Here is a 144,179-nt window from a genome sequence, read left to right as displayed (position 1 = left end):
AGTGACCAGACAACGTGCTGAGCAGCGAGCAGAAGGGCCCCACGCAGATCGTGGAGATGCTGGGAGACTGCACTTCGGTGCTGGAGCGGCTCAGGGTCGGGGCTTCTCGGACCCCAGAGCACTCACCAGAGAGTTACCTCGATGGTCGTGCTGGTTTTTAAGAGCGTGCAGGTTCTGATGATGGCCGGTCCCTCGAGGTCTCGTCGCACCCACAGATCACAGCTGAGCTGATGACGTGGGTAGAGGTCAGAGGTGCCAGGGAAGCCGGTTCTCGTCGAGCTGGGCCGTCGGATTCCTTGAGGAAGGACTTACAGCAAACCGCAGAGTTCTTAGATGGTGCCCGCTGATGCAGGGTGACTACTCCTTAGCCACAAGGGAGAAATCTTAAGAAGAGTCTTGAAGTCCTTTCGTAGAAAGTATTCTTGATTCAAAGATGATCTAATTTGGAAGGGTCCCCGCTCCGGCCTTTATCCTAAAGAAAGGGGTGGGTACATGACTAGGTCCTGCCCTAAGGGTGGGACCAGGAAGGGGGGTAGTTACACCCCTCTCCCCTGCCGGACTTTCCCCAGGCCAGGGCTGTCGCCCCTGGAACTGGTTCTAACCGGCAGATGCGTAGTGAGCACCGGGGTGCCACTCCGCAGTCACCTTCTCGCAAAAGCCCTACCTACCCAGAATACACAAACCCTGTCTGGGACGGTGCGAACACCGCCCTCGACAGGAAACCCTTTGTCCAAGTGCTCCTCGCTGGAAGGACTCCCAGCAGCAGGAGGTCAGACTTGTGTCTGTGGTGGCAGCATCCATTTTGTGGAACTGAGGCCTTCGTTAACTTTAACCGGGGTTCACAGTTACGTACATGTCGTGTCCCTCTAGAAGGGCGGAATGCTAACCTCGTCGCCAGAGTTGGTGAGAGGGCAGCACCCCGATTCGTATGACACCTTACTCGACATGTCTTGATAACGCGACACCGAAGTTACCGATATGGTACGCGTTATCATGGAACAGCCATTGGGTCTTGATCCCGCAAGCTGCAACCGGGCTCGGCTCGGGCCAGAGCCTAGTTCACACGAGCCCATGCACTCTGCCTTCAGGATTGTCAAGGCCTGCCATAGGAGTGACTGATAGGGACTCGGGTGTCCATTGGAGGGCTAGATATAGGGCTACTATATCTAAAGCAAAGGGTGATTACACGACTTTGCCCCAGCTGTCATGCAGCCAGTTGTGCCAAATTTAGGAGGCCAGCCAGGGGTGGCATAATACATGCTGCAGCCCCTGGCGGCCCTGGATACACCTACGCCCTGGGTTACAGGGTCTGATAAGGTGGCCCAGTACCAATTGGTATATGCACCTAGGGTACATCTCGTAATTTAGAAAGAGAACAGCCAGGCTGTGGGTCTGATTGGCAGGCCCACAGCCAGAGAAAGTCGTAAACCAGTGAAACAAAAGCAAAAAATCTGGGTGATCATAGGATTGCAGACCCTACTCTCCTACATCTTACAGCTATTTTGTACTCTTTCCTGAGTCTGAAAACTTCCTTGGCACACCTAGGTTTCTTATGTAATTCCTTCTTTAGAAGTGCATTAGCTCTGGTACAACTAGAGTCAAACCAACCGCCTTTTTTGTTTATTATTTTTAATCTGTCTCTTAAGGGAGGTCCTAATTTCATTAGAGATAGTCAGGAAAGATGCAAGGATCATTTCAGGAATAGAGTCTTCCCCTAAGCAAGTCGCTAGCTCAGGTCTACATTTACAAACCACTATTTTGAGTGTTTCCGGCTGGTCCACCATAGCCCATTTCAATGAGTAACCATTTGTACTACCAATAGACAGGTTTACGTCCACACTATCCCTTTCTTTACTGTTTTTTAAGGTGGACGTTTTTGGAAACAAAATGGCCACACAGAGTGGGAAATGGTCGCTTAAAGCAACATCAGAAACCTTAAAGGAATAAATTCTGTTATCATACTTATTTGATACAATAGCGTAATCGATAGTAGAAATACAACCCCTTCCATTAAAAGTTGGGTGTGGGGAAGATGGTATAGTACAGACTTCATTAGCGAATCCCAAATCAAATTTGGCAAGTAAGTTGTTAAATTGATCCCCCTGAAAGGAGTGATTAAAGTGTGAGTGGCACAAGCCATCTTCCCAAAACATTCCGCACCTATTATCCTCTGACATACTACACAAGGTGCAATTAAATTCCCCAAATAAAAGTATCATCAAATCATGTCTGAAGATTTTATCCTGCAAAGACAAAGCTTTGGCCAATTTACTTAGAACACTAATACTTCGCCACTGGGAATGTTATTATAGAAATTTATGAGAGCAATCGGAGTATCAGAAGCCAAAGCCAATATTAAAAGTTGAAAATAAATATCTATAACAGGCTCTATTACTCTTGTTAATTTCAATTTGTTTGACAAATATATGCTCAATCCACCCTTAGCTCTTCCATGCAGGGCATCAACAGCTGGAGTATGGTAGGTCCTGAAACCGTTAAAGTGGACCAGATCCCGACTTCATGTTTCTTGAAGGCAGAGCACATCTTGGGTCTGATTAAAACCCCCCTAAACTGGATTAACAATTTTAGATCTAATGCCGGCAATATTCCACGAGGAAATTTTGCATAGCATAGAGACCAGCGGGGAAGTAACAGAAACAGCAGCGGTAGAATTAACTGGTGAAGGAATAATCCTATGCTCCCTTCCAACCTCTAATCCTTCATCTATGACCTCTGAACTCCCTGTATGGTCCACACTCCCTACCATATTGATGGCTTTATTAGAGGCTTTCCCCCAGTCTTACACTTTCCTCATTGCTTAGACTGTAAGTAGAGTCAGTTTTAGCACCTAAAAGGTTTAGTGTAGTGATGTCTAACTGCAGTCAATCGTTATTTTCTAATCCGCTCAGAATGTCAAAAGGATTAGAAGTTGGAATGCCATATCGCCCAACCCACAGTCCATCCTGGTTTAATGATGGATAAGGGGGAATTGGGCACCTAATTGGTCGAGGTGGACAGTAAAAGAAACAGAGGGGGAGAATGTTAACAAGGTTAGGGTCAATTGACCCAGTACAGACCCTCTCGATTAATTTACGAACCAGTGGCGGAGACCGAAATGTAAGAATTACACAGTCCCCACTCAGTGATTTATTTGATGTGCCCAACCAGCTCACTCTTCTGGCCATCTTAATTTCCGACAAAAGGGAATTGTTAAACCCCAGTTTAGTTGAAAGAAAATGGAGAGATTTGTTCCTTAAAGTCGACCAATGTTCAAAAACGTTAGGAAGTAGAGGAGGAACATTGACTAGCACCACCGTATAAGGGGTCGCTTCAGGAGGCAATTTTAAAATAGGGAGGCTTGAGGATGTATTGGCCTCTCTTGTGTCCTCAATTCTTCTATTTAAATTTGGAGTTCCATTGACAACTACTTGGGTTGGAGTAGAAAAGCTGGGTACATTAATTCCGGATTCCCCCCTATATTTATTGAGCTCCATTCGTCCATTAACCTCAGAGTTTTTAGATTGGATTTGATTTACTAGGACCGGTAAGATGTTATTAGAATTTCCGTTTGGGTCAGTAAGATTAGGATGGGGTACTATGGGAATTATTTTATCCTGCAAAGGCTGCTGGTTCCTAGTGATCTTTCCCTCCAGATTGGTCATCCTCGTTTCAATGTTCGTAACCTTTAAACTAATGGGTTCTAAAAGCGTTGTTAGAGTCTCCATTCGTTCCCAGAACACGCCTCAACTGCTGGGGCTCTTTCACTAGTTGAGGGAAATACAAACTCTGGCTGATTATTAACTTTATTCCCTTTTGTTCCATTAGATTTAGCAACAGCCTTTTTTTGTTTGTTGCCACCAGCATTCCCTTTAACATTTTTTTCAGTTAGACCTTCCTTATTACTATGTTTTGATTTGCGTCTAGCCTTCTGTCCTCTAGTCGTTACACGCGGACTATCACTATTTACACTTAACAGTGAGGCAGAAACAGAGATTGGACTTAGTAGCGTGTGACTACCCCCCTTTTCTAGAAGATCCTCAGTCAAAAGAAATTACATCAATTGGGAAAATTGTGGGGGTCATCGATAACCTCGTTATAGAGGGCATGGGTTCAGAAGAAACCTTAACCATCATAGGAACAATATCGTAAGTTAATGGAATAGGATGAGCCCCTGGCAGTGCAGCAAAGGATGGAGCCAGTATCGAGTCCTGAGAATTAATTGTAAACATCGATGTATTTGTGGCCAGCAGGGGAGGAAGGGTACCAGCAGGGAGGGAGAGACGCTTTTCTGTGCTTTCAATGGCAGAGGCCACTACCCCTATAGTTTTCTGCAGCATGCGATCAATTGCTGTCAGACTAGGTAGCGTAGGATTCAAAGCTACTCTTTGTTTCATAACAGGGACAGGTTGTACAGGAATATTCTTCCCCATTATTTAGCACTATAGGGTACAAAAAGTTTCTGATTGATATTGGGAGCAATACACTAATGTCGCCATACACCTGGAAAAACAACACTAAATATACGAATGAAATCAGCTCTTATGAGAGAAGCGCCTATTAGAACATGAATTAAATCCTTAAAACAATGATTGCTGCAATTCTAAAATACAAAGATACCAATTTGGAATCTGAGGAGCATTAAAAGCTAGGACATACAAGTGGGCAGACCAAGAGGGGTGGCCCGGCCCGGCCTCTCTCGGCCACTAACGGGCACAAACGGTCCCGCCCTTGTCCCGGGCTTCTCCCGCGCCGCGGGGGGGGGGGGGTGGCGCTAATTTATGCGCCTCCTTGCGCGGATTCTACGTTGGCGGCTTTCGGCCACAAAGGCATCCGGTAGTTGTAGTCCTTTGCACCCACGGCGGTCCCCCCCCCCCCCCCCCACCCTCCCCCCCCCACGACGGCCGCGCTCTGTTGGGAAAAAGCTGCGGCGGCAGGGGGAGACTGGGTGGGGCGATATGGGACAGCGGGCTCAGCAGGGAAAAGAAGCGGGCTCGGAGCAATGCCCCCAACAGGATCGAATGTATGGCAGGGAAGGCAGCAAAGTTGAGGTAAGATCCCCGCTCCACGGGGGGTGTGGGGCTAATTTATGCGCTCCTGGCGCGGATTCTACGTTGGCGGCTTTCGGCCGCAAAGGCACCCAGTAGTTGTAGTCCCTTGCACCCACGGTCCCCCCCCCACGGCGGCCACGCTCTGTTGGGAAAAAGCTGCGGCGGCAGGGGGAGACCGAGTGTGGTGATGTGGGACAGTGGGCTCGGCAGGGAAAAGAAGCGGGCTCGGAACAATGCCCCCAACAGGATCGAATGTATGGCAGGGAAGGCAGCAAAGTTAAGGTAATATCCCCGCTCCAACGGGGGTGTGGCGCTAATTTAGGCGCCTCCTGGCGCAGATTCTATGTTGGCGGCTTCCGGCCGCAAAGGCACCCAGTAGTTGTAGTCCCTTGTACCCACGGTCCCCCCCCCCACGGCGGCCGCGCTCTGTTGGGAAAAAGCTGCGGCGGCAGGGGGAGACCGGGTGCGGCGATGTGGGACAGCGGGCTCAGCAGGGAAAAGAAACGGGCTACTAACAATGCCCCCAACAGGATCAAATGTATGGCAGGGAAGGCAGCAAAGTTAAGGTAAGATCTAAGGCCCTCATTACCAGTGGGGCGAAATGCAGCGAGGTCTTTACCACTCCCTGTAAATTACATTTCCCCACGGTGAGGTATTTACAAATTGTTGTAAATGCTTTGTCTTCCAAGTTTTCAACATGAATATTAGGTATAACATGCAGAATCGTTTTTTAAAACACCAGAAATCTGCATCATTTGCCGTGTTCCGGGTCTTTTTTCCAATAAATGTTTACAGGTTTGACCTGCTGGAATCTATCAAGGAAAAACTGCAAGCATGTGATAATTATCATACAACTTGTAATTCCGATCCCTGACAGTTTTGTTATGCCTGCCCGCAAAAGACATTCGTGGCCGAGACTGCAATTGCATCGGAGACCCATGGTACGTACTCACAGTACTGGAGCTACTCACAGTAATGTTTTTCATCTACTACAGACCACGCTCACCTTATGCAGGTCTGCTACCGGCATTTCTGTTTCAGGTTATGGATTTTTACCGCTCTCCTGTAGTGGTTTGATGTCCATGTTTTCTTCTTCAAAGCATTCCTTACAGAAAGTGATGAAGAGTAATTTTTTGCAAACATATCCAATAGGACTTCTCTCCTTTCTTTTCTTTCAGTCCATCCAAATCCAAAATGGTGCCACAGAGGAATTTTGGGATAGCTTCTATTTTGGAGAGTAGTTAAGCAGCTGTGGATCGGAGGAGGATCCATCGTAACACTTTTGTAGGTCTTTCATCGCATTTACCGCTTCTGCTTGTCCAGCCTTTCCTGCTTTCAACTATTCTGGGTTCCAGGGCAGTTTCGAATGTAAAACCAAAGGGGATGATGGACGGAGTGTTAAACATTGCAAGCACTCACCCCCAGTCAACTGATCTGGGATTAATCCATCATCATTCTTTAGTTCACTCTGCAACCGCAGCTCAAACACTGCCATATGCAAATCAATCTGACCCTGTGCCTCATTGGAACAGTCCAGCCCAAACTGCCAAGCCATGTCTTCCCTGGACAGCAAACCAGCATCCTAGGACCGGTTTCTGGCTAATCAGCCAGGCTAGCTTAAATCCAGTGGCAAAGTGAGCAAGGGACCCACGTCTGGGCATACCCTGCCAACTCAAGTGCTCTGTCCATCATCTCCTTGTGCTTGCAGTTTCTAATGTACTCCTGAATTGCTCTTCTCCTGCCTCCTGGTTTTCCATCTCCTCATGGTCAATCTTCAGCTACATTTTCTTCGGAAGGTTTGTTCTGCATTTGTGGCTTTTTCCTTCTTGGAGCTCGTTTTCAAAGGTATCAGTTGTCCACTGAAGTTTTATCCTTTAAGGCACTGTGGCTACTGGAAGGAGATGCTCTTATCTCACTCAACCCAGTTCAAAGAAGGACTCAAGTATCCTGCATCCAGCCCTTGACACGTTTGCACAGGGATTACAATTTACCTCTGATCTTGTAAGGAGAACCCTAGAAAATATCAATACAATAGGGTAGCAAGGTGTAGAAAATATCCATTACCCTAAATTCTAAGGGATAACATGTGGCTTACCATGCAGATTTATTGCACAAATGGAAGAGGTACTCTATGGTAATAATCTTTCTGGTGGCTAATCCATCTACCTGCAGATTCCTCACCAGTTAAAAAAAATCCCTGGCATCAAACTGAATCTGGAAACTCCAAGATGCTGGCCGAGGTTGCTGGCTTCATATTGATGCCAGAAGTGACATTGGATGATGTCACCAAAGCCACACAGTGCCCACCTCTCTGTAACACTACCAATTTTCATCAATTTAGATCTCCCTTTGAGGCAATTGTATGGACCAGCATCCACAATGAGCAGTGTCAAACTAATAATTGGAATGTTATGATTTTATCCACTAAAATACATTCATCGCATGAGTAGGAAGGCAGGACTAGTGAGGAATCTGCAGCTCGACAGAGTATTTACCAGTAATATTAGCCACAGGTGATTCTCCACTCCGCCCCTAAGCAATGGTGGCAGGTCCCTGACGGCGTCCCTGTATTCCCACTAAGGACTGTTTTTAGGTCGAGGTAATATCCGGTCTGCCGAAGGCAGAACCGGAAGTACCGAGATTTAATGTTTCTTAGTGTGGACTATTTGTCTCGCCTCTGTTTTTGCCTCTCTCCCATTGGCTGGCTTCCTAAACGGAGGCCAGCCATTGGAGGAGAGAGCTGTACCCCCGAATAGGCTCCGTCCTTTTCGGATTTGGAGGTGTGTTCGGTGTTCTTCTTTCCACTTTTAGGCCACACCCATTCTGAGAACACCGAACCCGCCCCCAATCCGAAAAATTTGGAACATTGTGTCCGCCATTATTTTTTTTGTCTTCCCATGAGGATCGTCTCGCTTTCTCCGTGATGCAAGGACCGGCAGGTAAGCCATTTTGTAATTTTTGCTTACATTCTCTCTTTTTGTGTTTGCTTTCTATGTTTCCCTGTGTCCTGTGAGCTGTTTGTCCCGTCCTATTTGTCAGCGTCACCATCCCGTAGTGTATGAACCCCTTTTCCCGGTGTGTCCGTGTCCGTGTCCTGTGCGCTCCGTTTGCAGTAGTGCCTTTCCCGCTTTCTCCGTGATGCAAGGACCGGCAGGTAAGCCATTTTGTAATTTTTGCTTATATTCTCTCTTTTTGTGTTTGCTTTCTATGTTTCCCTGTGAGCTGTTTATCCCGTCCTGTATGGACCCCTTTTCCCGGTGTGCCCGTGTCCTGTGAGCTCTGTTTGCAGTTGTGGCTTTCTCCATGGTGCAAGGACCAGCAGGTAAGCCATTTTGTATTTTTTTGCTTAGATTCTCTCTTTTTGTGTTTGCTTTCTGTGTTGCTTTCTCTCTTCCCCCACACCACTCTCTTCCCCCACACCACTCTTCCCCCACACCACTCTCTTCCCCCACACCTCTCACTACGTCACTCTCTCTCCCTAACTCTCTCACTAACACTCTCACTTCTCTATCTCTCACTACCTCACTATCTCTCACTACCTCACTATCACTCACTATACTACACTCTCTCACTAACTCTCTAACTCACTACTCAACTCTCTCGTTCTCACAGCAACACAATATCACTACAAAAGTAACTATCTCTCACTCTAACACACTACTCAAAATTCACTCTCTATCTCACTACCACTACATCACTATCTATTTCTAGCTCACTCTCAATACCTCACTATATCACCACACACTCTCAAAAAATAACTACATCACTCTCTCACTACCTCACAACTTCACTCTCGCTTTCTAAATTACAAATTCACTCGATCACACTACCTCACTCTCAAATACACTAAGTCACTTACACTCTCTCTTTCACTACCTCACTATCTCACTACATCACTCTGTTTCTATCTTAATACCTCACAACATCACTAACACTCACTACTTCACTCTCTCTTTCAATACATCAATCTTTATCTATCTCACTACCACACATCACTCTCCCTCACTACCTCACTCTCTATCTACCTCACTCTCTCACTACATCACTCACTCTCTATTTCAATACCTCTCTATCTCGCTACCTCACTCTCTCTCTGCTAATGCAATATGTCTAATGCAATATGTAACACATATGCAAACACTTAAGCTATTGACAATAGAAATTACAATAACATTTACTTAGGGATAAAAAAAATTAAAAAAAATAATAAGCAATGCCAATAGCTCTACCTATAATATTGCAGAGACCATTGCATTGTAAATGCTTGTTGTTATGCTGCACTCAGGACGTCTTTTAAACGGATAGGGATGTTGAAGTCCCTGCTTTAAATCTAGAGTTTCTCCTGAGTGCTTTTCTCCGGAGCTGCATGCAGTAATCAAATGAGGCGGACTCCTGACGGAGTCTTGGCATCTTCGCTGGGGAGTGTTTCTGTCTACGGACGGGCAAGTGAAGGTGAAACCTTGCTCTAGTTTCCGAGTTTCTTCCGAGCTGTATGCAGTGATTGAGTGAGGCTCCATGCGTGGTGTGCAGCTCTGGTGGAGACGTGCAGCTACCGAAATTACTAAATCTGCCAAATTGTTATACTGCTAAATTGGGCAAAAGTGGAAGCGGCAAATAAGAATAGTAGGTGGTAAACCCGGAACATTTAAAGACATTAAAAAAGACATTCCCTGAAAAAAAAGTGATTTGGTCCGTACTTTCTAGCTAACCAAGAAGCATTCTGGGATATGTAGTGCTGAGTTGTGCTAAACCAGGGATCTCCGAACCGGTCCTGGAGGGCCGGTTCCATGCCAGATTTTTGGGATATCCCCATTGAGATACATGTAGTTATTTTAAAAATCTGGCATGGATCCGGCCCTCCAGGACCGGTTTGGAGACCCCTGTGCTAAACTATTGACAGAGGGTATTGTCAGCAAAAGGCGACTTTTGGAGGAGCAGTGGTCTTAATCTGTGACTGGAGTTGAGAACTTTAACCGGAGGCATTGACTTGGTCTCTGGCTTTTCCTAGTGAAGTGGCGTGGCGGGGCTCAGGAGTGCCGCGGGAAGTGGAGTTGGCCCTGTTTTTGAAGGGAAGCCTGAGGAAAGAGCTAGGAGAATAAAGTTGCCGGTGAGTGAAGCCTATTAATTGAAGCACACTGTGTACTGAACTGGTATGTTCGCTGCTTGGCTGCTGGGCTCGGACTGAGTAGAGACTGAGTTTTGATGAGCAAACCCCTGTTCTGATCTGGGCTGATTGCAGGTGGTTAGAGGCCAAGGCTAGGAGGTGCTGGCAAGAGCTTTGAGTTTACCGCAAGTATTTGGGGTTCGGAAACAGAGACCGAGACAGACAGAGGTTAAAGGTGGTTGCACGTGGCAAGTTGAGGAGTGGACGGCAACAACTGAGTCAATATTATTTCTTTTTCTGGGCAGTGCTAGTCTATGCCACATATGCCACATATGCCTGAGCTTCCAGACATGGGGAACTTTTGAACACTCGCCTCGCCAAGGTCAAGGCCCGCCGGCTCCTAGCCAGGGAAGCAAGAGAGGCAAAGAAGGTAGCTCGCCTAGCTCACTCTTTGGACTCTACAGTTGAAAGTTCTGAGGGGGAGATAGAGGATGAGAGTCCAGTCGTAGATACTCAGCAACCAGCTTTAGTAGAGCAGAGCTCAAGCATAAATTTAAATACTACAAATATTGTACGCCCTCCAATAAATATACAAGAAGAGGGGGAACCAGATACGCAGAAGAAAGCGAGTCTAAAAAAGGGTACTAAGCAATTCCCACTCTTCCGTAAAAAGCCTAGTTCACAGATCCCTTCTCCTAGCCCTCAAACGAGTGCCCAGAATATTAAAGAACCGGGTAGCCCTCAATCATCTCATGGACCTTTGAGTATTGCGGATTCATCTGACCTCATACTACCACCTGATTTATGCAATTTTGTGCCCTCTTGTACTTTGGATAGAGAGATCACCCCCACCCCTAATATTCAGAGCAAGGTGCGGAATGGCAATCTCCTAGAATCAAGGAAAGAACAGATATGAGATCAACAGGTGGACTCTCTAAAGAATCCTGGGCTTGGACCGTCAACTGTGGTCCAGTTACTCCCCCACCAGCACTCCCCCACTGTGGTCAAGTTACTCCCCCACCAGCAGGAGGAGGAGGTTGAAGCCAAGGAGGGGGAATCCTCTTCTCCCTCCGCTATAGCTTCACCTTCCACCCATATTAATGCTTGCCCTGACTCCAAAGAACTGGTGGACCTGACTGGAGATTTTCAAATGAGTGTCAAGGACATGTTAAATCTGATCCTAGAAGAGGTCCGGGATTTGAAAAAGGCTCAGAAGGCGCAACTGGCCTCTCTTAATCTACGCTTGGAGAAGATAGAAAATACAATGGGTAGTCTTCCAATTAAGCTTCAGGAGGCCGAGGAGAGAATCTCTGCATTAGACGATCAGTTGACCTCAGTCATAAAGGAGGTTAAAGTAGCTGCTAAAAGTAAACAGGCGCTTGAATCTAAACTGGAAGAATTGGAGAACCATTCTCGAAAGATCAAATCTTCGCCTGGTGGGTGCTCCTGAAGGGATGGAAAGGTCTCAAACCTTGAGCTGGGTTAATACCTTCATTAAACAAAAGGTAAACGGCAAATTTTAAACATTCAGGCGATTTACCGTCTCAATCGCCGAGGGGAACGCAGATCCCGATTCCCCATGCAGCGCTGCACCTAACGCTTGCCATCCCGCGGGATAAAAACCGTTCTCCGTCGAGAAATCCTGGAGCCTTTCCACCGCGCGTGAGCTGATGCGGTCATCCTAAAATGGTGCCGTATGCCGATCGTGAATCGGCCTGGCGCTGTGCAAGGATGAGATGCGCCGATCCTGAACGGACCCCCTGAGGCTGCTCTGATCGGAGATACAAGAAGCGAATCGCCCTCAAGCGAGACCGGGAGGTTAGTGCCTTGCCTGCTGATTTGCAAGTTGCTGCTCTGCCCAGATAGTTACAATACCTGCCTGACTCTAAAATGGCAGCGGTCGGGACATAATACCAGCGCGATCCCGGAGAACAGAACTCTGATGAAAATACAATCTCTCCTGATAAGTTGCTGAAACATTAACAGAATAAATACTGAGCCCCATTTACAGAGAGCGCCACTGCAATACAGTTTCTTAACCCAGCGAGGGGGAAGCTGAGGCTGTAATGATGTGGACGTAACTGCTACGTATGCTTCGGGACGACATGTATGCTTCTTCTTAAAATGGCTCAAGGCAGAAGGTTGAAGACTGCGCAGAATTAAAAGGATAGGTGACCATAATAACCTCTCGATCTCTGGTACCCGACCATCGTCGTCTCTTGCGATGGCCCCCGCGTGACCACTGCTGTGGCTGCCTGCAGCTGCCAGCCTCGGGCAGCAGCTCGGGGTGTCAATGTACAGCTGGGAAGTCTTCCCTATGCCCGCCGTCAATCAACCTCCAACGCGCCGACCCTGGACCCGGGTCAGGGGACAAACCTCTAGAGGGCACATCGGGCAAGCAGGCAAATGAATCCAACGAGTAACCGGAGAACTGGCAGATGATCACCGGCAAACACAAGGAGCATACTGGAGCTCACGAACTGCAAGGGATGGCCGCCGGGACTATCTAACTCTAGGAGATGGCTGGGCCGCCCACCTCCCTTGCTCACCTGCCCTGTCCCCTCCCCTCTATGCTCCATTTATTTTGCCCCTCATGTTATTTAAATGTGTCCCATTGAGACCTAGCTATCTGGCCAAAGCCCGGTGGAGCTACCTGATAGCTATAGAGGAGATGGGTTTTGGGACTTCCCCCTCGACCGTCACCTACCCAGCCAGTCTTTGGGCAGACTTTCCTTCGTCTTTCTGCCGTATCTCCCTCCCATCCTGTTTTTCTGCGAACCTCTTCCCCAGACACCTGAGACAGAACTTCTTTGTCTGATGCCCGATGGAGCTACCAGGTTTAGCTGTAGGGGAGATGGACCGTGGATTCCCTCCTTGGTTGTCACCTACCCAGTCGGTCTTTAGACAGACTTCCTCTCGTCTCTACGGTTGTCTCTTCCCTTACCCTCACGTTCTCACCTCACCTACCCCCCACTTCTTTTCTCTCTCCTTGCTCTCCTCTCCTACTGTATTGCTGATTGTTTGATGTATTGTGTAATTGTTGATCTTTTTCTGTTATACTGTTAAACCACATTGTTTCACTTCCTTTCGTTCCTCCTGTTGTCTCCTCCTGCATCCTCCCTTTATTTATGTCTCTCCTTCTCCCCTCTCTCAATGTACTGAGACTGAACTTTTTTTGTCTGATGCCCGATGGAGCTACCTGGTTTAGCTAAAGGTGAGATGGGCCGTGGATTCCCTCCTTGGTCTTCACCTACCCAGTCGGTCTTTAGACAGACTTCTATCCGTCTCTCTGTATGGTCTCTTCCCTTTTCCTCCCTTTCGCACCTCCCCTTCCCCTTCCACTACTTTTCTCTCTCCTTTCTCTCCTCTCCTAATTGTACTGCCTATTTTTTGGGATTTATTGTGTAATTATTGAACTTTTTATGTTACATTGTTGTTTCTCATGTAAAGCGCTCTGATACCTCCGGGTCTAGCCAGCGCTATATAACACTCTTTAAATAAATAAATAAATAAAATCCCGGACTTTCAAGGGGATTTTACAATCACGAGAGCCCATCGTGTTCCAGCTCATCCCTTCCCCAACTCAACACTTCCACGTACGATCCTGATCAATTTTGCAGATTTTCGTATAAAAGAGGCAGTCCTAACAAAAGCCATTCAACAGAGGCAATTTTCCGTGAACGAGACTAGTAAATGTAGAATCTTTTCAGACATGTCAGCTTCAGCAGCTCGCCGCAGGAAAGAATTTGGCAAAATGTTGCACTTATTTAAGGCAAAGGGAGCACAAGCGTCAATCGCCCAGCAATCCAAATTTAGAGTCCTGGTGAAGGGAAAGATTTTTATGTTCACAGATGTAGATGAAGCACAGAGGTTTCTGGAGGAGATTTCTCTAGCTTCAAAGGGCTAGAACGGTTAAATGTGGATAGTGGCATTGTACTTGGCCCTCTATTATTAGGATTCATTGGAATGTAAAAGTGACATAGATTTTTACCTCAGAGAAACCTGAAGAGGGACATATAAGCTCTTTCTTCTTTTTCTCGGTCCTTTTTTACATATTAGATCAGGAAGTTTTTAAATGGATCCAATACAGGGTTTAACAGTTAAAATTATATGCTGGAGGTTAAAAGGAAAGGTGCCCCACATTGCTACGGGGCGGATAGGGGGTGAATTCACCAGGGTGTAATAACATGACACCCGAATTGAGAGGGGGGAGGGGAAAGTGGAGGGTGTGGTGGAGGGGGGGGTGGGGGAGTCCACTTCTCTGGGGTTTGGGGGGTGGTTGGCAAAAGGGGAAAATGAAGCGGGTTGTTTTTTCATTGATCTGTTGTTTTTTCACATTTGTTTCTGTTAGAAAAGTCACTTTTGTTCTTAGATGGCTAATATGTTAACACTGAATAACCGTAGAAAGATGCGCGCTATTGAAGCATGGCTAAAAACAGGAAAACCCAGGAGCAATTCTCCTACAAGAAACCCATATCACAACTCTAAAAATTCCGGAATTCTCCATGTTTAAAACATGGGCAGCCTATAGAGGCTTTTCTTCGTCTTATGCTTCCCATAGAGGGACTGCTATATTTATAAATAAAGGCTTACAAGCAGATTATATCAACTCTGGTAAAGACCAACTGGGGAGGTGGTGCTGGGTTTCTTACTCTTAGATCAAAACCACGCCCCTTGACATTTGTAAGCTTCTATGCACCAGTGGAGGATAATGCAAAGGCATATGAGGATTTGTGTAATCTTTAAATCAGGTTGCAGGAGATCTGATTGTGGGAGGAGATTTTAATATTTTGATGAATCCACGTTTGGATTCCCCAGTGCAAGGGAAGAGGCAGACAAAGGCAAGGTCTGTTAAGGTACTGAGAAATTATGGAGCCATGTTAAATCTACATGATCCCTGGCATACCGCGTTCCCGACCCAAAAGAAATTCACGTGTGGATCAGGTCGGTTTGGTTCCTCCTCTCGCATTGATTTTTTTTTTATTTCTCAGGGTTTAGATTTTTTTCAACAAAAATTTTTTGTGAATGGATTTTCGGATCATGCAATGTTATCTTTGGAAATCCATTTAGGGGCAGGCCCAAAACTACCAAAACGCTGGGTTTTAATAAACAGCATTTAAATGATGCGGAGTGGGTGAAATTTATTGATCTGGAGATTAGACAATTCCTAATCCAGAACACTCATTCCGCTGCCCCAAATATAGTGTGGGATACACTTAAAGCGTTTGTCCGGGGACTAATAACAAGTAAAGACGCAGCCATGGCAAAAAAGGCCAGGCTCGATAAGCAAAAACTCGAAGATAAGATTCATATCCTTAAGGAGACATTCTTAAAGAATCCCTCTGTGGCCAGCAAAACACAGCTCGAACACGCCAAGCGCGAGCTTTGCTCGGTATATAATACTCAAAGCGAGATCTTTTTTCAACGCTTTCAACAGAAAGTATATGAAGAAAGTAATTTTACCGGCAGACTACTGGCGTGGCAGGCCAAGGAGCAGACGGCCGCAAATCAAATTAAGGCTTTAAATTGTCCCTGCACAGCAGGCCTCACGGAGGACCCAGGAAAAATCGGCAGCATTATGCTTGCCCATTATGAGGCCATTTATGGCCAAATCCAGACAGTTGACGACCTTTCATTGGAGAAATTTCTTCATGAAAATCCACCCTCAACTCTATCGGCAATAGATAAAAACCTTATGGCGAGCCCCTTCTCACTGATAGAGTTAGAGGAAGTGATAAAAAGCCTAGCAAACGGTAAGGCCTGCGGTCCAGATGGACTACCCGCCGAACTTTATAAGGTTTTTGTTAAGGCTCTGGGGGATTTTTTTTTTATCTTTGATGAACTCTTTATTAGAAGGAGGGGTAATCCCAGAATCTTTTAAACAGGGAAATATTGTCAGCTTTCCAAAGAAGAGTAAGAATAAGATGGACCCCAATTCTTATCGTCGGATCACGTTGTTGAACTCTGATTATAAAATTGTTACAAAACTTCTATCTCTGAGGTTCAATAGATATGCGGCGAAGTCGATTCATGTCGACCAAAATGGATTTCTGGCTGGTAGACAATTGGCTACTAATACTCATTCCTCTCAGAAGCACTGGATTATTTTGAGAATCAGAAGATTCCCGCTCTAGTTTTATTATTAGACGCGGAAAAAGCTTTTGACCTCGTTGTATGGAAGACGTTGTTTTCAATTTAACATTCTTTTAACATTCAGTTGTCATTGATACTCTTAATCCTGAAACTTTATGAGAAGGTAGTGGCTAATGTAATTATTAATTCGGCTCCGTGGTAAGGTCTATAAACATCAAACGAGGTACAAGACAGGGCTGCCCTTCATCCCCAGTGCTATTTGCTTTTTTTAATCGAGCCCTTGGCAATAGCTATCCGGAATTCTGCAGATATTTACCCTCCAATTCCTACACTGCCCAAATTAAAATTATATGCAGACGATATTTAGGCCAACAGTAGAGTGCAAACCAAGGTCTTCAAATTGTTTGAGGACTTTGAAGCATTAGGGGGGTATCGGATAAATAAAGGTAAGACAGAAGTTATACAATGCGGGAGGGCTGCTGTTAATCTGCACCCGGATATCCAAAGCTCGGTTAACGTCAATCCAAAAAGATATCTGGGAGTATTTTATTCCGAGTAAATTGATGATCTATATAAATTGAACTATATTCCACTACTAAAGAAAGTTCAAGGGCTGCTGTCTCGATGGAATACGCTCCCTTTATCCATCATGGGACGAGTCGCTCTAATAAAAAATGTCTGTCTTACCACTATTCAACTTTCTGTTTTCATCAATACCATGCACTTTAACAGATTCGTTTTTTCTCAGGTAGAGTCCATGTTTACAGCCTTTATTTGGGCAAAGAAAAATCCAGGCCTAGCACTTAGCACTTTATATGAAGATATAGATCAGGTAGGGTTAGCCCTCCCCAACCTAAAAGGTTATTACGACGCGTATTTTGCACAATATTTATCCAGGTTTAAGCCTTTGCCGCAAACACATTTTTATTGCAATTTCTTTATGAATTTAATGTGTAAAGACACTCAAATCTATTCTCCTCTGCTAACGTTGAGATACCCGAAGCTGGTACGCTACAAGTGTCTCCATTGGATTTTTAAAAGACGGCAGGCCTTTTCTTTTTAAATATTCTATTCCAGCAATTAACTCAGCTACTTTAATAGAAGAAATCCTCCCCTTAATAGGGGTAAAACAACCAACATATTTGACATCAAAATGGGCGGTAGCAGGATATGTCAAAGTATCAGATTTTTTTAAGGAATGGTAACTGGATGACAGTAGATGAAATGCTTCAATTTATTACTAATGATTTTATCCTACGCAATTCTTATGCTATTTTATATAAATACCTTGTCGGAATAAATGTGCTTTCCTTTAAGGATCAGAATCAGTTGGTGGAGGATTTATTAGTGAGAGCATTGAATAGGAAACCAGGTGCCTGGAAGAAATTTTTGTCCATTTTTAAGGGGCCGGATCTTGATTCAAAAACAATTACGAAATGGTCAGACTATGAGAATTGCGAAATTTCTCCCCATATCTGGACCACAATTAATAGGCTAAATTTTAGCACTTTGAGAGGGGCAAACTGGCGTAGGATGATATTCTTTAGCAAATGGTTACTGTACCGAACTCCCGCCGCTCTGGCTAAGATGTTTGCCAACCAATCCTCCCAATGTTTCCTCTGTATGAATTATCCATCTGCCAACTGGTCACATATTATGCTGAGCTGTTCAAATATTAATGTTTATTGGGTTGATATATTTGTGATTCTCGAACAGGAATGTAATACACAGCTGGAAGTTAATGATAGGTTAATTTTGTTTGGTTTTGATCCAGACCTTCCCCTTTCAGAATCCATGACTAGATTTTTGTACATAGCAATGGCGATCGCCAGATCACTGTTATTACAAAAATGGCATTTGGACTTGATCCCCTCAGCCCTGGAGTGGAGTCAGAAGATGAGGAGGGTCAAGAAAAGCGAATATAGTTATGCGGTACGAATTGGGGGTCTGAAGAAATTTAAGAATACGTGGGGTACCAATTTTGATCATTAGCTAGAGGAAAGGTTAGTAATTGATGCTATGGTGCGATGGGATGGTGGGCGTCCTGGGATCCTATTAGGTGTCTTTTGTGCAATTGTGTCAATAATAGACCAGTTTCTCTTTATCTTGGTGCTAGAGTGTTAAATAGGCTGAGGATTTGTGATATTTTTTGTGATTCAAATGTGATTGATATTTATATTTATATTCTGTATTCTATATTATGTTTTAAGAATTTGAAGAATTTAAGAAATTAAAGATTTATAGAGCGCATGGCTGCCCGTGAGCGTCCCAGCGCTAATTGATAGAAGCAAGCGAAATTGGAAGGAGAAGGCTTGAGGGAACAGCCAGGTCTTTAAGTTTTTGCGGAATGAGGCAAGATTTGGTTGTGCCCGTAGGTCCAATACGGGCACAAACAAAGAACAAACGGCCTCCGGATCTCACCCTCTTGATCTTCGGTATCAAGGTCAGGTGTGCGTTCGTGGACCGAAGTGTTCTCTTAGTTGTGTATGGGACAATGAGGTCTTTAAGGATGGGAGGAGCTTTACAGTGCAGAATTTTGTGAGTCATGCAGAGAGCTTTGAACTGCACTCTTTCCAATATTGGCAGCCAATGGAGTGCTCGAAGGGCCGGTTTGGCCGAGCAGCGGTTGTTGGTGCCAGTGAGGATCCGAGCAGCTGCGTTCTGCACCACCTGCAGTCTGTCTGTCACTTTCTTGGGTACCCCCAAGTAAAGGGTATTTCCATAGTCCAATCTGGCCAATATCAAACCCTGAATCAGGAGCTTCCTGGACTGCATGGGGAGCAGGGGCAGGATTTTATGGGAGGTGCGGAGGAGTCCATAGCAGGCTCCGGCCGTTTTCCTTGCTTGGGTGTAAAGTGTGAGCCCTTGATCCAACCAGATCCCCAGGCTTTTGATGTCTACCTTTGGAGTCGGAGGGGGGCCCATACAAGGGTGCCACAATGTCTCTGGACGGAAAAGGGACTGATTACACAGGACCAGTATCTCCGTTTTGTCACCGTTGAGTTTTAAGTGGGATTTATTCATCCAACTAGTTATCTCTCCCAGACAAGAATACAGATCGGTGACAATGTTATCCTGTTGGCTAAGAGACACGACGAGCTGGGTATCATCAGCGTATGTTAGCAGTTTAATTCCGTAGTGGGTTACAATTTTTTCAAGGGGGAACATGTATACGTTAAAGAGCGTAGGGCTCAATGACGAGCCCTGCGGGACTCCACAGTGTATTGGGGTCACCTCCGAGGTGTACTTGCCCTCCGCCACCTGGAACGAGCGGCTGTGTAGAAAGGATCTCAGCCATGACTGTGCAAGTACCGAGATGCCCACATCCCTGAGCCGTTGGACCAACGTACTATGATTCACGGTGTCAAAGGCCGCGCTCAGATCCAGGAGGATCACTGCCGCTGATCCTCCCGCATCGATGATTTTCCTGGCCTCTTCGACAACTGCAACCATAGCCGTTTCCGTGCCCTGCCCCGGCCGGAAGCCTGTCTGAGATGGTTTCAGTAGTTTGCTCGATTCCAGATAGTTGGACAGCTGACCATTGATGAATTTTTCTGCCACCTTGCTGGCACTTGGCAGGAGGGAGATCGGCCTAAAAGTATTGAAGTCCAGGGGGTCAAGATTAGGTTTCTTCAATAAGGCCTTAACCACAGCCTTCTTCCAGTTTGGAGGAACAGTACCCTGCGCCAGGGAAGAATTGATAACATTCACCATGGGTACAAGAATGGTGGGAGAGACCAATTTTAGGGCCTTCATTGGGGCCAGATCCAGCGGAGAGACGCTCTTTATTGACTGAAAGATGGGTAACAGGGTGTCCTCCGTGAGAGGAGTAAACACCTCCAGCCCTGTAACGCGAACCTGCGATGGCAGCGGGGGCATGTCACATGGGTCGGTGAGGTTGAGAGGGGGGAGTTGTTTCACAATGTTTTGGATCTTCTGGTTGAAAAAATTTGCTAGCTCATTACAGCGGTTGTCCGAAGGGTCCACAAGATGGGGGGGGGGGCTCAGGGATTTTCAAAAGTGATTTCACTATTTGGTAAGTTTCTCTAGATTAGTTGGCCGCGGTACTTATCTTTTCCTCAAAGAAGGCTGCTCGTGCCGCTTTAAGGGTCTTTTTATAATTTAGAATAGTAAGTTTGTACACCCTCTTTCTGTTAGGGTCATAGTCCTTCCTCCAGGTTCTTTCTGCCTTTTTACAGAGTATTTTTTGGGATCGGACCTCTTTGGTGAACCAGGGTAAGGTGTTTTTTTCCCGGGATTTAAGGGAGGTTTTTTTTGGAAGGACTCTATTCAGAGGTTTCTATCCAAGAGGAGAACAAAGTGTCAGTGGCTGTGGGATCCGCTTCAAGGGTGGGCAGCGAGCCCTCCAGAGCCTGCTTCCATTTCTCCGGATCAAGTTTAGACCAAGGGCGTGTTGGCCTGCCATAGACAAATCTGGGAGGGGGAGTGGTCGGAATCCACCAGTTAAACGGGATAAGCCAGTGATCGGACCACGGTATAGGGATGGGTAGCGCCTCCTTAAGATCCGTGATGTTAGAGATATGGGATCGAGCAAATGCCCCAATGTGTGGGTAGGGAGATGGCTCCCCAAGTGCAGCTGATGAGCTGCTAGATCCAATAAAAGTTCTGAAGCTACAGTGTCTCCGCTGTTATCGAAGTGTATATTTAGATCCCCCAAGATCATTAAGTTGGAAAGTGTGCCTGCCAAGGGCCCTTGAGGTTTCCACTAGGGAGCTGCAGAACTGTCCCAATATGCTCGGAGGGCGGTATATAAGGAGACCCAAAAGGGATTTACAAGGGGAGATTTGAATTGAGAATCGAACATTTTCACAGTCGAGGAGAGGGCTGCCATGCACCCAGCAGACAAGATTGTCTCTGTGGATTATAGCTATTCCCCCTCCCCTCCCTCTGACTCGGTCCAGATTCTGTATCAAACATCCAGGAGGCAGTGCCTGGACTACATCCGGCTCAGAGTCCTCTGCAAGCCAGGTTTCTGTTAAGAATAGGATCTCCAATTTGCGCTCCTCTGAGAGCATATGAACTTCCTGAGCATGTTTGGGCAGGGATCGACAGTTCAACTGGGCCATGTTGAAAACCTTCTGAGCAGGGAGGCCGGGCCTAGAGGAAGGAAACTCATATGGGCAATGAGAGCATTGATTCCCCGGGCCAATAACTGTGATAGAGTGAGCACAGGAGGGCCGTAGGGGCTGGTCCAGTTGGAGTAGGAAATCTCTAGAATACTTAAGAGTACTATCGGGATTAGGGATCAGAGTGTCAGGCCCTTGGCCCGACCTGGCGCAGACTGGCTTACCTCAGGCGCACCTCCGGCACGCCATTGTCACGCCCGCTGCGCTCGTCCGCTGAGCGTACGATTTAAGGAGGGCGTTTTGTAGTGCACGGGCCAAATCACCCGCAACACTAGAGCGCCAACCGTTCCTCCCCCAAGATGGAGCCTGTGCACCAGGAGCTAGAGTGCCTACTTCGTCGGTCCTGGAGCCCAAAATCGGCCACCTAGGAGCGCGTAGACCTCGGGAGGAGCGCGATAAACTCCGGCTTCAATAAAAACAATTTTTTTTAAAAAAAAAGTATTTACCAGAAATATTGTTGCTGCATGCAAGTATCTTTTTTGAGTAGATTCCTAAGCAATGCCCTTAGTAGGAGGAGGGCTAATGAATGGTTAAATGAGGAAGTCTTACAAGTTAGATCTTGTAAAGAGGCCATTCATATGCACTTTGGAATCCAGAAAGTAATGCTTAGTGAAAGTGTGGAGGGATGCAAACGTAGCTGCCATGCAGATGTCTGCAATTAGAACCATTTGGCAAGGATGGAACATGATTTGGCTCTGGTGGAATGAGCCTATATTCCTTCATGAGACTCCTCCTTGGCAAGAGCATAGTAGGTCTTGATGCAAAGAATAATCTATATGGACAGGGTCCCCTTCTGAACCGATTTACCTTTCTTGGAACCACAGTAGTCAATGAAGAGCTAGTCATCCAGACATATGCCCTTAGTGAGGTCTAGGTAGGAGCGGACTGCTCACCTAGGATCAAACGTATAAAGCAGTTCCTCCTTGGGGTGGGTCGAGGGAAAAAAGGTTTGATGGGTGATATACTCATCAAAAAAGGGCTCACCATCTTAGGAAGGGATTCCGCCATTGTTCACAAAACCAATTTGCCAGAGAAAAAGCAAATAAACGGCGAGGGCTTTAGCTCCGGCAATTCACGGGCCAGCCGTGCTGAAATAATAGCCACTAAAAACACAGTTTTCATGATCAACAGGCATACCTGGCAAGTGTGAAGGGGCTAAAATGGCAACACAATCAAAAATGTCAAAACAAGATCAAGGTGCCACTGAGGCATAACAAAATGAGTTTGGGGGTGGGGGTGGGGGGGCGGCAACAGGTTGGTCAACCGTATGAGGAGCGGCATCAAAATGGAGGTTCTAAACAAAGCTCGCTAATCTGGAAGAAAAGCAAACACCAAAAACATGGAAGAAGTAGCCCTTTCATTGTGCCCACTGCACCCTATGAACTAAGGAGAGATTGAACAGAAGAACTTAGGACAACCAGGCTTCTAAGGGATTACATTGTTACCTGAGCACTCTAATAATACTATTCCACCTCCCAGCTTAAACAGAATTTGTGGAGGAGCGGTGAGCAGACAGTGTTCTGTCCACCGCCTCCAGTGGCAGCTGAAAGGAACTTAAATATCCACAATCGATCTCAAGGCATAAAGGTCGACACCTTGGAGTTCAGGGTGAAGCCTCCCCCAACTGACTGGGAGAGAAGATTCTGTCTAAAGCCGAGCACCTAGGGATAAGCACTGGAAGTATACATAACACACCCTCCTGGGCCAAACTGGGATGACCAGAATCATGTGGGCCTGGCGAATCTTCCTCAGAACCCGATGAATCAAGGTTATGGGGGATAATGCAGATGAAAGTTCCACTTCAGCTCAAACGTATCTCTCAAGGCTCCCTTCAGCAGATACTGGAGGGCACAGAAGTTCTGGCACTAGGCTTTCTCAGAGATGACTAACAAGTCCACCTAAGGAGTGCACTTCTTGGTAAAGTTAGTCTGGGCTATACTGGCAGAAGAAACCACTCATGGTTGGCAAAATTACACCTGCTCAGGCTATCTGCTTTGACATTTCCAGTCCCCACCAGGTGACTTATTGTTAACCGGATCTTCTGATGGTGTGCTCAAGAACACAGCCTCAATGCCTCCGAACAGAAGATTTGGGACCCCTACTCCCCCCTTCTTGTACCACATTCTACTCCTGTTGTCTGTCAAACTGGACGGACCGACCTTTGATGGAGGGGAGAAAGGCTTGGCAGTTTTTTGTTTTTTAAAATTATTATTATTATTATCTTGATTAGTTTAAAATGCAACCATAAAAGATACATATCGTCGATTAAAAACCACACCACCAGAAACAATGCAATGAGAAAAGGTAGAATACATTAAAAAAACAGAAAAAACTGAAACATGTATTAAAACAAGTACCCAAAGAAACTTCTGTCAGCACATGGTATAAAGATCAGCCTACATTTAAGCCTTTAAAGCATAAAGTGCATTACAGTTTGCAACATAAAATAAAATCTCAAATAGTCCAGGCAGTGCAAAAACTTCAAATGGGTCCACTATCCTCTGTATATGGAACAGTGAAATGACACCTACTACAAGACCACAACTCATAGGGTCATCACCGAGAAAAAAGCTGTAGTGGCACAACGATTTGGTCAACCGATCTGCCAACTATTTAGGAACCATTTTAGAATTAGGTCCATGCCTTCTGTAGTTTAATGACTCTACTCAAAAAATTGCTGAAGCACACGCAAGTATAGATATCCCTGACCATCATGAGCTGTAACATGGCTGGTCTCACTTGTTTTAATTTTAAATCTTTTAAAAGCTGTATTAAAAATCTTTTTCTAGGCCAGATAAAATGTGGACAAAACAATACAAAATGTGCAATATTCTGGGATGATATTTTATCACACTCACAGGGACCCAGAGAAGCAGACCAGCGCGTAGGGAAACCGATTAATTGTACAAGAATATTAATCTTAAACCTGGTTAAAAACTGACGGCGATAAGTGTTGGTCACCCAATTCAGATATAATTCAGCCTGAAGGTACAGTTTTTATTAAACAATAGGCATGGGTGGCAGGTTTCTGCAGTTCAGTACCTTCCCTCAGAGCAGCAGGACGAGTGTTAAAATTATTTCCAACCCACTTGTAGCTGCTTTAATTATCTTTTCATGGCATGAAAATAAGTCTGTGTGGCCTAAAGTAGTGAGCCATGAAATTGCACTTACATTATCCTGGGTAAGACCGTCCCTAATGAGCGCTCTATTCTGCCTTGGCTCGCTCTTATACCGTACAGATATCCACTGTAGCAGGGGTCTTAATGCCATGGCATCTGAGATATATTTAAGACCTAATTCCTCATGGGCAACAAAAGTTGAAGTACTTGCGGGACAGCCAGTAAGTGTCTGGCAAACCAGTTCTCCTCAACCTGGATAACACTGCAATCCTTAAACCCCCAGATATCACTACCATAAGATGTAGCGCAAACAAATTTAGCATTGTAAACTTGGAGGAGGGCATCAATTGGTTTCCTGCCCAACCATACACCAAAGTCCATGACTGCCCTCCATGAGTGGGTGAGCATTATTTTTTTTTTTTAAGTGAACAAGGGGCCCCATGTGTTTCTTTTATCAAACAAATCACCCAAATAGTTACAAGTGTGCACTAGTGCAATGTTAGTAGTATTACACAAAAAAAGCTTTGTTTGGTGGGCTTGGCACCAACAACCGTTACGTATAACTTCATGTGATTTATAGAGCAATTTAAATGTTTCATAAAATCTTCAAAAGTGTCGAGTAATAGTTGCATTCCCCATAGTTGTCCTCAGCATGAGGACAGCATTGTGCATAAAGCAGAACTGGCATCAGTCGAGAGCCCACACAGGCAACATCACATTTATTTTTAGTCAGCACAACTTCTAGACCGTTCATATAGATGTTGTAGTGGGGCCAGAATGCACCCCTGCCTGATGCCATGGCTTATTGGGAAAGATCTTGTACAACAACCATCCCGCCCATATCTCGAAAACATGCTCCTATATATGGAACCCAAAAATTACAACAATGCTGGGTTTACCCCATTGACAATATCATGGCCTAGAGCTTTGTGCAATTTACCCAGTCAAATGGTGAGGTCCATATAACTCAGAAAAAGGTGCCATTTTTTTAGCTAGTATTTTTCAGGGTTATTAAGTGTAGGTTCAGGCACTGGTCGATAGTACTTAAGCCGGGCCTGAACCCATTTTGTAGTTCAAAAATTATGTTATTCTCCTTGGTCCACAGAGATAGCCTGTCTAAGACAAGTTGTAGATGTCCAGCGGCAGCCGAGACGAGGCCTGGTCCATGAGGGGCATCCCTCCGTGAGACTGTGGGCTCTGCCCCGGACCCTGCTGACAGCGATGACTGCCAGGGAGCCCGTGCCACAACTGCTCCTCATCCGCCCTGCTTGGCCCCGGTCCGGACCTGATGGCGAAGTGAGAGCAGACAACCCCTCGAGGACCAGAGTCCCCCTCGAATGGAGGGGAGGGAGGACGATCGTGAGCAGAGAATGAAATCCCTCGGCCCCGTGGCCGGTTCTGCCCCGGTCGAGGAAGATCCTGGTTCCGGCCCTCCCCCCACCATGTTGGTCTGGGTAGCCATGGGTGCCCCTCCGGCCAAGACCAACAGGCGATTCCATCCCTGAGGCTTGTGCTTGAGGGGTGGAGCCCGCGAAGTGGTGACGTGCTGCGGTGGACCCATGCCGGCCTTCTTATGTGGCGCTGCACATGAGGAACGCACCTTGGTGAAGCTGATCTGCGGCTCCGGTCTCTGGAGAATGCGGAGTGACCACAGAACTTGCACGTGAGCGGGGGACGCCGTAGAGCCCGTATTGTGGTCCCAGGGACTGAAAAAGAGACACTCCTAACCGTAGCCGGCGTCCCTGGGACTGACGAGATGGGGCACCCGTGACGGTGGTGCAGAGGTGAGGGAGCTGGGTAAGAGGAGACAAAACGGAGCAGACCGTCTCTTATGGACTTGATTGGGCCTAATATCGACCCGGGGAATTAGCAGCTCGTAGAGACGCCAGCGGGGTCCTGTGGGGCTGCAGCCTCGGCGAACCTCTATGTTTATGCTCCCCCATACAATATCCACCCCGTGGACCCCGGAACTGTGATGGACTGTCCCCTGCGGCCACAGAGGAGGACCGGGGCACGTGCCTGAACTACGATGGAGGAGCAATAGGTGAGGCATCTATGCGCCCGAACTGTCCCACCTCCTGTAGATAACTGGAACGTCCCAGTTGGAGATGTTGTGCACCGGCAGCCTCCCTCCCAGCCCCGGACACTGGTGGTGCTGGCAGAACCGCTTTAGTGGGGGGGGCCTACAGGGGATTGCGGACTCTGGATGCCGGTGCATCCCGCTACCGCATTGCGCAGAGGCATACAACAGTCAAGAGATGGGCATGGACAAGTCCGTTTGCTCCACCATCACCCCACACATCTCTCCACAGTGCACCACAAGACAAACAGGTGCTGGAGGGGAGTGCAACGACAGCGGAAGTGGCGAACCATCTCACGTACAGATCCTGGCAGCCCTTCAGGTCTCCAGGACTGCCCTGGAGAAGCAAATTGAGGCAGTATCTATAGATGTTAACCTACTAAGAGCCTACCTGTGTAAAGTGGAGGGCAAGGTGACCATAGCTGAGGGGGGACACAGTAAGAAGGAGGTGGCCTCACTCAAGCATCAGGTGGCTCAGATGTCCACGGCCACAAGAGCCCTTGAGCATCGAGCTGAGGAGGCGGAGGGCCGCGCATGATGTAGCAATATTAGAGTCCTGGGGATCCCTGAGGTGAGGATTGAAACCTTCCTGAAAAATTGGATACGCACCAAGCTATACCCAAAGGGCCTCTCGGACATACTCATAGTGGTGAGAGCGCACAAAGCCATGGTCCCCCGGGCAGTAATCGCTAAAATTCTAAATTATCAAGACAGGGACTGTATCCAGCAAGCAGCGAGGGGGACACCCAATTTGTGCTATGAGAACAATAAAGTGGCCATATACTCAGACTACACCAGGCTGGTTAAGGAGCAAAGAAAAACTTGTTTAGGAGTGAAACAGGAGCTCCGCGACATGCACCTGCAGTACATGTTGATCTACCCTGCCAAGCTGAAGGTAATTGCACAAGGGAAGACCCACTTCTTTGAAACCCCTGTGGAGACCTGGGAGTCGCTGGAGATCCGAAGAGACGCCCTTCCTCCCCAGGAGCGACACAGTAGTCGGAGGAGTTGGAAATCCTGATCAGACAGAGGGCCCCTAAACAACAGGAGCCGGCCCACTGATGGAGACCCACCGAATCAACAGAGGATCACAGTGGGTGAAGACGGTACCATGCAAGTGGAATCCATAGACCTGGGTGCGAAACCTGGGGTCCCATTTTACACAAACTAACCACAGTCCAATGTACTACTAAAACACTCAGAGGTCAGCTGGGTGCTTGGGAGTGGGATGGGGTGAGAAGGAGCATCTGCGGGAGGGGGGTGGAGCCCAAGAAGACTGCTGAACTACGAAGTGAAACCGAACGCTTCGAAATTCTGAGTATAGCCCTCAATCACCGGGGCTCTTGCTGGATAGCTTGCATTGTTGCAATGGGTGGGCTAGGTCGGGTAGCAGGATTCAATGGGAAGTTCAATGACCCCGGTTGGGCCTCTGGGGAAGCTGTGCACGTCCTGGCACAAGCAAGGGGATGGCATAGCTGTATGCACCGTTGAACGTCATTTGTCCGTGGGAGAGGGAGAAGGGTTATTGGGACTGTTTTCATTATACGTTATCAGTTGTTTTACGCAGCATATGTTAAGTTTGATTGGTTTGCATGATAAAGGGCCTGAAAGCAAATTTGCAGAGCATTACCACGACAATAGGGCTAAGTTCATCCGCTGGAATGTATGGGAGCTGGGCACATGCACCAAACACTACAGGGTTCTGTTGTTTCTCCGGAGGCACCACATATCCGTGTGTTCTCTACAAGAAACCCGCCTTGACAACATGGGGGCTCATAGATTAACGAGAAAGTGGAGGGGCCAGATATTTAATTCCACATATTCTTCTTATGTAAGGGGTGTGCTTATATGGGTAACCCTGGGTACGCAATTTGCATTGCAATTCATGAAAGCAGACATCAACGGTTGATACATTCTGCTTAGGGTTAAACTATATGGTCGAGACATAGTTATCGTGAACATATATGCTCCAAATATTGATGCCCCGGACTTCTACCAGTCCATACAAGACGTATTAACCTCGGACCTAAATGCCACGATTCTCTGGATGGGAGACTTCAACTGTATTTTAGACCCTAACCTAGACAAGCACCCTCCTCGACCAGGCACTAAGCCACGAATGACAGAGGCTCTGGGAGATAATGGGTAACCTAGGATTAAGAGACATATGGAGGGATAGACACCCGACTCAGAAGTTGTACACTTGCTATTCCTCCAATCATAACACACACAGTAGGCTGGACAGGGTTCTGGTCTCGGCAGCAGAGACGGACCCGAGCTTTGAGGTGACCAATCATGCCTGATTCCTCTCCAACCACTCTCCAATTAGTTGTATGGTCTGCTGGGGCTCCCCCTTACACCTCTCTAGAACATGGCAGGTGCAGTCAGACATGCTAGAAGACCCGGTTAGATTAGGAGGGGTGGAGGGGGGGGGGGGGGGGACATAGTGCGTGTCTTAACTGTCTATATGTCAATTAACTGGGAAGGGGCAGGCATCTCTAGAGCTACGAAAAGGGAGGCACCGAAAGCTGTGACATGAGGGGCCTTTGTGGGTCTGACATGCGGGGGTCCACAGGCAACTGCAACACAACCTTAAAGCAGAGGAATCAGCATGGGCAGTGGCTGAAGCCCAAAACCAGGCTGATCCGACTGACACGGGCCGAGAATGAGAAATACGAGCGCATACAAGCGACATCTGGGATACACTAGACTAGTACATACTTGGTCAGTATTGACAGTGCTTAAACAAGGAGGCTGACAAGTCTGGACGACTCCTGGCGTGAATCCTCCGCAGGGAACATACTCCTACCCGCGATTATTGATCTTCATACGCCCACAGGCAAGATAGTACCTACCAGGGCTGCAATCCTGCAAGAGATGCAGCGACCTCTCCAGGCAGTGTAAACTGCGGACCTGGCATTGAGGGAGGACCGATAAATCTCATACCTGCACGCCACAAACCTGATGCACCTCCCTGCGCAGGTTTCAGAGGAGCTTGAAGCTCAGTTGACACTAGAGGAAATACGAGCAGCATTATTAATGATCCCAGGGAACAAGGCCCCAGGGGGAGATGGGTTCCTGCCTGAGTGCTACAGGGCATACTCTGACACTGATGCAGGTTTATGAGGAGGTCTTTGATGAAGAAATCCTCACCCCCCCCCCTCCAACCTCCCCACCACGAGACAAGGCGAAATCTGTATGGTACTGAAACCGGGTGGAGACTGCTGTGAACCTTCCTCTTGTCACCCAATTACCATGATCAATACAGACGCAAAATTATTGTGCAAACTCCTTGCGTCTTGCCTTGTACCACGTGTGCCACACCTTCTACATGAAGACCAATGTGGCTTTATTCCTGGGCGCCACACTGGCATGAACCTGCGTCGACTAACCCACATTATGCATGAAGTGAAACACTGAGTTGAAGAACTTGCACTTGTGTCAATATACCTGGCAAAGGCCTTTGACACAGTTGACTGGGGATACCTGCTTGAGGTCCTTAAAGCAAAGGGTTTGGGCCCAACTTCCACCGCTGTGTTAAAATACTGTACACAGAGCCACGAGTACAGATGGGAAAGGCGCACTCAGAGGAATGGGTCTTGGGGCGAGGCACGCACAAGTGATGCCCGCTCTCGCCCCTCCTCTTTGTCCTGGCCATTGAGCCCCTAGCGGTGCAGATGCGGGCGGAGATGGGGCAGTGGGGTATCCAGGTGGGAGACACGACTCATGTGAACACCCTTTACCCAGATGATGCCCAGCTTCCCCCCCAGGAGGCCCTACCCAGGCTGCTGCAGCATTTGGAACAATTTGGTGGTCTCTGGACTTCGACTTAACCAAAATAAATCTCTAATTTTTCCCTGGCGCGCATGGCCACAATGCCCTTTGACCAAGCCCAGTTAATAGCTTTAAATGTGGACAGGGTCATAGACACCCTGAAACGATCTGTGACCTTCTGGAATACAATACCACTTTCTTTAATGGGCAGACTCGCAGTATCAAAAATGGTGATGCTGCCTCGCTGCCTCCATCGGCTCCAGAATTCACTTTGCCCGATGCCTACTCAAATCTACGAACAACTGACCACTGTCCTCGTCTCCTTACTGTGGACACGTAGACCCAGTGGGTTAGTGCTGAATATGCTGACACGCAGATATGAAGGGGGGGGGTCTCGAGGCCCCACACTTTGACGTAAATTACTTTGCCGCACAGCTTCAACATGCATCCCACTGGTTGAAAGAAAGATAATTGGGAAAAAACGACTCCTTGCTGGCCAAGTGCACTCTGATAAACTCCCTGTAGCGCTGATGCAGGGTAAGGGGGTCAGTGAAGACCTGCCATATATAGTAATCCAAACTGCGAATATATGACAACGATATGTGGAAAAGGTAGAGAGACACGCACATTTTCACAGGGAGCTCCCCATATATAGATATTAGCTCCCATGAGTGCACACATGTCCTTCCAGGCGTGGAAGGATGGGAGATGGGACATCCTGGCGGACCTCTACCCGTGCGAAATGTTTATAACATGAACAAGCCTGTGACAACTTCGCTCCACAACCGACACACACTGGAAGTGTTGCTTCATAATTAATCTGGGAGTTCGAATATCTGCCAAAATAGACGAGATTGTGAAAATTAATTATGAACCGCTGCTCCAAAAAGTAAAGAAAGATCTCAAAAGGATTGACGGACTACATCTCTCAATCATCGGAAGAGGTAATTTCCTCAAAATGAATATTTTACCCCGGGTCCTATACCTGTTCCGAGCGATTCCTCTACTAGTGGAAGACAACATTTTAAAGGGCTTGGAATCCCATATGAGTAAATTTGTGTGGGGATACGGGAAGATAAGGAGATCTACCCGGAAGCTCTCTCTACCCATCACCAGAGGCGGACTGGCAATTCCTGATTTGGGATTTTACTCATGGGCTGCTCTTCTACAACAGATGATGTTACTATTTCATGTTAAACCGCTGGAAAATGAGGTGGGGGCTAATCACATACCTTCAATATTTGAGTTGTCCATTGGTGATAGGGCTAATGGTTTGTTATTAAAGCAGGTCGAACCTTCATACTATAAGAAAGTAAAGTTTAAGGTTATATCAAGCGCCTGGGTAACGTGGAGGAAAATTACGAGATATATGAAAATCCCTAAATACAATAGATATATTTCACTATGGCATTCATCAATATTACCACCACAAATGTATGACGCTATTTCTAGATGCTGGGAAACATTAGGAGTATTAACAATAGGAGATTTTTTACTTCCCACTTATGGCCATAGATTTCAACAACTTCAATCCAAATTTGCCATCCCAAACAATAGTGTATTTAAATTTATACAAATTAATACAATTTTAAATCCAAAAGTTGCTGATATCTCTCTGGATAATATCCCTTTAATCGATTGTATGTCTAGACCCACAACTAGGATAGGTACTATCTACGACATCTTAATTGAAAACCAACAAGATGATTTAGAATCTACTGAAGTGGGTTGGTCGAGGAAACTAAATAATCCTGATGTGGATATCGACATGTCTTTGATCTTATCGACACAGTTGTTTATGTCTTCTAACTTGAAAGCTCAATTCTATTAAACTATCTATAATTTATATTTTACTCCCGCCAAACTTTACTCTTGGGGGAAAAGGTCTACTTCACAGTGTCCAAGGTGTGGTAAAACAGCGGCAAATTTATTACATATGCTCTATGAATGTGACAAACTACTAGTACTGAGAACAATGATTGCTGGGTTCTGGCAGGAAGTGTTCGGGCATCCAGTAGCCGAATCTCCCACCCTTTATATTTTGGGTTACGATAACACTCCGAGTCATACTAAGGCGGAAGAAGTATCCCTCTTCCTGGGTACAGCAGTGTATAGAATAACATTAACAGCCCGCTGGAAGGATGCCGATCCCCCTAACTTTCAGATTTGGCTCTCCCGGCTGTTAGGTATGTACAACCAAGAGAAGGCGATTTTTGCCTGTAAAGGAACAAAGTTGAGAGCACGTGGTATTGAGATCTGGAAACCAATTGAAAATTGGAAAAATGACAATACAGATTGTGGATAAATGAGTGTAATCAGGATAAAACTGTCATAGTTTCCTTTTCTTTTTTTTGCACTTGTCGATCTTCCTCATTCTGCTATGTTCTTAGTATTCCTGCTTCATTTAAGCTAATTTACCTTCTTATTTTGACTGTCTATTATATCTACTGAATTACTTTTTCACATTGTTTTTCTCTTTGTATCTGCAATTGTAAATTACCAAATAAAAAAAGATTTAAAAAAAAAAAAAAGGAAGTGTTGCTTCAATGCGGATCTGGGCGCAGGTTGATATCGATCCTCTACAAAGCCATGAGGCTAGATTCAACTGCCCTGACCCCGCAGGAAATAGCGGCATGGGAGAGGGACCTAAATGAACGAACTGATTTTAAGGCTTGGACAGTCTTAAGCACCCTTATACACAGTTCTTGTAACACAAGGTTCAAGTTGATCCACTATAACTTCTTACACTGGTGAAACTACGGTGCATCTCGCAAAGCCACGCTGACACATGCCCCCGATGTGGAGCGGGGGCAGATTTCCTGCACTTGGCTTGGGGATGTCCTGAGTTGCAGCAGTTCTGGCCTTGAGTTGTGGAAAGGGTGCACACAAGCACAGGTCTCTCCTTAAGAGAGGAGCAAATTCAATGCCTGTTGGGCTATATATACAAAAACCCAAGAAAAGGAAAATGGCACACAGACTGCATCAGCTGATGATGGTACTGGCTAGGCGCAGAGTGGCCATAACTTCGATGGGACAAAAAAGCCCAGACATAGCAGTGTGGCTTAGGAACATGAGGGAGTGGGCCCTTGTGGAAGAAATCCATATGAAATTACACCACAAAGATGATAAGCTCCAGGTAGACCTAACTGAATGGTGGGAACTCTGTAACTCTGCCCTCAATCCTGATAACTCGGGAGTAATGGCGCAGTAATGGGTGTGTGCAGAAATGTTTTGAGTCCCCACCCCTTGCATACATGTGAAGATTCTAATCATTTAGTATCCCTCATTGTCATTTGAAATATAATATCTGGCAGAATGTTGGCCTTAGAACACCAAGTGATGTGCAGATGAGGTTTACATTTCAATGACTGCTGCATTGTTTATTAAAAAAAAAATTTAAGTAATGGAGAGAGGATACTTCAGACTGTCACAGAGAATAGAAAAAGTGTTTAAGACATCATTAGGTTCAGTCAGGTTTAAGGCAGCATTCGATCTCAATGCTCCTCTGACAAGGCTCCACAAGACTCCTCTGGGTTCACTTGTATCCATTTGAAACACCTACCCTGATTAGTAGGGGCTAGAAATTTAGCGGCAGTGACCACGATTTCTGGTTGAATACTTTAACAATAATACCAGTGGGTTATGGTCACTCCATCCAAACCTTAAAACCCTATAATCAGAAATAGAAATATAGAGGAAGAAATATAGATGTAATCCACTATTGTTTCACAGGCCCTACCGACATAAGTAGGTACCCCCGGAGGAGCTCTGTAGTACCAGGTTCAGGGACGGAACTAAAAAGATTGCCTGTTCCCCTTGGGCAGCATACTCAAAATGAACACTTGAGGATTTATCTCCAAAGGTGAATTCCTTGAAGATCTGACAAACTTTACGATAGGGATGAATATTAAAATCACCCCTAGCCATTATTGGGATATTAGGGGTAGCACTTGAGCCAGACTCTAGAGAATGTGTCTTATGTTCCTCAATGACCATACCCAGGGAAGCAATAATCTCGGAATGGGGAGACTGCCTATTTGAATTATAGGTGTTTAACATTTAAAAAGTTAAGAAAGACTGCTCCTAATTCAAGGTCAATGATATTAAAATGCACCCCTCCCCCCTTTAGTCCACCCAGAGGATGAGGGGATAGCTGGGCGGAACAAACGTACAAAACCATCTAGGAAGGGAGTGCTTCTAATGGACCAGGTTTCTTGGAGGGCAAAAATACTATATTGCCTAATTAAAACCGAGCAAATTTTGATCGTTCACCTTTTCCTCAAACCCAGCCATATTCCATGACAAAAAAACTATGCTAATCAGCATCATCAGTCCCTATAAAAAGAAGGGAGGGGGCGGGTAATCAACCTCTTCTCCCTGCAAGACCTTAATATTGCAACTAATAGAGGTTAGTCATTCCACCTCCTTGAGCATCAACTCTATTTGAAAGGGGGAGGGGAGTAACAAAACTCTTAACAGACCTAGAAGGGGCCCAATGATGTCCTTGATTCAAGCAAGAGTGGGACAAGCCATGATATACTCGGATTAAAGCCTAGTCTATATAATAAACCCCAACGGCCGCAACCAATTACTCACAGTTGGATATTACTTACCCTCGAAGTAGGTCAGAAATCTATTTGCAAGCCAACTGTTACTAAAAATTAATCACTATGTAGTGATAAAAAGTTTTAGGGTCATGGCCCATACACCCTACTCTACTGTATGTACCATTTTGATTTGGGTGTGGATAATCACATCAGCCCGTTCCCTTGTAGTAAGTCACTGTGTCACTTTATTTTTTAACTGCAGTTATTTTCACTGACATTTGACTTGAGCGGGGGCACGTTTACTAAGAGAACTACTTATGGTGTACAATCAGGTAGGAGACCCAATTGGTGAGTATTAGGCAGAAGAGCACAAGTTAACACCCCAGAAGAATTCACCAATTGACACTTACTTGAGTATGTGGGGCAGATGTATGTTCCGACAGATGCAGAGCAAAGCCACAAATGATGAAGGCTTTATACTTTGTAACTGGCAGGAGTTCAGCAGGTATGGTCTTCACCACACCAATACCCCCGTGCCCTAAATAATTATGGAATAGTAAGTCTAGATAAAGGAAGGGCAGAAGTAAAAGTCAAATAGCCGCCCCTGTGGCATAGTTACCCTGAGGTACTCCAACAAGGTTGGATAGACTAGGATGTTCTATTTGACAAACCAAATGATTGGCAGAGGTTTCTCATTCAAACTAATACTGGATTCTTGAATTCCAAGAAATTCATCACCTTCATGTTCAGAGCAAAAATAGTGGCTATTAAGTTAAATTAATTCACCAAACTACCAACAATAGCTGTACAAAGTTAGGAATGAAGCAGATCAGAACAGCTGCCTATCACCCACAAACAGATGGGTTGATAGAGAGATATAATGCCACCATTAAGACCACTCTACAAGAAAATGGGAAGACCTATTGCCCTTGGCATAATTTCTTTTTTTTTATTGTTGATTTTATTGGCATTTCAAAAGAAATGCCAAGACAAACCAAGGAAAAGGCATCATAAGCATTGGCGATATACTCAGACAGCAAAGAATAGGCAAGGAAAACACAGCGACATTAATAGGTGCACATTCAACATAAATCAAGCAGTACAAAGGAACGAGACCAGGCATAGCGCCCAGAGGCATCCAAGGACCCACATCCCGGGCAATTGTAATAGGAGATGGGTCATCCTATATACGGAACACCGTCTCACTCGAAACACAGGATCAGCATCATCACACCACCCAGGCACCCCACTCAGAGTGCTGCTCAGTCACAGTGCCCGATTCTTCGCTCAGCAACTCCCCACTACTATCCATGTTAGTCTCCACAGTCTCATCACTCCTAGCCGTCTCGTCACGAGTCAGCGCTTCATCTAATATCAAGGACCAAAAATTCTTGAGTCTGCTGCGCAGGGGTATAAAGTCGCTGTAAAGCTCAGATTGCGTGCAGCAATAAGTCAGTTCCCTCGTCCAAGACTTAAGGGGGGGGGGGGGGGGGACCTCTCATCCAAGCACGCGCAATGCACCATTTAGCTATAAGGACGGCCATGTCAATTAAACGCCTATGCGCAGGGCGTAGTGGCTTCGAATAACCCAATATGGCTAAGAGTGGATCCGGAACCAATGTCAACTGCACGATTCTGTTGATCTCCCCGTAGACCGCGTGCCAAAATGACAGGACTGTAGGGCAGGACAAGGCAACATGCAAAAAATCAGCGGCCTGGTCATTGCACCTCTCACAATTAGGGGAGTCGCGCAACTTATACCGGAATAGTCTCTCTGGGGTATAATAAGTTCTGTTCAAGAACTTAAAGTGATGGAGCCTGTGTCGCCCATTTAGGGATATCCATCAGTATAGGAGAGTGGTCCGAATATGTGCGTGGCAAGACAGTGCAGGACTGTATGTTAAAAAGGAACTGGGAAGAAACAAACTAGTAATCAATTCTCGTGTGGATATATGTGGGGCCGAATAGTGCGTAAACCCACCCAGTGAGGGGTGCCTGTGTCTCCAGACGTCAGTCATGCCCAGATTAGCAAGTTGCGCAGTCAGCGCCCTAGCAGAGGCAATCGGGCCAGGCCGTCCGACCTGTCGCATAAAATTAAAGTCCCCACCCCAGCAAGTCAATTGCTCAGTGTGTGGCATGATCTTCGCAGTTAGTGCAGTGTAAAAGTCCGGGAAGTCGAAGTTGGAACCGTAAGTATTCACTAAGCACATGTCCATGCCCATGCCCTTGCCATAGCATCTAGTGATCGTATACCTCCCGTTACTAGGGGAGCCCATTGCAGTGAGGACTTTGGGTTGAATCACGGGAGAACACCCCTAGTGTGTGTAGTGAACCCTGCCGCATGCAGTCCCCTATAGCAAAGAATCAGACTGTCCATGGGAAGGTGGGTTTCCTGCAACAGCGCTATGTCAACCCTGTGCCTAGCGAGGTATTGTAAAATTTGTCGCACCTTGCTGTGGTCATGGAGGCCCCGGACGTTCCAGGTCATAAACCTTAAAGTATCAGGAGATTCGTCCTCTACTGTCATCATGTTATTCAAAGTGTGTGCGTGTCACCTACCAAGCGCATGCCAAGCCTACTCACACAAATATAATCTGCCTTCATCATACACATAAGCCTATGAGCCGTATCCAAAGAACACAACATTTCTCCAATACTGAAAAACTTCATTCCCTCGAAACGCCCCCTTCCAGAAACCCTCCCACGCTAGCCTTACCCCAACTAGGCCGCTCACCCCAATTCCAACCGACCCCCCATCCCGCCCAATCACAAACAAGCTCAAAACTAAAACCAGATTTGCCATCTCAACCCCCCCTCCCCCATACACACATAAGAACTCAGTGATTATCAAACGAGGGCAGAAGTAGCCCGCAAATACAATCTACAGTCAACAAGAAGGAATAGGTAACATCGCCCCCGCCACAACCCCCATCTCGAAAAAGGAGATTAGGTTAGGAGTTGAAAACACATTTCCCGTCATAACCAATTACCCCACAGAGCAGAAACAGTAGGCTGGCGATCCTCCGGCACAGCAGAGAAGCTCAAACCCCACAACAAAGCCCCATACCCTTTCTATCGTCCAGAATGATAGGCACTGTCAAATGAGCAGAAGGGCGGGGGAGTGTGACACACAGTGACATGTTCAGCATCCTGACATACGCAGCCTCCGCACCACACAAAGAATTACCAGCAGCGCTGTGGGCAATGGCTACCAACCCAAAAATGGGAATCCCCTCAAAGCTCAGATCAGAATGCAGCATACCCGCCCCCCCCCCCCGCCTGGTTAATACGCATTATGTGTCATGTAGCTTATCTGCACGGAGTTCGTTCAATCTTGTTACTCCAGGGAGCCATCCGCTGCGCCTGCCTCCCCAATCCTGGGCGGACGACTCTCTCTCTCTGCCAGTCTCTGAGAGCTTTCTGTAACACCTTGGGGTCCGTAAAGAATAGAGACCTCCCCTGCCTCTTGATCCTCAGCTTTGCTGGATAGAGCATGGCATAGTCCGCTCCTAGCTCCCGTAGCTGACGCTTCATCGGTGTAAACTGTTTTCTGGCCTCCTGCACCCTAGCAGTAAAATCCAGGTATAATGATTGCACCGAGCCCTCGTACTGCAGTGGCTGCTTGTCCCTGGCCAATCTCAAGGCCACATCGCGATCCCGATAATTAAGCAGTTTAGCTATTATGGGGCGAGGGGGCGCACCCGGTTTCGGACGTGGTCCCAGCGAGCGGTGGGCCCTTTCAACCACAAACATGGCAGAAAAAGCGGTGTCTCCAAGGAGTTTCTTTAGGAGCCTTTGATAAAAAGCTCCATATTCCCGGTCTGGGTGGTCTCTGGAAGGCTTGTGATGCGAAGATTACAGCGCCGAAAGCGTGCCTCTAAATCGTCGGTTTTATCAATTAAGGTATGCATAGCTCTGCTGATCTGCTTATTCTCGGTGTCCAGAGAGGACTGCGCCTCTTCAACCTCAATGAGGCGGCGCTCTGACATATCAATTCGCTCCACCTGCTTGTCCAGCCATGCGATCCATGCGGTACGTGAGAGCGTCAAGTTTGGTTCCCAAGGCAGTCACTCCCCCTTGTAGATTCTTATCCATGGCAATAAGCAAGCCGCACAATTCCTGCTGCTGGGTCTCCTCCGGCATGTCACATTCCGCGCAACCGCCGCCCCCGCGTCATCCAGCGGCTTGGATCCCGTGGGACAAAAAGAGAGCTTAGTTTGAGTTCTGTTTGAGCGGCCCATATCCGCAATAAAAACATACTCTGAAGACAGTAGGTAAACCAGGGGTCTCAAGCTATTGTAGAGAGGTCCACCACTCCTGTGCGCCCACCGCGAAGGAGCAAGTGCTGATGACGTCCGATGAATGGTGTACAGGTGCCGCTCCTCCAAGACTGCGCAATCCGCCTTAAGGGGCACCCTGGGCAGGTCCTACTCCAGGGGCCGAGAGGTGACAGGTCAAGGTAGGTCGCGGTGGCCCGTTCCCAGCGCCGCCAGCACGCCCTCCGCAGGGCTAGGCCTACCATCAGCACAAGGGCGTGGGGGCAGGGCAGGGCAGGGACGTCAGTGACTCCAGTTCAGATCGCTAGAGCTGGCACTCTCTGCAGCAGATATCCACCAGACCAGCTATAGGCACTGCCAACGGGCAGCAACACCATGGAGGGGGCCAAGCACAGGGAAACGCACAGTGACACCCGCAGTGCTGCGGGTCGTAGAGAGCCCGCTGGTCAGGCCACTTTGTGGGTCGGAAGATCGGGTCGCTCCAGGGGTTATCACGCACGTGTGGAGCGTAAAGGTGGCAAAATGGCGGCCACAGCACATCTAGGCCCCCAGCGCCTCTGGCCGGGTGCTTCAGGGATGCTGGGAGAGCGCAGCAGCAGGTAGAGAGTTCTCACCCCCTTCCACTGGCCGTCGAGGGGAGCAGCACGTCAAATCCCCCCCAGGGGGGCACCACGAGGCAGGTAGCTTTGTTCAATGGTCAGCCCCTCGTGCAACACTCCCGGGGCAGAGGAGATGGCACATGGGGCATCGCACTGCCCGGTTCAATATGAGTCCCAAACGCCCCCGCCAGGGGCCGCAGCAGGCCTCCCGCTCCACTCCTCAAGCGCAGCTCCAGCGCGATGCCGAGGCGTGCAGGTCTCTCCGAGGTGTTGGGGACAGGAGGGGAAGATTCAAGGCTGCAGGCCCCCTATCGCCACCGCTCACCGCCTGTTTCAGGTAGCGTCGCCAGGGTCACTCCAGCGCCAGGGGCACCTCCGGGAGAAGCAGGAGGAGTCACGACCCCAGCTCCGGGGCTCGCAGTAATTGAGGCTGCTGCTCCGCTAGGCCTCGGCGCCAGCCGCAACAGGCTTCACAATGCCCACCGGGCAGATAAGCAGGGCATTCGGCAGGATTTCGTGCCCGCAGCCGCTCCACACCTCGATGGACCTCCGTGGAGCATAAGCAGGGCTCAACTCTCCAGGATAACTTGCAGGACAGATGTAAGAGACGGAGGAACTCTGATTCAGGCGGCAATCTCCATTGCAGGCTAGCTCCGCCCCCTGCCCTTGGCATTATTTGCCATACGTTGTAATGAACAAAAAAGCACTGGGTATTCCCCTTTCGAATTATTATATGGACAAACCCCGCACCATGTTGGATATGGCTCAGGAACAATGGGAAACCGAGCCAAATAATACCAAACCACAATTTACGGACTCACTTGAGCCAGATCAGGACTGTCCAGAATAATCTGGAAGATGTGCAGAATGCCCAAAAAAGACAGTATGATAAAAAAAAAACAAAGAACGATCTTTCCAAGTGGGGGACTTTGTGTTACTAATGATGGCATCCTCAGATCAAAAATTACTGGGGCAATGGCAGGGTCCCTATGAAGTAGTCGAAAGGGTGACTCCGGTGACTTACTGTGTCGAAACCGATCCGGTTAAGCACCTCTCCCAGATTTACCATGTCAATTTGCTTAAAAAGTGGGAAGGGCCATTGCCTGCCACTGTAAACGTAGCGGAAACACCAGCATCCTTGTTTCACCGATGTATTGACCCGGATCTGCCCGTAACACTAAAAAAATACCTATCCAAAGTATTACAACCCCTTGCCAATACCTTTTCCACCTCCCCAGGTAGGACCAACCTCATTGAACATACGATTAAAAACTCCTCCAGGAAGGCGGGTCTGTTTGAGACCTTATCGTACACCTGAAGCACGTCGTCAAACCATAAGGGAAGAAATACAAAAGATGTTACAGATGGAAATCATTGAACCCTCTGTGAGTGAGTGGAATTCACCCATTGTTCTGGTGCCAAAACCAGATGGGTCGATACGTTTTTGTACTGACTTCCGTGAAGTCAATAAGATATCAGAATGACACCTACCCCCTTCCACGAGTGGATGAAATGGTGGAAAGAATAGGCAGAGCCAAGAATATCAGCACTTTAGATTTGTGTAAGGGGTATTGGCAGGTGCCAATACGGAAACAGTACAGAGAAAAAAAACAGCACTTTAACCGCAGATGGTCTATACCAGTTCAAAGTGTTCCCTTTTGGCTTACATGGAGCCCCAGCAACGTTCCAGAGGGCCATGAACGTTTTATTAAAACCCCATGAGAACTATGCTGGTGCCTATATAGATGATATCATCATTTATAGCGACACCTGGGAGCAACATTTGATACATCTATCAGAGGTCATCCAGACGTTCGGATTACATGGACTAAAGATAAATCCGGCCAAAAGCCACCTGGCTGCCCAAACAGTTAAATACCTAGGGTACTTACTTGGGGAAGGAGTCATAAGACCTCAGGCCTCAAAACTCACAGAAACCCTTACCTAGAACAAAGAAAGATTTACGGGCTTTCCTGGGGTTACTATTGTAGATTTATCCCAGGGTTTTCCCAAATGGCTGCCCCCTTAACTGATTTGCTTCAGAAAAATGCCAGAACTGAAGAAATCTTAGGATTCCCTCCCTCTCAGGTGTTAACACTCCTTTGAATCTCTGAAGAAGTCTTCAGACACGGTTTTGATTAGTCCCGACTATTCCTGTCCCTTTATATTGCAAACAGATGCCTCGGAACTGGGTATAGGGGCTGTGTTGTCTCAGGAGACACCCCAAGGCGAAAGATCAATTCTATACATCAGTCGTAAACTCCCCCCCCCCCCCGAGAGAAAAATGATGCTACCATTGAAAAAGAGGCCCTGGCCATAAAGTGGGCCATAGAATCTTTACGCTATTATCTAGAAGGTCGAGAATTCAATCTTTTTACCGACCATGCTCCCCTCGAATGGCTAGCTAGAAACAAAGGACACAATGAAAGAGCATTTAGTTGTTTCTTTCGCTACAGCCATATAGATTTCAGACGAAACATAGGAAAGGGAGTGAACAAGGAAATCTGGGATTATTTGTCTAGATTTCCCCAAAACTCAAGCCCTAGAAGAAAGACAGCAAGGTAATGGGGATGTGAGAAATACCGGGGAACAGAGGATGAACTTACTGAGGTGTCGCCATATGGGGGGGGGGGGGGTTGGGGGGGGGAAGAGTCCTTAAGGCAGGTTGAACAACAAGACTCTATTCACGGACTACAACGTCCATGCCCCTCTCATGTTTGTTTACAGAGAGACGCCGACGTCGAGGATAACTCTGAAGCAACCCTGAGAGGCCCCGGACGCACTCATGACGGCCCAATAAAAGACGGCCAATATCAAGGGGAGGGGTCAGTGAACGGCAGGGCAAAAAGACCAGGAAGGAAGACGAGCGAGGGGGAGAGTGCGGAAAACGGAACAGAGACGGAAGACGCGAGACCCGAGAAGGAAGACGCAGGACCCGAGTTGCAGGACGCGGGACCATCAGGAAGCACCGAGGAGCCGGAGGAGAGCTGGTACGAAGACTGGTGGTGCCGGGAGGATGCTGGGGAGCGGCCGCAACTCTGGAGAGTTGCGGCGGAGCCGGTGTGTGACTGCGGCTCGAGGGAACCCGGAGTGGGATTGTGGCAAGAGAGAAGGGGCACCGGGGAGGGTTAAGGGTAACGGGCGAGTTCTTTTGGGTACTTCAGCACTAGGATTGTGGCAATAGAAACAAGGAAGGTTGTAAGGCCTAGCACAGAATTGTTTCAGTACTGCCATAACAATCTAAGCTCCGGGGCATTTCCATAAACACAGCCCATAATCCCTTAGACACTAAAACCAACCCTTCCCTCACTAAACCTAAGCCTTATCACTTAAGAAAGCTCTTTCGACACCAGGGTGTGGTGAAGGTATAGCTCACTCACGCATAACTACAAACCCTTATTTCACGGCTTCCTCTTTTCTTTCCTCCTATGAGCCTCCGGGGAGATCACCTTGACAAAGAGGAAGAGGAACAAGAACCCCTCAACCGGAGAACCGTGTCAAGCGCAAGCTCATCATCCAACACTTCGGAAGAGGAACCAGAGGAAAAGCCCTGTACTCAACCCCTCCACTATTGAAAATAAAAACCCTCCTGTTCGAAAACTTATACAGCCTCCTCGCCTGTTTATCAAACCCGCCCTCCCACAGTGGCACTGGCTTTGTGCCCAAATGGATGTGTTTAGGAAAAGGTGAGATCCAGTAGGTTGACTTGCACATCGGATGAAAACCTCGAGTTCCAAAGCCAGACATGGCAATGCAGAGAAACTGAAGTTCCCATGTTGAAAGCCATGGAATCAGACGTGCGAAGATCAGAATATGAGGCGAGGTGAGAAGTGCAACCTCATGTTGCATTTTCTTTCCCAATACCTCCCTATGTTTAGACTGTCTGAGGGAAATGAAGGGCAATACCAGCGACATGCCTTAGGGAGCAGGATGCTTGTATGCTCAAACCTTCAGGAGATGGATGCGCAGAAAGAAAGGATCTCCTTGCACAGTGCCATAGTGCCTTGCTGCCAATCTGTTCACTGCTGGTACTGAGATGGGCTTCTACCAGGCTGAGATGGCCAGATATAAGGTATTCTGGATGGGAAGCAGGGGTTCTGAAGGAGCAAGACCTCATTAAGGATTTTATTTTTGATGCCAAACACGGAAAGCTGTAAATTAGCACATTGGTGGCCTTCTTGACAGGTGGCACAAACAGCACAGAGTCTGGTACTACAGGTGGTGGAAGCATCAGTAGTTTCTGCAGTATGGCCAGTCACAGCACTGACAGCTGTGGAGTAGTTTATCTCTGTGCTGGGATGAGACTAAAGTCACAGTGCCATACGGCGTCCGAGTCAGAGAGAGGACATATGAATGCCTTATGGCATCACAGGGCCCATGGGCACACCAGATAGAGCATTGACCCTAGCAAAGATGGAGAACATGGTGTGAAGAAATGCTGCCAGGTACGAATCTGGCGCTGGGAATTCTGGATATGAAGGCGTGGACATTAGGAAGTTTGGGTAACTCTGGGACCAGCACCAGTGGCAATCCAGATGGCTACAGGGCTACGTGGAGCCGCTCTAGGGGGGGATCTTTTGGTTCAAACCTACTCCAGAGCAGAGGATGTAGATCCTGTAGGAGACTGAGGTCTTGTGCTTCGGTTTCTTACCTGATTGATGGGAGGAATGTGACCTGGAGAGCAACATCTAATGACGATGGCTCCTCTTCACATTCTGGGCCTTGACCATAAAAAGCTTGGCCTCCCACTCGTTTATTGTTTTGAGATTAATGCTATGGCATTAGACACAATACCTAGAGTCATGGTCTGACCCCATGCACCAAATGTAGAAGGAACGGAGGTCAGTAATGGACATCTGTCCCTCACAGTCCGAACCGGACTTGAAGCCAAAGAGCTTCAGAGAAAACATAATACCGGAGTATTACAAGCATTGTAAGGAAAACCCATGACTCTCTGGATAAAGCGACCGCCAGATCCACATCAAAGGCATGTAAAAAGGAAAGAGATGATGTTATGCCAGGGGGATGCTATAAGGCATTGTCGTCGTCACGAGAGGAGAGAGCGCAAGAGATATCCGATCAAATTTTAGTCTACCACGAATCACAATTCATAGGCTCTACACAGCTACAATAATGTCCTGGGGAAGTGACAAAGTGTGTATTTAAAACCCTCTTCTACCAAAGTAAACTTACCAGAGTGGCCGTGCGCTCTGAATTGGACAGCAAGTGTCAGATATGCAGGGGATACACAGTGGTAACTCATTCGACAGGGTCCACACCACCAGCTGCTGTTCATCAAAGTTGTAAGGACGCCCAGCCTCGCCTCCAGCTTCCTAGCGGTCCCCCTTGCAGCATCAGCCTGGTATGGTTACCTGCGCAGGCCTTCTTGCTGCACCTCCTCATCGCAGCGCGTTCCACAGGCTTCCAAGTTTATACCACTGCAACTGGAAGCCACAAACCTACCCAGAAAATATAAAGAACAAACCCCCCGCCCCTCCCCCAGTCAAGGTTTACAACTGAGCCCAATTATACCAGTGAGTGTGCAGCCTGGCCCTGAAGAAACCCGAGGGCACAGGCTGAGGTATCCAGCTACTCAATACCTTCTGTAAGCTGAGAGCACACTGGAAAAACACTGCAATTGACGTAAGCCAAAAGGCTGATCCTTATTCCAGGTTTCACAGATGGGTAATTTAGCTTGATGTCAATATAAAGTTTATAAAAAAAAGTGATGGCCGGAATTCTTGACCTAATCTCAGCCACTGGCAATTATGCAGGGATGGGTTGCTTGTATTTCGATTTAGGGAGGATCTGGCCTGGCAAACGAGGAAGGACTGTTCCCATCAGAGAGGGTCAAGACTGATCAGCATATGTCTGGGTCCAAACTGAGATGGTATGGTGTGCAAAATGAAGATGGACCAAGATAAGACCCGAATAATTACCAGGGGCCGAGAATAAAGTATTCCATCCATCCCTTTTTTTGCACATTTTAGTACACAGAAAGTGCACATAATTTTCTTACTACCCAAGTATGTCAAGGTAAGTTTCAAAGTACTGTGTGCGTGAAGATATCATACCTCCGTAAAGCTTCATACCAAAACTTATTTACAAATTCACTCTGACATTTTTTGGTTGTAAGAAAAATCACTTGCACTGTATATATACAGTAAGGTGAAAAAATAAATAAAGAAAAGATTTTCAGCATCAAAAAGGTACAAAAAAGTACTGCAGAGCCACAAGGGAGTAGGAGAAGGGAGTGGGGACAAAAAGGAGCTAATAGCAGCACATCTTCGGCAGGAGAGGAACAGTGAAGGAGTAATAGTGTTTTCTGATCAGGCTCTATGATCCCAAGGCGGACACCTACAGTCTCAACCCTTTGGGTCAGCTATCCTGAGGTCAGTCATCTGCAAAGGGGAAAAGGCAGAATACGATAAGATGTCATATTAAAGGTCAGACTCTCGCTAGAGCCGACAAAAACATTGGAAAAAATGCTGCTGCAAAGGAAGAAAACCAAAACGTATTGCTTTACTATTAGAATATACATTCATTTAGTGTCTGCGGTATGCGGTCAGTGGTATACGAGATCAGCTGCAGAAACGATGTAGCTCCATCGGTTCTTATTTCATCAAAAGCAACAAGGATTGCTGGGACTTTGGCTAATGCAGACAGGGATGTGGGTGGAAGGAGAAATTATAAGAAAAAGGACCGCACATCAGATGGACAAAAATTCTTGTGAGAAACCAAAATGTTGTTCGCGTTTTGCAATATTTGGAGTGGTGTCCCCTGGAAGTAACAGGGGAACCAGACAATCAAGAGATAAACTGTATGTCAAACGCACAAAAGGTGATGGGAGGGAGGCTTGCAATTTGTCAGACCTCTGGCACTCGCTCGGGCTAGCATTCTTACCCACTGTTCTATTGCCCACTGTGTCACCTCAGAGTAGACCCCAGCTATGTGCAAAGCAGCCTTGAGTCTTCTCCAATGGGAACAGTTCAGTCGGGTGGAGCTTGGTTTCAGTGGCACAGTGAGCAAGGAGGACTCATGTCTGGGCATACCCATGGCCACTGAAGGCATTACATCAAACACACAAAAGGAGATGGGAGGAAGGCTTGCAATTTGTCTAACCACTGCCAATCGCTCGGGCTAGCATTCCAACACACTGTATTGGTATCTAGACAACCTGGGAAGTCGCACAACCCCAGACTTCCCTGGTTGTCTAGTTTACAGAAATATCTGGGTTGGTAGGTTTCCCTCGGTGCCAGCTGAGCCCAGGCCCAAATACTGCAACTACCTACCTTACCAGAATGGGTGAATTTGAAAAGCAAAATCTTGATGTTTCCTTGTGTTTTTGATGCCTTTCTTGTCAGAGACAATAACCCAATCCTTAAAGGTGGAAACGCGTTATCAGGAGAGGTGTGGGAACAGTGGGTGGTAGGAATTTTGCAGACCACAAAGGTGAGGGAAATCTATGATTTTATTCAAAGCTTGACATTTGAGAAATAAAAACATAGTCGGATCCACACAAACCACCCTGGCCTCCCTTGGGCGAGTCTTGAGGTCTTTCCTGATGCGGGTGATAGTCACAGCTACACAAGTAGAGAACTGTATTTTCAAGAAAGTGTGAGAATGCTGGGTGAAAGGAATTTTGAGGAGACGCACACATTCCAGAACTTTTCCTCAGAGAAGGATGAGGAAAATAATGGATTTTATCCAAATTGTTATAGGAATTCTGAGTAAGAAACAATAGGCCAAGGTACCGGTTTTATTGGGAGGCACGTTGGAATACAGAACAGTAGAACATTTAACATAAATTGATTTTCTTTCCATTGTTTAGCTTTCAAGGGTAAGCTAGTGTGCAACATAGAACTTTTTACAAAATGCCCCTCTAAATCACATGCAAACCTGAGAATCCAGTGGTAATAGGGGTACTTGGCCCTCGCAGTCTAAGGGTCGACGGTACAGAAACTTCAGTATGCCAAAGGTGAAATGCTCTCAGCGACAACTGGAGCACAGAACTTGCAATTTCTCTGCGACACTCTCCCCCCTTCACTTTCTCCCCAATCCGGAATTCTCATACCTTTAATTTGGGATGAGCGCTTCATAGTTCTATTACTGTTGGGATGACTCAATGTTTTTAGCCACGGGGGACATGTTGCAAGTCTAATATTATGACTTAAGCCTTAGTGTGCTCTTGATATTGTAGAAGAACTGATATCTTGCCTCACTTCCGACACTTTAGGGGTGCAGAGGTGGGCTTCATATAGAGACAAGTGGTAACAAAGAATCACTCCAAGTTAACCCCATTCTTGTCAAACAACTGATGTGTTGACTCGTGTTTCTTGGTACGATTCAGGTGTATTCCTTTGATTATTTATAGTTCATGGATTCTGTGCTAGTGATCCGTGATGGCAGTAATTACTACCGTTATGCCAGGGACAAAACTATGCCAAGGAGGCCACCATTGCCTATGCATGCCTAAAAATTGTCACTCATTTTTTGTAAATCTGTCCTTAGTAAATCAGAAGATCCCTGCACATACATTGCCCGTAATGATGGTCTGGTTCCCCATAGGTTATGTTTTAGTTGCCCACGATCTTACTGGCTTCCAAAGTGTTTTAACATACATGGTAGAGCTTCCTTTTAATTACTCCGAGGCAATGCAAAATGTTATTAAAAATGAAACGGTTTAGTTCACAGTGAGCAAGTTGTTTTGTAAGGAAAATAGACACTTCTGCCTTTTCTAATGATTTTTGTGCAGTATGCATCTAGATTTGAGGGAGACAATGAAGTACAGGGAAAAGAGGGCAAGATTATGTGTCATAGTACTATACGCTACTTCTGCAGTGGGCAGAGTGAGCATTAAGTAGTGAATATGGGGTCTGGAGTGTTTAGACACGATGTAGAAAAAGAAGCGATGTGTTAGGTAAGTATGCAGTAGAAGTTCCATAGACAAGAAGACAAGATGCTTTCCACTATTGTAGGTCGATGGGAACTTGTGCAACTATAAGCTTGATAGGAAGAAGCAAGTATCTGTGCATCTTGTGACTTATTTATGCTCTGTGTGTTCACTGTCTCAAAGGTAGAAGTAAATGCAGCTTACTGTCCAGAAGAACAGAAATCATGTCGATCTTCCAATGGTATTAAAACATAGTTTCCCAATTACTGCAGAAAACACTTTAAACACACCTACTTTGCAAACAGCCAGGTTTCTAATTCAAGCACTCACCCACAAAAGTTACCTTGAACAATAGTCCAATTTAATACTCTGGAGTCTTTGGCTGCAGAACATTTACAGAATAACTACCACATCCATACAAGTCTGAACCTTTTCGCAAATTGGACAAGGCTGATCAAGCACAGATGCTGCACCCAAACTGGGCTTCGATTGGAGAGCTTCACCACATCCACCGTATCATCAGTACTTTCTCACAACTATTTCCTGCATGACTTATAGTAACGCATGCAGAGTGACAGGCAATGGGCAGATAGGAAACCGATCACCAAAGCAATGGCACACCGATTTCAACCTTCATGTTACACTCAGACACCCCATTAGAACCTGGATAAGTACCCGCGCTCAACCCATCACACACTTTTTTAAAAGCTGTAGTACTGTACAAGTCCCCCATTTAGGTGCAGCCGTCTATAGTCGAGATTCAGTTGGAGATGTACTGGAGTCAGACTAGACAATGTTACGATGTGTTGATTCGAGTCGATAACAATATATCATCCATTTTATCAAAATATGAATGTGATTTTTGCAAAACGTTTGTTATAAACAATCTAGCCAATAAGGTGAACATGTAGGCATTGTTATAAAACTCTTTAGCAGAATGCATTTATTTACAAACAATGGTAAGATCATCAGAAGTGACAATTTGGAAAAGGACCAAAGAATCACACAAACCTAATTTGCCAGAGGATGGGAGTTTGCATCAGATTCTTGAGAAGGCAATGAAGAAAAACAAACAGTGAAGTCCATTTAAGTCTTTTCAGGAGTAGCTCCGTTCTTGTTATTTCTTGGCATATGTTATTTTCATGGCATGATGTGGTGTGATCTTGAATCCTTGGAGAGCGTCCCGCGCAGCTCCTGCTTGGCCTTCACTTTCAAACTCCACAAAAGCTATGTCATGTCTCCCAGGTATCAAACGCACCTCTTTGAAACCAGGAAATCTTGAGAAAATGACAAAATAGAAAATTATCACTCGTACACCTTGGGTCCTTATGACTAATTTTACGCTTCCCTTTTTTCAGCCACTAATCCACAGTCGCCTTTCCAGAGTGTAAAGCCGTCCACATATAAAATGCCACGAGGAAACAAAGTGCTTTGAAGGCTATTAAAAAGCAAACCTAAATCCCCAATTATAATTTCTGAAAGACATCCCGCCTGCAGGTGGGATAACATTCTGCTCACAGATTGGGGTACTCAAAACAAACAAAATTAGACATTTCACTTTCTCTGCTGCACTGTATAAAGGTTATTCGGCACTGGCTGTATTGCGGACATGATGGATTGTACAAAAACCCTGCCTTGCTCATCACTTGTTGGCATATACAGATTTATGTCTTTTCTGAGCACCCTTAGATTGAGACCTCCTCCTGTCTGGTCGAAGTCACCCTGTGATCATAAATTACACTCACATTGCTCTGAGTTAGCAAATGATAGTTCGGTTGATGTATACGCTCGAATAATGTATTGATAAAGCAAAAACAACACCATAAAATATTGATAGTGAGGTTGCAAAACGTTCCCCGTTAAGCTAAGATGCACAAACCACATTTACATTCAAGCGCCAAAAACGACCTGGAAGAAATGCATAAAATTGTGATGTGTGAATCTGCTTTAATGAACTTAACTCAGAGTGAGGTTATAACCCCATTTGGTAAATTATTGAATGTGGTGCCTTTAGAAAAAAAAGTAACAATGTTTGCTGTAATGATTTAGATCTCATGCCTTCACTCAGCATATCAATATGTAAACTGAACACCAAAAAAAGTTTGAACCTGTTCCAAGCTTTAAACTGTGACCCACACAGTATTATTTCACGTTCCCCTTATGCGTGTAGCATTGTTTCCTAAAGTCAAGCTTCTGATCTCACATTCTGCTGTCGTATTGGTAAGTAACATGTACATCAACTTGGAAAACTAACAGCTGTTCAACAACCATGCTTCTAAACAAAAAGAATACCCAACATTTTAAGCGTCGTCAGGATTTCACTCAACTTTAGAAAGTATGAATGTTTCAGTTGTTCAAATAGGAGCAAAGCATTCAGTAAATGTGAAGAAATGTGAAACTGGAGGATTAACAGTGCATGTGCATCAAACAGAACACAGTATGGGCAATAAGTGGCCTCAATTGAATTTAGAAACGCTCCAACCTTCCCATGAAAATTAAAATTCAGATTCTTTATATTTGTGAATTATATAAAAAATTTAATCATTTGTATTTGTTTGATGAATGCCAATTTCTGTATTTTTTGTGTATCGTTTTGTGGTTCAGTCATTGAAAATGCTTAGGCCGGAGTTCCAGTTTCCAGTAATATAAAAATTATAATATTAAAGTTTTATTGCGCAAAAAAAATTGCAGTTGCATACAGTGGATTTTTTTCCAGTATTCAGTCATTGGATGCATAATGATGAAGTGGGGCTCACCAACTTGCAGAAATAATTAGGTGGGGGTCCACATGCGTCAAAAGTTTAAGAACCACTAGTATATGGTAGTAAACCAGGTTAAAAGGCAAGTCTACCTCCTATTTAAAATAGGCATACAATTCACACAGCTAGGAGCTAGCTATAAAAGATAAAAAGATAAGATACATTTACTTCATGACTAAACTTACTGGTTAAACAGCATAGACAGCATCATCTCATTAGTCTCTTCTGGCAAATTGTTCAGGAAAAGGATATAGTTTGGCGGATTGTCCGGCACCTGCAATAAAACCGAAATCAATATAATTACTCCGCATTAGATTATATTCTTCTCCCTCTAGACCTTTTAAGGAAACCCCTTTGAGACCGTTCTGAGTATATGAAAATAGTATTTTCATGGGGACTCGTGTTCAGTGAGCCAAATCACGTCTAAACGCATAGCAACATTAATCTGAAAGTATTCATGTTAAGTATTCTCTGCCTACAACAGGTTATATATATATATATATATATATATATATATCCCACAAAAGAGAAAAATGTGACTTTGTTTTTTTGCACTTAGGTTAATGAACATCACCTGTAGACTCGGAGATGCAGTCAGGAAAATGCCGCTAGATGTATCCATTGGTGTACCCTAGAAAACAAATCACATTGTTTAAATGCAGGCTACACATTAAACAAATCTACAAAAAAATGCAGCAGGGTAGGTCAAGCGAGGTCATCCAATTTCCAATGAGCTGCAGTTTTTATCTGCTAGTTTCTTAAAATCAAACATGCAACTAGTCAATCAAATTAGCAGCATTTTTATCAGGAGTTGAAAATCCAACTTACATTATATTAAATAACGCAAGTTTACTATTCGTATTTAAAAGTGGTTTTAAGATCCTTGACAAAATACAACACTGCCATTAGACTGTGCCTAAAGTAGGCAGAGTAGGAAACCACCGCTGGGATTGCATTCAGGTGCCTTTTGAAAACAATACCTCGTAGAAGGCTACAGGACAAATCTCACTCATCTAAAAAAAATTACAGCAGGATTCAAACAACCCAGTGGTGGTCATTTGTGGAATGGTGACGGAAGGCTTTCACTCCACAACGCTACACTGCAAGGTATAGGCTCTCTGTATGACCATTCCCAGGAGTGGTTTATAGGCCTGCTCTCCAATCCAACCAGGCACTATCTTACAGATGCGATGCTGGCAGTGGCCAAGATTATTCCTCGTTCCAAGCACACAGTAACTTTTCAAAATAAATCTATATGGTCAGATCTCAGACTGCTCAGAGAAGGCTTTTGACATCGTTCCTGCTTAACCCTTTCGGTGCTGATGACGGCCCCCAGCCGTCATGCATTACGGGGCTCGTGTGCTGACGACAGCTGGGGGCCGTCATGAACCCGCCCACTCGCGATTCTGCCACACAGGCGCAGAATCGCGGCCGCACCCAAGGGGTTAAATAGCTTTAATAAACAAACAAATTAAGCTTCTACAATTTGAGGATAATACACTGGGTTATTGTTTCAGTATAAACTCTGTTATTATTATTATTATGTTTCTTATATAGCGCAGAATCGACCCCCAAAGGGGTATCTCCGCGCTTGCCTTGGGAACCCGTCCTGGCTTTTTCCCTGTGAGATAGCCCCTACAGGGCATCCCCAAGGTGAAAGCCAGGAAGTGTGGCTCACTGGTTAGAGCAGGCAGACCCTGAAGCAGAGGTCAGACCCGGGACCAGGGTTCAATTCCCGACGCGGCAGGGTCTTGAGCTCAAATGTCCATGGACTCGATAATTCTCGCTTCGGTGCCTGACCTAATCATGGGTTCACACTCTGCAACTCTGGGCATTAAGCTTGCTTAATCTCCACAACGGACCCCCCGCGGCGGGATGCCTGGCTTTCACCTTGGGGATGCCCTGTAGGGGCTATCTCACAGGGAAAAAGCCAGGACGGGTTCCCAAGGCAAGCGCGGAGATACCCCTTCGGGGGTCGATTCTGCGCTACATACAGTGCTCACACCTCAGTTAATTAAATGGGTATCAGGGAAAGCGTGCTTTGCCAATAGTCACTTTCATTACCAAATTGGGTAATGAATCCAGTGATTGTTAAAGCTCTACAATACACGCTAGATAGAAGGGCAGACAGGCCATACTAGAACATGTTTTTAACATACTTACCAGAGAAGGCTTTTTATTTGCCTGTTCCTGGGCTTTGGCCTTCTTTTTATCTTTCTTTTTATCCTTGTCCACAAAGGTACCACGCATTTTGGCGAGGGCATCGGAGTCTGTTTTTGCATACTGAATGCGCTGTTAAAAAACAAGTAGGGAGGTTATGTGGTTTCCTATACCTTTTGCGGCTGCTAAACTTTAAAAGGATTATTCAGTTTTTGCAAGCTTACAAGTTAACAACATACACGTTATTACTAGTTCTTTGAATAAAAACTCAATGAAGTGCCCTAAAAACTAGTCTATCTCGTCAAATTAAAGTTAAAATGATGACACATGGATGCATTAACTCCAAACTGTAATTTCAAGGTAAAACATAGCATGTTAAATAAAAAACAATTGAGACCCAGTTTTAGCTCGACCGACAATAATAAGTCGGCCAAACTTTATAGGAATTGGATTGGTTTTCATGACTTCCTGGGCTAAAACCCAAACTTGGCACATAAGATCCTGGTCGCTCAAGGGCTCCCACCCTGTCTGACCTAATGCGACCTGAAATCCCAACCAGAGCACTTCGCTCTGCCGATCTAAATCTGGCTGCAACTCCTTGGCTCTACAGGAAACGTGCAGGTGGCCACTCCTTTCAAGTTTTAGCGCCGGCCCTCTGGGACTTTATCTATCTCTACATTTATAAAGCGCGCTACATACCCGTGAGGGTTTCAAGGCGCCGGGGGGGGGGGGATGATGCTACTGATCGAAGAGCCAGGTCTTGAGAAGTCTTCTGAAGGCCAGCGGGTCCTGGGTCTGTTGTAGGCTGGTGGGGAGTGTGTTCCAGGTCTTGGCGGCGAGGTAGGAGAAGGATCTGCCACCGGCGGCATTCCGGATCCGAGGAACTGTGGCGAGGGCGATGTTGGCTGAGCGGAGGCTTCGGGTGGGGGTGTGGAAGCGGAGTCGGTTGTTGAGGACGTAGGTCCGGTGTTCTGTAGGGCCTTGAGTGCGTGGATGAGGAGCTTGAAGATGATTCTCTTGTTGACGGGGAGCCAGTGCAGGCCTATCAGGTGATGTGTGATGTGGGTGCGTCGAGGTACGTCGAGGATCAGTCATGCCGAGGCGTTCTAGATTCGTTGTAGTCGTCTAAGGAGCTTGGTTGTTCCTGAGTAGAGGGCGTTCCCATAGTCGAGTCTGCTGGTGACGAGGGCGTAGGTGGCGGTTTTTCTTGTGTTGGGGGAGGGGGGATCCATTTGAAGATCCTGCGGAGCATTCGGAGGGTGTTGAAGCAGGACACTGAGACAGCGTTCACTTGCCTGGTCATGGAGAGGGTGGAGTCGAGGATGACCCCCAGGTTGCGTGCATGGTCCGTGGGTTCCGGGGCTGCGCCTAACGATATGGCCCACCAAGAGTCATCCCAGGCTGATGGGGTGGGTCCGAGAATGAGGACCTCGGTCTTGTTCGAGTTCAGCTTCAGTCTGCTGTCCTTCATCCAGTCGGCCACGGCCTTCATTCCTCTGTGGAGGTTGGCTTTGGCGGTGTGGGGGTCTTCGTTGAGGGATATGATCAGCTGGGTGTCGTCGGCGTAGGAGATGATTTTGAGGTTATGTTGTCGTGCAACGTGGGCGAGCGGTGCCATGTAGATATTGAACACCGTCGGGCTGAGGGAGGATCCCTGTGGAACGCCGCAGATCTCGGTGGTTTTTGAGCAGAAGGGTGGGAGGCGGATGCTCTGGGTTCTGCCGGAGAGTAAGGATGTGGTCCAGGCCAGGACCTTCTCTTGAATTCCGGCGTCGTGGAGGCGTGCTGATAGGGTTCTGTGGAAGACCGTGTCAAAGGCTGCTGATAGGTCCAGGTGGATGAGGGCGGCTGTTTCTCCTTTGTCCATCAGGATCCTGATGTCATCAGTGGCGGCGATGAGGGCGGTCTCGGTGCTGTGGTTGCTGCGAAAACTGGATTGGGAAGGGTCCAGGATGTTGTTGTCTTCGAGGTAGCGGGTCAGCTGTTTGTTGACAATCTTCTCTGTCACTTTTGCGGGGAACAGGAGTAGGGAGATGGGCCGGAAGTTCTTGAGGTCTTTGGGGTCCGCCTTGGGCTTCTTCAGAAGGGTGTTGTTCTTGGCGTGCTTCCAGCTTTCCGGGAAGGTTGCTGTTTAAGGAGCTGTGGATTGTTTTCCGGAGGTGGGGTGCGATGGTTGTGCTGGCTTTGTTGAAGATGTGGTGCGGGCAGGGGTCGGATGGGGATCCAGAGTGGATGGTGTTCATGGTTTTGATGGTGTCTTCGTCGCTGACGTGGGACCAGGCGGTCAGGCGGTTGGTGCGGGTGGTGATCGCAGGGGTGGTGGTGGTCTCGGTGGAAGGTGCGGGGTGTCGGAGTTGAAGCTGTCGTGGATGTTGGCGATCTTGCGGTGAAAGAAGGTGGCCAGGGAGTCGCACAGGTCTTGCGATGGGGAGATAACGTTGCTGTTGGAGCTGGGGTTGGAGAGTTCTTTCACGATGTTGAAGTGCTCTTTGGTGTTATGGGTGTTGTTGTCTAAGCGGTCCTTGAAGGCGGTCCTGATGAGTTGGTGGTGTCTGCGGGTGGCGCTTTTGTGGGCTGTGTGGCCGTCTGGTGTTCGGTCGTGGAGCCATTTCTTCTCCAGCTTCCGACAGGTGCGCTTGGAGATCCGGAGGTCTTCGGTGAACCAGGCGACTTTCTTGTTGGTGTGGTTGGTTGTGGAGGTCTTGAGAGGGACGAGGGTGTTGGTACAGTCGTTAATCCATTGTTTGAGGTTGGTCGCGGCGGTGTCATGGTCAGTGGGTGATCTCAGGGCGAGGGTGGTCATCAGTTGGTCCTCGGTGACCTTGCCCCAGCAGCGGCGTGGCAGCTGTTGGGTGCGGTGGTGTGTGTGGTGGGTTCCCTGAAGGTGAAGTGGACGCATCTGTGGTCGGTCCAGTGGGGTTCGGTGGTGTGGTTGAAGGAGAAGTGGGGGCTTGTGGAGAAGATGGGGTCCAGCGTGTGTCCAGCGGCGTGTGAGCTGTTTGAGTCAGAGGTTGGCGAGGTTGTCGATCAGGGCGGTGGAGTTGGCATCGTTGTTGTTCTTGAGGTGGAAGTTCAGGTCCCCGAGGAGGATGTAGTCCGTGGAAGCGAGGGCGTGGGTGCAGACTAGGTCGGCGATGGTGTCGCAGAACTGTGGTCATGGTCCGGGTGGTCTGTAGACGAATGTTCCTCGGAGGGTGGTGTTGTGGTAGGTGTAAATGTGGAAGTGCATGTGCTCGGCGGTGGTGAGGGTGTCGTCTGTGTTGGTCGAGTCTCTGAGGGTGTCCTTGTGGATGATGGCGATTCCCCCTCCAGCTCCGTTGGTGCGGTCTCTGCGGGAGATCTTGTAGCCCTGTGGGATGGCTATGGCGAGGTCTGGTGCTAAGGTGGCGTTCAGCCAGGTCTCCGTCAGGAAGGCGACGTCGGGAGCGATGGAGTCTAGGAGGTCCCAGAGTTCGATGGCGTGCTTGCGAGCGGAGCGAGTGTTGAAGAGGATGCAGCGGAGGTGGTTGGGTTCTCAGGTTGATGGTTTGGCGGGCCGGATGCTGGTGAAGCTGTAGTTCCGGCAGGCGAAGGGTCCTTGGGTGCGCCTCGGGGTGGCCCGGTAGCAGGGGTGGTCTCGTCCGGTGTCGAGTGTGTGGAGGGTCTTGGAGTCGTAGTGCAGCCTGGCGTTACGGGGGCGCGGGGTCCAGGGGCCCTGACGCTGGGCGCGGTCCAGGCGCAGTCAGGCTTGCCTTTGGCGCGCCTTCGGTGCGCGCGTCCGCTGCGCGGTCGTTGTGAGGTCTCCATATGAAGTGCTGTGAGAGGGAGGAGCAGCTGGGAGGCGGGAGCGGGGCAGCGAATGGGAGCAGCGGGGGCGGGGCCGCAGGGAGGCTGCGGCGGGAGAGGAGGAACAGAGGGACACTGGGGAAAGAACACGGAGGAAATACAGAGGGAGGGGGGCACAGAATGCACGAAGGGAGTACAAAAAACGCCAACAAAACAATGCAGCAAGGCAATAAGGGGGCACAGAAGGCAAGGGGGTTACAGGAAAAACGGCAAACAGAGTGCAATAATGCAGCAAGAGAATGAGGGACGAGGGCAGGGGGACTCACCAAGCAGCAATCGGCGGCGGGAGCAGGGCGGCAGTACAGGCGGCGACACAGGAGGACCGTGTGGCGGCTGGGGGGGGGGTGACCTGCCTGAGGACAGGGTCAAAGGTCGCTCCCTTCACCGCTGCACGTCCTCCATATGAAGGGCTGTGAGAGGGAGGAGCAGCTGGGAGCGGGGCGGCGAATGGGAGCAGCGGGGGCGGGCCGCAGTGACGCAGCAGAAAGGACACGGACTGCTTCGCTCCCATGGCTAAGAAATATCCAGAATCCTATTAAGTTCAGGAAAAATCTCAAAACCTGGCTTTTCATTTATAAAGAGGCCCTAATCCCCTTTGCTGCTCTTTTGGGGGTGGTACTTAGGTCTGATGGACAGCACTAGGAAGCCCCGTTGCTGGGCCAGCTATCCGCTTTTAAAATTTCATTAACGGCAGCCACCCAAAACATTGTGGCACATTGCAGATCACCACACTGTCCCCCGCACACAAGCTGGTTGCACAGGTTATGGATGGTGATTGGAATGGAAAAACTGTCGCTGGTACAAGCCGGAAGGGGGGAGGAATTTCCAGAGTTGTGGCGCCCCTTCCTAACATTGCTCACAAGTGAATTTCGTGAGTTGAGCTGTCCCAGATACCTACGTCTTCTACGACTGGCAGATACGCCAATTCCGGACCCACAGCCCTCGAAGAAAACATGAACATACAGGGTCAAATAAACGCTCCTTTGCTTCCCCTAACGGATTATTATGAAGCAGACTTTCTTTGGTGGACAGAGGGGGGTGGGAGAGGGGAGGGAGTGGGTGTTAAGTTCCAAGGCACTTCAACCGCTTTATGTCATTGCATCGGCCCTGTGGGCACTATGTTCGCTCTTTGTTAACGCATGGTCACCGAGCAAGACTCATATGTCTGGCATCGCAATGCCTTCTTGTTTTTTTTCTCTTGAAAACTCAATAAAAGATTTAAACCATAAAATTTCATTAACAACTATTGATCTTCATAAATTTCTAGTCTTCGGGATTCATCAAGAACTGGTATCAGTCAGATCTTTTTCCAAATATAATTTTGCCATCAAAGAGGGCAGGATCTGTTCTGATGGCATTGATGTGCCACCTAATGCTGGTGGCTGATGGCAGTGGACAGAGCTTGTAGCACTTGCAACACCACAAAGTGTGGACTGGTAATAGGCATCTCAGTTGTGTTAATAGATTATTACTCAACCCATCCACTTCTTCATTATTGCTGAATCCTGACCGCCCCGCCATTATCAATGGGTTTAGTTTTGCAAAATTCACACCAGATAGAAATTTTTCCTTTGTGGTTTAAGGGGTGTATATTAGCGGTGGGTGAAATTCACTTCACGGAATTCCGCAGTTACATGGAAATTCAGTGAGATTCCACGGAGCTACTCAAGAGGGCAGATTCGGCACGCGATGCTGATTTTAGCACCGGTAGCTTGTTTCGCACTGCAAAATCAGCACATACAGAACCACGTGGTGCACCAGAGGGCTCTGCTTTTTTGTTACTGCTAAAGTAGAAAATCGAGGTAGGGGACGCAGATTCTCACACGCCAAATTGCCATTGGAAAGCCGAGAGCGAAAAATGGAAGGTGTCCAAAACCACTTGAAGAAACTCAGGGAAGGTATAAGCAATTGAGGCAGACAGATTTGAGAGTTTGAAAAAAGAGTGATGTCTTGTCTCTGGGTTACAATAAGCCTATTACTGGAGTAGTGTAGCTATTACTGATAATTGGATTTTAGTTCCTTTTCCTGGACCTAGTTGAGACACAACATGTAGCTCAACACTTAAATCATGCCTTGTTACCATGATCGCACAAATACAGGAGGTCAATGTCCCAAAGCACTTCGAAACTACTAAATTGAGGGAATGTGTTGGAGTGAAAGTGGCGCTAGCATTACTGAGAATACTGAAAGCCTTTACTTGTCCTTTGCGCATGACAGGTCAGACAACATGAGCATTTACTAGTTTGAAGCCATACCATTTCGTTCTATGGAAGAAAATACTTAAAAGGTACAGGATATATGGCCTCTTTTAAAAACCAGTAACTGCAAGACCACCAAAATGTTGACAGACTTACCCCTTCTCTTAATGGTATGATATCCACCAATTTAGAGTTAGGCAAATGGTAAACTGTTTGTTTGCATTAATTCCTGTGGCTAGACCATCAGCTCGGCTGAGGTGAAGAGCGAACTCTTAGAAAAGTGGTATTGGATCAACCACCCTATCTAGGGTGGCTGATCACCTCTGAATAATAACTGTTTAAACCACTCATGGCTTTCGGATACAATGGCTACAATACAACGCTTATCTGGCAGTTGCACCTGCAAACCTGAAAAACTCATGCAGTTGCTTGCCATGTTTCTTCTCTTAATATAGTTTGACTGAACAGAGGAAAGGCTGCAGTGTGAGAATGTATTGCCAAGACAGCATGTCATACCTTGCCAATAAGACATTTGACACCTCAAAGCACATTAAATTATAACACACAATCTTGTCTGACACATCATATCTTCTTTGGTGCAATTCTGAAGAATTTTATTTACAATTCTGTATCATCACTTATTACATTCAGACAAATTCTGAAAAAGGGCCAGATGAGTGAAGATGAGGGGACGAGAGAGATAATGGACACCTTGGCATTAAGCACATCAATAGCTTTCCCAAGAGGCTAGTCCATTTTCTCAATTTACTGCATGAGAATCTCTCAACCTAACCAGAGATTTTTAATGCCAAAGTAATCATGTTGTTGAGGGATTAAGATATAGTGTACGGGCAGAGTGCCAAAGAAATGTCATGCGGGGAGCCTGTATTAATTAGAAGAGCACAGTATAGCTAACAGACAATATGTCATCGCCTTCACAAGGTCCAGTTCCTTTATAAGGAAAAATTATTTACCAGTAATAGACCGGTCAGACTAAGGGTGGTCTTCCCTGAACGCTTTGCCTTACTCCTCCATTTTTTGCTGATTTCGTTTTTGTTAGCCTTAGCACTATGCACTTTACAACTGCTATCCAGTGCTAAAGTGCATGCAGTCACTCCATAAAACATGGCAAGATTGACTTACACCCAACTGGCACATTTAATTTATTTGTGTGTCTCTAGGAAAATATTTCTACCTGAACCCAGGGCCTGTAAATTAAATGTACTAGCAGGCCAGCAGCATTTATTGTACCACAAACTTAAGTAGCCTTTTAAACATGTCTCAGGCCTGCCTTTACAGCCGGCGTGTGCCATTTTAAACTGCCATTTTGACCTGGAAAAAAAATCCCTTTGCCGACCTAAACCTTCATTTTTAATAAATTTAAGTAACCTATAAGGTAGGTCCTAAACTGCCCATAGTAAGAGGGTGCAACATATTTAAAAAGATGGACATGTACTTTTACATGTCCTAGCAGTGGAAAACTCTTACATTTGTGTTTTTTACTACTGCAAGGCCTGCCTCTCTCATAGGATACCATAAATGTTACTTTATTACATTTAATAAGTGATAACTTCAATTGGGAGATGGTCGTGATGGCGAGTTTGGGGTCTAAAGAATTGTAATTCAAAACCCTCTTTAGTGGTAGAGTCGGATTTTAAATCATAATTCTGAAAATGCCACTTTTAGGAAGTACAAAGCAAACACAAGGAGATTATGGACAGAGTGCTGAAACTTTTCAGACACTCACCCCCAGTCACAGATCTGGGTTGAATCCATCATCATTCTTTAGCTCACTTTGCCACCCCAGTTCAGACATCGCTATATGCAAATCAGTCTTGACCCTGTGCCTCATGGGAACAGTCCAGCCTAACTGCCAAGCCATATCTTCACTGGACCGGAAACAAGCATCCTGGGAACGGTTTCTGGGTAATACCAGTCATCAGCTAGGCTAGCTTAAATCCAGTGGCAAAGTGAGCATGGGACACACATCTGGGCATACCCTGCCAACTTAGGGCAGACAAAGCAAACACAAGGAGATGATGGACGGAGTACTGAAACTTTTCAGACACTCACCCCAGTCACAGATCTAGGTTGAATCCATCATCATTCAAAGTGGAATGGCATGGTGAGAAAAGAAACGATGGATTAAGTAAGGCTCAGATCTTTGTACTTTGTTCTGTCCATCAATTGTTGTGTTTGCATTTGTCACCCTGAGGGTATGCCCAGACATGGGTCCAGTGCTCTCCATGACACTGGAGATAAGCAATCCTAGCTGATGAGGGCTGAAAGCCCGAAACCGGTCCTAGGATGCTGGTTTCCAGTCCAGGGAGGACCTGGCATGGCAGTTTGGGCTGGCCTGTTCGTATTGGGCGCAGGGTCACGACTTATTTGCATATGGCTGGGTCCAAACTGGAATGGCATGGGGAGCAAAAAAAACGATGGATTAAGGCCAAGATCTCTGTACTGGGGTGAATATACAACATTGTTCTCCATTCTGTCCATCAATTGTTGTTTTTGTACTTTTAGGATGTTGCCATTTTCTTGTCCCAACCATTTGGTGCCAGCAGCCTGTATTCTGGGACACATGACTAGGTGTAGCTGGCAGTTGGTCTTTCTGTATTTCTCCCAGAAAGTGAGGCACCTGGAGGTAGGTGTGGCCATCTCTGACTTGATCGAGCGGTTGAGCTGTCACCTACCACACTTGCACATCCCGAAGGCTTTGCCTTAGCACACTCGTCTTTTGTGCCCCCAGACAAGACAGGGCCAAGGCAGGGAGGCAGGAAATTCTAAACACCTCTGGTGGTGGTATCCTCCAGAACAGTCTACTACTTCAAAGCTCGCACCAAATCTAAATTGAGACCCTCAAACCTAACTCTTTAGGACCACCAGAATTACGCCAAGGGCTAGTTGTTGGACTCCATATCAGAGACTCATGGACAAAAAAAAGGGCTCCAACCACTTTGAACCCTGCACTTGGGCTCTGAATTTTGTGACTCTGCCCCAAGTTGTGCCACCCCAGTCCTGGGCCCTTGGAAGTGGTCGGAGGGTGGTCTGGCACCCAAGCTGTGACCTGTTGAGCAAACCCAATGCAGCGCATCTCAACTCCACATCAGAACAGCCACTGTGCAACACATCCCTGTAGCAGCCCTTCGGAACCGCAGCTGCACGACGCATCCTCGTCAAGGAATCACCCAATTCTCTGTAACCAGGATTTGAGGTACTTTGTTCATAGGGCCCAACTTGGACCCTGTATCTGACCCACATTCCATTGCCGTCTGCTCAACTTGTGATTTTATCTTGGTCTGGTGCGACCAGATAACCAGTTGGTGCATTGTGTTTTTACGCACCATTTTAACTGAAACCTTTTAAAGTGTGTATCTCCAGCTCTACTAATTGGATTTTTCTTGTTTTGGTCTCAAATAATGTATTACATTTACCTCTATTTTTCTAAATCTGTGCGGCATTTTTGTGTGTGTGTTTTCACTTTATTCTTGCTTGAAGTGCTGCATAAAAATTGTATTCACTGCCTCCAAGTTAAGCCTGACTGCTTTTGAACCAAGCTACCAGAGGGTTAAGCACAGGTTAATTTGGGGCTTACTTGTGACGAAAATTTAACCAGCATATTCGTTGTGACTTGAGTAGGATTTCACCCCCTCAAACAGTAGCCCAATTTCCCACAACATGTAATTCTAGTTCTTTACCATGGGTATTACCTCAGAATACATGAGAGGTAGGATTTCTCTGTCCATGAGAAAGATCCAAATTTTAAAGACCTTTTCATGTTTTTCAATCAAATCGGAAACATGCTAAATAACACAATTTAATGTTTTGTCACCCAATTAGCTAAATTATTAAATCAGGAGTACATATGGCTGAAAAACACCTCTTACAATAAGGCAAACCACATAAAATAAAAACAGAAACAGGTGTACCATATATATATATATATATATATATATATATATATATATATATATATATATATATATATATATATATATATATATATATATATCCCCAAAACACTTTGCCACCAACTGTCGCTCCTCTTCACCTCGGGGGCCTCATTACCGCACGGTAGAGTGCGTTACAATAGGTACAAACACACAGTTCCCACGTCTACGAACTGCTCCACAATTAAGGACACTCCAGTCAAAATTTCGTAGTCTCTACGCCAGTGTTGTCTGATTGAGACTCACTTTTGCATTTAAATCAAGTTTCTTCAAAACATTGTCATGTGATTAAAATCAAACATAAAAAAGGCACTTCAATTACATTCATTGATATGTGGCGGCCATCTTATAGTGTCCGAAATCATTGTGATTATAATCATTTGTCAATATAACAGATCAATCATTATATTTCATGCAATTTCCTCGCATTTACTTTCAACGCATGTGGGTATCTTACATTTTGTGCAAGATAACCATAATTATTTAGCCCGAAATGGGCGCTTAACTTGTTCAAATCACAAGCGCACTTCTCAGGGTTTCACTATTCGGTTCAAAGTATTAGGCCTAGGTGGTAGTGCCCGTTGTGTCACATATAGTGTTGTTATGCTGCCCTGGATGGGCTATATCAGTACAATTGTAATATGTGACAGTGATCATATATAGATGCGGTAAGTATACTAGCATTCTAGCTGCAGGCAACAGGTTAGAAGGTGACACACTCTACTCTGAATCTTCCTACAGTGTGGAGATATTACCCTATGTGTACCCACATTTCCTCTTCGTTATTCAACCCCCCAGGATTCTTTGTTTGAAGCATAATGATGTACCTTGATTCTAAGGGCCTTAGTTTCTTAACCCAGTCTCCCCCTCTCTCTGTTCTTAGCAATTGGTCCAGAATGAAAAAGGTTAGCAAATTTCTATTGCTTTTATGCACTTTCTCATGGTGTCGGGCCTAGTTTTTAGGGAACATGTCGTACTTCCAATATAAGATTTTCCGCAAAAACATTGAAGCATGTAGACGACGAATGATGACTCACAGGTTATACTTGTGCTGATTACAAAGTCCTTTAAGTTCTTAATATTTCGTCCAATCTTGCACGCCTTGCAGATTGCGCATTTGCTAAATCCACGTTTTCTCATTTCCAACCAGGATTCTGGTTTCTTCATTTCGAAGTGACTTTGGGTTAATTGATCTGCGAGATTTGGCGCTCTTTTATACGAGATCAAAGGATGGTCTCCTATGGACATCCTTATGTCCGGATCTTTGCGCAGTACATGCCAAAATTTAATCATGGCTTTTTGCATTTTGTAGCTTTCTTTGCTAAAAGTCATTATCATCTGTGGTTGTTCTTTTTTGTTTGTGTTTTGTAAAGATTCTTCTGTGGATTGATTTGTAGAACTTATTTTATTTATAAGCGTATCCGCTCTTGTTTTCATTCTGGCTTTTGTTTCACATATGTTAAGGTCTGTTGTTTTGTATCCTCTCTGTTTGAAGCGTTCTTTCGTTTCTTTGAATTTCTTCTCCATCTCAGTATCCTCCGAGCAGTTTCTTTTCATCCGTAGGAGTTCGCCATACGGGATGCTCTTTTTTTAACTTCTGGGGGTGAAAACTCAAGCCATGGAGAAGGCTGTTAGTCGCAGTTTCTTTCCTGTGGACAGTGGTTTGAATTTTTTCATCGGCTATATAGACCTTTGTGTCCAGGAATACTATCTCCTTGGCACTGATGGCGTATGTAAATTTCAACCCCACTTGATTGTCATTAAGGATATTGAAAAATGTTTGGAATTCTGCTTCAGTGCCTCTCCACAGGAGGAAAAGATTGTCGATGAAACGCAGCCAAAGAGCCACTTTGGCCATGTGATGATCGTTTTCTTCTCTCCAAGCCACGCTTCTCTCCCACCATCCCATGGTGAGGTTAGTGTAGCTTGGAGAGAAGGAAACTCCCATCGCTGTACCACAGCATTGTTCATAAATAATTTTATTGAAAAGGAATACGTTATTGTGCAGGCACATTAAGATCATTTCCATGATCATTTTTGAATGTTCTCTCCGGGTAATGGGTTGTTGGTCAAGGAAGTAGTTAATCGCTATCAATCCAATGTCATGATTTATTGATGTATATAGCGATATCACATCGATAGTCACTAACAAGTAATCTGTTTGCCATTCCGTCTCCATCAGGATTCGTAAGAAACCGCCCGTATCTTTTATATAAGAACTTAAGGTGGGTACAATTGGGGCTATGAAATGATCCACGTAACTCGAAACATTTTCATAAAGGCTGCCAAAACTTGAAATTATCGGGCATCCAGGAGGTTTGTTAAGAGTCTTATGCACTTTCGGTAGAAAGTAAATGGTCGGAGTGATCGGATTCTCGACCATTAAAAATTCTTTCTACATCAATTATCAAACCTTGTCGGCACCAAGCATTCAATTTCATTTCAAGTTTCATTTTCTCTGTTGGATTTCTTGTTAGTACAGTGTAGTTACTTGTATTGTTCAATTGTCTCATAGCTTCTTCCATGTAGAGTTCTTTATCCATTACAACAATGTTTCCGCCCTTATCTGCGGGTTTGATTTCAATTTGAATGTTGTTTCTGAGGCTCTGTATCGCCTGGCGTTCACCTTTGGTTAGGTTCTCTTTTCTGTTCTTGTTGTAATTCTTGGGCATTTCTTCAATTTCATTCATCACAAGTTCATAAAAAATGTCAATTTTATTGCTAGGGTGGAGGATCAGACAGAATTTCGATTTTGGTTTGAATTCTGTATGTTGCCGCTCATCTGATATGATGCCCATTTCATCCAATACCTGGGTGTCTGGTGTTTGTGTTTCCCCGATTTCATTGGCCAATTCATAGGCCACTCGAATTTGCGGAATTTCTGATGTCCGATATGTTGCTACCTGATTTGATGGTTCTATCTCCTCTGGTGCCTTGGTTCTGTTCATGGAGTTCTTGGCAAATAATTTTTTTAATTTAAGTTTTCTTGTGTATTTGTAGAGATCTATTTTAGTCTCAGTTGTATCATGATGGGTTTCCGGACAGAAAGAAAGTCCTTTGTTTAGTAAGTTCATTTCAGTCTGTGTAAGATTGTATTTAGATAGGTTGATCACTAGGTTGGGGATTGTTGTTTGTGGTTCCGTTATTTCCGCTTGTCTGTTCGAGCCCTTAGATTGTATCTGCCTCCCTGTGCGCTTGCTGCGTCTTGTTTTGCGCTTTGGTTTCCTGGGGCTTGAAATCCCCTTCCTCTCGATCTGCTTCGGTTCTGTCCACGGCCTCTGGTGTTGCTTTGCGGTGTTTGTTGCACTTGATACAACAACTGCATCTCGTCTAAAAAAGAAAATCTACGTAGTCCAGGGCATCTTTGTTCGCCCTCACTGAAGTCTGATTCAGATCCGCTTGTTTGCTCCCCAGGTGTTGTGATGCCTGTTCCCCATTGTTGTTTGTAAATGTCATATTTTTGGGCAAAAGTCAGGATAGTGCCATATTTGTAATCGTCCTGATCTCTGCAGAATTTACGGTGCTTGCGGTTCTGTACCTCTTCTTCGTGTTTATCTAAATTTTTCTCCATTTCACATCTCAATTTCTTAAGTGTGCCAGTCTCCTCATTTGTAGCCGTTATTTTTGTTTCTATTTCTGGAATTTTTTTATGTAGGTCTTCCACTTCTATTCTTGCGTATTTGATGATGATTAACATCATATTATTTGAACACCCCATGTTGTTGTTGCCCCATTCTTCAAGCATGTCGGGCTTCGTGTCTGGTTGATTTCGCAAGGTAAAAATGCGAAGTCCTCTCGGTACCATTTTACATTCCACATATTTTTCTAAGGTTATTTCCCATTCTCTCGAAATTTCTTTCCTCATCAGTTTTTCCAGTTGTGTGAATAACATTTTACTTGTGGTGGTAATCTATTGTGGCATTGTTGCTGTTTCATCCTTGTTCTCCGTTGTTTTGCCTGTTTGGAAAATGCTTTCTGCTTTTGTTAATCTTTTTGCTCTCCTTTCTTCCATTATTACCACTTGCAAACACAGTCTCTGTATGCTGAATTGTTGACAGTTTTAAGTTTTTTTACAGGAGTTGTTAGGGACCGTTACACTGCCACTAATGGTTCTTTAGTTCAGAGAAGGGTAAGTTTATATAGTATACCCCTAATCACGTTTTGGTGAACTACTATCAAGAGAAGCTCGTCGTGCGAGTAAGTGTTTTAGTCTTTGTTATCTATCCGCACATTGCTGCGCTTATCATTCACACGATTGCTTCACTGCGGCTTCAATACACATTGTTTGTTTGCTAGCAGAGGCGTGTCTCTTACCTGGGAGACTCCCGAATGCGCGCAGGGTCCTCCGACTCAGCGCGTCGGCGCTCGACCAGGTGTTTACACGGAAACGTTCTCTGTCTCTGCTGTTTTCCGTCTCAATCCTCAGATTTCAATCAGCTCAGTCTTGCCACTCCAGGGCCGTAGAATGTGCCGGGATCGCGGTGTGTAAGCAGCCGGGCTCTCCGCTGTTAGTGAATACGAACACACAAGATGTCCTGTCGCAGCGGGAGCTCAATCCAGTTGGTGCCAGCGATGAGACCAGGACAGTGTCTCAATTTGTTCCATACCAAAGAAGAAATCGCTGCACACTTCTTGATGTTTCATGCAGTTGCTTTATTTTTCTAACGTGAGACAACTCCCTACGCGTTTCGAACCGTAGTTCCTGTTCACGGTAGTTTTAGTGATTTGTCCCTCTACTATTTCTATGTTTCTGCCTGTGTACACACCCTATGATTGACTAGGGCATGCTGGGACTTGTAGTTTTACAGTCCTAAAAGTTACGCATTACAGTCAATTCTCAGGTACATGGAGTCTTGATTACACACGCGAGTTTCACGAGCGTCAAAAAGCGCAATTTCCCTGTAAATTGAGGGAACGCCTTTATATGCAGTAACTAAAATGACTCCTCGCCGTCATGTAAAAACCCACAATGTGTAATGTAAAGCATTAGGCTAAATTTGATAAAACTACAAGTCCCAGCATGCCCTAGTCAATCATAGGGTGTGTACACAGGCAGAAACATAGAAATAGTAGAGGGACAAATCACTAAAACTACCGTGAACAGGAACTACAGTTCGAAACGCGTAGGGAGTTGTCTCACGTTTGAAAAATAAAGCAACTGCATGAAACATCAAGAAGTGTGCAGCGATTTCTTCTTTGGTATGGAACATATATATATATATATATATATATATATATTAAAATTCAACTAGACCCCCCTTCAAGAACCTTAGAAGACTGCACAAGCTCATCATTTCTTGTAGGGTATCAGTTAAGTAGCTTGTTTTTGTGAGAATTGGAAAGATGCACATGTACTATAACCGGTTCAACATCCATGCCACCCCGCAACAGCAGGGAGGTGGGTAGAACTTTGATCACTTCAAGGAGAATGTCCAACTTAAGTAACCTTTTCCTTCTTTACTACGCAAGTCCCTCTGATAGTCAAAAAAGGTAAGGCAGGGCAGCTAACTAACACAACCTTGAAAGTGCAATCAGGGCCACAAAACTAAACCTTGAGGCAAATAAGTTATAAGGAGAAGCCTGACCCACCAATGTATACATCCTAGAGTAAGAGTAAAACCTTGCTTTTCTCCAGAGCTTTTGCTGCCTAATCTCCCCTTGCCACTGTTGTTGTTCGTAATCTGAAAAGCGCCATGAAACCGCTTGGTAAAAGCGCGCTTAATAAATGTTTTTAAATTCAAATTCAAATTCAAGAGTCCAGCCAATATTTAAAGTATAGACTGACCTCCAAGTGCCACCTTACATATGTCAATAAGGGAATTTCTCATATGATCCACAGTAGCAGCCTCTCCTCTTTCTCATAACCAGTAAAAATTCAAGAAAGGTTCAACCGGACTATGGTGTGCTTACAGCAGACAAGTCTTATGATGGCACACCACAAGGACAGTTTCTTAGCCTTAGAGATCTCGGGGGTCTTGTCCAAATAATTTCATAATGCCCTTTTAACATCAAGATTTAACAACTTCTGACAGCCTGATTTGTGTGGCACTTTGAAGCAAATTGTCATTAAACATTCACGAATTATGAGTTTTTATTTACACTTTTATGGTGACAACTAGTATGGTTCATCGGTACCTGAGATCTTGAAGCTCACTCCTTTCATGCATATATAACCACCACTAGAAAAAGCTTTCCCCGATGAATCAGCCTTGTGTGTTGGCTCAAAGGGAAGTCCAATCAATCTGGAGAGACCACATTCTATTCCCAGGGAGGAGGAGGAATTCTAACTGTGGAAAACTATTTTTTTCCTGGAAGGTTTTAACAAGCCATCATTAGAATAGTGACAAAGGATGCCCAAGAAAGAAACTTACAATGAGCAGCAGCTGAAGGAAACTGTACTCTAAAGGAGAAAATTGCAAGCCAGACTTCGGCATGTTCTTGGATGCATTTGCCTCTTTCATTTGAAGGCAAATTAACACCTTGTAGGTTGGCACATTGACTTTCTCAATGGTCACACAGTTATCGTGCAACTTCAAGCGTCCATACTGTAGGAGCTCAGGAGCTTAGCAGCAGATAGGACCTCAACGAAGTCTTGTGTGTGGCAGAATGGACATCTGAAGAAGGTCCTTTAACAGCACTGGCAAGGATAGTTCGGGACAATGATGATCATATTCTGATTGCAGAGTCTGAACTTGTTGATCACCCTCGGAAGAAGAGGGAGCGGAGGAAAAAGGCATGCAGAATTACTCTCCATATCGAAAGTGCATTACTAAGGGACAGAGGTTCTTAAAACAGGAGGCATAAACAGGGTATTTTTGTGTTTTCGTCTGTAGCAACAAGTTACTTCTGGATGCTGTAGCTGGAAAGATGCAAGGAAACAGTTCATCATTCAGAATCCACAGGTGTTACTCTAAAAAACAATTACATTGTCTGTATGCTTCTGCAGTTTGCAGCCGGGAGACACACTACCGTCTGTCGAATTCCTCTCACAACCATCCAGTGCTAGATCATCCAGTGCTAGATCGCCTGAGGCTCCTGGGAGAGCACCCTCAGCTTTGTACCCCCTTGCTTGTTCAAACATTTATCAGACGAGGTTGTCAGTCTGAAGCCGAAGAGGGCTCAGCTTGATCTCCAGCAAGAAAGATATCACAGCTCTCAGCTCCAACACAACGAGGTGGTATGCCTTCACCATTGAAGACTGCAGCCCAGAGTGTTGAGACTGCCTATATGTGTACTTCATCCATCGAAAGAGGCACACATCACCACAGTTTGTTGAGGAATGTCAGGCCAGAGTGGTACTCCAGCCAGAAGATGCTCTCTTGCACCACCAGTTCAAGAACAGGAGACCATGAAACAACAGCTGTACGTCACTACCCCCAGCTCCCTGATCTCTGGCGCTACTGTTCCTCCAAAAAAAGAATGCAGAGGTCTCCAGCGTAACCTTGCTCCTAAACTAGGAAAATACACTAGGTCATGGATCTCAGAAGAGACAACACTAGACAAACAGAATGATACGGTACGGTTTGAAGATTCAGGAATTTCTAGCAAATGGAAAGAAACCGCTTAAGAAAAAGACGTTTACTTTTTGCATGTCTAAGCATGGAATTAGGTTTGTAGGAAGTAATATCAAAATACTGATATTCAGGTGATGACAACTTGAAAAGTAGATCTACGGTTAACTGTAGGTCCTGAAGGTGCTTGGGACAAGAAGAGGCTTTCATTAACCAGTTGTCAATATATGGAGAAACACTCTCTTACTGCCGAAGTAAGATGGCATTACTGACAACTTTTGACAAAGCTCTGTGAGCAAACCCCAGTCCAAAAGAAAGAACTTTGTATTGATATTTGAGAATATGGAACCTTAGAAAAAAGCACACATCCAACTGCCTTGCTGAGTATGTGGAAAAGTGTAATGAAGAGCCAGTATGCTCAATTATTCTGCCATCTCATATTTGTTTGCCTTTTTCAAATCCAAAATGAGACTAACGCCTTATTTGAGACCTTTCTTTTCGAGTTGACTCCTTTGTACCACTGATTCACTAGTTCTATCACGCCTTTCTGCAAGAGTATTGAGATCTCCTGAACTAACAGTCCACCTGCGGAATTAAAACATTGTGCTTATGGTGTAAGGCTGCATCGGTACAGAGATCAAAATCTGCCTCTGGCAAGTACTAGGAAGTCATTTCACGAAAATGGTGGGGTGCCAACATAAATCACACCACCACATTAATATTGCGCCAAGATAATTGTTCATTTAGAAAGTAAAGAGTGATGCTGCCTCAAATTATCAAGAGCACTCTGAAGATCTGGAAACAGAAACCCATTTCACCCGATATTGTGTTTGTAATGAGTCATATTTCCTAATAACAAGGGCTATAAACATGTATGTAGAAATCTTCATTGGATGGTGAGCTAGGATTTTTGTCTCAACAAATTCAAACTTCCTCAACATTTTCACTTACGGGAAACAAAGTTTAACAATTAAGGTAATGCTTACCATTGGTTTACTATAAAAGGGAAATCCTTGCAACTGCCGTAAAGCACCTGTGGCCGAGCTCAGCTCTTTATATACAACAAAAGCCTGTCCTCTCATCTTCATGGTCTTTAAAGCTACTATGTCGACCACATGACCAAACTGGGAGAAAAGTGCATATAACGACCTCTTCAATTCTGTGGAAATAATACAACATTAGCATCATGGCCTTCTTATGTGAAGTAAAAATGCAAAGTAGTCTAAAACATATTGTGGTCATTCAATCAAAACAAACTAGACAAATTAGCCAAACCTAACAGCTGCCTCTTGATATAGGTCAATAAGCTGCCATGGACACCATGAGTCAATAGGAACATTCTTCTAAAAGATGCATATATTGTAAAGTCACACAGTACATTTACGCAGTATATGCTTTGCTTTACAAAAACACATTGCTAAATATGGCCGTTGCTGTTATACTTTCCTGGGACTACATAATAACAATCAATTACAGTGGACGCGATCAGGGTGCCAGCATATCAGGGCCAGTCCTCCAATACGCCTCATGGTTAATGGAAAGGAATGGTGTCCCTTCAATTTGAGTGTCTCTTTTACAGAGACTGAGCTAGCTTTCCTCTTACTGACCTTGCAGGAATTTCCAGAGGCAGAATATGCAGTCAATGGAGTGCTCTAAATTGGGGGCTATAGGCACAAAATCACTTCCAACTATTCTAATATTATTCCTGACTTGCGCCCGGAACACTTTTCTATAAGACAGTGAAGTTATCTTATGAAACAGCTGTGAGCAATACTGTCAGCCCTCTGCACAGAAAACAGCAACACGTATGGGATACCAGAAAAGAACACATTATGCTGTGAACGGATTAGTTGGAAGAAGCACTCTGATCAATAGCTGTGCTCTTCACAGAAGAATATATGTATTCAATAGTACTTTCTACTTCAGTTTGCCAGTTCTATGGCGCTGAAAATAACTAGTGCTAGAATGGAAAAGGAGCAAAGTGGGGAACGAGCAAGACTAGTCTTACTGACGTGCAACTTCAGAGCAAACTGGGTGACAGAATTGATCTATAGTTAATAGTGGCATGCTTGGAAAGGAAACTAGATTTTATCTTGTGTTACGAAGAGCAGTTGTGTGTAAGGCCAACCAAAGCTAGATATTGCTATTTACAAATAACTTGGGCTGGAGTGTGCTACATTGACTCTGCAAAAAGCTCTAGTCGGAAGAAATTAAAACAGTCACTACTATATCACTTCATACAGCCACACAGTTTAAATACTCACACCTTTCATTGTCTTTTTCTCTCTAGATGTGAACCAAGAGGCCTAGTAAGACTCTTTCCGCAAATAAGAAAAGCATTTGAATAAAATGAAAAAGTAGCGAGGGCTTCCCTTGAAGCTTGGCTCCTTTTGAAAAGCTCTAGGGGGTAAGAAAAGGTTTTGGTTGAAGACTTCTAAAAAGAAACATTGGCAATGCGAATATGTCTGGCTTTATGCTGTACAGTAATGTGAAGCATTACAAGTAAATAGCATGGGATTGGGTATATATATATATATGTGTGTGGAAGCAAAGAACTAGAATAATAAAGGTAAGGTGACAGTTGGACTGTCAAGCCAGACCTAAACATGCATGTAGGTTAATGACTGCCCTCCTCTAATCTGTGCTGCTACAAGAGACCAGCATAATAAATTATCAGGATACCCAAGACACTGTAATAGCATTACAGTGCTATGGGTGTGTCTCTGAAAGTTCAAATTCTGACAGATGGATAAATAAACAAAATGATTACAGCTGTGTGGAGGGCAAGCACTTTTGTTGTGGAAGCACACAACTTCTGTCCAACCAAAACACGTACTACTGGCTTCCAATATGTAGTTAGAGCCAAAGCCCCTCTCTAGTGATGCTCACATAATTGCCTTGTGACAGCTGCACCGTCAAGCCAGACCACAAAAATAACAAGGCTTCGGCCAGAGGAAGAGAAAGACCTTCAGATATTGGATGTTTCCAATGAAGATTACTTTGTCTTCACAACAGTTCGGTCATTTCATATTATCTCAAAAAGCATATGTAATTTGAGACATATTTTTAATCACCATCATCAGGTCTATAACCCTGGGCCTAAAAAAACTACCCTGTAGGGAGCACCCAATAGGAGGAATTAACCAGTCAAGGAACTGAAAATATTTTTTTCTAAATATCCACACCCAGACTAATTATTAATGCCTTTTGCATGAATCAAACGAAAGATATCCTCAAGAAACATCAGTGGCTTTTAGTCAAATAGTGTTATAAATGCAAGATCTTGGTGCGGACATACAAAGATTTAAACTAGAGACGGGCAGACCGCTCTGTTCCTGCTACCGGAATTTGAACACCTTAAAATCATTCTCCTAGGTAGGCCCGAGTTCGGAAGTGTCGAATTCTACAAGTCTGGAAACATCTGAAATCAGAGCCTTAGAATAACTGCACCACATTCCCTTATTAGCGAAGCCTTCTTATATAGAGCACTGAGGCTTCAAATGGTCTATCTGCATTCTATACATACCAAACAATAAAGAGAAGCACGGGCTGGGTGGCTGCAAATGAAAGTGTGTACAGTAACGATCAAACTTAAGCTATAAAATCAATTACATTATGACCAAAGCCTCATACAACTTATCTAGGTATCTTATTACGAAAGAGGGTTGCCAAGTTTACAAAAAGGCACTACGTAATATACAGGGAAGCAGAAGAAGTGGAAACTAAAGCAGTTATGGGTACAGTATCCATACAGCTACATCGTGTTCAGGCATGTAGGCAGAGCGAAGCGAGGAGCATGCACTGCTGCAGCCTATGTGTATTTAATCTGTGAACTCACAATCGCTTCACATTTCAGTGCTCTCGTTTTAAGACTTTTAGCAAGCACTTCCTTAGGGGAATGAGTGCTTGGTGTGCTCAAATTGTTCCCTGGTGTAGCAAACCTTAGAACAACTCAGCACAGAAGCAAAAGTGTAACTCTTCTAAAGTGGCTCATCTTAACGACAACAGGCCAGACACTAGAACCTAGACAGAAGGATCACTTGAATTTTCCAGCACAACGAGCATTCCTCCAGTCAGCTACAAGCTATTCCAAATTAACTTTTTTTTCTCGTATTACTGCACTATCGTAACGTATCGTACAGCTCTGCTCGGATACACGTTACAATTCTACTCCCTTCATACCAATATAGATGTAAATCAGAACCTTGCACATAGCACAACAGGCACCCCCCCCCCGCCCCACTCACAAACTGAACCCCCACCCCACCTCATTGTTACACTACAAGGCACACACATAAGCCCTACATCCTTAGTTCATAGTTGGATACCAAATGACCCTGCCCAAAAACACACCTTCTTTCTTGATCTTATCATTGATGTTATTGATGTACACTGTATGGTTCGGCCGGATATCCATGGTGTAATTCGCTCCTTTAACAGTCTGCAATAGAGGAACAAATGTTAGTATGCATTGACAGTGGCAGGCAAAACGTTTTTAATGATTGGGAAATGTTAGTGCTTCACGATAAGACTCAAGCTTTCGAGGCAGTAATGTCAAAATGATTGACAGAACAACCTCATTCATTTCTTTGTGAATACCATCTGAGGATCCTATGTGCATGGTGTAAAAATATGACAAGCATTTGGAGCGCAAGCAATTTTGATGAGACAGAAAAAAGACCTTTACTATTCATTTCATAACATTTTCAAAATAGTCTGAGTAGAAAAGGTTCCGTTTGCCCGTCGTTGACCAATCTCCATCTTCAATGCGTTAGAGGGTAGTAATATCAAAATAGTCTACAAAAAAATTGTTCCCCAAACTCTACTTAGCAAGAGGGCTTAGCTCTGCCACAGAGTTGCAACTGAATCCACCTAGTCTGTATCCTCACAACAGAAGGCTCAGCTCCCTCACTTATGTCAGTACCCAACTTTGCATATGGATGATCCAACAACTACGATCCAGAAGGCCATTCCCAGGATGTCAAACACTAATCTGAAACCGTGAGACCAAGAACTGACGTCTGCTCCACATACCGCCTAGTCGGTGGAAGCACCTAACTTCAAATGCCACAACCCAACAAGAAATGCTGCGCCCTCCTTCCCCCAATTACTAATTAAATTAGTATAGATTATATCTTCTCATGTCTCCAGTCACTATGGACAACAGCATTCTTTCAGAATGTTGCCAACTGTGGAATCTCCCATGCCATACATGAGCATTCTGAAGTAAATGGCATGAACTACACTGTTGAAACGGTGCTGAAATGTTTAGTCTTGCTTTCAAATTTCATGGCTTTTAGGATGAAATGTTCCATCATTGTATAAACAGGTATATCCCCTCTTTGTGCTGGGGGGAAGCATACATGCACCAGACAAGGAGAATATCGAGCAGGATAATAAAGGGTGCTTGGACAGATGCTGTCAAACAGAAGACTATTGCGACTCCATCTATATTTGACTTGTTCGCACAAGCTCTGAACATAGTACCAGAACAAAAATCCTCAACCTTCCTTAATAAGACTAGGCTTCACTTTCACAATAACTAGAGTGATAAGATTTTCAAATCTAAAAACCGTGAAAAGGACATATACACATAAGTAGGGGTTCAATACTCCTGAGAAGCAGAAGAGAGGAGGCCCAGAGGTGGTCATGGATCCGTAAAAGGATTTAGGTGTACAATCTTTATGTCCGTGTCACAGAAATTACTTTGAGGTATCCTTTCAATGTATTGTTTGTCAAGGTCTCTAGGCTTTGGTATATCTCTAAGTAACAACTAAACCGAAGGACATAGAAGTAATGTCCAGATTACTTGCAGGTAATTCTCATTACTCTTGGGTCTACTAATCCAATTTTTAATTGCCTGCCTACTCGCTCTCACTTTCCTGGTCTTGACAAATGCCTGGTAGTGACAGGAAAATGGAAGAAAGTCCAGCCCCCTTATGACACAAAGATAAGGGAGGCAGGAGCTTGTATTGGCAGCATTTCTTGACGATTTTATTTTGACCTGGATGTGAAATATACCTTCACGGATAAGAAGTAGGACAAAGTAATGAACAGTAAGGGATGGGGGGGGGGGGGGGGGGGGGAGGTGAGGAGTCAACCACTATGCAACATAGCCACTCCGCAAAATCTCTGCGGGTTAGGCGACACACTAGGGAAATCAAAGCGGTCCCATGGAACCACGCTGACATGATCCCAACACTGGAGGAGGAGAAGAGCAATGGTATTCTCATCTGAGCTCCTCAGAGGCACTGCCCGCATGCCTTTTTGCTGGTACCCAAAGGAACGGAGCATACAGAACTAAGCTAGATGTAAGGTGCTGTTGGGTTGTCCACGAGTAGTGACGCAAAATTCCTGAGACCCGTACAGATAGGCGCTGTTAAGATGGCTTCTTGTCAGCCAACTGTGCCCATTTTCTCACCAGATACCTTCAGTGTTTCAGGTGTGATCAGCACGTAATATCAAAAGATTAAAAAAAAAAAAAACTCAGCTCTTCACAAGCGTGGACCTCTAGGTGTAGAGAGGGACATCACCCATCACTGTAATCACATTCTAACTCAGTCCCCAATAGGGCACCTAGGGAGGCTCTGCAATGGTATAGGTTATTTCCCACAAACTACTTCCAACACCTGTCAGTGGTTTGTGTCTTCTATCATTATGATGATCTGGCTTTCCATTCCCACTGGGTAACTGGGAGTGGTTCTTAAACAGACCCGTCCCTTTTCCAAACATTAGGGTACCTCCCTTATATTGTTGCAATCTTAGACAGAACATCCTGCTTGTGAGTAATTGTTCTGCGTTGCTGTTCCCAGACTACCTGAGCTGCTGCCTTGAGAAGATAAGGCCCCATCTTTTCAGGAGCTACTATACTACTTACAAATGATCCTATGAGGAGCGTACTGAATGTCCCCCAAGCCAACTCGCCGATCTCTGAACTATTGCACATTTACTCGCCTATGTGGTCTTCAAAGCCAGCCAGACAACTTCTCTTATCAGAGGTCTCATGTGGTGGCGAGCAGACCTCCTCTAAAAGGCCTGAGGTTACTCTGGACATGATCATGAGAGAGATACCAGCTACACACAACAAGATAGGCTCACTCAATACCATGCTAGAGGAGATGTCCACAGAGATTAAACCCATGAGAGAAGATTTTGCATCCCTGCAAAAATATTTGGATGCCACAAACTAGAAACTTGATGTGGAGAACAAAAGCATAGTTAACCGGATTCGGTAAATAACTAGGGTACCTTAGTCCAAAACAGCTTGAGACATGATAGAGTTCCTGAAGGATTATACAACTCAACTGTTGGATCTAGATTTCCAGAATCCAATTCATTTTCAGCGGGTATGCAGACTAAGATCGAGACCACCAGAAGCCCGACTGGCCAAGGCGCTTGTTGCGCCACTAACATGTACGCCATTCTGCAAGCTATCAAAAAGAAAGACGGTCCCTTCCTCTATGGCAGAAGCCCATCCACATTACCCCAGACAATTCACACAATACTGATGTAAAGAGAAAAACGTTCCTTACAATTAGACCCAGGCTCCATCAAGGAACCATCACATTTGACCTGCTGGTATATTGTAACCACTTAAGAAATCAGTCTTCACTCAATCTGCGAACCTGATAATCTGGCAATTTTTCTCCGTTTTATGGACTGTACCAAGGTTGATGCAACCACTATTCACTGTGATGAGGAGATCATAGAGAATGCAGCTGGAATGGAATTGAGATGGTTTACTGTACTGCAATGGCATTTTACACATGCTAAATTACATGTTGACCTCGATTCCATGTAATGCTCTGATCTTCCATTTTGTTGCATCGCACTTCCATTTTGTGCTGCCTTGCCCTGTAGTTACACTTCAGCAGTAACAAACATGTTTTTCACGTAAACCAGTACAAGCTGGTGCGAGGCATCTCGTGAGGATGGCTCGTGAGGTTATGTTGTACCTTCAGCATGTTTTTTGTGAATTCTATGCTTATCTCTAGGACAGAGGGAGGATGGCCGCGCAAAGCTCCAAGACCGGAGAGATAGGGAAAGGAATGTCTTTTGCCTCGGCACAGCCCAAACAGAATCTGGCCAGGTCTGTCTGGGTGGGGCTGATGCAGAGATGGGGCCAGCACCTGTGAATAGATGGGCGAGAGCGCCTGCTAGAGGCTTCTCGAACATGTTGATTTAAACTATAAAAAGCGGTGTCTGTGGGGTGGAGCTCAGGAACTCAGTCTTGAAGTGGACGCACTCGCGGGACAACTTTGGTGCCCGAAGAGATTACTCCCTGAGCTTCGGTCGACGGGTTCCCGACTTGGTGTTCAGTGCTTGGCCAGGGATGTTGAAGTCTCCGGTGCTGCAAATGAATCTGGTGAGCTGCTTTGTATAATAACTGTTTATATACCTGTATTCACAGTTTCATATTTATGTATATAGTGTGGTGTATTCATTGTTTATTGCCTTTCACTCGGTGCCTAAGAATTTATTAGTTTCAGTGACTTATTGCCTTTGTCCACAATATTAATAAAGCTCATTTTTACCTCCAGTGGAGTGTTAGAGTTTCTATGCGAGTAAGTGGTGGGCGTAAATTCAGATTACGCAAGTGGGCAAAGCAATACATTTTGGCGTAGTCAGCAGGATTCGTAAATTACGCGGGGAGAAACAGGTTTAAAAAGACGAAAGGTGGTTTTGGTTCTTTTGCACCGAGTGAAATCCCTTTAGCCCCCATGCAAATTCCTGGATGGGAGGCAACGCCGTACTCCGCGCTGGCGTGTGAGTATTCTAAAACCTCACGATTAAGTGAGAGCTGGTTTGACTGTCTGGGCGAAGCAACGCCAGAAGATGTTTTAAATTGTTTACAGAAGGTTCCGGTGGAGAAAGGCAAGGAATTATGTACAGTGGGTCGCAGGGGTTGGGCTCTCTTACATGCCTACCATCGAGTTTTTGACAAATGTTTATCTCTGCAGCGAAAACAGTTTAGCTTAGAAAAACAACTTATTGTAGCTAAGAATATTTCTACGATGCTTTCCTGTCAGAATAAATTATTAAAAGATAAGTTAGAAACATATCAAACGATAGCAGAAAGGGCAGCAGTCCGTGTTGCTGAATATAGATACAAGAAAAAGAGAGGGTGAGTTAGTAAGCGGAAAGTCCATTTTAGCGATTGCCAAGGCAGGCTTAGATTTTGACCCATCGACTTGGGACTCCAACATCTGGGTTTGTCAGAATTCTCCTCAGAAGGGGAGCAGCCATTAGAGGAGAGACAGGACAAGAAAGGAAAAAATGCTAAGAGAGTAGAAGCACAGCCCATTCTAAGACGGAAACTTCAGATCGCTCCAGGGAACCCAGATGGAGTAATGTTAAATAGCCTGGAGGATTTTACAGAACAGGAAATAAGTGATCTTTTAGTGAGGTTTAGACAAAAGCCTGGCGAGACGCTATTAGCTTGGATGGTGCGCCTCTATGATCACTGCGCTTCTGGGGTCATGTTAGACGAGGGGGATGCTGCCAAATTTTGTACTCTCAGTTCTGATCCCACTGTGCAGGGATACTTTCAGACTTTCCATGGTGATGATCAAACTACTCTGTTGCAGTTAGCTGCCCGGGGGTGTGGCCACAGGTACCCCACAGATTCAGATTGGCCTGGGAATGAAAAACTATAGTTCACCCTAAGAGATGCATCACAAAGATTTAAGGAGGAGGGGATGAAGCTAGCTGTTCTTGTAGGTGAGGCGCATAATTTGATGTGTCAGTTAATGACTGTGTCAATGCAGAACAAAATCATTCGTTTGGCGCCCCCTGCATACAAAGCGGTGATAATGACTTTGTTGATTAATCAAACTGGTAATACCATAGGAGAAGTAGTCGAGGCAGTCCGTGAGCTGGGAGAGCTTGGGGAATGGGCCAAGCCAGACAGAGCTTCACGCCCAGAGTCCCGTACTAATAACAACCGAGTGGCCAGACGCGATATGTTTTTGGCGCTGTTAAAGGATGGGGTGTCAAGAAGTGAGACTGATGGTATTGAGATCAAAAGCATGTGGGAGATGTACCGTAAGCGAGGACTGGATAGGAAGGAGGGGAGTAGGCATGTGAATAGAAAGGATAATAAAAGAGTGAGCCGCAGGGAATCGGAGCCTGAGGAGAAGCCCAAAAAAACAGGCCAGGTGAGAGAGAGGGAGAGGGAACCTCATGTGACAGTGACAAAAGAAAAAGGTTGGGACCGAGATTGCACAGATTCAGATGGGGACCAGGAAGAGGAGGAGTTGTTCCCTGAGGGTTACCCAACATTGTATTCAGATCTGCGCCGGGCAGATGCAGAGCTGCGCAGGCGAAAATTAGATTAGGAAATGGGCCAAGCTCCGGTGCAGGGATGGGCTCGCAAAGATAATAGACCACATGTGAGGGTGGAGATTTATTGGAAAAATAGAAATGTTCAGGAGGTGCGGGCTTTAGTAGGCACTGGAGCGGAGGCCACATTGATACATGGCAATCCACGAAAATTTAAAGGACAGTATTTTACTATCACGGGTTTGGGAGGACAGGAAACACCAGCAGTGCAAACGGTAATTCAGATGAAAATAGGCAGACTTCCCAAGAGAGCATACACCGTGTTGATTGTGCCTATTCCCGAGTACATTATTGGCATTGACATTCTAAAAATGTATGACCCTATACTTAGATGAAGGATGCTATCAGTTTGGGTCAAAGCAGTACTTCTCAGTGGCTGCTGTGAGGGTGGGGCGCTTGAAAATTCCCCCAGTGAAGGTGCCCCAAGCAACAAAAGTAGTTCACATAAAGCAGTACAGGATTCCAGGGGAACATGATGAGATTACCGCAACCATACGGGACTTGGTGGAGGCGAGGGTGGTGAGAACAATTACCACGGCGTGGAATAACCCCGTGAGGCCTTTGCGCAAACCGGACTAAAGCTGGCGCATGACAGTTGATTACCGCAAGCTTAATAAGCATACGCCCCGTTGACAGCCGCAGTCCCAGACACCATCTCTTTGATTGAGAAAATTCAGAAACACAATGGGACATGGTATGTGGCACATGATATTGCCAATGCTTTTTTCACAATTTTAATTGCCCCAGAGTCCCAGGAACAATTCTCGTTCTCATGGAGTGGTAGGCAGTTCACGTTTCAATCCCTGCCTATGGGGTATTTACATAGTCCCACGATCTGTCACCGGCTGGTGGCAGAGCATTTGGACGAGGTGTCAGTCATTCCTGGAGTACAACTTTGTCATTACATTGATGATGTGTTGATTCAAGGAGAGACCCAGGAACTGGTGCAGGCTCAGCTAGACAGAATTGTAGAGCACTTACAAAGCAACGGGTGGGTGATTAACCCAGAGAAGGTGCAGGGACCCTCCCAGAGTGTGAAGTTTTTAGGCATTCAGTGGCATCAGGGACACAGGGAAGTGCTGCCACAAGTGAGACAAAAGATCAAAGAGTTTGCAGTGGCAAAAAACAGGAAGGAGGCGCAGAGCTTCATTGGATCGTTTGGTTTTTGGAGGCAGCACATTCCCCATTTGAGTCAGATTTTGGCCCATCTGTACAAGGTTACGCGGAAGAAGCAGGAGTTGGAGTGGGAGGTGGAACAGCAACAGGAGTTTGAGTCAGCGAAGGAGGCTATACAGGGTGCCTTGGATTTATGGCCCATACAAGAGGGAGGCATTGATTTAAATGTAACTGTCCAGGATCAGTATGCAATCTGGAGCCTGTGGCAAAAGCAGGGGAGACAGAAAGTGCCCCTAGGGTTTTGGCAAAGAAATTTCCTGATGCTGGGGAGCGGTACACTCTATTTGAGAAGCAGTTGTTGGCATGTTATTGGGCTCTGGTGGATACCGAGCAGTTGACCCTAGGGCATAATGTGTTTTTGAGACCTGAGAAACCTATCATGCAATGGGTGATGAGCTCACCCAAGACACACGGGATCGGGCATGCACAGGAGGCTAGCGTCGAAGTGGTACATACAAGACAGAGCACGAGTTGGTCCTAAGGGTACCACCATGCTGCATGAGCAAGTGGCACAGACTCCTGTAACAGATGCAGAAATGACGCAAGATGTACCTAAAGTGCGAGAGTCCCCGGTGAAATGGGGTGGGCCTTTTTCCAGAGTTGTCCGCGGAGGACAAAAAGCATGTGTGGTTTACAGATGGCTCAGCCAGATATATGGGGACCAAGAGACATTGGAAGGCAGTGTCATATAATCCGTTTACCAAAAAGTAGATGTCAACTACTGGAGAGGGAAGAAGTAGTCAGTTTGCAGAATTGTATGCGGTTTACCAGGCATTAAAGCAAGAGCTCCCTGGTACATGTCACATTTACACTGATTCATGGTCTACGGCCTATGGGGTAGCCACTTGGCTTCCCACATGGCATGCTCACAATTGGATGATTCACAATAGGGAGGTTTGGGGAAAGGAGTTGTGGCAGGAAATCTGGGAATTGTTGTCCCAGAGTACAGTTAATCATGTCGATGCTCATTGCCCGACTGACTCACTAGAGCGTTGGTGCAATTCCTTTGCAGACCAAGAAGTGAAGATTCATGAAGCTGAGGTGGAGACGCAGGATTCTGACTTGGTGGGCATGGCTAAATGGGTGCACCAGAAAAGTGGACATTTGGGCGAGCAAGCCACTAGCAGGTGGGCTGAAAGTAGGGGGTTGTATATTCCCCTAGATTTGATTAAGATTGCAATCATTCACTGTCCTGTTTGTCAGCATACTCAGCACAGACCAGTTCCACAGGTAGTGAGAGGCCAGTTAGGCAGAGGGAAGTTACCAGGGCAAATAGATTTCATCGGGCCAATGCCAATGAGTCGAGGAGGTCAGTATGCATGCACGCTGGTGGATACCTATTCTGGGTATCTCATTGCCTTTCCATGCAAGAGAGCAACCCAGTGTAACACTCTGAAAACGTTGAATTTGTTTATCTTGTATTACGGAACTCCATAGCAGGTCCAAAGTGACAATGGGTCACATTTTAAAGGAAAGATGGTGCAAGATTTTTTGGGCAGCATAACATTGAGTGGATCTCACACATACCCTATTACCCACAGGCAGCAGGTTTGATTGAGAGAATGAATGGTTTGCGGAAAGAGCAGTTGAAAAAGTTGTCTGGTGGGTCATTGAAGAGGTGGAGGGAATCACTGGTCTAATGCATTGCAGATTTTGAACAACCGACCCCTTTGATGCGCATGTTGACCCATGTGGCCACAAGCACGATTCTGTATTGGGAGACAGCTCCCGGAGCTTTGGCTCCATATCGTGCCACACCAGAGGCTGCCGGTCTTGATTTACATTCCTTGAAACTCTATTGATTGCAACCACGAGACATTACCTTAATTGAGACAGGAATTGGAGTTCAAATTCCCCCAGAGCATTTCGGGCTAATCGCCCCTCGATCTGGGATTGCCCTTAAAGGCATCCAGGTTTTAAGAGGGGTGGTCGATGCCGATTACGAGGGGGAGATCAAAATTATCCTATTGAACAGTGGAAACAATGATCTGATTGTGCAACCCGGTGACCGTGTTGCCCAAATGGTCATCATGCTGGTTTATGGAGGAAATGTCATGAAGGGGACGGCCCCAGCCCTTCTAACTGTGCGAGGAACGGGCGGGTTCGGATCTAATGTGGGTGGAGTCCCCAAACAAACCTCCTGAACCTGCAGAATTGATCGCTAAGGGCAAGGATAACATCATAGTTATCATGAAACCCGGACAAGAAAAGTGGAAAAATGTACCTGCTGAAAAATGTTATTTGAGAGAGTGATTATACCACTTTGTTTTCTGTTTCTAGATCACAGTATAGCTTGCCGCAGCGATGCTTGCGCTGTGTGGTCGGTGTTTGGGCGTGTCCGGAGGGGTCCGGGAGGGCCCGGGGATGCCGAAGGAGATCAACCGCCGGAGTCGGATGACAGCATTGTTGCAGCAACCGGATAACATCTGGAATTACTTGGCCGGGAATGTGCTGAACACTTCCCACTTCTGAATGAGAAATCTTCAGAGTACAGCTGATATGATATCAACGTGTCTTGTCGCCGTACCTACCCCTGCACAGGTGCTTCTGCACATTTTCAACCAAACTAACTTTGATGGGGTAGTGGAGGAAAGTGATGTTCAAACACATCTGAGTCTTTAGGAGTTTTGTCGCTTTTGCCCGGAGGTTACAGATAGCCTCTGGAGGAACATGACAAGTATTGTTACTTACAATATCTCTACTGGAGACGTTTGCTATCAACTAACTTGTGACCCTACCAAGATTGGCAAGTGTGGCCAACTGAAACTAGAGAAAAGCAAACAATTGACCCCTGATCAACAAACATTGTGTCATTCCCAACATGACAGTTTTTGTAGTAATGTTACCAATTATATGGTTTGTAATCACACAGTATTAGCCGCTAGCCATGTTAACCATGTGAAATTACCTAAGGGATGGTTGTTCTCGTGTGGCAATATTTCATACACTTATATACCAGCTAACATAACTGGAGGACCTTGTGCCTTATGACGATCAAGTCTTATGCTTTTTCCCATGCATTCTGTTACACGTATTCGATCTTCTAGAGCCGCTATTCAATTACCTGAGGATTGTGACTGATATTGATTTACTTTCTAGAACAGAATATACTAGTTTGGCTCTTTCCATTGTAGGAGTGCCAGGGCTGTCCGTTTGTAATGCCAGAACAATTGCTAAGCTTGCCTGTTTCATTGTGAAGAATCTCAATCATACTTCTGCCGCTTTAGCTGAATTATTATTAGATGTTCAAGGAACAAGAAAAGCAGTTTTACAGAATAGGGCAGCTGTGGACTATTTGTTGCTAAAACATAACCATGGTTGCGAGGAATTTGATGGACTATGTGGTTTTGATTTATCTGACCATTCTACGTCTATCCATGCACATATTAATGCTTTAATACCTTCAGCGCGGCGCGAATTCTCGCGCTGAAGGTTCTAATGAGCCAACGGGCTCATGACGGAACGGTTCCGTCATGAGCACAGCTCAACCGATGCTCATGACTGAACCGTTCCGTCATGAGCATCGAAGGGGTTAAAAGATTTAGTGAAAGGGGTTACCCAAGACGTTGACCAAGGATGGTGGGATTGGTTGTTTGGGTGGCTGCCTAATTTTGGACAGCTTCGGTATATCTTGGATGCTATTATAGTCGTTATTTGCGTTTTTATCTCATTGTGTTGTTGCATTCAATGCATTCCTAATCTTCTCTCCCTTTTTCGTCCCAGATCCATTGTATTTAGGCCAATGGGGTATGATGGGTGAATCGAAGGTCAAGGGGTGGGGTGGAATGTACTGTATTTGCCATTTTACACGTGCTAAATTACATGTTGACCTCGATTCCATGTAATGCTCTGATCTTCCATTTTGTTGCATCGTACTTCCATTTTTTGCTGCCTTGCCCTGTAGTTCCACTTCAGCAGTAATATAAACATGTTTTTCACGTAAACTAATACAAGCTGATGCGAGGCATCTCGTGAGGATGCCTCGTGAGGTTATGTTGTACCTTCTGCGTGTTTTTCGTGCATTCTATGCTTATCTCTAGGACAGAGGGAGGATGGCCGTGCAAAGCTCTAAGGCCGGAGAGATAGGGAAAGGAATGTCTGTTGCCTCGGCACAGCCCAAACAGAATCTGGCCAGGTCTCTCTGGGTGGGGCTGATGCAGAGATGGGGCCAGCACCTGTGAATAGATGGGCGAGAGCGCCTGCATAGAGGCTTCTCGAACATGTTGATTTAAACTATAAAAAGCGGTGTCTGTGGGGTGGAGCTCAGGAACTCAGTCTTGGAGTGGACGCACTCGCGGGACAACTTTGGTGCCAGAAGAGATTACTCCCGGTGTACGGGTTCCCGACTTGCTGTTCAGTGCTTGGCCAGGGATGTTCAAGTATCCGGTGCTGCAAATGAATCTGGTGAGGTGTCTTGTGTAAGTGAGTGTAAGTGTACATGCATTTATATAGCGCAAATCACCGACCCGGTATCTAAGCGCTTGCTTAGGGAACCCGTCCTGGTATTCCCCTGTGAGATAACCCCGGCAGGGTATCCACAAGGTGAAAGCCAGGCATCCCGCCGCGAGGGGCCGTTGTGGAGATTAAGCAAGCTATTGCCCAGAGTCGCAGAGTGTGAACCCATGAATCGAGTAGGCACCGGAGCGAGAATTGTCGAGTCCGAGGACATTTTAGGACTCAAGACCCCGCCGAGCCGGGAATCGAACCCTGGTCCCGGGCTGACCTCTGCTTCCAGGTCTGCCTCCTCTAACTAGTGAGCCACACTTCTCTTGTACATTAACTGTTTATGTACCTGTATTCACAGTTTCATATTTATGTATATAGTGTGGTGTATTCATTGTTTATTGCCTTTCACTCTGTGCCTAAGAATTTATTAGTTTCAGTGACTTATTGCCTTTGCCTACAATATTAATAAAGCTCATTTTTACCTCCAGTGGAGTGTTGGAGTTTCTATGTGAGTAAGTGGTGTGCGTAAGTTCAGATGACGCAAGTGGGCAAAGCAATACACCTACACTCTCCCAATTGTCGATCCCACCCCAGGGTCATCACCACAGTCAATCTGCTAGGGAAGACTTGAACAAAGTGGTTCAGTCTCTTGACAGCCCAGGGACTAATCCCACTCAGCACTGAACGATCAGGCTCCCAAATGGGAGAATGTTCAACTACTAGGCTGAGCTTTCCAGCATACTTCCAAACTTGGCTTGGTTTTCTTATGGGCCCTGTGTGATTACTAATGTGATGGATGCTATGTGTGGTGGATGTTTCTCTGTGCTGAATGTTCAGTGGGTTGAAGATGTGATATACCAATTCCTTCCTTCTACTCCACTATCTCCTTGTGCATTTCTAGAGGCCCTTCTACTCCTAATCCATAAACAAATCAGATGAGTCTTGACCGCTACAATATCTAGTGAGAAACACTACTCACCTTTCATCCAGAGTTGATTTTCACACTAGTTAGGTATGCAGTATTGCTGGTTTCTCCTTCTATATTTTTCCTCTGGGTGTATTCATGTCATTTCCAGATATGTCCTATGGCCCTTTAACAAGTTGGTCTGGAAGTTCTGCCCACAGAAAGAAGTTTGGTAGTTCATTATTAATACTCTAAGGGCCAGATGTAGGTAATTCCAGATTACCAATTCTGAAATACCGAATCATACCGATTAGGTATTTAAGAACTGGCAATCGGGATGTAGGCAATTTTACCGATTTAATTACCGAATCGGTATTTACCGATTCGGTAATTGCCATTCATTCCTTGCCAGACAGAATCAGCCTTCCGTAAATCCTTGAAAACACATCTTTTTTACTCTTAAAACTGGATATCGGACCCCGTGGCCTCTACTTTCAGAGTTCTCAGCGCCGGGACGCCCCGTTGGGGTCGCTGCGCGCTTTACAAACTTCTCAAAATAAATAACAAATAAATTCCTATGGGCCTGGAGGCCCATAGGAATGAATGTAAATTACCAAATCTGTAAATACTGATTCTGTAATTGGGGGAAACATTGAAGGGTGGCAGGGTGTCACTTTGACACCCTGTTGCACCCCTCAATTGTGCATGGGTGCACATGTTGCAGACATACATGCCCTTAGGGCATGTATGTCTGCAACATGGCACTGTTTAAAAAGCAAAAGAAATGCTTTTTAAAGGGTTTTCATTATTTACCACCAACTTCTAGGTGGTGGTAAATAACGAATTCTTAAACCCCTGTAGCACTGATTACAGTGATACCTACATGTCAAAATACAGATTCGGTAATTTAACCGAATCTGTATTTTAACATGCCCCTACATCCCAAACTCCAAATACCGGTCAGTAACTGCCGAAATCGGCAGTTACCGGCCGGTATTTGCCTTCCTACATCTGGCCCTAAGATTTTCCTTCACTGATCCAGCATGTACGCATTTCCTTTTACACTGAGCATCCTTGGTCTTTTCCCTTTGCCCTTATACACATCACCAGGGTTGCTCAGCCAATAATCCGCTGAAGCTAGTCACTAACTGGGATTCTTCTCATCACCCTTTTTCTCCACCTGCACTGATTGACATTAATCCTCCCATTGCGGGCATAGTGAACATTACTGGATCATACAGAGATCCAGCAACCGTCCCATGTGTGGAATCTTGTTGAATGTCGATGGCAAATCAAACAAAGTTAAGAGAAAAAGTTTTGCATTATCTTAATGAAGAAACAAGGAAATAGCGTTGCTGCAGAAAACCCACCTCCTGACAAATAGGCAGAGAAGCTTAAGCAAGATTGGGTAGGCAGGGTGATCAGTGGGTGTCGAACACATTCAGAAGAGACAGGTCTGGTGATGTATTCAAATCTTTTTAGAAGTATGGAGTAGCAATACTAATTCATAACTCTCCTACATACTATCTTCAACAATTGGACAAAGGTAAATGGCTGGTCCGCTGGCCAGACATTGATGTTTGAATCGGTCTATACACCCAACAATAACAAGGTGGCATTCTTTACAGAACAATCCAGAATGCATGTCAAATTCAATAAAACAAGAGCAATGATTGAGAAGGGACTGGAGACTGGAACTTGGCCTGATACGGCATAGGACGGGGGCTCTGGCCAAATGTCTTTATCTGGTGACACTATCAACAACTGAAAGGAGGGTATCAATCTCGGGAAGGGGAAGAGAGATTTTTAGTGTAAAGGAAAAGAGATACACTCTCCCTGGGTATGCTTACACACTACAAAACGTATCCTGTGCCCAACTTCATTTTTTTGAGGAAATGAGTATGTCGTCTGGATATCACCCTGCTTGCAAAGACAAAAATGTATTTTCTTTGTTAGACCCTCACCCACTCTAGTAGTGGAATGCTTTATCATCTGGTTTCAACCTGGTCCCTAAAAACCAGGAAGGGCTGAACTGTATTCCAGGGAGCATTTTGTATATCACTCAAGTCGGGGTCTTCAGAGAATACCTCAAACAGCCAAAATATCCCTTTAATCTCGTTTTTTGGGGCATGGTTAAAAGGATCTGTGTAGGTGGTAAGGATTTAATAGTCCCATTACCCTAATAACTGGATGTCACGTTTCAGCCCCAAAGTCAAAGGGTTCTTGGGTCCAGGGCTTTCATAAAGATAAACTCTTCTACAGGGGATTTTTTTTTAACTGGAGTTTTGTTCTAGGCAAGACATACAACACACTAAAACAAGTTGAACTCCAAAAATACTGTATTTAGGTCTTGACTCCTATATAGGGAGAAAAATCCATCATATTAATGGTAGCCAGAGTGATGTCACAATAGTAAATTAAATCAGCATATAACACTCAATTATGGCATTCTCATCTCACAAGTCTTCGGTAAAAAATACTGAGGCAGTGTTTATGTCCTAATAAAAGCCTTGAAACCCAAGAGACATTTGACCTTGGGGCTGAACCCAGTTGACCGGTTATTTGGGTAATAGGACCATTATACCCTTATCCCCACATAGAACCGTTTTAGCCATACCCAAATAACCACAAATAAAGGGATACAGAGGTTGTTTGGGGAATGCTTAATATTCCAAAAAAAGATCCCAGCCTGAGTAATATCCAAAGTGCCCCCTGGAATATGGTTGAGTCCATCCTGGTACATGGTGCTCACTCGCACTGGATCTATCAAATATTTTTAGGTCTCGCAGAGAGACCTATTGCGGTGAAACCAGAAAGTTAAACCATGCGGATTGCGAGTGCGGATTTCCAACAGTTCGCGTGAAATCACGTGACCACAAGCACGCGCATTTCCCCACCTCAAAGCCATCAGCCTCCCTACCACAGGCTTCCCCAGCGTGCGCAGTGCGCGCTGGCCTCCCTTCCCCCCCTCCCCCCATTGCTTTTTTTCACGGCCGCCAGGCCTTGAGCTGCTTCAAAGCGATCTGCTCTGCCCCCTGCTGCACCCCATATGGTTTTATTGTTGAAGCGCCTCACCTCCCTCAGAGCGCACACCGCCCCTGCAGCAGTAGTGACACTGTAAATGCGGCTGTGATCGTAATTACTTCCGTTTTGTTGCCCCGCATATTAAGGGCTGCTTCTGGTTTAGACATTTTTTGTATTCCCTTTTCCATTAGCGTCATATATTGTCTTCCATCTCATTCCTCTATTTTTTATTTTCTGAATATTTCCACCTCCCCCATAACCGATTTCCCATGTTAGGGTTCTCCAGCGCCGCAAGGTCATGCAAATGGCAAGAGCGCTGCAAATATATGCCTGCAAGCATAGCTTCATCCACGTCTTTCTCCCGACTTTTTTTCCCTTTCCACACCTCTTCTTTTCTTCCCTTCCTTTCTTCGTATCTCCCTCTGTTCTTTGTTTCCCCTCCACACTCGTTTCCCCTCTGGCTCCCTCTTGTCTTTTCTGGCCCTCTTCCTATTTCTTCTCTTTTCTGAGCGTCTGTGCCAGTCGCCTCTCTCCCACCCAGCCCATATTTCACAGGCCAGAGTGGAGCCTGCTTTCTATCCGTCTGTTTTCCCTACACTTTAAGACCTTTTTTCCACGCTTTTCTCAGGATATGAGGAAATGTTTTGAAAATTCAGCCTGCTCGCCAGGAGTTGGCTCATGTTTTTATTAAAGACGCACTGTGTTAAATCTGATTCCCCAAAATAACGCAGCCGCTTTCCCCTCCTGCCGTAGCTGCTGCTCTGAAGAGATTTCCAGTCGGTTTGGCTGGGTTCGTCTTTAACAAATATGCAGATATGTTTTTTTCTATTTACACAACAAAACCGCTGGTTGCAACTGGATTTGTGCAGCCACCCATTCCCAGGGTCCAGAGATGTCATGTGTGGTTCCTGACATCTGGCAGGAGGACGGGTTTATTGGTGCCAAGAAGGGTACTTGGGCAAACTATGCCGAAAGAGTGGGGTCATGGGCAGTTTTTACCCCGCCCCATACAAAGTATGCCCTCTTCCCCCCCCCCACCTCAGCAGTAACATGGACACTTGCACGTAACTTTAAGGATATTGTCCTGTCTGCGCCTCTTTGCCGGGGGAATGGATTCTCTGTAGCATTTTGAAGCACTAGAACAGGATCTGCGCCGAGGCACTAGCATGCCGGAAAACAGTAAGCACTAATGCGCTAACCCTGCTTTCTTCAGCTAGTATCAAAATGTCCAATCTCGGTACCTCAAACCCAGGCCCTGAGCAGCAGGAGGCGTGTTTACCAATACCTCATTCATCTTTAAATGCCTGCCCAAAAAATTAAAGTCCTCTCCTGGAGTCCGATGGGATTCCTACTTGACTTTCTCTGTCCAGGCCCAAATGGAATATTTTACATTTGTGTTTTTAGGGACCTTTAACATTTAAAAGTGGCATTTTTTTAATGAATTATTGTTATACCTTCCTGTTTTCCACCCCCATCTGCCCTCCTGTTATCCATCTCCACCCACCTTTGCTTTTCCAACCCCACCTGATTGCCAAAGCAAATAGTTTGCCCATGGGTGAGAGCGATTCCGCCTGCCTTGAGCACATCCACTTCAAAGCCATCTGTTGCTCGGCCTCACTTCTCCACCCCCTAATTACATCACTGTTCACGGCCGCGAGGCCGTGCTTCAAAGGGATCCGTAGTCCCGCCCCTAAAAGCTTCTTTCCTGACTCCACTCTTCCATTCTGTCCTCCTCCCTTTATTTTTTGTAAAATCACATTGTGTGTGCTCACTTTATTTTAAATGTTTAAAAATGCATTTATAACAGCCACTGGCGCAAGTGTTTAATGCCAAGTGTGATGGTTAAATGCTGAATGAAAATCACAGGCTTGTCTTTGATACACCGTTTTTTGTTCACACCGTTAAAAGAAATGCAGTACAAATTAAAGGGTCCCTGAACCTTCTATAGAATAGTGCTGCTGAGACCATGATCTGAAATTAAAATTACCTTGCCCCGTGTATATCCCCTTATTTCATGTTCTCGCGTGACATCCAGTGGAAACGACGGTACACAACCGGCTTAAAATACAGCAACGCCGCGCTAATCCTCCTGCCAACAAGTTACTTAAAAATCAAAACAATACACGGCAACCCCGGAGTTAAAGGGAATGAATCAGTCACTGTTTATAAAAATGTTGCCTGCTTTTAGCACTGCACTTATGTGAGCATTTTCAGCCTTTAGAATGCATTTTTCAGAGTCTGGCATTTTTCGTTTTCCGCATCAGAAATATTCTGTGGACTTTGTTAAATGATTTGGTTTAACTCTTATTTCCCTATTCTAATCCACCGTTAAACTTTTGGCTACTTGCCGAAAAGCACTTCGAAGCCTCGGCAGGGGTACTAAGCGCTATATAAATGCAAGCGCAATTACATTGATGCAAACCCTGACGTAAAAGGGCAGACCAGTCCTTTTTTGTATCCACGACATGGCTGCAAATGCTGACCAAGCTCCATACAAACTATATATTAGAGTGCATCACGAGGCCTGAGTCTTACAAATATGTGTGCAACTCTGACTTGAACGGGCACTATGTGAAGTCTACGGGAAACGTTGCGATTCTTAAAACCGCTTCTGCTGGGTTATTTTTTCAACTAGCGTGGGTGCACTGCCTCGCTTCATGAGAATATTTCCACCTGGCAGCACACTGTACACATTACCTATGAGGTCAGAGCAAACAACGCCTGCTTTTTTTTTCACCCTCTGTTTGCAGTCACTTACCGAAAACTAAAGCTGCATTCCATGTGTCCAAAATGAGCTTTGCGCTTCTTCCTTCATTAGGAGTGAGACCATTTCAAGAAGGTAGTAATGATTAGCTTAATATGCATATGTTTTTCATCTGTAGCTGTGCTCTGCTTTAGATGCTGTTTCTGTAGGCACCGTTGTTGAGACTAGAAGTGTTTTATATGCATGTATGATAATGCATGGCCATTTATAACGACCAAGATTCCAGTGTCGCATTGTTCTTACAAATTAGTTTTTTACAGCAATTTGCTGACTTACTGCCACTTGTAAGAATGTTAAGCAACTAGAGACATACCACGTCCACCACCACCACCACCACGTCCACCACCACGTCCACCACCACCATGACCATGTCCACCACCACCGCGTCCACCACCACCACTACATCCACCACCACCACCACTACATCCACCACCACCACCACTACATCCACCACCACCACCACCACCACTACATCCACCACCTCCACAGCCGCCACCACCTCCACAGCCGCCACCACCTCCACAGCCGCCACCACCTCCACAGCCGCCACCACCTCCACAGCCGCCACCACCTCCACAGCCGCCACCACCTCCACAGCCGCCACCACCTCCACAGCCGCCACCACCTCCACAGCCGCCACCACCTCCACAGCCGCCACCACCTCCACAGCCGCCACCACCTCCACAGCCGCCACCACCTCCACAGCCACCACCACCTCCACAGCCACCACCACCACGTCCACCACCACCACCACCACGTCCACCACCACCACCACGTCCACCACCACCACCACGTCCACCACCACGTCCACCACCACCACCACGTCCACCACCACCACCACGTCCACCACCACCACCACCACGGCCTCCACCACCATTACCACCACGGCCTCCTCCACCACCACCACCACGGCCTCCTCCACCACCACCACCACGGCCTCCTCCACGTCCACCACAAGGCCACCTCACTCTATCGCCCTCCCTCTATCTATCGCCCTCCCTCTATCTATCGCTATCTATCTATCGCCCTCCCTCTATCTATCTATCTATCTATCTATCTATCTATCTATCTATCTATCTATCTATCGCCCTCCCTCTATCTATCGCATCACCACAGCACCACTCAGCACCACCACAGCATCACTCAGGGGCACCACAACATCACTATGCGCTACCACAGCATCACTGAACACCACAGCATCACTTAGCGCCACCACAGCATCAATCTGTGCAACCATTTAACAACAACTGGTTCAAATATGTTCTCTCAATGTTTCAAGCTTTATTACAAATGTCACAAAAAGATGTTAATATTTCACTTCTGTTCTTGGATTTTCGTCACAAAAAAAAACACTGAACATAATCTTCACAAAAGTTTAATCTATTGCCATTATTAATTACAATAACTTAAGTATTAATTATTAAACAAATAATAAAAGCAATTTTTATTAGTAATATCAATACATCTAAGTCACGTAAATAATACACATATTGCATTACAAATGCGATAGGTGTCACATTTGCGAAAGTTAAAACTATTGGCATTGTAAATTACAAAGCTATTAATTTCGCTATTTTCAATACCAACACATAAATAAAAAATGTGTCATTTACAATACCAATAGCTCAAACTTTCCTAATGCGACACCTAATGCATTGCAAATGCTTGTTTTATGGTGACGATATCATTATGATGGTTATATATTCCGATAAATCATTGCCTGGAATAATGCTTTTAATTATCACAGTTGTTGGTCTTGCCCTAAAATGGGTCAGGAAAGATTTACACTACTTGGGCATCCTCCTAAACACAGGCTTTGAGTAATGGAATAAAATAATTTACACTTTGGTGTCTAACACGAGACCTGATTTTGAGATGGTCCTAACTTCAGCTCTCCCTATGGAGCAGGCGATTAAGATGATGCTCACTACGAGGTATAATTATGAATTTGGGATATTACATCTCAAGATATGTAAATTAAGCCTTACACATTGACACCAACAGTGGCATATCATTAGTGTTTTGGGAGGGGCTGGAAGACCAAGGCTGAAGCCTGGCAAACTGCATGCTCATACAGAATCAGACCACACTCTGGCTCTACTGGCTCACCCACTAGCTCTCTCAGTTCACTTACTTTGACCCATCGACACCATGATCTAACCTTTTAGGTTACCATGGAGAGGGGTATATTAGAATGTGAATGCAATATACAAATCACTACCTCCAAAGACTGACAATCTGGTGGCCTTGAACATTCTCCGGAATTAGAAACTTGTGGATAAACACCTTATTTTTGACAATTCATTTCAGTGCCTCTGTGGTGCTATGTAGGCCTGGCCAATTGATGTTCTTCTGTGTCCTGGAAAGCATGGCACTCGGTCTATTACAGGTATAACAGCTTATTGAAGGTAAAACTCCATGTCTTGGATTCTGAATTGGACTTAAAAGCACTGGAAATAGGTCCAACGAGATGTACCCTGGCACTCAATATTTAAATTTCAAATATATGACATTGTTTGGTCAAAACTAATAAAAACTAGAGTCTACTTTTCACACAGGAACACACCAGAGATTTACTTATCCAAATGCTCATTGGTTAGTGTATTCCATACAAAATTAATAATGTGTTAAAGGCGTTTTAGACAATATTTCTCAAGACTGGAAATACCGGAAGTCCACCCAGGTGTTTACAAAACAGATTTCTCAAGTTCCGCTTCATGGTGTGTGATGGGCTGAGTTGGCTAGAGTGGCTATTTCTGAATACGTAATTTATAAGACAAATGACCAGAGGTCTTTCTTCAAACAGGTAAGGGAACCAATTGCTACATCCTGATCACAAATGCCCTGCCCTAAATATGCATTTAGATGTTTGGTGCCTAATCTGCCATAAATGGCTGGCGGTGCTCTAATTGCACTATCCATAATTACTACAAGGATCTTAGGCTGGTCGTGTTTTTCTGTTCATTAAGTTAAAAAAATGTATTGCTCCGTGGATGATCTGTGATAGTAAAGGAATCTAAAGGAGCATCGGGGGATTGTGGATACATTTGCAAGGGGTTTTGAGGAGGGGCGATGTGTGCGCCTAAGAACCTTTGAAAGCTTACTCTGTTCTACAAGTGTTTGCACAGTTTATGCAGCATTGTGATTTTCTTATGTTGTTTTCCGATTTTCATGCCTAGAGCCAACAGCTAGAAAATGTTCCTTTCCAGGTCTAAATTATGTTTCTACTTCTTTGAGCTCTTAAAAACCCAATAAAAAACAATTTGTGCCAAAAGGTACTTTGTCCAACATAGAACCCAACAAATAAAGTCAGCGATTGCCTTCCTAAACTTCTGCCAGTCACCTTGGGCGTCCCCCAGGGCTCTATTCTCTCTCCCACTCGATTCAACCTCTTCATGGAACCCCGCACCCTTATTCTTAAACAAGCGAAAATCAGTTACCACCTCTATGCTGATGACACCCAACTTTACTATAGGATCAAATCCCATGCCGATGTTTTACATCTCAATGATGCCTCGACTAAGATTCAATTGTGGTTCCATTACAACTACCTCAAACTAAACCCTAAAAACAACGGAAATCGTTCTATTCTCTCCTAAATACAACTTAATCCCTATTCAACACTGGATCTCTGACATCAAAGCTTTCAACTGCTCTCTGTCCATCTCTTACTCAGTCAACTCCCTCTGCATCATCGTCGACCACAGCCTGTCTTACTGCCCACATAAAAAATTCGGCTAAAGGTGCTCTCTTCACCCTCCACCATCTCAAAAAAATTAAACCCTTTATTCCTGCAGAGGATTTTAAATCAGTGGTGCAATCATTGGTCCTGTCTAGAATTGACTCGGGTAATGCCACTCTCGCTGGAACTCCTTAAGTCCAGCTAGCCCCTATCAAATCCGTTCTTAACCTTGCTGCCAGGCTTATTACTGACTAAGCGTTTTGATTACATCTCCCCCATTCTCAAAGACCTTAAATGGCTTCCTATTTAAGGCAGATCCACCTACAAGACGTCTTGCATCATGCACAAAGCCCTCCATCAAAATACCCCATCTTACCTCTCTGACAAACTCCACAAAGCGGGCTGTACTAGAACATTGAGGAGCACTAACGCTCTTGTGCTTGTCCCTCCTTTATTAAAAAAGAAAATCAACAGTCTTGCTCTTTCTCTGGAAACACGCCCTCTGCCTGGAATGCCCTCCCTAAAGATCTACGTTGCAGCCCCTCCTACACCAGCTTCAAAAAAGACCTCAAGCTGCTCCTTCTCAACAAATACTGGGGTTCTTAATATATTGTAAGTGGTCACTTATTCTTACCCCTACCTGGTCTGTATAGGTCCCTTCTACTTAATTTGTCACCCCCTTCCCCGCCATTCTATTCTTTAATTGATGACCACCTCCCCCCCTCTTTATTTTTCGGATAAAACCCACCTTCTTCCACCTGCTTTTCCCTTACCCCCCAGTCACCCTTCACTTTCTCGCCCTCTCCCCTCCTCATCTACTAACTTGGCTTTCTTTCAGTTCTACTATCTTCCATCTGTTGTTTGACTTCGTTTTCTTTTTAAATGGGGTAAATTAACTAGGAAGACCTGTCTCAAATGTTCAAATTGCCTTGTCTCATTACCTCAATGTGCAAAAGTTATACTGTAATTCTGTATTAACTATGATCTCCCATATCCAGTGGCGTAACGAAACTTAAGGGGGCCCCCCTGCAAAGTACATGGAGGGGGGCCCCCAGCGGCCCGGACCACCACCTATCACTTTGCTGAAAATACAGCTTTAGGTGACTGCTTATTTTTGTCGGTGAGGTGAGGCACTTATCTGTGCATACTTCGAACAGCAAATATAAATAGAAAGTACTTTTATTGTGTTCTAGGGCTGCCTGAATGATGAGATCCATGACTGATAATTAAAGACAACAGAGAGCGAAAAGTCACATTACAAATGAATACCTACTTTTTTTTATTTATAACCCCATTTAGTGCCAAGACAAGGTCTTTCCAAGCTCTTTAAAAACATGGCTAGCATTTTTCTTTTGGCAACCCTACTTTATATTTCTTTTCATGTAATGCAGTCTCACAATACAGCAGTAAATGTAAATTTCAAATGCAAGGAATAGGCAGAGTGAGGGCCCAAGGGGTACTGGAACCAGAAAAACCTAAGCCTTGGTAACCAGTTTACAAAGGTATGTTGACTGTGCACCTCAGTTAGAGTGTACAGCTGACTGTGGTGTGCACTGTAGCACCTAACACGTTTCGATAATGTACATCACACGCAGACATGAAATAGTGCACAATGGGTAGAGCTTATATAGCATATAGCTCAGAAATACCATATAGATGGATGGCACACAGCTCCTAAGAGAATTGCAAGTAGTTTAAAACACACACAAGCATCAAACAGAATGCACTGGACAGACCTTGCATATACCCCACATAGCGCAGATATACTATACAGCTGGCTGCAATGTGGCCCAGAAGAGAACTTTTTAATAGCATGGAACACACACAATCGTCCCACACAACACATTAAATAGAACATTTGCTTACATCTAACCAAGCACAGACATGGTAGTTGGGCTCTGGGCCATATTTCCATAGAATTCAGTATATAAACATAAATAACGTAACATAACATGTAAATGCTGCGCATATAGTAGTGGAGCTTTATCTATAACTTGGTCATCAGAGTGTGCTACAACAAAGACGATGATGCTGGGCTGGTAAACATGAGGGCCAGCCCATCTTCACTATTGAGAGGCTCAGAAGCGCACCATTTAATTTATGAGGCAGGCCGCCTAGCCAAAGGACTGATATGAGACAACTGGTGCACCCATGCTGCAGCTGCGTGCTACAACTACTGTGCTGATAGCCCGAACTCTACGCCACTCTATTCTATGCCACTGCACTCTACTCTACTGCAGTCTACTCTGCACCACTCTAATCTGCGTCACTCTACTCTACACCAATGCGCTCTGAGTCAATGAAGTCTATCCAACTTTATTCAAAACCAATCCAATCTATGTCAATCTACGCTGTACCACTGTACTTAATACCACTTCAGTCTAGGCCACTTTACTCCACTCTGCAACACTCCACTCTTTGACGCTCTTCTCCACTCTATGTCACTCTATGACACTACCTGTGGAATTCCACTCTACGCCATTCCAATCTATGCACTGCAGTCTACTCTGCACCACTCCACTCTGTTCTGCACTTCTCTACACGGCTCCACTCTACACCACTCTACTCTACGCCACTTTACTGTATGCAAATGACTCAAAACCAATTCACTCACAGCCACTGCACTCTATGCCAGTCTACTCTTCACCACTGTACTTTATGCCACTGCATTCTAGGCCACTCTAAAACACTCCACTCTATGATGCTCTAATCCACTGTATGCCACTCTGCGACGCTACTCCACTCTACGACACTATGCTACTCCCTCTACGCCACTTCATGCCATTTTACTCCATTATATTCTACACTACACTCCAGTCTAATCCACTACTCTACGCCACTACACTCCATGCCACTATGCCACTCTACGACACTACTCCACTCTATGCTATTTCATTCTGCTACACTACTCCTCTTTGTGCCACTTTACTCTACAACCATCTACTCCGCTCTACACCACTAACACTTTACTCCACTCCTCAACACACTCTATGCCACTCCACTCTGCTCTACACCACTCCACAACACTCAATGCCACTCCACTCTATCACACTCTGCTTCACTCTACAATACTCAACTATATGACACTCTAATACAGTCTACGCCCTTCCAATCTTCGACACTCTACTACCTCCATGACAATCCACAACACTATGCCAGTCCACCCTATGCAACTCAATGAAACTCCACTCAACTCTACTCTACATAACTCCATTACTCTACGCAACTCCATAACAGCCCACTCTACTCCACGACACTGTGCTTTATGACACTCCAGCAGAAAAGCAACTTCCGCCTTGTCTGTCTTAATGCCCCTCCCATGCTGTGTAGCAAATGGGGAAGGGTCAAATATGAACATTAATCCTACCCAGATAATCTAATTAATCGAATCACTTGCTTAGTGATTTCACACCAGCCAGAGCGGTCACCCCATTTCCATTGGTGTACTCAAAGGGCATGCTATGCGTTTCTAAATAATCCCTACTGAATAAGTATAAGCAACTGATAATGAGCCCTTAAATGTCCACTCTTCTGTGAAAAACAAAATATCGAATCCAATGCTTAATTTGAGCCTGTGGGTTCCGGTGCTCAGCACCAGAACTAAACTGTCAGCACCTGCACGTATTACCGCCTGCCCCATGGCAGAGCAGGTGGCTGAAATAGGGATGACCACAACATCAGCCGGCCGTTAATTCAATATACGTTAACAATGATTAATAACTGCCACAGAAGCCATTCTTTGAGATTTGGGGGCAGGGAATCGTATGAATTATAATACCTGCAAAAGTGAGAGGGTTAGTAGTTGTCTTGGTACTGTCATTGGCAGCAACAATGGATAGTTTAAGTTGCAGTAGCCTTCTGGCAAGGGCCCTGGCACCTAACTGATCTCAAATTAAGCACTGCATGTGAAGCTCAACTATACGGGGGCTAGATGAGACCAAGCAGTACAGGAAGGCATATGCCTGAAAGCACACACTGCCCTGTACCCACATTTTGGGGGAAAAGGCCACATCGCACATTATAACTTCTTCATGATACTAAATAGTACCTGTAAACAAGTTCGTATTGCTTTATTCGTAGAATGACTTCCTGCTCTACGTGTCTTCTAATTGCTAATCAGGGATAATTCACGCAGATGTAGAAGCCCTGTAAAATGCTTTCCATTTGTATTTGCTGTTTGAAGTATGTGCCAATAATGTGGTGTTACTTCTCTAAGCGTTTAACTCTTTGTCGGGGGTGTAGTCGCATTGGCTCCCTCCAGGTAAGCTATCAGGCACAGAAAAATGCCTCACCAGCCACAGGAAACGCCTCACAATGTGTTTCATTTTAACTTCCTTATTTCCTCACCAAAACCCTCTCTCGCAATGAAAAACATTTAAAACCTGGTGAAGATTATTCCTTCACCAAACAACGAGCACAGCCGTGAGTTTCTAGGCTGTGGCCAAGCTTCCATCGGTTTTAATACGAGATCAGAAGACAATCTAAAGGCAGCCAGCAGGTAATGATCATGCCCGAACACAAACAATAAAAAACAGATAACATTGCATTATAGATAAAACGGAAAACCTTTTAAACCAATGAAATTATGGGTTGGACAATTACCTATGACCGGCAAGGATAGCATTGGCAATAATTAAATTAAGGCCGCACCAGTCCGTCCTGTACCGCACGGTCCCTCTCAGCCACGTCACAACTCAAGCGCATTTTAAATTGCGCAAAGTGGCATTCGCATGAAAATGACCAGCCCCACCATAGTATGGTCCACCCTAAGGGTGAAGACTGCGGAGCCGCGGCGCGCACCAGCCACCCCCAGTGGAAATCGCACATCTAATTATCACTGTTTCCTGAATTATGCGCCGTCAATTTTTACAAAGTGCCCTGCTAAAATACAGTATAGCTGCCAAGTTCAGATTGCTTAAGTGTGACATTTTCATAATTTTAGTGAAATTATGAGTGACATTCAACCACTATAAGTGACACTCTCACGCAAGCAAAATCAGGCAATGAAGACGAGGGAAACATAAGTATCAGCAATTACACCCATTTGAGGCAGCGAGAAACTAAAATCCTAACATTGATGCAAAGCACCAGTGCACAACATAGTTTTCTTGAATTTCCTGGTTCTTATTTATACAACAGCACACATTCCTTTCTGAGGCACTGCACAATGTTCAGACTCTTCATTTCTGATGCGCACAGTCTGTCCTAGCTGCCAAGTTTTGCGATTGCTTAGGTGTAACATTTCAATGGTTTCAATATACTTAGGAGTAACATTCAGCTGCCAAATGTATGACACTTAGAGTGACACTTTCTCGCTATTAAAACAATGGAAAGATAATCATTGAAAGAGCTAAATATCAGAAATTACAATATTTTGAAGAATAAGAAGCTCTAAAGATATCTTGAAACTAATAGAAAACTCCTGAAATGAAATCTCACTAACCTATAACCTCTTTATAAGATGACCATACTGTAAAACAATTGCGGCAAAGCCTTTAATGGCAATGAAGACACATTAGAAGGAAGTTTGCAGGGGGCTGTGAGCCACTAGCTTAGCCTGACTAGACATCAATAGTGGATCAACACTATGTAGCAGGCACCAAGTAAATTATGGAGGCCAGTCCGTCTGAAAATATACTGAGATTTAGAAAAGCATGCCTCTGGCTCTCAGTACAATAAGGCTAAAAAAATGGAATGGTGGCGTAGTAGGGTAATGTAGGATGAAGAGCTGCAGACAGTCCAGTCCTGAGCGGTCCGAGAGCTCACTTATGTCTGTCAGCCAGACTGGAAAAGAAACACCCCCCACTCCAGGGCGTCACTGCAACAGAAAATAAACCTGGGCAGCAGACTAAAAGTGCCCACCCTTTAACAAACTAGAAAATTAAAATTGGCCCACATTTGCAAATAAAAGCAGTTTTGAACATGCTCTATAGTTTTTGCAATGTATAGAAAAGACTGCATGCAGCTAGGCAAGTAATTTTTGTTACATTATGAGGGAAATCAACAGTATTGCTTCAATTACTTACCGGTAATTGCATTACTCTGAGTCCTACTCCCTCGCTTCCCTTACTTACAGAATGAGGCATCCCTGCCTCACCAGACACCCGTACCCACGTGATTTGTCACGTGGGGACTATATATAGCCCCCAGCCCCCTCATACCTCCTGTAATACCACACAGATCGAAACCATATCAAAAGGTTGGCCTGGACCATCAGGGAGGGAGGGAGGGATGTAAGTAAGGGAAGCGAGGGAGTAGGACTCAGAGTAATGCAATTACCGGTAAGTAATTGAAGCATTACCTCATCGTCCCTCCCTCGCTTCCCTTCCTTACAGAATGAGATGTACAAAGCCAAACAGGACAACCAAAGAAGGTATGCAAAAAACAGGTTTATTAAAAAACACAGAAGACCAGGGGAAAAACCACTATTCAGGAATCATAGTGGAAAGAACCCTGTGTCCAAACACATCAGCACAGTCAACCTCCTGGCCAATCCTGTAATGAGAGGCAAAGGTCAAAGGGGAAGCCCAGGTGGCAGCCCGGCAGATTTCCGAAATGGAAGCTCCTTGGACCTCCGCACAGGAAGCAGCCATGGAGCGAGTGGAACAACCCTGAACCCCCAAAGGAGAAAGGTGACCCCCCTCTTTGTATGCCAAAGAAATCAGAGAACGAACCCAACGACTCAAGGAAGGAGTAGAAGGACGCAAACCCCTATTCACAGGACCAAAATTAACAAAAAGGGAATCCGAGAGACGGAAAGGAGCGACCCGCTCCAAATAGACCAGGAGAGCCCTCCTAACATCTAAAGAGTGAAGCCGCACCTCAGACTTCGAGGACGGGGAACCAAAAAAGGAAGGAAGAACCAACTCCTGATCCCTGTGGAATTGAGAGTCCACCTTAGGACGAAAGGAAAGAATAGGTCGCAACACGATCCTGTCATCAAAAACCCGAAAAAAAGGGTGTTTGGAAGAAAGAGCACCCAGTTCACTCAGGCGGCGAGCAGATGAAATGGCCACCAAAAAGAAAGTCTTGAAGGACAACAGGCGCAGATCCACAGAAACCAACGGCTCAAAGGGAGATGACATCAAGGCGCCCAAGACCAGAGAAAGATCCCAGGTCGGAAAACGCCGCCGAGGGGTAGGAAGAACGTTACTCAAACCCTTAAAAAGGCGACTGACCAACCCCTCAGAATCCGAGAGATTGCCCCAAGAGCTCCTAAACGCCCTAATCGCAGCCCACTGTAAACGAAGGGAAGACACCTTCAAGCCCAAGGAAGCACCCTCCTGAAGAAACAGCATCACCTCAAACAAAGAGGAAGAGGGGTCCAAACCTTTGACAAGACACCACCGACTGAAAGAACGCCAGTGCCGTAGGTAAGACTTGTTGGTCGAAGCGCGTCTAGCCGCCTGCAGAGTAGAGGTCAAACCAGCCGGAACCCCACATCGCAGAAGACCTAGGCGTTCAACCTCCAAGCCGCCAAGCGCATCCGGCCCAGAACATCCTGTTGAAACGCCGGGAAGACCAAAGGGGGAGGAGACAGAGGCAGCAACCACTCCACCTCCGACCTCAACTCCACCAGGAGAGGAAACCAGGAGGCACGAGGCCACGCCGGAGCCACCAGAATCACAGAAGCCCCCGAGGACCGGACCCTCAGCAGGAAGCGGAGAAGAAGGGGGAAAGGAGGAAACGCATACAGAAGCCCGCGGGGCCAAGGGCAAGAGAGAGCATCCACCGCCCAGGCCGACCCCTCCCGACAGCGGGAGACAAACCGGGACACCAAGGCATTTCCCACATCCGCAAAGAGGTCCACCACCGGAACCCCCCAACGCAACGTCAGAGCCACAAACAACTCCCGACGAAGGCAGAAATCCACAGACGACGGAATGGCCCTGCTGAGGGCATCCGCCCGGGAATTGGACACCCCCCGAATATGGATCGCCGAGAGAGCCAACAGATGAGAATCCGCCCAAACAAACAACCGCCTCGCCACAAGGGACAGAGAAGAGGACCTCGTCCCCCCCTGCCTGTTGACGTAAGCCATGGCCGTGACGTTGTCCGTTCTGACCAGGACCACGGAACCCATCAGAAACTGGGAGAAGGCCAACAGAGCCAGACGGACAGCCTCCAACTCCCTCCAGTTCGATGACATCCTGCTCTGAGCGGGAGACCAGAAGCCCCTGGACTGATGAACCCCCAGCCAGGCCCCCCAACCCGAGAGGCTGGCATCGGTCGTCACCACAACCGGAGCCGGAGGAGAGAGAGAGACACCCTTCAGCAAATGATCCCGAACCAGCCACCAACCCAGAGAAGACCTGATCTGAGGGGAAACCGGGATCGGAGAAGAGAGGGGAAGGCAATGGGGAGACCAATGCGCCAGAACATGAGCCAACAGAGTGTGTAAATGAAATCTGGCCCAAGGAACCAGAAACACCGTGGCAGCCATATCCCCCTGGACCTGCAGCCAACGTGCCGCCACCTGCACCGGACCGGACAGCAGAGACAGGATGTGAGACTGAATCTTGACCACCCGAGCCTCGGGCAGAGTGACCACTCCCAAATCTGTCCGAAACCTGGCCCCAATGAAGAGACGATCCTGGGAAGGAACAAGAAACGACTTGCCCAGATTGACAAGAAAGCCGTGCCCCCTCAAAACGGCCAGCACCAAGTCTGTGTGAGCGACAGTCAACTGGAAAGAGGGAGCATGAACCAGCCAGTCGTCCAGATAAGGATGTAAAAATATCCCCTGACAGTGGACCAGGGCCACCAAGGGGGCCAAGAGCTTGGTGAAGACCCGAGGGGCGGACTTCAGCCCGAATGGCAAAACCGCAAACTGGAAGTGGAAGCCGCCAACTGCAAAGCGAAGAAACCGCTGATGAGTCCGAGCCACAGGAACGTGAAGGTAGGCGTCCTGTAAATCGATAGACGTCATGAAGTCCCGGACCCCCACCAACGGAATGATGGACTGCAAAGTCACCATCTTGAAGTGAACGGTCCGAACCCAACCATTCACCCTCTTCAGGTCCAGAACCGGCCGGAATCCCCCTGACACCTTCTGGACCAGAAACAAAATGGAATAACATCCCAGACCTCGCTGCGCCAGCGGGACCGGAACAATCGCCTTCTTTGACAGAAGATCCCGAACCCCCTCCAGTAGAGCCTCCCTCTTGGATGGAGACCTGGGGATAGGAGTAAGGATGGTGCCCCAGCCGGGTGGAACGGCGACAAAGTCGATAATATAGCCTCTCCTGACAATAGTCAATGCCCAGCGATCCCTTACATCCAGCTGCCAAGCGTCCAGGAAAGACAACAGCCTTCCGCCCACAGGACCCGAGGGCGAAACACAGTCGACGTCAGGACTTCCTCTTGAAGGTATCCGCCGGAAGCTTGGGACCAGGCAAGGCCGAAGATTTCCTGGGCCTGAATTGGCGTGACGAGCAGAAAAGTTCCTGGAGGACTGGCGGGAAGACTGAAAAGACGCAGAGGAGGAAGGAGCAGGATTCCAAAAACGGCGAGAACCAGAGGAAGACGCCTTGCCCTTGTAAGGCAGAGCATGCTTACGGTCCTTGAACGCCTTAGTGACCATACTATCCAGCTGGTCACCAAAGAGCAACTTGCCATCAAAGGGAATCTTAAGGAGCGAGGACTTCTCCGAAGAATCAGCCTTCCAGTCACGCATCCACAAGTTCCGACGAGCCAAAACCAAGGAGCCAGAGGTCATGGCCGCAGAGCGAAGAACATCTGAAGAGACGTCAGCCAAGAGCTTAGCCTGCTGCTCCATGTGGACAAGCAAGCCAGAGCAGTCCGACTCCTCCTGAACAGCCGTGGCCAGCTTGCCAAAGTCAGACACCAAAGATTGCGCCGCATACGCTGAGTAGATACCAGCACGTAAAGACAAATTCCCAGCGGAAAAGGCCTTCTTCAGCGCACCATCCACCTTTTTATCCGTGGCATCCGAAGGCGAACAATCCTCAGGATTAATAGAAGTGCGCCCAATAAGAGTGGCCAACATGGCATCCACCTTCACAGAGTGAGGAAGAGAGACCTCCCCTTCCTCCAGGGAATAAAGCTTCTGCAAAAAGCGAGGAACAGAGGAGCGCTCAAGGTCTCGCCATTCCCCCGAAATCAAGTCTTTGATGCGACCATGAAAGGGCATAGAGAGTACAGGAGGCTTAACATATTGGGGAAAAATGTCCTCGGACCCCATGGGAGCAGCAAAAGGAGAAAACCCCAAGTTCTCCCTGATGTGCTGGAGAATAGCAGGCACCTCCTCCCTACGCACAAACTTCCCCGAAGATGTAGAAGGCATGGCAGAGTCCGAAGAAGAAGAAGAAGAGTCCTCAGAGGGAGAGTCCACCGGACCCCCCGCAACACGAGAAGACCTGCGCCGTGGCTTAGCACCTCTCGCCTCCAAAGCACGAGACACAGCAGCCTCAATCATGGACTGCACCTCAGAAGCAGACAGAAGGGCAGAAGAATCCACCGGACCCTGGGACCTGGTCCTACGAGCCGGGACAGGCACCTCACCATCCTCATCAGAGGAGGACAAAACCCTCAAGCGCTTCGATGTCCGTTTAGCTTAAATAATGTGCAACCCAGCCCCAGCCGGGTAAACCAATAGAAACAAAGACACACGAGGCCACCAATAAAGAAGCCTCGCAGACACTGAATCCAATCATCAAAAACACAAAAATGTATAAAAACGACCTCAAAACGAGGCCCCTACCGCATAGGAGCATCGGGAACAGCCAGCCGAGAAGCCACAGCACATCCGCCAGCCGCCACCTCTATTCCGGCCATCTGAACCGGAACTACAGCCCCAGCCACTCAGGGCCGGTGACCCCGTCACCCGGAACCCGATCGCCCAGCCGCCGAGAAGTGCACCGCAACAACACCAACGCGGTGGGGAAGGCTTGCATACACCAGGTCGGCGCCGCCAGACCCAGGACGGCAATTGCAAGAGAGGGAGAAGCCCTCAAGAAAGTGAAAAGACCGCAGCTCCGCAGAACGGCCAGCGCGTGGGACGCGCGTCTCACAGTGGTGAGACAGAAAAAAAACAGGAGGTATGAGGGGGCTGGGGGCTATATATAGTCGCCACGTGACAAATCACGTGGGTACGGGTGTCTGGTGAGGCAGGGATGCCTCATTCTGTAAGGAAGGGAAGCGAGGGAGGGACGATGAGGTAATACAAGCTGCACTAGCCACAAACAGCCAAATGAAATTAGCCCAGACACTGACTGGTCATTTGATCTATACTTCGGGGCATGGGAGATGTTGGTGCCTCAGGGAAAAAGAAAGGTGCTGCCCGCCAACTCCACTGATTTCCAAGATGGAGAGTCCCTCATTTAAGCTGCGGGCAAGGTTTGGTAATTATATGAGGGAGATAACATGACGCTGCACAGCAGACCTAATAGGCGCTGAAACAGTCAAAGAAAGTTAGCGCATATGAGGACCTGTGACAGTAATATGCATACTTTGGGAAAGCACTGCACTTGCAACAGGCACACAAAAAAAACACAAACGGAGCAACCAGCCAACACTATATAATCTTCCTTCCAAGAAAACCTCCTCCCCTCTTTTAATTATGTGCGGCCTCTTGAGCACATGTGAACCAGCGCACTGAATGTAGACTCGGTTCCATTTCAACGTCGGTTTTGTAAAGCACCGACTTATTTCCTAGCCAAGTGGATTCTCTGCACACTACGTGGTTATTCCTTTCCCAACACTTGGCAATGTATGTAATTGTGCCTAACTAACATGACGTTTAACTAAAAATGACATTGCCATGAAGTAAGTGGTAAATGAGACATAATAGCTGCAGCCCTCTGGCACTACGATACAAGCCAGCAAACAGGAGGTGTGCACTGCTTGGCTAATGTGTTCACACTATTGATAATATACCATTACATCTAAGATGACTGAAGCTTACCTGACCTTGATGGGCCGAGTCTTCCGGAGACAGACTTTGTTTGTGTGCCAACTATTCCAAATAAATGTGGCTGGCATCCTTTTCTGAACACACCCCTTTGAAGGGTGGCTGACTGTCTGGCAGTGTGGTTGCTGGCCTTTGTATTTTACAAGTGCTGTGGCTGTGTATGAGTGTCCTAGAAACCGTCCGTTTAATTTACCTTTGCAGCATAATAGTTTCCTTGCTGCCTCAACATGTGATCAATGGTGTCCCCTATGCCAGACAGTGCTTGTCCCGCTGCTCCGATTATTTGTTTTTTTCCTTGTGCCCATGGCACGGCATTTTTTTGTGCTTACAGATTACCGTGTAAACATAAATTTACCCGCAGCCGCTACCAGAGGCACTATTCCACTGAATGGTTTCATTGTCCCGCACCACTGCTTGTCTTTCCTGTCCGCTGTTTTTCCCCTGCCTGTGTCAGGGCTTGCCTACCAATCCTGTTGCCTACCTGCCCCCTTGCTTGTATTTCTGCTCCCTGCGCTGGTTTGTCGCTCGGAGAAATTGGTGGAAAGGTGGTTTGAAACTCGCAAATCACGCCAGCGCAAAGAGAGCATCGGATTGTCTGCCAACAGGTCACAGAATAGAGGCCAGAATAGAGTACATCCAGGATCAGACTCAGAATCGGCACAAAGTGGGTCTGGGGCGATTGTCGGGTCAGCGGACCATCAAAGAGGGAATGATTACACCCATCTTAGAAAATAGCACAGCCCAGCCCATAAGCACAAAAGTGAGAAACAGTCCGTTTAATTTGCCTTTGCAGCATAGCAGCTGCAGCGGCTTCACGGACAGGTGGACATCGGTATCAGGGGCCATATCGTGAAGAACGTAATGATTTTAGAGAAAAGAGGCACCATGGAAAGCAATAAATAGGCTACTCTGGCAAATTCGAAACTTTACTCTACCTAGAACTCCATATTGCTTTGTTTCCAACATGTCCTAGCCCTACAAAGCAACATCAACATCTAAATCTACCCCAGGATTACAGGCTCTAGGTTTATTTGCTAGGCGAATCTGCTCATGGCCGTAGAAAACCACATGGCTCTGCCAGCTACCCACGGAGCTGATGCCTGCGTCCCCCTTGTCCCGAATCAAGCAGATTTCCGAACGGGGTCCTTACCTCCCGTCTTCACAGAGTAGAACGCACACATCCGCTTGCCTTTAATTCGCTTCAGTATACCACCACTTTCAAATTGCTTAAAACGTAGTAAACTAATCACAATGCCGGGATTAAACGTGATTAGCAAACGAATGGGCGGCACCACGAAGAACTTTGAGGCGGTACTTCCCAGGGAAAACAGCGATTGGTTAAAAAGGAATGTCCACCCCGAAAAAGCCGGGCCATAAACCCTCAAAGAACCCGCCCCCTGTAGCTCCGCCGGAAAAACATCTACGCTGCTCCGGAAACTCTGGTCCAGCTACACAAGAGCCGGGCTGTAGCTGCTGAAGTCGAATCTTTACGCCCAGCAGTTGACGTAGCCTTTTGTGACGACCAATGAGGTTCGCTCTCTGCGAAATGAAAGAGCAGCCCCAGTAGCGAAATATCGCTACAGTGTATTTATTTATTTATGCATTTTTATATAGCGCGGACTTTACCCGAAGGTGTCAGAGCGCTTCACAAAAGGAACAGAAATGAAACATAATGAGAAACATTACAAAAGAACAGATTACAAAAGCATACGTTACGTTACATAAGGTAATAGTGACAATTGTGAGCAAACAAAATACATGAGGTAGTAAAAACTGTGAGCAACCAAAAATACATACACGAGGTAGTAAAGGTAATAGTGACAATTGTGAGCAAACAAAATACATGAGGTAGTAAAAATTGTGAGCAACCAAAAATACATGAGGTAGTAAAAAGTGCACAAGAGGAAAAAGTGACAAGTGTGCAGTTACAAGAGAAAACAAAGTATAATTTGAGGTATAATACTGCAATAAGTGCTAGACACTCAGGCACAAGAACAAGCGTTACGTAGGCAAAGGTGGCACTTGTGCAAGTATCAAAGGTAAAAACATGTGAGAGGTAGCAAACCGTGTGTTACAAGGGCAAAGTGGTGTGTGCATGTTACAAAAGGGCACCAAACACAAGTACATGGAAAATACTGCAAAAAGGCAGACACTCCAACCCCAGGAATACACTGGGAAGGCACTTCCATGGTCATGGAAAGTAGAAATTATCAGTAGTGGGAAGTCTTCCTCCAAATAACAAGAGGACGTGAATCACTTTTGGAGGTGTCTCTGGAGGAGGAGAACTTTGAGGTCCCTTTAGAAGGCCTGGGAGGAAGCGGTGGTCCGGAGCTGAGGCGGAAAGGAGTTCCAGATTCTCACTGCGTTGCTTGAAAAGGATTGGGCCATTGTTCTCTCCTTCTTGAAAGTGGGAGGTTCAAGCACTAGATTCTTCGCATTGCGTGAACGTCTAGAGCCTCCAGAAAGTTTCAGTTTATTTACCAGGTAGCGAGGAGAGGAGGAGTGCAAGGCTTTGTGGGTGACACAAGCGGTCTTGTAGATAGCTGTAGCCTCGAAGGGAAGCCAGCGGAGGGTGGATAACATCGGTGTGATGTGATCGCTTCTTTTGGCCCCATAAATGAAGCGAGCTGCTGAATGGAAAACAGACTTAAGTGGGGACAGGTGAGATTTGGGGAGGCCAGTAAGAAGAGAATTGCAGTAGTCTAGTCTGGAGAGGACCAGCGATTGCACCAGGGTTATAAGGTCCTGCTCCGGGAAGAAGCGTCGGATTCCCCAAAGAAGGCGCAGTTGGTAACGAGCAGATTTTGCAGTAGAATTGATGTGGGGAGTTAGATTTAGTTTTTTGTCTAGAATGACACCAAGGGATTTTGCGCTGTCGACAATGATGGGTTTATTGTTTAGTTGATTCATCTGATCCATCCATGATTGAACCGGGGGAGGAGAGAGTGAGGAGGAGAAGAGGAGGAATTCAGTTTTGGAGGGATTCAGAATCAGTTGATGAGTTGACAATCAGTTTTGGATGGAGTCCAGAGTAGAGCTAAGGATGGAGAGATCATGAGTGGAGGCAACCTTGAGGTAGAGTTGAGTGTCGTCTGCATAGAGATGATAGTGAATCCCGGATTCTCAGTAGAGATTGAACAATGTGGGTGCAAGTATAGAGCCTTGAGGAACACCCTGACCTACCGCCACAGGAGAAGAAAGACTTCGCTATTTTGATCATTTGGGATCTGTCTGAGAGGAAGGATGCAAACCATTTAAGCACGGTGCCCTCCATGCCCATTCTCTGTTGAAGGATATTGAGGAGGGTGTTGTGATCGACAGTGTCAAAGGCTGCAGAAAGGTCAAGGAGAATTAGAAGACAGGACCCCCCCGAATCGAGTATCCTCAGCGCCTCATCAATCACTTGCAGCAGGGCTGTTTCAGTGCTGCAGTTTTGGATGAAGCCGGACTGACAATTGTCAAGAAGATCATTGTCCTTGATATGACAAGAGAGTTGTTTTGCCACACATCTTTCTGTGATCTTCGCAAGAAAGGGAAGGTTAGTGATGGGGCGGAAGTTGTTGAGGTCCTTCGCATCAGCAGTGGGCTTTTTAAGCAGAGGGGTGACCTGCCCAGTTTTGAAGGAGACAGGAAGGGAGCCCTGCCAGAGGGAGCGGTTGATCAGAGTGGTCCAATATGAAAGGGAATGGGTATAGAAGTCAAAGGCAATGGCACTGGGGATAGGGTCAAGAGAATGGTTGGAGGGCTTTGTTTCGCGTATGCACTTGAGAAGGGCATCTTCAGATATGGGGTCAAAGCTCTGCCAAATGGCTAAGGATTTGCGCTCCTCTGGAGGTGTAGGATGAGCGACCTGATCCACAAGTGATTTCACTTTTTCATCGAAGAAAATAGCGAAATCCGCTGCTCTCTTAGTAGAATCCTCCACCTCGGAGGATGGGGGAGAGCAGCTCGGAGTTTTGATGAGATCGAATAGTTTTTTGGGTCTATTTTTGGCGGAGTCAAGGAGGGTTTTGAAGTGCGCCGCTTTCTCAAGGAAGATATGCTTGTGGTACTTGGATCTTGCTGTGCGAAGCATGGCTAAATTGTCTGTGGAGGGCACTTGCCTCCATTGCTTCTCCAGGAATCTTAGCTGCTTCCTTTTCTCATAAAGGGATTTGTTGAACCAAGGTGCTGAGGGAGTGGGCCTTATCCTTTTGCTTTTGAGTGGAGCGACGTTATTAATTTCAGCTGCAAGAACTGTGAGGCATTGGAAGGTGAGATCGTCAACAGCTATGTTCGGGTCTAGCCTTGGAAGTGATAGCAAAGCTGATTCACAGAGGGGACCGACATCAATATTTTTGGCATCACGGAACCAGAAGATGGCCCTCTTGGGTTGGCCATGAGTTATAGAGTGTGAAAGTTGAAGAGAGAATGGGATGAGGTGGTGGTCAGACCAATCTACATGGATTGGGGTAGTGGTAGAAAGCATGCCTGCTTGAGAAATAATAAGGTCCAGGATTGCGCCCTATGAGTGGGTTGGTTCAATGCAGTGTTGGATAAGATCGTTTGTAGAGAGGAGGGCAGCCAGAGAGTTTGCAGAGGAGTCTTGCGGTACGCCCCAGTGGAGATTGAAGTCACCCACGAAGGTCTGATTGTCACTTTGTGTGTATTGGTCGCTGATGAAGTCAGTGAGATCTTCTATGAACGAAGGGCCACTACGAGGCGGGCGGTAAATGATATGGAATCTGAGCAGTGAACGGTGTTTCAATTGAAGCTCAAGAGAAAGGCATTCAAAGGTGAGGGAGGAACTGATTGGAGAAGCCTTAAGTTGGAGGGCGTTTCTAAAGATGACTGCAACACCTCCCCCCGTGTTGTCAGTTCTGTCATTCCTAAATATGGAATAACCTGTGGGTAATAGGAGATCAAACATAGAGTGAGAGGTATCTTTGAACCAGGTCTCTGTGAGGAAGAGCATGTCAAGTTTGTGAAGGGTGATGGTATCGGAGATTTCAAGTTTGTGTTTTACTGCAGATCTGCAGTTGTGAAGCATACAGTGCAGCTCTGTCAAGACTGTTTTGGTGACGGGGGCACTTGGGCTCTGAAGGGTGATCGGGATATTGTACTTATGTGGGGGTGCTCGGGAGGGTGTAGGTGGATGCTTTGTTCTGACAGAGGTGATGGTCGGAATAGTGTAGATAGTGGGGTTGCTGGGGTATGTCTGTTGAAGAAGGGTGGTGTTCAAGGGCTTGTGTGAGTTAACGACGTTTGCAGACGAGAGGTTGAGCTTGGCTGTATTGGGGTGAAGGGGCGAGGTGCATCTCATGGGAAGTTGGGAGGGAGTAGAGGTGCATGGATGGGTGGAGATCTTAGAGCATAAAAGTGAAATGGCAGCTGTAAGCTGGGAGATGTGGAACCATCAAAGACTGTGAAAACTGCAATTTCACCATCCAGATCTCACCATCTATTTCACTCTCAGGACTTTTAGTTTACCGTCCACCAGGCTCGCTAGGAGAATTCCCCAGCACCCTGATGGATCACATCTCACTAAAGACAATTTCAGCCTCCAATTTTCTCCTCCTAGGGGACCTCAACCTGCACTTCCTTGACCCTGCGGACAATGCCGCAGCAAACCTACTTGCAGATCTCACAACAGCCGACCTCCACCTCCTGAACTCTAAAGCCACCCATGAGAAAGGACAACTCCTGGATCCAATTTTCACTAATATCAAGAACCTGGAAACCCAAGATCCTACCCCCCTACCATGGACCGACCATATGCTGGTTCCTATGCACTGGTCCCTCCAAACTACCCCAGCATTCAAACAGAAAACCAGGATACGAACCAGACGATGGCACAAGCTAGCATCAGAGGAATGGGAAGCGAAATTACGGGAAACCGTCGGACCTCTCTCCGCGGACCCTAACACCGCGGACAGAGAATTTAACGATTGGCTCTCTCACCCCCTGGACAGCCTTATCCCACTTACAAGCACGCTAAAACATGTAAAAAGGATCAACCCCGCTCCCTGGTACACACCCGCCCTTAACGCCTTAAAGAAGGAGTGTAAAAAGACAGAACGCACTTGGAGAAAAAACAAGTCGCTGTCGGAGAAAGACGCCTACCAATCATCTATGAAAGCGTATAAACGAGCCCTCCACAACGCGAAATGTGCCTTCTACGAGGAAAAAATAAAGAGTTCCTCCTGTTCAGCCAAGGAGACCTTCTCTATCCTTAAAGAGCTCCTCCATGTTCCGGACCCCCCGCAGAAACCCATCGACCCCAAAGCAGCGGAGGAAAAATGCGTCAATTTGGCCACCTTTTTTGACGAAAAAATTTAAAAAATCCTCGCCTCCCTCCCTGCTGCTAACCCCGACACCACAGAGAGAGCTAAGGACCCGCCGCCCTCACCCGATAAACCTTATCTAGCGTCGTTCGGCCCAGTTACCGAAGAGGAAGTGGCGGCAACATTTACATCAACTAAGAGTGGTGCCCCCAGTGACCCAGTTCCCATACGGTGCGCCAAAAACATCACCCAGACCTTAGTGCCCCAATTGACTGCCCTTATCAACATCTCGCTGGCACAAGGAGAAGTCCCTTCAAACTGGAAGGAGGCTGTCGTAAAAGGGCTCCTCAAAAAACCATCACTAGACCCTGCAGATCTATCCAATTATAGACCCATCTCACTCCTCCCCTGGATAGGTAAGGTCGCCGAAAAACTAGCGAACAAAAAATTGTCACACTTCCTGGAAACAAACCAACTCCTCAACAATTCACAGACAGGCTTTAGACCAGGTCAGGGCACGGACACTGCTCTCCTCGCAGCAGTAGAGAAGACCAGGGAAATTATCGATACAGGAGGATCAGTGGCAGTGGTCCTCCTAGACCTGAGCGCGGCCTTTGACACGGTCAGCCACCAGGTCCTAACCCAACGTCTTCATAACATCGGAGTAAAAGACAAGGCGTTGAAATGGCTCACGTCCTTTCTCACCCGACGCTCCTTCCAAGTATGGGAAGGCGAAAGCCGCTCCTCCTCCATCCCCCTCCAGTGCGGTGTGCCACAGGGCTCATCCCTAAGCCCCACGTTGTTTAACGTGTACATGGCCCCACTGGAGGAATTAGTCTCACCTTTTGGAGTTACCATCGTCAGCTACGCCGACGATACACAGCTGGTGGTAACGCTGTCCCACCCTAAGGTAGAGCCCTCCAATCTCCACGACTGCCTCTCCAACGTCCATCGGTGGATGAGTGACTCTGCCCTTAAATTAAACGGATCCAAAACAGAGATCCTGCTTCTAGGGAACAACACCACAAAACTTCCCCCTAGCATCTGGCCCGCCTGCATGGGTGAACCCCCCACCCCCAAGACGGAGGTTAAGAGTCTGGGAGTGTGGCTGGAGGCAGATCTCACCTTCAGGACACAGGCGAGAAAGACGGCCGGCATATGCTACGGTCTACTCAGATCTTGCAGGAAGGTAATCTCCCTACTGCCATTCCAGTCGCGTCTCTTGCTGATCCAAGGCCTAGTTTTATCCAGGCTGGACTATAGCAACGCCATTTATCTGGGAGCTCCGCAATCCACTTTCCAAACTTTGCAAAAAGCCCAGAATGCCGCAGCCCGACTTCTGACGAGCACCCCAGCCAGATCATCAGCCAAACCTGCACTGAGGAAGCTGCATTGGCTCCCAATCAGGGAAAGGGTAACGTTCAAGGCCCTTTGTCTGGCCCACAAGGTACTGAACAACACAGGCCCCCCAATCCTCAACAACTGGATCACGCCCTACAGACCCACGAGAGCGCTTCGATCCGAACATGGAAACTTCATCACGATCCCCAGGGTGAAGAAGGCCCGTGTTGGTGGCCGCCGTTTTTCAGTCAATACGGGAAAAAATGGAACGCACTCCCCTCGAGCCTCAGAGCAGAACCTAATCTCTTACAATTCAGGAAGTCGCTTAAAACCCTACTTTTCCCTTGAGCCCTCATCACTCACGTCCTTCATCCCTTGAGAGCACGAGGTTCAGCGCTGGGATACCCGTTGGGTGACTACGCGCTTTAGAAAAACCTAAAATAAAATAAATAAATAGATGGAGGTGATCAGAGAGCCTAGCGTATTTTCCAGTGAGAATGAGGCAGAGCACGGAAGGTTGGGTGGCTCGATTGAGACAAGGGGGGGGGGGGTGGAATTGGTGGTGGAAGGCAGAGAGAGGTGGGGGAACAGGAGGTAAGTTGGGGAGAGGTGGGGGGACAGGAGGTAAGTTGGGGTGTGGGGTTCACCGGTGGAGTAAGTGAATTGGGCGTTAAGGGAGAGTTGTCATTGTTGGTGTTGCAAGAGGGAGAGGAATTAAGGACAAATTTAGAGGGAGAAAGGTGCGGAACACGGCGGTAGGGAAGTAGGAGGGGGGAGGCCTGAGTGGCGTCATGGGAATGTGGGAGGTTTGGGAGGAAACGAGGTGCAGTGGTTGTGGAGGCCCTGTCAGTTAGGAGAGGTGGCAGTGAGGGAACGGTCATCTGGCAGAGTGAGGGGGGTTGAGAGAAAGGGAAGTTGAGGAAAGGAAGTGGTCCTGCTGGGCCCGAGGGAGGGAGATGGAGGGGGTTACTAGGAGGGGAAAGGGGGTAGTGCAGCAGTACTGGAGGAGAAGGAGGGAGGAGAGAGATGCAGTGTTAATGTGGCGAAAACGGGATGAATGGCGAGGGGATGAAGGGGTGGAGAGGAGGGATGGAAGGAGCGATAAGGGGAGCATAGGGAAAGTTAATTGGGGGAGAGGGTTGGAGGAGAGGTGGACTAAAAAGGGGGGTGATAGGGAGAAGTATGGGGGAGGAGAAGAGATTGGAGTATCGTGATAGTGCAGATGGGACGAGGAGCGTATTAGCTAGTGGTAAGGCTGAAGTAATGTGGGAGGGGACATACTGTGAGGGGGAGGAATAGGAGATGAGGTAAGTTGGGGCGGGGAGGGAAGAGGGCCGACCTGTGCTTCTCGAGAGTGCAGCCAATTGGAGTGGGGTGGGGTCGGCGGAGGAGAAAGGGAGTAATGGGTGGAGCTGGAAGGAGAGACAGGGGGAAACCCGGTTGCAGAGGAGGGGAGTAAGGAGGGGAAGAGGTGGTCAAAGAACGAGAGGCAGGTGTCTTTGCCTTGGATCATGACAGTACCGTTGCTATAGAGTGAGATAGTGAGGTAGCCATTGAAGCACTCAGAGGGGGACATTTTTAGTTGTTTCCCATAAGGGATAGAGGAGGAGGAGGTGACGTTGAGGGAATTGTAAAAACTGTTGGACCAAGAGGGGGTGTCGCGAGTGAAGAAAATGAAATCATTTTTGAGCCTCCCAAGACAACCATTGTAAAATTGATCAACAAAAAGGGAGTCCAGGAAACGTTCAATAGTGTTATGCGTCAGTCGTTTTATTGTAGCTTTAGACTGGTCGGGAGGATAAATGATTTTGTAGCAATTGGCTCCAGACTTAACTCGAGAGGTGGCCATGTTAGGAGGATGAGGCGAAGAAGGGTGGGGGAGGGATGAGAGGGGTGTTATAGGGAAAGCGGTGGTGAGGAGAAATAAAAGGGCAAAAAGGGGGCGCATAATCCAAAACGTTTATGGTGAGATAACCGAGTTAATGTGCCATCAGGGAAGTGAGGTGGGAATTTGATGGGCCCTTCATCTAGGAGTATGAGGTGCCACCTAGCACTAGATAAAAGTTACAAGGGAAATATTTGCAAATAGTAGGGACCCATCACAGAGCAAATACAGACAAAGTAAAACAGAAAAAAGTGACCACCCAGTGACCATTAGAGAACACTGAAACTAGTACCAGCCTGCTAATAGAACCATATTCGGTACCAGCCGCCATGTATGCCCAAGTTCTCAATAGACTACTATATGACCTTAAGCTCCTATGAGACACTAACGTTAGGGCAAAGAGCATAGGGTGGATCACAAATTGATTAGCAATGTCTAGAAAATGCACAGCAACCTCGTCATCTTCAGAACACCTCTGATGCAGCAGGAGTCATGAATCAATTTGAACTGTCCCCAAGGAGAAAGTTGCTTAATAGGTGCAGCAGGCACTACTAGATGTGCACCTGAGAAAAGGTCTAAACAATGCAGCTGGCATTACTTGCTGTACATCTAATTGATGGCCTAAACAGTGCAGCTGGCACTACTTGCTGTGTAGCTGTAAAAGGGCCTAAGCGATGCAGCTGGCACTACTTGCTGCGCAGCTGCGCAGCTGTAAAGTGTAGTGAGAAGGTTTTGACAAGGTTCTGTCTGTTGAAAACCAGGCAATGCCAGAATGAGAGACATATGATTTAGTGTACGAGGGACCACCATCTGTGTTATCCTTAAGCGTGGAAGTATCACAGAAGGGACATTTGAGGCAAATTTCATACATGCAAACATTTTAAAATGAAAAAAAGCGAATTTTTGAAAGAACAATCAAGGGATTTTATTTTCCCATTAAAGTAAAGGCAACTGTAGGGGGGAGACTGCTACAATAAAGCCATTTTTTACTTTAAAAATCGGGAGCCGCCCACTTGAATCAGGTGTTTTGCCAACTAATACATTTTGAGCTACAGTTTGGAAGTCCGTGTTCTTTAATGCAGAAACATAGCCATGACTGTCTGTATGAAGGCAGATTTGGGCCAATGGATATTGAAGAATGACCACATTCATGTTATCAAAAACTTGGACAGGCCAGGCACAGAAGGAGGTCTTAAAGTTGGTAGCGGCCTCAAAAGTAGCATAAGGGCTATTGCGGCATGCATTGGGAAATTTAGCAGCATAAATATCGAAATTTAGAAGCACAAATATGGAAATTTAGCAGCATTTTTGCTGCACTTTATTTTACTTAATCATTCTTTTTCCGCCTGAAATCAATGGAAACTGTTTTAGCAGAGTATTCCACTTCGAAATAGGCATGTGTCGTGTTCGCCGACCCAGGAAGCACACAGGAGACGGTAGGACGTTCCAAGATGACCTTTATTACAGACACACATACATTCGCTGTCCTGCGTTACCCCCCGACCTCTTGCTCCGAGGTCCTGCTCCTTAGTGACCCCTGATCCCCTCCCCTGACCGGATGTGGTGTCCGGTGTCCCTTGTCCCTACCCTGTGTACCAGGGTCCTAGTGCCATTCCTCACGGCACGACATCTCTCCCCTTGTTGTGAACAAAAGAAAAAAGAAAAAGAGAGAGAGAGAGAGAGAGAGAGAGAGATAGAGAGAGAGAGAGAGAAAGAGAGAGAGAGAGAGAGAGAGAGATATATATATGTGGAGTGGTAGTCCCCTCACATCTCTTCGATCAGTCTCTTGGTCTTTTTACACTCTCGCCTTGGTCGCTGTTCTCCGACGGCTGGTGATGGATCTTCCTGCGATGTCTCTCTGGTCGGTTCTTTCTTTGGCGTGTTTTCTTCTTCTTCGGTTTTCACTTCCTTAAAATGGGAACTGTTTCTTGTGATCTGGTGTTGGCCGGCTGCGGCTGTGATCATAGGCCCGTTCACCTTCACCACCTTCAGCGGATCCTTTGCGAACGCGCTGTCTGACTTCCTCACCTGCCGCTGTTTCACAAACACCATGTCCCCTTCCTCTATCTTGTGGTTCGTTGCGTGTCTTCTTTGATCGGCGTATTCTTTCATTTTCGCTTTCTGTCCCTTGTCTCTGATGGCGATGTCTTTCTGTTCTGCTTTTTCTCCTTCCTTTATCTGCGGCAGTCTTGTTCTGCTCACTCGCCCTAGTACCAATTCAGCTGGGCACTTCCCTGTGGAACTGTGTGGTGTGTTCCGATAGTCCCTCAGCACCTGGCACAGGGCTTGTCCGATCGAAATTTCGGTCAGCTTCGCTCTTTGCACCGCTTTTTTGATGGTCCCCATGAACCGCTCAGCCATCCCGTTTGCTTGCGGCCACAGTGGCATCATTCGTCTGTGATGTATGCCTAGGTACGCCATGAAGCTCTTGAATTCTTCGCCTGAGAATGGTGGGCCATTGTCTGTTTTCAGTGTTTGTGGCGAACCCCATGCTGCAAAAATGTCATCCAGCACTGGCAGCGTAGCGTTCGCCGATGTTGATGACACTGGCTTTACTAGGGGGAATCTTGAGTACTCATCTATCACGACCAGAAAATAGCTTCCTGTTTCTAGCGGCCCGTAGAAGTCTGCTGCCAGCTCTGTCCACACAGCCTGTGGTAGTGGGGACATTTGCAGGGGTTCCGGTTTTGGCGGTGGTCCTGTTATTTGACATACGTGGCACTTTGTCACCATCTCTTCCACCATGCTATCAAGTCCCGGGAACCACACTTTTTCCCGCAGCATCTTTTTGGTGGCTACCATGCCCCGGTGTGACTCGTGTTCCAACTCCACTGTTCTTCTCAGCGTTTGGGGCATCACTATTCTCGTGCCTCTCATTATTGTTCCGTTTTCACATTCTGACAATTCCTCATTTATTCTTTTAAATGCCAGCAGTTCTTCTTTGTCTATTCCTCTTCCTACGCACATGTTGCTGTTCACGTGTCTCCATCGTTGCCACCTGTTGATCCTCATTGCCTCTTGCATGGTGTCGTCCTGTTTCGTTTCTTGTTTCAGTTCACTCGCTGTTATTGTCGCAGGTGTACTGAGTTTCAGTGCAAAATTCAGGTACTCTTCTGCCATTGTGGTCACTTGTGAGTCTTGTGGTAGGGGGTGCCTTGACACGTAGTCTGCTGGGTTTTGCTCTTTTCCTGGCTTGTGAATGATTTTAAAATTGTAATCCATGAGCCTGATTCCCCACCGCTCTATTCTTGGCGGTATCTTTGCATTCGGGTTGCCATATATTGTTGTCAAGGCCTGATGGTCTGTTACGATCATGAACGGCTTTCCGTATACGAACATGTGGTAATGTTCGCAGGCCCATACCACTGCGAGGCTCTCTTTCTCGGGTTGTGAATATCCTTTCTCAACTTATGTCAGACTCTTGCTCCCATACGCGACGATGTGTCTTGGGGAATCTCTCCCGGGCTGGTGTTGTGCTAAAATGGCTCCCAACCCCACGGGGCTTGCATCCACCGTCAGCTCAGTACATAACCTCGGGTCGAAGTAGGCCAAGTGGTCCACTGCTGTCACTGCCCTTCTTATCTCCTCGAACCCGTTGTCACACTCGCTGGTCCACTGAAAATGTTGTCCTTGTTTCGTCAGCTCTCTCAGTGGCGCGCTGACGGTGGCGAAGTCCTTAATGTAGCACGCGCAGTAACTTGCTAGCCCCAGAAACGATCTCACCTCTGCCACGTCCGTGGGCTTCTTTGCTTTTTCCAGTGTCTCTACCTTGCTGTGGTCTGGCCGCATTCCTTTTTTGGAAAAAATGTGACCGAAGAACACTAGCTCATTCCGCCCCAGTTCGCATTTTTCTTCATTTAGCGTTAGACCTGCTTCTTCTAGATGTGAGCATACCTCTCTTAAGGCCATGTCGTGTTCTTCATCCGACTTGCCAAACACCAGGATATCGTCACTGTAGTTCAGGCTGTTCTTGACCGGCCTGATGATTTGACGAATTGTCTCTTGAAAAATTTCTGCAGCCGATGAGATCCCGAAACTCAAGCGTTTGTACCTAAATAGTCCGAGATGAGTGGAGAACGTCGTGATGTACCGTGACTGGGGGTCTAGTTCAAGTTGGTGGTACCCTTTGCATAGATCCAGTTTTGAGAATCATCTCGTGCCTGTGAGACAGCTAATCATGTCGTCTAGGTGTGGGCCTGGATGTCGCTCCCGTTCAATTGCCTTGTTCGGGATTCTCATGTCCACACATATTCTTATCTTCGATTTGTCTTTCTTCGGGACGGCCATGATGGGTGATACCCACGGTGTCGGTCCATCCGCTGGTTCTATGATGTCCTGTTTTAGTAGGGCTTCTAGCTCTTCCTCGACTTGTGGCTGTAGGTGTATGGGCACCCTTCTGTGATGTTGCGCAACTGGTCTTATTGTTTCATCTATGTGCAATGTTATCTGCCGTCCCTTCAGCTTTCCTAACCCTTTTATCAGTTTGGGATATTCCTTTAGAATGTTTTTTCTTTCTGACATCCGATACATCATTTCCATCAGCCCCATCACTTGTGCCGTGATGTTGCTCAACAAGCATGGCGCTGGAATATCTCCTTTGAGTACATGTATCTGTTCCGTGAGTCTTTTATCCTTGTATCTTAATTCTTCTTTGAATTTCCCCAAGTTGACCACTGGTCGCTTTGACCCCCCATGTGAAGACTTTCACTCGGGATGGCTTCAGAGTCGGTTTCACTTCCATCTTCTCATATTCAGAGACGCACATGATATTGCACGTTGCGCCGCTGTCCAAAATAAATGTGGCATCGTGTGACCCCACTTTTATTGTTACTGACTCCGTTTTCTTTATTTTCTTCTTGTCCACCAGGCATATTGTTTCATCGCACTCTTCTTCATCTTCCTCTGAGTCTGTGTTGACCTCTGTCATGAGGTATAGCCGCTGTGTTTTCTCTTCTTCGCAATCTTCCCCTGATTCTGGGGACGAACTTCTCACTCCTGTCTCGACATGCCTGATGTGTCTGCGCGTCGGCATTCTTCCTCTGCTGGTTCTTCCGCGGTCGTTCCTGAACTGTGCCCCTTGACATACGCTTGCGTAATGGTCTCTTTCATTGCATTTTCGGCACGTCTGGCCAAATGCTGGGCATGGGTCTCGGTGCGGGAACTCTAGTCCGCATCTGTAGCACGTTCCTTCTTGCTGCTTCTTCCCGGCCTGGCCGCCTCTGTCTTGTCTCCAGTTTCCTGTTTTGTTGTTGCTCGCCATCCGATGAATTTGTTCTCCACCTCTTCCTTTGCCACGTTCCATTTCTTTCGCGTGTGCTGTTGCTCGCGCTTCTGCCCTCGCTAGTGCTAGGATGTTCTCTAGGGCTATCGGCTCTTTCAGTATTCTTGTTCGGAATTCTATGTCCCGACAGCCTGTGATGATTAGTAGTCTTATGGCCTGCTCGTTATCAAACTTATCAAATTCACAGTGAGTCACTAGTTTCCTCAACCTCGTTGCGAAATCGTCTAGTGATTCATCAGCCTGTTGGAAGGCGATCGTGAAACTATACCTCTCAAAATCGACATTTCTTTGCGGATCGAACTTGTCTGTCAGGCACTTTGTTAACTTGTCATAGGTGTCAATGTCTGCAGCTGGCAGTGTCACCAGCAGATCCTCGACCTCATTGCCCACTAGATTTAGGAACAGTCCTCGTTTCTTGGCCGCTGTGACATCTGTTGCGTCAACGTAGTTTTCAAAACGCCTGAGCCATTTCTCCCATCTTATCCCTGTTTGCGGTTCAGATAGGCTGAATGGCAGTGGTCTTCTGTATTGCGCACTTGGTTTTGGGTCTGCCATTACTCTCTTTGTTTGTCCTTTATTCTTTCTGTCCCCTTTAGTGTGTTTCTTTCTTTCCTTTTGCTGTTCTTTTATCACCATTTGTTGTCCTTGTATCCTTTCTTTTTCACCTCTTTTGTCCTTTTAGGTCACTTCTGTGACTTATTTTCCTTCAACTCACTTTAATTCACCCTTTTTTGTCACTTCTTTTGCACTTTTCGTGCTTCCTCGCGCTTTGCCTGGCCTCAAAATGGCCGCCGCGCTGTTCCTCGCTTTCTATTGGCTCTCGTGCCTGACTTAAAGATGGCTGCCGTTGTTCTCGCGTTGTTTCCCGTCCAATCGGGATGCTGCCTGGCTTTAAAATGGCTGCCTGTCTATTCTCTGTTCCTATTGGCTCTGGCGCCTGTTTCTAAGATGGCCGCCGAGACAGAGCTCGCGCCGATTCCTTCAAGTCTTCGCGCTTTTTCTCGGCGCTTACCGCTTCACTTGGTCTTCTCTTTGCAGCGCTTGGGGTGGGCTCCCACGTCGCTGCATGTCTTGATCCAGCACTTCCTTCTTCTTCGTCACAATGCGATCCAGGGTGGGCTCCTGGTTTAAAATCGCGATCTTCTTCGTCGGTGGATTCCGAATGCCGACCCTCGTCGCCAGATGTCGTGTTCGCCAACCCAGGAAGCACACAGGAGACGGTAGGACGTTCCAAGATGACCTTTATTACAGACACACATACATTCGCTGTCCTGCGTTACCCCCCGACCTCTTGCTCCGAGGTCCTGCTCCTTAGTGACCCCTGATCCCCTCCCCTGACCAGATGTGGTGTCCGGTGTCCCTTGTCCCTACCCTGTGTCCCAGGGTCCTAGTGCCATTCCTCACAGCACGACATCATGTTTAAAGTTTCTACAGCTATACAGAAGCACAGCTTCGGTCCTAACCTCGTAGGAGGGAGCTGTATTTCTAAATGTAATTTTTTAAGTAGAACTCTCTGAGTGGAGTCTAGTTTCCATGAGTTCATCCAAAGCAGTCTAGGACCAGCTATTGAAGCACCAACCGATGCTGCAGCTGCCCACAAGCTATTAATATGACATCCGAGATTAATTTGAATACCAGTTCCATGCTTGCTAGAATATTAGTGGGGGTTTCTTATTTTCCTATATGCAGTCATATAGGTATTGAAAGTGTTAAAAATGTATATTTAGTCTTGAGCAGACTTCAATCCTGTCAGATATATTTCCAAGTTTTAGCAAACCGGTGGCTTCAGAATAAGTGGTCAGGAAGTTCGATTTATTGACTTTGGCTCTGCAGAAATGCTTACAACTTCTTCACCAAAAGTGTGATAAATGTTGATAAATACAAAGAGTATGCAGTGTGGCATCACAATTTAAATCTGCCCGCACACAGGACCACGGTTTGAAACCATGATCCTTTGACCTTCCAATGACCTTGAGATTTACACTCGAGTCCACCCCTTTCCATTGATTCCCACATATACATTGCCCAATAGTAATAGAGAAGGTTGATCAAGTGATCCTCGTAGTTCTCCATTGATTGGGGTGGGGTGGTTTATGCTCCTCCTTCACTTGACAATTGCTCCAAAGCGGAATCTCCTCAAAGATTCTTATCTGTAGGTAGAGTGGTCTCTCATTTTGGAGGTTGTTGTGGTCGGACTACAGAGAAGGCGCGTTCTCTGGTCGCCATCATGCAAGTTCAGACTTAACATCGCAATATATTTTGAAAACATATGTGCAACTGTAGGAATCTTTTTAGGTCTGGTGTTCTTGTGAGCTGTTGACTCCTCCAGGTACTTTCCGTCCTAAATGGTGGATTCATTCTTGGAGTGCCTGCTGCTACACTGCGAGTGCTTGAGAGTTGAAAAAGTAGGAGTGTGCAGTGAAAACTTCCCTTAAGAGGCAGGCAGCCACAGGGTCGAGGAGAGTTGTCTTTAAACCAAGGTGTGGAAATAGAAGAAGGACACCTTGGGAATGTAAAAGAGTGCAATAAAGAAGAGCAGGATTCTGAGTTATGAACAGAGCTGGTAAGTACTCTTGTACTCTTATACTCTTACAATTGTCTGAGTTCTTTAGTTATTTATCATCGCTGAAATCAAATCGATCTGCTTTGTACGGAAAGAAATGCAGTGCCGTGAACCCGCTAACAGCACCTACCCATAAACTCCTAATTCCCACTCGCCAAAAGAAATATTACCACTGCAAGAGGAAGGGGGAATGGCCATGAAATGGCTATTGTCTGGCTCAGTAAGGGTGGATTCATGTGCCTGGGTATATTAAAGATCAGTTGAAACGGAGAGGACAGAAAATGGCAGAACATGATTAATGAATGTTGGAAGGACAAGTAAAGCCTTCTTTATTGGGCAAAGCTAAGAAGTGCATAATCTCTTCGGCTATGGAGCAAGCCTTTCATTATGTCTTGCCGGCCTAGGAAAGGTAATATCAGATAGGAGCTGGTATTGGGGGGTGGGGTGAGGGGCTCTCCAGCGCTGCCTAAAGTGTTCCTTCAGGAAGTTTAAAGCTTGAATAAATTCATGCCCCGCTAATTCTTAATTGACGTACATTTGCTCCCTAGCAAGAACAGCTACAGATTACCATCAAATTATTCTCACATATTTTTAAATATCTGTGCCATCGAGATCATTAACGCAGAAATAAATCCAACTCTAATGACAATATACAGACGCCCAAATTTAGCAGGCAGTTTTGTAAAAATCGCGGCATTTTTACAAAACTGCTGATTTTGCGAATTTTTTGCAAATTGCGAAATCCTGGAGGGTCTGCATAACCAATATAGACAATTGTTAATATGGAAAACATTGCTTACATCGATGAAAATGAAATATCATCTCTATTAACTGATTCGCCTGTTGTGAACTCTACGTCAACCTCGACTCACAAATATGTAGTTAGGCATGCTCTGAGACCTAGGCCCTGTGATTGCTGATTGATAGGTCACAGGTGGGAGGGTGCATAGCTGGCAGGCAAACACAAGGGCAGGAAACTCTTGATCAATCCTACAGATAAACACAGCAACATCACAATGGTCTGGGGATATTGCCCCAATAAAGCACAAATGGCCGGAAGAGGTTTGTGTGCTTCTAAAAATACCATAAAGTCAGATACCAAATGAGTTAAGAACCCATCAGGACATAGCACACATAGTGATCATTCACTCTTTATGCCGAATTTCTGAAAACATTCACCACCGGCCACAGTGTGTCTATGCGAGGTTGATACACACCTGTAGTTACCGTTGACCATTGAGTTATGACTTTAAAGGCGGCAATCAACATTCCTCACCATATATGGTACACCGGGACCCTTTATTACCTATTGTAATTTGTATATAAGAAGGACACCAACCAAATGAAAATTGACACAGTCCTCATACCTAGTGCCTGTAACTGTTCTCTCGGCCGAACTGTTTAATTAAACAAACTTCCTGTTTTGCCAAAACACCTCTTGTCTTCTGTTTTTTAAGGAATTCTACTTTGAGCAACAATTTGGTGAGTCAGATAGGAGGATTGAGACCTTGTACCTGACTCCAGTCAAAGGAAGGGGACCCCACTCAGACTGATTCACGTTTGCGCAACAAGAAAGGTGGGCAGACACCACAATTGATTGGAAGTTCTGCTAAATCTCTGGGGCGACAGTCATTCCTGAAGCAGCCGTCACAGAGGGTAAGAGACTACATATGGTCCTAAATCATAGTCTAAAGCATTTGGTGTGTGGCAAACTAGAGAGAAGCGTAAAAAGATAACCTGAGCTCCCTGCCACTAACATGATCTAGCATATTACCTATTTTATATGTCCTAACCGTATCAGTGGCCTCTGAAGCGTTCCCATGGAAGTCCTTTGTTCGATAGCCGACCGCTAGCTAAGGTGAATATAGTGTATACTGTGTATAGCCTTTGATAAATCCCAGGATGCCGAATTTTGAGACATAGCTATCCTGATTACGCTGAGTTCACACCTCAGTGTCATAGTTTTTTTAGCTTAGCGGTTTCTATGTGCTAAAGAGAGTTCTTAATTCCCCCAGTATCTAGAAGGAGTGTGGGAGGTGCATCTAGCTTGCCCCTGGGCATCACAGGGCAGAATTCGTATCGGGAACACTTGGACCCAGGAAATTGGGCATAACTCATGTGTGGCGAAGAGGGGCCGGTGATTTCAAAGTTATTACTAAATGGTTTCTATGATTACCACCTTTGTCTTGGAGTGGATAGTGGCAGACTATCCAGTTAACTTAGGAACATATTCCCCACTAGTCTTTGCTTGCTAGAAGATAATATGTGATGAAGATACAAATTATTTGACAACATAATTTATTCAGTCAACCATTATTGAAATGTATTATTGTATGCAATGATATTGCATTGATTGTCTTTGAAAACTGTATTGTGTGATCACATATTCGCCCTGTTTTATAATTGTCGCAACTGTTTGAGATAAAAATTGTAAGTGCTGAGCTCATAGTAGGTCATTTGTAAGAGTGCACTGTAGGAAAGTAGGATCTACTTCTATGGTTCCCCCACTTTTTGCCTGGTGCTAAGCTGTATTATGACTGGTCTGACTGGGATCCTGCTAATCAGGACCCAGTCTATCTGCTTTATCCCTAAATGGTTGTGTTGAGCACTTAGGTACACTCCAGACTGGATACTAGTGCACCCTTATCAGTCCCTAGTATGTGGTACTAAGGTACCCAGGGCATAGGTACCCCAGAGGTCTCCCATGGGCTGAAGCATGCATTATGCCACCTATGGGAGACCATGCAAAATATAAGTACAGGCTTACCATTGCAGCCTGTATAAGTTGGTGCATGCACCACTTACTAGAGATATAGGTTTACTATATCTAAGGGCACTGCACTTAAAACCTATAAGTCACCCCTGTAGCAGGCCTTTGCAATCCTGAAGGCAGGGTGATTGGTTCTAAGTGAGATGGTGCCCCTGCATGAGCTGGACACCCCTGCAGCCTATGGAGTCCATTCTCCCGGGCTGTCAGTGAAACAGTCATATACTATATAGAGGAGCACATAGTAATTATGCGATGGGCATCTCGAAAACGGCTGCAACGAATCCTATCATGTTTGGTATCATACATGTTGTAATCATTCCACCACATCGTAAATGGTGGGGCGGTATGATTCCGAACACTGGAAGAGTCTTCCGTTAGGCTCTGAGTGTTCCTGGTGCCAACCTTCTAGACCCGGACAGCACAAAATGGTTGCTGCCAACCACAGACACATTTTTGCCCTCCTGCTGCTGAGCCAAGCTCGAGCAAAGGAAGGTGGAACAATAGACATCCTGTCACAGGAAGGTGTGACCAATTCCCAGACAGGATATAGTGTTTAGGGTCCGGGTGGGTGCTCTTGCCAGCACCAGAAAGTCAGCATGAGGGGCACACTTTGTGTCCCTGTGCATAGTCCAGTTCAAACCAGTTCGGGGAGCCGTTGGCTCCTGCTCTGGCTTGAAACTGGACAAAGGACATGGGAGTAACCTCCCCCTGTCCAGACCCTCCCCTGGGAGGGTCCCCAGCATCTTCCCAACCCTTTCCCTAGGGTATTTAAGGGCTTAACTGGGTGTAGGTCCCTAGATTTGTCATGGGATAAGATTCAGTTCAGACACCACTGCACTTCTACCGTCTGGGCACTCTGGACTTCCTTTGGGCCTGGCTTCATCTTCCTTCCAGTCTGCTGCATCGTCAGTGCCTGTGCAACATACAGGACCCTTCCAAGGCCTGTGAAGCATCAAAGACACCTGATGTAATCTCCCTTGGAGTGAAGGAGTCACTCCCCTGCATTTGCAGGCACCGTAACTAAGTCGACCAATCTGCAAATCCTGAGCTCCTCCGGACTCCGTGGGCTCTGCAACACAGGTGGTGGTTTTCCACAGCTCCCAAGGCTTACTCTACCCTCTCACCAAGTTTGGGGCCAGTATCTCTCATGGGGGTTGCAATAACCGTACCCCTGTGCACCGCAGTCCAACTTGCCGTTGCAAAGTCTTGATGGCTTCTTTGCAAGAAGATCTTCGGGCTCCAAGTAGCCCCAACCTCAAGCCCCTGCAGTGACCAGAATCTTCAGCCACACCGCATGGTGTGCATGGTGGCCTGGATCTTCAGGTGAGCTGCTTCAGGTCCTCTCACGACTCCAGTGCCTGCGGCCTGTCGGTCCACTTGAGGGTCACACTTGTTACTTTTGGGCTCCTCTGATTGCTCAGGGCCTGCCCTGACTCCCCTGCCTTTGGTGAGTCTCATGGACTTTGCTGGTCCTGACGTTGCTCCGTCTTTGATTCCAGTGTTGCTTGACTTTGCCAAGGCTTGTTGGTCCTCCCTCCAGACACCGACCCCTCAACACTCGACATCCTTCGTGGGACAGCTAGTACCTGGGTCCTGGCCTTCCTCAGTGTCGCCTGGTCCTCACAGCCGCAGATTCAAGGTCATCGTCATCTCCCCCTGAAGTACCGACATCGGAGGGTATTCGTCTACCAAGTCTTCTCGTCACTCCTAAGTGGCATAGACTCTGTCCCCTCTGCTTTCAGGTACTCCTCTTCAAGAATCCAAATTTGGAATCCCACAGACACTTTCTCCTCTTTCAGCAGTGGCACTTTCCTGAAGTCCTCCATTGGGTTTGACAGCGGTTTCTGACACCACTTCACAAGTATGCACCTGGCTTCCCTGGTGGTATCCACAGGTGGAGTGGCTCGCCAACCTTTTGTCTTCCAAGAGGTTTCTTCATAGTCCCCTGGGAAGGGTCCTTAACCTTTAAAAATCCAACGTGACTTGCACATCGAGTTGTGTGGAGTACGCAGTCATGTTCCCACACTGCACACGCTCTCTGTGGGGGCCCTATCTACTCACCTTGGGTAGTTCCTTGGGGTCCCAGTACTTCTACACCCTCTTGACACTATCTTGACTCGAGTCATAGTTCTTATACCACTTTCTTAGTATATGGCTTTGTCCCCCCTGGGGCCACTGTGTATTACATGCTATTTACTGTGTTTCTTTGCTAAAGTATTGTGGGCATTGTGTTTATCTCCGAGTTGGAGATATTGGAACGTATTAGAGAGTATTATACATATTTTTATAAATATTTGGTGTGGTTCTTTTTCACTTAATCTATACCAAAAGATTGCATTCTGGTAAAACAAGCTGTTTACACTCTTTCTGGACTAAGCCTGAAGGCTGCTCTCCACGCTACCACTTAGAGAGCATTCTAAGGTTGTCTAAGACCTCGTAAATCACCATAAGGGTTGTCTGAACTGGTGCAAGGTGTCCACTTATATTAGTGGACAGCATATACCAGGCCAGCTTCTCACGTGCACCATATACGAATTGCCCTACGAATCGTCAAACAAAACTGGGAAAGCATCATTTGAATTGCATTATCCAAATTACTAAAATTGCGATGGATTGCCACTAAAGCACATGGAGACTAGGTTCCCCAGGCAGATAAAAAGACTTAATACGTTTTGCCAAGAGTGGCATTTATACTCAAATATATTTTGAAACAACAAGGGAGCCCAAAAAAGTCTACTAGGGACCTTGGGAGTTAATTACTCTAAACAAACAGTGGTCCCCAGAAAGGAAATAGGCGAAAAATAAATATTTATTTTATTTATTTTGAAAGTTTTATAAAGCGCGAACAAGATCCTAGCGAATATCAGAGCGCTATACAAACAGTAAATGTTACTTATACAGGCCATAAGAGTAGATCCAAACAAATGTACAATGAGCATACTAAAGAACATCATAGTTGGTATGAGCAGATCCAAAACAAAAGTACAAAGAATATAATAAAAAACAGTATAGTTATGTTTAACATCAAAAAGTGTCTTGTGGTTGGGAGCGCGAATGCATTTCAACACAGTGATTCAGCAGACTATACTCATGTGTATTTGGCCCTGAGGATGGATTTAACTTTTTTTTAAAAAGCAGACATGGATGGGTTAAGCCTGATTTCTGGGGGTAAGGCATTCCAAATTCTGGGTGCCATCCCAGAAAAGGATCTGTTATAGGTTTTTTTCTTATGGAATTTTTGTGGTTTCAGTAGTAATTTTTCCGCATTTCTTGAGGATCTGGACCCACCAGAGATCGTCAGTTTCTGTGCCAGGTAACTGGGTGTCTTTTGATGTAAGGCTCTGTGCGTCATGCACGCAATTTTCAGCTGAATTCTCGCATCTAGGGGTAGCCAGTTCAGGGATTGAAGGTATGGAGAGATGTGGGAGCTACGTTTAGATCCAGTTATGAGTCCTGCTGCGGCGTTAATTGAAGCTCTAAGAGGTGCAGTTGATGTTTTGGGTAGTCCACAAAGGGAGACACTACTGTATTCCACTCTTGGTATAACCAGGGCTTGTACTGCCTTCTTAAAGTCATTGTGTGGTAAGAAGGGTTTTAGTTTCCTCAATGCGTTTATCTGGAAGTTAGCTCCCTTTGTAACATTGCTGATATGTTTTTGCACATTGAGGTTACTGTCTAAAGTTATTCCAAGTGACTTCGCAGAGTCCACAATGGTAGGTTGTCCGTTGAACGCCGTAATATGTTTGATCCGCTCTTGCATTTTCAGGAATTGAGCCACGGGGCTAATAATAGAAATTCTGTCTTCAGGGCGTTCAGTTTAAGATGATTTTCTGCCAGCCAAGTTTGGGTGTTCCTAAGAGCTGTGTTAAGTAGTTTAATGTCCTCTAGGGTGCATATCTTGAGATATATCTGTGTATCATCTGCGTACATGTGATACTGCACGTTAGAGGTTTGAAGAATTTCTGTTAGAGGTTCCAGGAAGAGATTAAACAGTGTTGGAGATAGTGCTGATCCTTGCTGTACCCCCAAAGTTACAGGGACGTGATTGGACAGGGTGTTATTGACTTTGAATTGTTGTGTACGATTATGGAGAAATGCAGTGAACCAGCTTAGCACTGCCCCAGATAGGTCCATTCTGTGTTTCAAGAGGTCTAACAGGTTCTCGTGCTTGACCGTATCAAAGGCTGAGGACAGGTCAAGTAGGATGAGTAAACAGGATCTATTTTGGTCAAGTATTTGCAGCGCATCGTCAATGATGTGTGTCATGGCTGATTCTGTGCTATGACCAGCACGGAAACCTGATTGGTGTTTGTTGAGTAGGTCAAAATGATCGATATGTTTCGTTAGCTGTATATGCACACATTTTTCCAGTAGCTTGGCTAGGGTGGGGATATTGGAGATTGGGCGATAGTTGTTTAGGTCCGTGGGGTCTGCCGTAGGCTTCTTTAGAATGGGTGAAACCTGGCCTACTTTGAGGGTATCTGGGATGCATCCTTGTTGAAGAGAACTGTTTATGATCTTGGACCAGAGAGGTAGAAGCAGTGGAGTAAGGCCTTTGACTGCGTTTGCCGGAAGCGGGTCAGAAGAGTGGTTGGCTGGGTTCAATGCACTGAGAATTTTGCCTAGAGCATCTTCGGAGTAGGAGGAAAATGATGACCAGTTTGCATTATTTTTAGGACTGGACTTTGATGGGGGTTGGCATGGTGTGGATCTGGGAGCAGGAGAGGTCAGTGTATTCGGTCTCGCTTATTAGGTTAGATCCTTTAGGAGGTCGTTCTTGATGGTGTCGGTCTTCAAGGTGAAAAAGGTGGAGAATTCTTCACAGTTTGGCTGCGAGCATTCAATATCTTGTGGACGATGAGGTGCCCCCTTAGATCAAAGAGTTTTTTGGGAAGGTTTCTTGCCTGGTCAAGTTGAAGGCTGAAAAAATCGTCTTTGGTGCGCTTGATCTTGCGGAAATATGCATTTCTCTTTGTACTGAGAATCTTGAGGTGATTGGTAGATGGTGTTGATCTCCAGACCCGTTCTGCAGTTCTGAGAGAGCGCCTGTCCTCCTTGAGTATACCGTTATACCAAGGTTTAGAATCTTTTAGAGAGACTCTTTTTAGTCGCAGAGGTGCTACCTCGTCTATTATTGATGTCATGGTCTAGAGGTAGTGTAGTGGTAGAACATTTTATTGTTTCAGTTAATTAAAACCATAACAATACGTTTTATAAAATCAAGTACTGCCCTCAAGGCTCTTAATGTATGGATACACATTCTGTCATTTCATTCTAAAACATTCTAGTGCAAATATTCTTTGTTAAAAAAACAATTGAGCGTTCCGTATAGCTTAAACTTCCAAAAGTTCTGGTATTGTACTTTATTAAGTTCAGGAGAGCCCTTTTCCAAAAAGGCCGCAATCCTTTTGTCCTTATATAGGCCAGGTGCCTAGTTTTATTTCAAGGCTTGGGCGTGAACCACAAGGAACTTTCTTAATAGGCAATTCAAACGGGTATCTGTTGGGTTCAAGGTTGCCATGATCGCCGATCTGCACGTTCTATTGCCTCGCTCGTTCATGGCCTTTTTTGGAAGGATGGCTCGAGCTCGGGCTAGATTCGGACAAATGTATACAAGATGAGTGAAATCCTCCTTGCTGCTCCCACATAGTCTACACGTTTTGGGACCGTCGTGGACCCAGATCGGCTGGTCCATGGTCGATGGAAATTTTCCCAGATGTAGCGCCATTAGCTTTTTTTTTCTATGGGCCGGAAATGTAATTGTTAGATATGAGGCTGCAATGAGAGTTTTGTAATTGGATATAACCATCTAAGCATGTTTTCTTGTACTGAAGGTGGCTTTGTCAAGTAAAAGTGAGTGGAATTTTGTTGACTTGTTTATGGCTTGCTTGAATGCTGGATAAGGCAGATTAAGTCCCCAAAGGTTTCGTGTCCCAGTGTCAGTTATGGCCTTCTCAAGAGACTGGTTATATGGAGATTTTGCATCAGTTTTTATTTCGTCCCACAGTGCTTTGTGCAATTCTGAAGCTATCGTATTCTGTTTCAAGCTGTACCAATACTTGATAGTTGCGTACTTTCTTCCCACTATTTCATTTGTTACTCCAAATTCTAGTCTCGTCTGAGCTGGTGAAGCTCCCCGTTGAATTTGGAAAGTGGATTTAAAAATAGCTGTCTGCATTTTGTTGAGCCAATCCGCGTCTTTCCCGTGGAAAGCTACGCTGCCATATGACAGGGTAGGAAGCACTTTTGCTTTTATTGTTGCCAATAGAGGTTTATATGATGGCCCGTAAGCTTTTTAGCTAGAGACCTGAAGGCAAATGAAAGTGCGTTTGCTCTCTGGGCAATGTACATCTTTTGCTGCTGAAGATTGTGTTGATTGTCAAGGTAAAAACCCAAGTACTTATAGTTGGTCACAGCCTCTAGGTTTTTCCCACCAGTTGAACGTGTTGATTGACTGTCCGTCGTCTGGTGATGAGCATTGTTTTACTTTTTGTTGTATTTATCACCAGGTTGTTATTGGTAATGAATTCCGCTAGCCCCTCTAGCGACCTTTGAAGGCCAATCTTGGTTAAGCTCATCAATACCACGTCGTCTGCGTAGGATAAGTGAGTTAGAGATAAAGAGCCTAGTTTGGGAGGGTGGGATAAGATCTTGTTTAGACTAGGGGCTAGGTCTGCCATAAAGAGATTGAAGAGATGCGGGGCTAGAACACAGCCCTGCTTGCGGCCTTTGCTGGTTTTGATTTTTTCTTGAGAGCCGTGTTCCATTCCCCAGTTTTACTTCCATCCAAGTGTTGGAATATAGGAGTAAGATTCCTCTCAGTATATTTTGGTCGAGAGGTAGTGGTTGGTGAGCTCGTGTACTGTGAAAGTTCCTGTGGGAGGTAGCAGTAGGTTGGAACAGGAGGATGGCAAGGTGTTGGGATTACGTTTTTTCAGGTCTCTTTTCCACACTTTTGGGCTTGTGGATTGGGCTGAGTTCGTTTTCACCTTTTCCTTAATGTTGAAAGTGATGATGTGATGGTCTGACCAGTCGCAGGGTAGGATCGACTCTAGCTGAATGGAGCCTGTTTTAGAGATTAATAAGTCCAGGATCGATCCTTTGTCGTGTGTTGGGATGTTGCAGAATTACGTTAAGTCTAGGTCAGCATGGAAATTCTTAAGACTGTTCACTGCTGTATCATTAGGATCATTCCAATGGAGATTGAGGTCTCTGAGGAATATTTGGGTATTTTGTCGACCCATGTATGATGATACCATGTCCATAAAGTGCTCGGTGAAGGCGAGGTTCTCCCCTGGTGGGTGATAAATGATATGCAGAGAGCAGACCGGTTTACCCTTGCTAGTGATGTTAAGGCACATGTATTCGCTGGACTGGAATAAAAGGGAGATGGCTCTGTTTACCGAGATATTACTACAATGTATGTAGGCTATGCCTCCACCCGACTTGTCAGCTCTAGCTCTGTCTAGTCTGATGATGTTGTAATAGGGTGGAACGAAAATGTCAATGATTGGTGTGGTATTCTTTTAGCCAGGTGTCATGTTTCACGATACGAAGGAACCGCAACCGGAAGGAGGACAACACCGCGATCGCAAAAGGGCAAGAAAACTAAATTTCCGGGTTGACGAAACCGGAAGGGACTACCGATCCCGTGAGGCAATGCGCGGCGCATGCGCACAATATGAAGCAGTATAAAACAATGGCGGCACACACGGAACCCGTCGGATATTTTCGTGACGATCCAGAGGGCTAGGGAATCACTGCAAGGTAAGGGACTACGACCCTTTCTCGATTGCACGTATCAGAGCCCCGTGTGTGTGCATCCAGAGCTAAGTTCGAGCGGCCGCTAGCTGGAGACTATTTGCTTGTGGACGGACACCCTCCCATTACCTTGTTTGTCGACTCGACGTGAGTGAGCAGCTGCTCCCGTGTGTTACCACGTCCCGCAGCGCACAGAACGTGTGGCTGCTAATTCCTTGATCTCAGGGGAGCCAGTGAGGAATACTACTCACCCTGTGGATATAGACTCTTTACCCAAATCAAACTGTGATAGAGGGACGACACTGACATTGCTACCCATATCTCAAGTGGCCTCTAGTGCTACACACCCACGCATAACTGTACCCCTCGTTGGTGAGTGTCGGGACAGGCATTCTTGCGGGGGATAGTTAAGACGGCTGGCTAGACCGTCTGTGGATAGGCGAAGGCTCGAGTGGCATTGTCGGCCACTACTTAGCAAAGTGCCCTCCGTTGGGGAGTGTCAGGACTGGCACTCATGCGGAGGACGGTATGAAAGCCTAAAGGGCATATAGGGTGGTGTTAACCCTTGTTGTTCTTGATGGATTGTATAGGACCAAATCCAGAATGTATGCGAGCCACTCATAAATCCAGTTCCACATACCTTGGGTTTTTGGTTGCCTTATTTCCGCGTTTCTGGTTAAAGGTCTGGAGTTCTGTTTACACACCCAATCCCGAGGGCAGTCAGGGATTACAAAATATCCGACCTTATACTCCTTAATCAGCCTCCCGGTTGGGTTGGTGAACATGGCCGACATGGACGATGTGTTAGCCGCCCTCCTTGCTGTTCAGAATGAACTAGCGGCCTCCAGGTTGGAAACCGCGGACATACGGGCCAGGATGGAAAACCTCCAAAGGAACCAGTTTGACGCTGGAACACCGGTGGTGGCTTAGCCGGCTGCGGTGGTCGTGGAACTGCCGGTGCCCATACCACTTGCTACGCCACAGCGATATAGCGGTGTTCCAAGCACCGTCCAAGTGTTTTTAACACAAGTAGCTCTGCATTTCTCATGCACGCCCAGGGCGTTTCCCACCAATCAGGCGAGAGTCGCCTTTTTGATTTCATATATGGCAGGAAACGCAGCTCAATGGGCAGTACCGTTGGTGAGCAGAGACGACCCTCTTATACATGATTGGGACACGTTCCAAGAGGAATTCATAAAGGTGTTTGATAGGGGGGCTGATTCTTATACGGCCGACAGAGAGCTGCTGGAGTTATGCCAAGGTAACAACGGGCTTGTGCAGTATATGAACGCATTCCGAAGGTTGGTGTCAGAAACCAAGTGGCCTACGGCAAAAAGGGCAGCGCTCTTCCATTAAGGCCTGAGCGATGAACTGAAGGACGTGGTGCCCAAATCGACCCCCAACGGGCCACATGCGAGGATCTCATCAGCCTGGTCCTTCGCCTTGACCATAGGCTGGGGGAACGACGAGGGGATCATAAGAAAAAAGATAAAACCCTACCAGTCCACGGGCCCTCTGGGGCCGTGGATACACCGCCTACCGCACGCTCTGAGCCAATGGATGTAGGGGCGATACGGGCCAGCTTAACATCCTCGGAAAAAGAATCACGCCGCAAACAGGGCCTATGCCTTTATTGTGGCAAGAATGGCCACTTCGTGAGGGAGTGTCTGGTCAAGCCGAAGATGGGTCGCTTCAAGAGCCCCAGGATGACAACCGCAGCCGTTGATAACCACGCGGAAAACTGATGGACTCCGGGAAAAGAGAAGGGAATTCTGGGAGTCGTTGTTTCATCCCTTCCGTGCAGTTGAAGACGCCACCAAGCCAGAGACATTTGTTCATAACCATCCATCTTCATGTAAGGGAAGAGTGGATTCCAGTAGAAGCCATGGAAGACTCAGGTGCCACGGGTCTCTTCATGGATGCGGAAAAAGCCAGATGCTTATCCGTCGTGCTTACTTCCAAAGAAGTGTCAGAGGAAGTATTTGCAGTAGATGGGCGATGTCTTGCCTCAGGGCCCATACAACAACACACCGGGAATGTCCAAGTGAGGTACGGAAAGGAGCACTCGGAGGACATCGATTTCAACATCATCCAAGCACCACAATACGGAGTAATTCTGGGGTTACCCTGGCTCCAGAAACACAACCCCTCGATAGACTGGGCCTCTCACAAAGTCAACATGACGTCTGTTTTCTGTGCCCGCAATTGCGGTGTGTCTGCTTCTCAACAGGAGTCGGCGTGCAACGTGCCCCATGCTATCGCCACTGCGGCGGAGAAATGCGTTGACCTCCCCGAAGCCTACCAGGAGTACGCTGACGTGTTCGATGATGCACAAGCCGAAGTGCTACCCCCGCATCGAATATACAATTGCCAGATAGACTTGGTCCCGGGAGTAAGCGTACCAAGTGGAAGGCTATACGCATTGTCAGAACCAGAGAACCTGCATTTGCGCGCTTACCTAGACAACATGCTACGCCTTGGATTCATACGCCCTTCGAAATCCCCTGCCGCTTCTCCCTGTTCTTCATTCCCAAAGCCAACGGGGAACTCCGCGCCTGTGTGGACTTCAGGGCCCTCAATGCCATAACAGTAAAAAAACGTTATCCGCTGCCCCTTATTAACGTTTTGTTGGAACAAGTAAAAAAGGCCAGGATATACACCAAACTTGACTTGAAAGGGGCCTACCACCTGGTGCGTATGAGAACAGGGGATGAATGGAAGACGGCGTTTAAGACACGGTTCGGACTGTATGAATACATGGGGATGCCATTCGGCCTTTGTAATGCCCCTGCGGCGTTTCAGTTCTTTTTAAATGACACGCTACATGAACTACTGGACGCCTACGTTGTGGTATACATAGACGATATCTTGGTGTACTCCAACAACGAAGAAAAGCACGTACAACATGTTTCTAGGGTTCTGCAGATATTACGAGAACACCTGTTGTTCTGCAAGCTCAGCAAGTGTGACTTCCATGTCACGTCCGTGGAGTTCCTGGGAGTGATGTTGAGCCCCGATGGCCAGACAATGGCGGACCGAAAGGTCAAGGCGATAAAAGAATGGCAATAACCTCGGAACGTCAAGGAGGTGCAAAGCTACATCGGCTTTGCCAACTTTTATTGACGTTTTATAGATGGGTTTTCGGGACTGGTGGCCCCTATTACGCATTTATTAAGGAAATCACAATCCTTTCTGTGGACCCCTGAGGCGGAGGTTGCCTTTTCTGCCCTAAAGAAGGCGTTTGGATTGGCACCGGTGTTGGCTCACCCAAATACGGACCTTCCGTTTATAGTGGAGGCCGATGCATCAGACGTGGATCTGGGAGCCATTTTGTCTCAGCGACATCCGAGTTCCGGAGTGCTCCACCCTGTGGCCTTCATGTCAAGAAAGCTGAACGAGGCCGAGTGCAACTATCATATAGCCGAGAAGGAGCTGCTGGCTATCAAGGACGCGTTCACAGAGTGGAGACATCTCCTAATGGGGGCTAATCATGTTGTTTCTGTTTTCACGGACCACTGAAACCTCCAATTCATCACGGCGGCTCGACATCTCTCTCCTAGGCAGATGAGGTGGATGCTTTTCTTCTCGGGATTCAACTTTGTCATTACCTATAGACCCGGAGTAGAGAACGACAAGGCTGATGCTCTTTCCCGCCAGTCAGCGGAACCAACGAAGCTACCGGAGCCGGTGACCTCCTTCATCCAACCTGAAAAGGTGATAGGGGCGATACAACCCGACAGCTTCTTGAAAGGGGTTCAGAAGGGTGTACGCACTCACGAGTGGACGACCTGGCTACATCACCACCCGAAGTGGCAATTGAAGGACGAAATCCCTATGAACGGGAGTCGCATGCTGCTATCTACCCTGCCACTGAGGAAACAGGCGTTTCGATGGTGCCATGAATCGCCGAGCGCTGGTCATCTGGGGTCGGAGAAAACGGGAGAGTACATCCTGAGGAGATTCTGGTGGCCGAGCCTGCGCCTGGACATAGCGGTATGGGTCGCTTCCTGCGAGGTGTACGCCTCTATGAAATCCGATCACCGGAAACCACAAGGACTGCTGCGACCATTTCCCACGCCCTCAAGGCCATGGAAAAACATATCCTTGGATTTCATTGTGGGTCTGCCGGTGGATCAAGGGAAGACGGCTATCCTGGTAGTGGTTGACTACCTTACCAAGATGGGACATTTCATAGCCTGTAAAGGGGTGCCTTCGGCAGGGCGGCTGGCCTATGTTCTGCGTATCCATGGGTTACCCAGTGTGATCGTGTTGGACAGGGGGTCACAGTTCACGGCGAGGTTCTGGAAAACCTGGTGCTCCTCCTTACACGTCAAGTCAGCTCTGTCCACCAGCTACCACCCGCAGTCAGACGGCCAAAAGGAGAGGCTAAACCAAACCCTCAAGCAGTACCTACAATGCTTCATCGACCAGGGTAAAAAGGAGTGGGTTGAACAACTATTGCTTGCTGAAATAGCGTACAATAACGCCACGCACATTTCCACCAAGGTGTCGCCGTTCTACAGCAACTACGGACACCATCCCAGGTTTCTCCCGTTGGCAAACCCAACAGTGAATCAGGGCTTGCCAGAGACGACCAGGAGAACCGCCCACCTAAAGGAACTGGTGGTGCGTACCCAGAAGTGTTTGGCAGAGGCCAAGGCCAGGTACAAGTCACAGGCGGATCGACACAGAAGACCAGGTCCCTTGTACAAAGTGGGTGATTACATATGGGTTTCGTCCCGCAACATGCACTTCAGGAAACACAGTCTGTTCCACCCTAAATACATTGGCCCATTCCAGATTGAGAAATGCATCAGCCCGGTGAACATGAAGCTTTCCTTGCCCTCAACAATGCGGATCCATCCGGTGTTCCACATTTCTCTGCTGGAGCCCTCTGTGTCCAAGAAACCACCCTCTCCCTTGGTGGTTCAGGTAGAGGCAGACCGTGAATACGAAGTGGAGGGTATTCGTGATTCAAAATGGAGAAGAGGCAAACTATGATACTTGGTGGCCTGGAAGGGGTACGGCCCCGAGGAGCAGTCGTGCGAACCCGTAGCGGGCACATCAGCATTCCGACTGGTAGCGGCTTTCCACAAGAAGTATCCTGCGAAGCCGGGCCCGTCGGTGGGACCTGTGTGAGGAGGGATGTGCTGTCCTGTTTCACGATACAAAGCAACCGCAACCGGAAGGAGGACAACACCGCGATCGCAAAAGGGCAAGAAAACTACATTTCCGGGTTGACGAAACCGGAAGGGACTACCGATCCCGTGAGGCAATGCGCGGCGCATGCGCACAATATGAAGCAGTATAAAACAATGGCGGCACCCACGGAGCCCGTCGGATATTTTTGTGACGATCCAGAGGGCTAGGGAATCACCGCAAGGTAAGGGACTATGACCCTTTCTCGATTGCACGTATCAGAGCCCCGTGTGTGTGCATCCAGAGCTAAGTTCGAGCGGCCGCTCTGCTTGTCATTACGGAGCGTGCACGCTAGCTGGAGACTATTTGCTTGTGGACGGACACCCTCCCATTACCTTGTTTGTCGACTCGATGTGAGTGAGCAGCTGCTCCCGTGTGTTACCACGTCCCGCAGCGCACAGAACGTGTGGCTGCTAATTCCTTGATCTCAGGGAGGAATACTACTCACCCTGTGGATATAGACTCTTTAACCGAATCAAACTTTGATAGAGGGACACCACTGACATTGGTACCCATATCTCAAGGGGCCTCTAGTGCTACACACCCACGCATAACTGTACCCCTCGTTGGTGAGTGTCGGGACCGGCATTCTTGCAGGGGACGGTTAAGACGGCTGGCTAGACCGTCTGTGGATAGGCAAAGGCTCGAGTGGCATTGTCGGCCACTACTTAGCACAGTACCCTCCGTTGGGGAGTGTCAGGACTGGCACTCATGCGGAGGATGGTATGAAAGCCGAAAGGGCATATAGGGTGGTGTTAACACTTGTTGTTCTTGCTGGATTGTATAGGACCAAATCCAGAATGTATACGAGCCACTCATAAATCCAGTTCCACATACCTTGGGTTTTTGGTTGCCTTATTTCTGCGTTTCTGGTTAAAGGTCTGGAGTTCTGTTTACACACCCAATCCCAAGGGCAGTCAGGGATTACACCAGGTTTCAGTTAGCATTATCAGGTCTGGCTCATGTGTGAGGATGAGGTCAGCTATGTCCGCTGCATGTCGAGCGGCCGATCTGCAGTTTAGGAGAATACATTTGAGTTTGGGCGTGCTGATGGTTGAAGAGGGTTCCTGAGTGATAGGGATGTTTCTAAGGTTGTTGTTTGTGACACCTCTGGTGTTCGGTTTAGTGGTCCTATGGGGATTTGGGGGGATAGTAGGAATTAATGAAGCTGCGGGTGTGGTAGGCTTCATAGGAGCGGGATCGTATGACCTCACCAGGGAGAGTAAATCGCTCTCTGAGAGCAGATTGGTGCTTCTGATTGGTCGAGATGAATTGTTGTAGGAGGGGACTGAGGACCAGTTGGGACAGTAGGGATTCATGTTAGTGGAAATTTGGTTTCCGAGCCGGCTTATTTTGGGGTGTCTAGTTGCTCTAAAACCCCATGGTTGTTTCGCTAAACGATCGTTGAGAGCTTGGAGTTCTTCTTTGATTTGGTTCAATGAAAATATGATCTCATCAAGTCTGGGGTTATGTGCAGGTGGGCGTGTGGTATGTGGTTGTGTTATGGGTGTGGTTTTGGATACAGGTTTGGATGCATGCAGTGGGGTCTGGCCTGGTGTATAGTTTGTTGAATGTGTGAGTGTGGATGGAGGGGTGCTGAGGGTGGGAGTGTGTGTGTTAGGTGGGCTGTAATGGTGGCTGTAGTGGTGGCTATAAGTGGGGTCTGGTCTGGTGTATGGTTAGTTGTGTGTGTGAGTGTGGATGGGAGGGATGCTGCGGGTGAGAGTGTGTGTGATGGGTGGGCTGTGGGGGTGGCTACG

The 144,179-nt window shown here is 46.4% G+C and overlaps 1 protein-coding gene and 1 pseudogene across 1 annotated transcript; one reads left to right on the top strand and one right to left on the bottom strand.

The window, feature by feature from the left end:
• Nucleotides 1-47,534: 47,534 nt before the first annotated feature.
• On the bottom strand, nucleotides 47,535-110,817 carry SNRPB2 (small nuclear ribonucleoprotein polypeptide B2). The gene is made up of 7 exons (XM_086927731.1): nucleotides 110,507-110,817; nucleotides 75,441-75,528; nucleotides 72,074-72,246; nucleotides 53,604-53,732; nucleotides 52,015-52,071; nucleotides 51,626-51,714; nucleotides 47,535-49,958 (listed from the first exon to the last, which is right to left on the bottom strand). Exons 2-7 carry the CDS (start codon nucleotides 75,502-75,504, stop codon nucleotides 49,799-49,801), a joined length of 672 nt encoding a protein of 223 aa, XP_086783857.1. The 5' UTR covers nucleotides 75,505-75,528; nucleotides 110,507-110,817; the 3' UTR covers nucleotides 47,535-49,798.
• On the top strand, nucleotides 84,960-93,876 carry LOC147709136 (uncharacterized; annotated as a pseudogene).
• Nucleotides 110,818-144,179: the final 33,362 nt, after the last annotated feature.

This window comes from Lissotriton vulgaris, chromosome 6, assembly GCF_964263255.1.
Source record: "Lissotriton vulgaris chromosome 6, aLisVul1.2, whole genome shotgun sequence".
Taxonomy (NCBI): Eukaryota; Metazoa; Chordata; class Amphibia; order Caudata; family Salamandridae; genus Lissotriton; species Lissotriton vulgaris.
The sequence above is the reverse complement of the archived record's forward strand: the minus strand, read 5'-3'. Positions and strand labels throughout refer to the sequence as shown.

Bases quoted from the DNA above. Each gene is read 5' to 3' on its own strand.
- SNRPB2 (XM_086927731.1), bottom strand. From the start codon at position 75,504: ATGGATATCCGGCCGAACCATACAGTGTACATCAATAACATCAATGAT. The intron at 72,247-75,440 runs GTGTGTTTTTGG...TTATTTCCACAG, and splicing joins TGATAAGATCAAGAAAGAAG to AATTGAAGAGGTCGTTATAT. The intron at 49,959-51,625 runs GTAAGTTTAGTC...CATTTTCTCAAG, and splicing joins CTGTCTATGCTGTTTAACCA to ATTTCCTGGTTTCAAAGAGG.